Source organism: Musca vetustissima, unplaced genomic scaffold, assembly GCF_032173495.1.
Source record: "Musca vetustissima isolate MV318-11 ecotype Yass unplaced genomic scaffold, APGP_CSIRO_Mvet_v1 utg14208, whole genome shotgun sequence".
NCBI classification, from domain to species: domain Eukaryota; kingdom Metazoa; phylum Arthropoda; class Insecta; order Diptera; family Muscidae; genus Musca; species Musca vetustissima.
Genome location: NW_026882685.1, coordinates 29,251 through 173,429, shown reverse-complemented (window position 1 = coordinate 173,429; position 144,179 = coordinate 29,251). Strand labels below are relative to the sequence as shown.

Genomic DNA, 144,179 nt, shown 5'->3' with positions numbered 1-144,179 from the left:
TTGAGAGATAAGGGTACTCCGCAACTTTTGGTATTTTAAGGTTCTAGAGCGCGTTTTCAGCCGAATTCGTAGAAATTTGAAATAAATATAGGTCCATTTTTTTCGGATTGTCCACATATAACGGTGCCCCCAATTTTCGGTATTTTGAAAGTTTTGAGTGTGCTTTCAACCGAATTCGCTGTAATTTGGTATTTTGTAGTTCTATTTGGTAACAAATCTCCCTCCCAAAAATTATTTATATTTGCCCCCTTTTGGGGCTAGTCCGCCTTTTTAAGTTATCTCTGTATAGCCGCATTCCACCATGTTATGGGCGATATTCTGCACTCGAAATTGTCAGTTTATACTCAACAAAGTGTGGAATTTTAAGTGTGGAATTCTAAGATTTAGCCGATTTGGCCATCTGTTGTAATCAATTTACCTTCGGAAGATATCGAGATACAAATCTAGAAAGTCAGGCTATTCTCCAGCCTGACTGTCGGACCGCATTTAGGCCTAGACCTTATATAAAGATACCTTCCGATTTAATAATTAGGATGAAGGAATTGGGATACAAAACGAAAATTTTAGGTTCGAAATTGAGCTATATAGGACCTCAATTAGGCATAGCCCCTTATATAATGAATGAAATCCAAATGTTAGGTAATTCCCACACGGTGTAATCAATATTGATCATCCTTAGGTATAACCCCACATATAGCTTTGCCCTATAAATTGCAGTATTTTGTCGATCGTGCGTTGTCAATTTGGGGTTTTTAGATTTAAGGAAAATCTTCATTAAAAATTGCTGATATTTGTATTTCATTCGTACAATGTTTAGGCGTCGGGTTAGTTGCTCACACTCGGAAAACACCACCTACTATGAAAAAGCTACGAAAAAAACCAAACCCTCCTCAATGTTTACGCAAACGTATAAAGGACTACGATCTGGGAATCTACTCATGGAATGTGTGCACGTTGTACAGACAAGTGGTAGTTTTCGTTTCGGCGGATGTACTCAAGAAGTACAAAGCCGATATTGTTGCCTTAAAGGAAATGCGATGGAAAGAGACAGGCGTAAGTAAATCAGATGATATACACAAGGCCACATGGATTTCTCCTGATCAAGCAACGAGAAATCAAAGTGACCATGTTGTGATATTCAGAAGGCATTCGTCCAGTGTTTCGGACCATTACCTTGTGGCAGCAAAGGTGCGATCTAACACAGACACATACTCTTGTAGAGGTTATGGAGGAAACCTAGTGACAGATACAGACAGCGTGTTGAGGATCTGGAAGGAGCATTTTGAAAAGCTACTGGTATCAAATAGTGGCTGTGAAGAAGATGCCCCAGAACCAATAAGAGATGACAGTATAGAGTGTATACCACCTAACGTAGCAATAAATCGGCTTAAGAACAATAAAGCAGCAGATGCCGATGGATTACCAGCCAAACTATTCAATACCGTTGGTCAGATGCTGGGAGCATGCACCAGCTCATTTTTACAATATGGTCCAATTATGCCATTGACCATTAGCTTCAATGCGGCTTCAGACCTGGCAAATTGACCAGATTTTCAAAACCACATCTACACATTCCACCAATTCGTCGATTATAAAGCCGAATTCGCAGGCCTATTCGTTCCGAGGTCTTTAAAGCCATGTCTGCGTTCGGTACTCCTGCAAAATAAATACGACAATGCAGGATAACTTTAACTGGCAGCTGTTCAGTCGGTCAGCTGTTGAAGTCGGATAGGACCTCTCGGAGCCTTTCAATACCGAAGGAGGATTCAGCCTAGTAAGGGAATATACTCCTGTGAAAAAATTTTACCTCGTCGAAAAAAATTGTTTTAACCCCAGTTTCTTTTGACCAAAAGTTTGTTTAGGCAGTTAACAATTTAATCCAAATTTTGCACATCATAATATTTTTTTTAGTTCAAACTCAAAATTTTGAAAAATTTAAACCTCACATAAGCCAATGGACCTCCAAACTCCGCACATCGTAATATTTTTACCCAGATTAAGTCCAAATATGGTCTAATCGGTGAAAATTTTAAAATTTTACAAATGTCATATAAAGAGAATGGAGTATCCGATTCGTTCCAATCGTAATATTTTTAACCTACCCGACATAAAAGCCAAAACTGGGGTCTATAGACTGAGGGTATATATCTGTCGGAAACACCAAACGATATTTTTTACATATTTTTTTCAATAATGCTTTATTTAAAAAATCAAAAAAACTGTAACCATTTTTTTCTAATTTCCCACAAAAAAAACGTGTGTTGAATTTCAAAATTTTCGGAAAGGGTAGAATTTTTTCATCCAAAAAAAAAAAGAAAATCAAATTTTAATTGAAAATCTTGTTTTACAGTTTTTTTCTCCAAAGTTACCATTTGTACACAGCGTGTCATTTTTTGGGATAAAAATCTGAACATTTTTTTCTATTTTAACATCCTTTTTTGGAAGCTGACACACACACCCAAGTAAAGGGTAAAAATAGCTATTTACAGGATTAGATACGAACACACACACAGGATGCACAAAAAATGAAAAAAACAGCGACAACAACAAAACAGAATCCATTGTGATCACTTCGTATGTATGCAAATCAGTTGCAAGGATCTTTGTCAAGGACACCCCAGAGATAGTAGAAAAAAAAACGGAATTTTTGTTTATTCCCATGATGGGATGAATGCACACAACATCTGAGAAAAAATGACATAATTTAACCCTTTTTTCCATCAAAACAAAAAAAGAAAAAACTAGCCAGATGGAACTATCCCAAATAAGGAATGATGCGCAGCATTCCACCACTATGCAAATCAGCTTTCTTCCCTTGTTTCCCCCCTCTCTCTCACCCAAGTGACCGTTTTAATTATACTCCTCATTATGAATTGTTATTTTCAATTCACCCCGACTATTGACTATTGTTTTCAAAGGATTGTATTTTTTGTTGTTCTGCTCCTTGGTCCTTAAAGAAGCTTAGATTTTCTTGCATTTAAAAATGAAGCGAAAAACCCGGATTTTTCATTTGAATTTGTCAGGGTCGTTTTTTAATGGTTTTGGGTGTCAGCTTTCCTTGATTGTGTCTAATGTGTTGAAAATTTATGTCTCCTCCGTACTGGAGTCAAAGGACATGGACATGTGTTTTTTTTTTCTTGTTAATGGCTTTGCTTCACCCCAAAGCTTTAAACGTGAGAAAAAAAATGTGAGTGCCACATTTTTTTACTTTTAAAGATCTTCTGTAGTCTCAATATGCAAATGAGTTTTTTTGGAAACTAGGATGTTCGAACTACAAAAAAAAGGATGTCACAAAATTAAAACATAACGTTTTTTTGGTAATTTTCATGAAAACCCATGTGTGCGCCGGCGCAGACAGCTCCCTGTGAGTGTTGCCTGGGTACGCATTTTTTATCATCAAAAATTTCGTTACGCCACATTTTTTATGTAGATTTTTCTTCTCACCATCATCATCGTCAGTTGACATCTGAAATACCTTTTGTTGAAAAACTAGTTTTTTGTTTCCTTTTTTTTTTAACAATTACATTTATTTCAATTATTTTTGGGAACAATCCGGTTTTTGGGATTTTTTTATAAAAAAAACTGAGATTTTTTTGTGAATATTTTAATGGAGTTTGAAATAAAAAAAGTTATAAAAAATTGTAACGTTTGTTGCCGTTTTTTTGGTTACCCCTCAATTGAGTTACTTACAATTATTATTTTTTTAACACGTGTCCTGTGGGGTCATTCATTATATGTATATAATTTTTTTTATAAAAAATAGTTTTTTTTAATGTTTTTTGGTAACACATGTCCCAGTTGATGTCTAAATAAGGGTGTTGCTCGGTATGCTACCGCTGGCGCAGCTAATAGCTCCCCTGTAGAACATACAATTATTAATCTCAGGTTCGTGCCCCACGTTGGGCGCCATGTCCACGCTAATGCCTAAATAAGGGATGTCAGCGTTTCCGGATTTGTTAACTTATAGTTAGGCTTACTATGAGTTAATCTCAGGTACGTATTACAAGTTGGGTGCCATTTGTGTCCCACCAGTGTCTACATATGGGATAATCATTATATTTTCAACTGGTTTCGCGCTACCGATATGATGAAGTTAGGCCGGCCACCTATGTCGGTGGAGCATGAGACTATTAATCTCAAAGTCAGGAGTTCGTTTATAACATTGGGCGCCATTCTTGTTCGTTGGGCGCCATGTCCACGCTAATGTCCAAATAAGAGGTGTCAGCGTTGTCCGATATGTTAGCATTAGTTAGGCTAACTATAATTTAATCTCAGGTACATACTCTATGTTGGGTGCCATTTGTGTTGCAACAGTGACTAAATCTAATCATGCCATTTTTCATTGGTTTCGCGCTATGGCGACGTGAGGCCAGCTAGTTAAGTCCGTAGAGAATGAGCCCATTAATCTCAAAGTTGTGAGTTCATTCTCAACATTGGGCGCTATTCTTGTCCACGCCGATATCTACATAAGGGATAACGACGTCAACTTTTGCGATAATGTTGGCTTTAGTCAGGCTAGCATATCTCAAAATCAGGTTCGTGCCTTAATTCATTCATGCATAGGTTAAGTGTTGCCGGTTTGTCGTTTTTCTCATTGGTTCAATGTCACCGGAATTATATCATTAAGCCCGGCTAATTTAATGAGTATAGTATTAGACTCATAATCTCAATGTTCTAGGTTCGTGCCCAACATTAGGTGATAGGAAGATTTTCTATACAATGAGAACCACGGTACAGCCAATACGGTTGAAAAGGAACCCAAGATAACCAACATGAAGTGGGCGAGTACCGCCCATTTTTTCACAAATCCATTTTTCTAACGTTAGAATTAGTTTGTCGGGAAATATTTTATACCGCTAAAATCGCGATTTCAGCCATAGTGCAGTGTCTACATAAGGGATAATCATGCAATTTTCATAACAATCGTATTCTTTCGCGCTACCGTTATGACTACGTCGGGCCGGCTAGTTAAGTCCGTAGAGAATGAGCCCATTAATCTCAAAGTTGTGAGTACATTCTCAACATTGGGCGCCATTCTTGTCCACGCCGATGTTTACATAAGGAATAGCGACGTCAGCGTTTTCGGCAACTTTGGTTTCTGTCAGGCAAACTATGTCTCAATATCAGGTTCGTGCCCCACGTTGATAGCCATTCATATCCCCACCGGTGTCTTAATTCATTCATAGGTTCAGTGTTGATGGCTTGTCGTTTTGCTCATTGGTTCAGCGTCACCTGTATTCTATCAAAAGTCCTGCTAACGTAGTCGGTAGAGCATTAGACTCTTAATTTTCAAAGTTCTAGGCTCGTTGTCGCGTATGTTGCGGTTAGTTCGGTAACCTATGTCTTAATCTCAGGTTCGTGTACCACATTGGGCGCCATTTTCCCAACGGAGTCTAAAGAAGTGAACCCGTTTAATTCTTTGTTTCCGTTATACCGAATAAAAATGTCTGTAAAGACTTTTTATCTCAATGTTGTGGATTCGGCTTAACATTAGGCGCCATTCTTTCCTACGCCGACATCTACATAAGGGATTACCGTATAGGCGTTGTCACGGTTAGTTCGCTTACCTTTGTCTTAATCTCAGATTCTTGACCCACATTGGGCACCACTTTTGTCCATAACAGCGAAGATACAACTTTATCGTTTTCTTTATAGGTTCTTTATTACCGGTATTATTGTGTTAGCCCGGCAAGTTCAGTAGATCGAGCACGATATTCTTAATCTCAGGTTCGAGCTTTCGTGTACAAAATTGGGCGCCATTTTTCCACCCAACGGAGTCTAAAGAAGTTATTACCATGCCGTTTAATTTATTGTAACCGTTATGCCCTCTACGGTCTTCGCTGTACAGACTCTTTGTCTCAAAGTCGTGGGTTCTCGTCCAACATTGGGCGCCGCTTTTGTCTACGTCGGTGAATAAGTTAGGTACAACCTTACCGTTTTATTTATTGGTTCTGTATTACCGGCATTATGGTGTTAGCCGGGCATGTTCAATAGATAGAGCATGACATTCCTAATCTCAAGTTAGAGCTTTCGTGTTCCTCATTGGGCACCAGTATTACCCCCATAGATGTCTAAAATAAGATAACTATTGTGATTTGTTTTTCATTTCTTTAGTGCCGGTATGCTGTCGTTAGTTAGGCTAGTTAAGTCGGTAGAGCATAGAATTCTTAATTTCAGAGTCGTGGATTCGAACCCAACGTTGGGCGCCATTATTGTCCGGACAGATATCTTAATAATGGATAACCATAACGGATAAGCGGATATTTTGGCGATTGTTAGGCTAGCTTTCTCGGTACACTATAAGGATATTAATTTAAGGGTAGGGGTTCTATGCCCTTCATTGGGTGCCATTCTTGCCCATGGCGATGGCAAAGTAAGGTAGAACTTTGTGGTTTTGTTCATTGATTCAGTGTTACCATTATTATAGAATTAGTTTGCCAAGTTCAGCCGATAGACCATTAGACCGTGGCTATCAGGATTTTAGGCCCACTTTTGGAGCAATTATTATATCTTCTGGTGTCTTAATAGGAGAGTGTCGGCTAGTCCGAACTTACCGACGTTTTTATTGTAGTTACTAAATTTTTTCAACAGCTCTTCGGTGGTTATGATTTTTTGAGGAGATAAAACCGACCTTATCTCCTCAAAAAATAATAACCAGATATGAGATTCGGGAGCAGACCTTGTTGTGTTGAGGACTAAGTCTAAATTAACATACATATAACCTTTAATTAGCTTAAAAAATCATCAAAATTCGTTCTTTGATATTAAAATGGAGATGAACTATTATTTCAAAAACAAACACTCAAACAATTTGGCGCCCAAACAAATTTTTGTGTTAACGTTGGGTGTCATTCTTGCCCGGGCAAATATCTTAATAAGGGATAACCATAACGGATAGGCGGTTATTTTGGCGTTTGTCAAGCTAACTTACTCGGTAGACTATAAGGATATTAATTTCAAGGTAGGGGTTTTATGCCCTTCATTGGGCGCCATTCTTATCCATGTAACTAACTAAGTAAGGTACAAACATGTGGTTTTGTTCATTGATCCAGTGTATTATCGAATTAGTCCGCCAAGTTTAGTCGATAGAACATTAGACTGTGATTCTCAGGATTTTGGGTCCACTTTGGGCGCCATTTTTAAACCCGCTGATATTTTAGTAGATTATCATCACCGAACTTAACGACGTTTTTATTGCTGTTAAAAAAATGTCAACTGCCCTTGGGTTCAGTTCTTATCTCCTCACAAATCATAACCCCCGATAAGACTCTTGAGCAGACCCTGATCAGTCGAGGACTGAGTCTAAATCAACATTGATCTTCACATAACATTTAATTACAATGCCAATATTGTGAATAGCACCTTACATAGCTTAAAATGCATTATATTCAGTTCTTCGATATTAAAATGAAGATGAGCTAACATTTCAAAACAAACATTCAAACAATTTGGCGCCCAAACAAATTTTGGTGCTAATATCATAATGATGTTTAAATAACCAAAAAATCGATAAACGAACAAAAATACTAGCTGCCAAGAAATACAACAACTCATATTTTAAACAACAACATTTGATTATAATAAATTAATTTTTGTTAATTACATGTTATCTCAAGTTTTTTGAATATTTCTTTTGTTTTGTGTATTTTTTTCATTTCATATAATTTTGTGCCAATTGACAAAAAACCAATATTTTTGACTGACTGAGCTCTCGCGTTTAGCAATTTTTTGTGTTTGCCTTAAGGGGACCCCCCCCCATTCTCGGGGTCAAAATTTTTGTTGATATAATTCGAATCTACACTGATTAAAGAATGTCTCTACAAAATTTCAAGTGAAAATCTCAAGAACTGTTGAAGATATATCCGATTTATTGTGTCAGCATCAAGTGACGGCTGAAGGGCTTCTCAAACTTTAAACGCGTTTTTCTCTAAACATTTTTTTGCGAATGGCGGGCACGATAACTCAAAAACTAATAATCCAATCGGTTCCAAATTTTGCAACGTTTCTCTGGGAGTGTATAGCTCTCGTATGAACTAGGATAAAGCCAATCGGTGAAGATCTTCCTTATTTTTTAACTTGGTTTTTGGTAAAAAATCCGCGATTTTTCAAAAATATTTTTTCAAAGGGCCACCATTTTCTTAATTTTAGAGCGAAGTCAATAATCCTAGTTCATACGAGAGTCAGGCATGTACTCTTTCTAACACCGTTAGAATTTTCGGATTCCGATGTTCCAGTGAGGAGTTATCATGCCCGCCATCAAAAATAAGGACTTTTCTTTAATTACAAAAAACAACAACAAAACAATAACAAAATTTTTTTGTAAATTATTTTTCTTCTCTTTTAAATCTTCAATTGTATATGTGCAAAGTTACAAACCTTAACAAGCATTGGTATTGATTTACCAGCCCATTGAAAATCTTGAAAAAATAAAATCGAGAATGGGGGGGGGGGTTCCCTTAAGCAATTTTTGGGGTTTTATCTCTCTATCCACTTTTCCCTGCACGACATCGGCAATTTGTTACGATGAGTCGTATGTCTGTCTATCCAGTTGACTGACTGACTTGACGAATGATCATCATCGATGTTTTTTTATTTATTTATTTTTTGTATGTGGGTTTAGCAAAGTTTTTTTATTTATTTTTTTTTTTTTTTTGGCAAAAATTAACTTTCAAACAAATAAAAAATGAGAGACAGACATAGCGCCAACCTTTTTTATATTTCATTTTTTTTAATTTTGAGGGCTAAGATACTTTTGGCACCAATGAAAAAAAAATCTGCTTACTACGTCAAATAATGTTGCTGGTTGGGATTTTGTTTAATAGGATAGAAATCTATCACACTAGTTTGGGAATACTGAGGGATTATCGGGACTATGGGTGAGGGACATTCTATGAATTATTTCTTTATAGTCCATCATATCTACCGTTTTGCCGACTAGCGAAGTATGTAGAGATTATTTATATCAAAGTTGTGAGTTCTCGCCCAACATCGGGCGCCATTCTTGTCTACTTCGATGAGTAAGTAAGGTACAACCTTATTGTATTCATTATTGGTTTTGTATTACCGGCATAATGTTGTTACCCCGGCAAAATCACGATATTCTTAATATCATGTTCGAGCTTTCGTGTTCCTCATTGGGCGCCAGTAGTAGATGTCTAAATAAAATATAACCATGGTGATTTGTTTTCAGTTCTTTAGTGCCGGTATGCTATCATTAGGTTAACTAGCTAAATCGTTGGTGCATGAGATTCTTAATTTCAGAGTCATCCCCAACGTTATAGATATTTTAATAAGGTATATCCATAGGATAGAAATCTAGCACACTAGTGTGGAAGTACCGAGGGATTATCGGGACTATCAATTATTTTTTTATAGTCCATCATATCCAAATGTGTACATTTTTAAAGTTTCAGTTTTTTTAACTTTTCATACTTTTTCTACAAGAGGGCAGATTCTTTAAAGAATATTTTTTTTAAGATTCCCTAAAGCGTAGATGTTTTAAAGCGTATTTTTCAAAAGTCCATCACAAAGTTCTTTGAAAGGTTAAGCGGCATTTTCCAACCGATATTTGTCTGAGTTTTTATACAGCCCTTATATAGACTTACTGCCCAATTTTCGGTATTTTTAAGGTTTTTAGGTACCTTTTCCGCAGAATGGACTTCTATGTTCGTGGAGGCTGCAGAGGAGAGCAGAGGAGAGGAGAGACTCCCTTCAGCTCGTCTATGAAAGAGACTCCCTTCAGCTCGTTCATGAAAGAGACTCCCTTCAGCTCGTCTATAAAAGAGAATCCCTTCAGCTCGTCTATAAAAGAGCCTCCCTTCAGCTCGTCTATAAAAGAGCCTCCCTCCAGCTCGTCTATGAAAGAGACTCCCTTCACCTCGTCTATGAAAGATTCCCTTCAGCTCGTTTATGAAAGACTCCCTTCTGCTCATCTATGAAAGATTCCCTTCAGCTCGTCTAGGAAAGACTACATTTAGCTCGTCTATGAAAGACTACATTTAGCTCGTCTATGAAAGACTCCCTTCAGCTCATCTATGAAAGATTCCCTTCAGCTCATCTATTAAAGATTCCCTTCAGCTCGTCGATGAAAGACTCCCTTCACCTCGTCTATGAAAGACTCCCTTCACCTCGTCTATGAAAGACTCCCTTCAGCTCGTCTATGAAAGACTCCCTTCACCTCGTCTATGAAAGACTCCCTTCACCTCGTCTATGAAAGACTCCCTTCACCTCGTCTATGAAAGACTCCCTTCACCTCGTCTATGAAAGACTCCCTTCACCTCGTCTATGAAAGACTCCCTTCAGCTCGTCTATGAAAGACTCCCTTCACCTCGTCTGCTTCTGCTCATCTATGAAAGATTCCCTTCTGCTCATCTATGAAAGATTCCCTTCAGCTCGTCTAGGAAAGACTCCCTTCAGCTCGTCTAGGAAAGACTACCTTCAGCTCGTCTATGAAAGACTCCCTTCAGCTCGTCTATGAAAGACTGCCTTTAGCTCGTCTATGAAAAACTCCCTTCAGCTTGTCAATAAAGGTCGCCAGTAAAGACTTCCTTCAGCTCGTCTATAAAAAAAGTCCATACTTTGCCCCTCTTAACTTTTTCGTTGTTGTTTTTGTAATTTAAACATTTTTATAAGCTCCAAAACTTACAGACGCTTATAAATAAACAACGAAGAAGGGGGAAAATAACAACAATTCAATAAAATGATTAATTGCCAAAACTGCGGGCTCCAAAAATCCACTGACACTCACACACACACACATTGCCCCTTAGCCAGTCACCATCGTGATCCAAGCTGTAGGGAGAAGTCCATTAAAATAAATGATCGTAGTGGCTACGATGAATTGACTAAGAAAAAACATTGTTCAACACTTTAGCCAAAATTCTAGTAAAACCGGTCTTAAAGTTTTTTTCCTCTCTTTTGGCCAAAAAAGCCATAACATGATAAGTATTACCCCAAAAAATTCTTCAACGATTGTTTATTTTGTTTTTTTTTTTTTTGGAAATTATGAGTGGGCAGCTTATTTGGAATGTAAACGAACTGAAGAAGAGATGTTTTTTAATATAGGCCAGATGAAGTAATTTTACAGACAAAAAGGGAGAGAAGAGGTATAATAGAGGAGCTAAAGTTCAGGAAGTCTTCATATACCAGTTGAATCAGGGAATGTTTATAGACCTACTGAGTGAAGTCTTTATAGACGAGCTGAAATGAGTCTGCGTGGACGTGTCGAGAGAAGTCTCTGTAGACAAGCTGAAGCATAGATTATTTATAGGAGATCTAAAGTGAATTTTTGATAAAAGTCCAGAAATGAATCTTTGCAGACGTCGAAGACATCAGAGAGTCCTCATAAAACTGTTCATAAAATAAAATTCCCAATAACAAATTCAATCATTCCGATCATGTCAATAACATTATTCCGTCTGTCTCTCTCTGTCTGTCTGACAGCCAAATAAATACACACTCACATAATAACAGATGTTGTATTAAAATTCCACATCAATGGCTCAGCCGAACAACTATGTTCATTCGACAAGATGTTTAACAATTTTGAAGCCAACAAACAAAGTCTCCTTTCCTGTAGAAGATTTTGCGACTATCGTCATCATCAAACTAATTCCTCTACAAGTGCTGAAATTAATCACATTTGATGAATGTGAAGAAGAAGACAAAAAACGTCAAAAAACATGACAGAAATGTCCTGTGGCAAAAGTCGACACAAATTCTCATTTAAAATGGATTAAGAAAGGAAGGTGACATAGGATAAGTTATGGAAGTCAATCGGAAGGATAACTTTTTTTCGGGACATTTATTTGTCAAAAGATTAACCTATAGAGATTTTGTTTGTCAAAAATGTGGTTTACCCTCCCAGAACCCGGAATGCCATATTATAACCACTTTAATGGCAACATGCGCTTAAAATCTTAAAAATACCGACAAAGGGGCGATTCCCTAATATTGGAATAAGTTATACATATAGGAGACAATTTAAATGTCCTGTACCCATAGAAGACATCCAAATGGGTTTTATATAATTTAAGGAAAGACGTTAAAATGTCAATGACGATGATCGCCCTAGCATGTCAGCATATATTCCCAGGAAAATGATATTAGTTATTGAACGCCCCGTGGAATCTATTTTATTTTATCTCAAGAAGACTGCAGATAAGCAGAAGACCTGAGTATGTACTTTTATCATCAGAAGATCTATGTTTAGATATTCTTTTACAGAGGTCCTATTGGTCTTAAACCAATAGGAATCCTGTAGAAGAAGATCATCTATATGTAGAAGAATCTGTAGAATATTTTCTATATTTATTTTTAAAGGACTCTAAAGGTCACCTCTCACCAGACAAAACTCACACTCTACAATACGCTAATGCCATGTACAGACGAGCGTTGTTCGCTCTCTCATTCGTTGTTCGACCCTTAATTATGAAGTAATTACTTAGTTCCCCATACAAAATTGTCTGAGCGAACACCGACTTTTGTACGTTGTTCAATTCAAATCACCAAGAATTTTGTCCCATCTCTAACAATTGAGAGAATTTATCGAAAATAAATTAATTTTGACAGCATTAAAAAATTTTTAAAATTTTCAAACTTTTTCAGTAAAATTGAAAATGATGAATGAAAAGTAACCAAAATTCTAGTTTTTATATATGCAGAAGAATGTAAATTTTGTTGTCTACATAATGCAATATGCATTTCTTTCCCCTTGGTTCTAATTAGCGTACAAAACGAGAAACAAAAGTGGGGAAACCCAAACAAAAATTCTTCAATTTTTTAAATGTGACATTTGAGTTGAGAAAATATAAAAATGTATTGAAAACAACAATATTTTCAGAAAAAATGGAAAACATGAATTAAAAGATAGGGGTGATATTATAGTCAGGATAAAGAGAATTATTTTTTCTATTTAGATCCATATGTGATACACCCAAATATGTTACAATTTTGGTGTAAAACAAGAAACAAAAAGTTTGAAATAAAAAAACTTCAATGACATGAATTAAGAATAGTGTTGTATGAACGGGTTAATTCTTGTACGTAATTCTGAGAGCGAACTACGTTGTTCGAATGCCCGTCAGAACATGGTATAATACTACTAGTAAAAAAGGAGAATTCTCCGAAATATCAAAGCTCGATATGCATCGACGGTGAATATTGCCATCCAATGAACCACGAGTTATACCATCTATACAAGGACATCGACAGAGTCAGAGGTATCGAGCTGCAGCGACTACGTAGGTTGGGTCATCCTGATGGATGAATATGCCCAGCACAAAAGGCATATAAAAACGAGTCAACTGATGGTTCACACCACGAATTCGATGGAATATAAAATATCGAAACATGGTCTTTCAAATTGGAAACATCTGCGCAAAAGACCGACGCACCTGTAAATCTTTTTAAGTTCGACTAAAATTTCTGTCTCCAGCCAACTAAGTAAGTAATAAGCACATCTATCAATAGGTAGACTTTCTTACATGCTCTTTGGACTGTTATATGAAAATTTATAGCTATATACAGAGGACTGTTGAAAGAGTTTCAATCTGTAGAAGACCTCCGAAAGGTGATCGATCTAAAGAAGACCGTTTATAGTCCGTCGATTTATAGAAAAACTTTGAAAGGCCTTCTTCCTATAAACGATTTTTGGAAATTATTTTATCAGCAGAAATCCTATATCTTTAGAAGAAGGCATCTGTTCATCTCGAAGATAATCTTTTTATAGAATATATTTTGAGGTTTTATACCCTATACACTAAGGTGGAATTTATACGAAATGTGATATTCCATTTGCAAAAATGTTCCATATAGGTCCATGTTTATCATAGCCCACATTTAAAGGCCACGTACTATTTTTGGTATCTAAAGTTTTTGACTGCATTCTCCAACTGAAGGAAAAATGGTTTGAAACCTCTTTGCAGAAAAATGCATATATAGGTCCATATTTTGGCATAGCCCCTTACAAAAGTCGTTCATGCTTATTTACATATATAGAGGACCTCTTCCACCTATAGAAGGGTTTCCCACCTAAAGGGTCACTCTTTAGAATGCCATTGGACATCTTGAAGGTATTTGATCAATAAAATGCCTTCTATATAAAACATCTGGAAGATATTTTGGCTGCATTCTCTCATTGAAGTGCCAGTCATATGAAATTCCGGGATCTTGGAGGATGTGAAACATCTGTGCAGAACATTTTCCATATAGGTCCACAATTTGGTATGGATCCCTTATAAACAATCCGACCTATTTTTGACATTTTAAAGTTTTTGGCTGAATTCTCCCATTGAAGTGGCTGTAATTTGGAATTCAGGGTTTTGGAGGGTGAAAAATGTCTTTGCAGAAATGTTTAATATACGTTCATGCTTTTTACGTAGCCCCAAAGTCCCGCCCACTTTTTTTAAATAAGTACTTCGATTTGAGACATTTGGCCACGAAATATTGGTCCTAGACCCTCTATCCATTATAATTCATAAACAAAGTACAGGTCACAGTTATGGACCAATCGGCACGAAATTTTGCATGTGGTCAAATAAGACCAAAAACTTTATTTTTGTCTGTTTTTCTGGTCGCTCTAGAGGTCACAATTATGACCCGAAAATTTTACACAAAGAAATAGGTCAGACCAAGGAATAAGCATGGCTTTTTGATGAAGATCGGCCAATAGCGTGTCAAATGAACTCAGAGGTTTGTGTGAAAAAATACTAAATTTGTTTTCAATGGCGTATATATTTACTCTTACAGGACATAGATACGAGATGTTGATAGTATATCCAAGAGGAGTGGTTGAACTTAATTGATACAACGTATTCTGATATTGTTTAGTATTACCATTGCCACACAAGAGGAAGGAAATTTAGTGCTGATGGCTAGGAAATTTAGCATGAGGTTCCGCTTATGGTCGAAAACGTCACCTACACATTTCGGTAATGATCACAATAGAATAGAATGTACCGACAATTTTTTTGTTTGATTATCTAGTTGCTTTAGACGCCACAATTACAAGGCGAACATCACAAATTTTCCATGGAGAAGGCGATCTGACAAACTAATTTGAATGGCTGTCATTAACGGATCTCTAGAAGATCTTGATGATATAGAAGACCCGTGGATGCTCTATTGGAGTAATGTGAAGCCTCTTTTAAATACTGACAATTTTTTTCCTGCAACATTTCACATCCTCCTCGTACTCCTCCAGCATAGCTATGACAGAGTCAAACAAAAAACAACCTATAGAATTTCTTGTCGAACAAAATAAAAAACACCGCTGTCAAATAAGGAACGTTAGCTGGTTACCACAAGAAAAAAAATAGCTGCCAACCAACCAGCCAGCCAACGTTCATCTGCTAGAATATCAAACTGCAACAATGTTGCAAGATCGGATAAGAACTCAATTGTAAATGGCGGTTAGAGTGACTGCTGCCGGTGGTTGGTGGCGATGGTGAAGACGATGATGACGACGATGATTGTGGTTGCCGCCGATACTGGTAACTCAACTAACTACCTATCCGAGTACCAACATATGTACACACGCTCGTGTTGGAGGCTTTTATGAAAAAAAAAAACAAACGACAACACATTAAAGGAATCCAACAACAAAATGCTGTAAAGCATCCATCCAACCATGCAACACCAAAACCAACAACAAATATTCCATACATGAAGTGGTTAGGAAGAAGAAGCAGGAGGAAAAAAACGAACTAACCAACCAACCTGATCCCTGGTTGATGAGGAGGAATCCTCGGTAAGTTTTTTCAGCACTATTGTTGTTGTTGATGATGGTGGTGTTGTTGTTGGTCATGAAGTAGAGGTGTTTAAATTATTGTCGTCGAGTTGTTGCTGCTGCCTTGGCCACCTTCTCCTTTCGCCAATATCTGATGTGGAAGCGATCCGATGTCTTGGGTTGTTGTTGTTGCTGTCATATCCGTATATGTTGTTGTTGGTTTTATTATTATTATTAATATTAATCATATTTGTTGTTGTTGTGTGTTCAAATTTCTCTTTTTTTTTTTTTTTGTTGGCTAAAAATTGCCTGAACTCATCAGAGGTATTTGTTGTCCGCATTGAAGGAGGGAACTGAAGTTGTAGGGGAGTTGATGGTATGGTAGTACGGTAGAGGTGGAGTATGCCATACTTTGTGGTAAAAGTGAATTGAATCTCCCCAAAAGAAAACCTGTTTCAGATATCAGGCTTTTTATTCGTGTGCTTTTTTTCAGAAACTCTACATAGAGGTTGATTATTGCTGGCTACAAGATTTTTTGCCGGCCAAAATCCGTCCGTCTGGTGTGTCCGTCCAACCGCTCGTCTGTCCACAAACCTCCAACACTTATTTTTTGCTGCCCTGCCGTCATTGTACGTGGGAATATATTTTTTTGTTGGCCGCCACAATATTGCGTATTGATTGAGGTTTGAGTTTTTTTATTTGTATTTTGAATCGCATTTTTTACTTCGAATGATAAAGGCCTAAGCCAAAACCAGCAAAAATGATTTGCAGACACGTGATACATTAAGCCATGGGGGAATTATTTTCAAGTCAGTTATTATATTCGTGCCAGTAATGAAATTATTATTGGTTTTGAAAAATGTCTATAATTTTGAAATGGTTTTAAGGTTAGGACAGTTATTAAATCACATTGAAAGGCGATGACCAGATATTGAACTGGAAACAATAAAATAATTAGATCATTTTGTTGAAAGAGGATCACGAGAGTATATATCCCTCTTTAAGGTCACTGACATATAAAATATCTTTTGAAGGTATTTTATATATAAGAGGCCTTTATTCTGTAGAAAAACTCTGGAGGGTCTTATAAATATAAACTGGAACCCATTCGAGTATATTTATGTATAGAAGACCTCTGAAAGATCTGTTGGAGTTATTAATATCTATACAAAACCTATAGAAATGTTTCCCATCTGTGTAAGACCATTGAAATATTTTCAAACTACAAAAGAGAATACCATCTAAAAGACCTTTAAATGTCTTCTGAAATGTTTTATAAATATTTATAGGGACTTCCTTTCAAGTCTATTTTCTCTATAGAAGACCTCTGAAAGATTTGTCTGTTTGTAGAAAACCTATAGAAATATACATATCTGTGTAAGACCCTTTGAAATATTTTCAATCAATAGAAGACCTCTCGAAGGTGGAATACCATATGAAAGGTCTATAAAAGATCTCTGGAAAGTCTTCAATCAATTTTAAGGTTTTTTATATCCTCACAAAGGTTTTTTATACCCTTATAGCTAATGAGGGTATATACAGTTTACTACGGCAAACATATGCCTCATTGAAATTTGGTCCTTGTTTCTTGGGACCAAATCTGTAGCAAACAATTTGGACTAGATTTATAAATATCCGTCTGTGTGGACGGCTGGTGCGCACGAAAACCTTCGAAGGGTGTAACAAATTGCAAAATTTGCAGATATTACGCTCTGCAAATTTTGAAATTGGAAATTTATTCCAAACTTAGAACAATTTCGAAAATGGAGGATATCTGTCCACTCGTTCTGATACCTCCCTTACAAAATGGTCAAAACTTAGTTGCAAAATTATTATACACTCAGCCTTATGGCTAATGAGGGTAAATAAGCCTTGATACCGCAAACATGTGCCTCATAGAAAAATTGTGTTTAAATCCTATTTTTCTTTGGACCAAATCCGTTTTAGACATTTTGGCGTAGATTTGCAAATGTACAAAAAATTAATTCTACAACCTATTACCTATACCAAGCCTAGAGTTAGAAGATGAGACCCATTGGTCCACATCTTCTTGTACCTCCCACACAAAGGGTCATATTTTTCAATGGAATGCCCAATTTGAACCATTATCTTTACCAAGTCCAGATCAAGTCGGCTCTCTCCTTCTTGGTCAATAGAGGTCAATAGTTTATAAAGTTGTAAATTTAATTTGAAGCAAACCGAATAACCGATTTGATAAACATTAAATCCGAAAGCTCTGAAACAGATTGCAGAAAATTCAATATCCGATTTCATCGAAACTGTGCACAACTTAATATTTTTACAGTACTGGTACCTCACACCCAGTATCAACATTTCTCTAAATTTGTTTATCCAATATCAACCAAATAAAATGTCCAATTGGATCCAAACATTGTAAATTGTAATATTTTACCTAACCTAGAACAAGTCTGAAAATGGTAACCATCGTTGCACTCTCTTTGGTATCTCCCAATAAAAATAATAGAGCCTGTGGATAATTCCGTAAATCTCCGCAGACCTTATTTGCAGAATATATTTCACATAGGTCCATATAGAAGGCTTGCCCCACTTTCGGTACTTTAAAGCATTCCAGATTGGAGAGTGAAACACATTTTTTCGGAACTTTATTGGTATAGGTCCATGTTTTGACATATCCACCATATAATGAACATGGCATACCAATGTGGCTGGAAGATCCCGCTTAATTGTTGGTATGTTGATGTTCCCATGCCCGATTTCATTCCTCAGTGTCCTATTTTTGTATTTAATAATCGATAAAATAGGTTCAAGGTAACCCCTCCTTATTCCATGAAAATGTCATCCAAGCGAGCAATATTTTCAGATTAAAGGACAGATAATAATTGGTGGAGACCAGATCTGTAGAATGCATAAGTAATTCAAATCTGCTAGTTGTGGAAGAGCAAATATTATTTTTCCCTATTGGAGTATATAATGACCATCCAGCACAAATAAATACATTATTTATGCCAGTAATGCCTTATCAGGGACCTAGTCCTCCTAACTTTCACTTGTTCTGGTTTCGATTTGATATGGGGATTACATCTGTAGATGGGATACTCGGAACGAACACAACATTGCCCTTCACGGTCATGGCAAGGATTTGGTAGGGTCAGGGAAAGTTCGTATGCCGATTTTCTAGGTGTCACTAGGATCGCTAAATAATACGCATATCTATGTTTTCGATCGCTAAATTCTTTTTATACAAGACAATAATTTATTTTCTCATCCTCTAGGAACTCGGAATGCTAAATTACAGCCACTTCAGTTTAAATATGAGGTTATAACTTAAAAAATATCGAAAATGGGAATTATGTCAAAACATAGATGTAATATATTCTTCAACTATATTTCTCGCCCTCTAAGAATCCGGAATCTTATATTACAAGTACATCGGTTGAGAATGTTTTCTAAACTATTAAAAATTTCGAAAATAAAGCGGGGCTAAGTCAAGACATTTAAATGTATAAAAAATTTCTACAACTATGTAAATAACCCTTGACGAAACCAGAATGTTAAATTACAGCCACTTTTTGGTGAAATGCGACTAAAACCTTCGAAATACCAAAAATACATTTCAAATTAAAACGGCATAAACCACACTGTGGTACAGGGTATTATGTCTTTGTGCATATGTTTGTAACAGGCAAAAATAATCGAGATAGACCCATGGTTCCTTTTGAGAATATGCATAGAATCACTTTCTGAGTCGATTTATGCATGTCCGTCCGTCCGTCTGTCCGTCTGTAGATGTTAATTTGTAAACAAAGTACAGGTCGCATTTATGATCCGAATTGGATGAAATTTGGCACAGCTCATTTGTTTGGCCCAAGGACGAACCCTATTGAAATTGGGAAAAATCGGTTCAGATTTAGATATAGCTCCCATATATATTTTCGCCCGATTTAATGAAAACGGTCCCTAAATATCTTTCGATTTGCACGAAAATTGGCACAGCGTAATGAATTAGGTCTAGAATGATGTGTGTAAAATTTCATAAAAATCGGTTCAGATTTAGATATAGCTCCCATATATATATCTTCGTCCGATTTATGGTAAATTGTGTAATAAAATCCCTATATATCTTTCGATTTGCGCGAAATTTGGCACAGCGTAATGAATAAGGTCTAGAATGATGTATGCCAAGTTTCGTGAAAATCGGTTCAGATTTGGATATAGCTCCCATATATATCTTCGTCCGATCTAAGGTAAATTGTGTACCAAAGCCCCTATATATCTTTCGATTTGCACGAAATTTGGCACAGCGTAATGAATAAGGTCTAGAATGATGTATGCCAAGTTTCGTGAAAATCGTTTCAGATTTAGATATAGCTCCTATATATATCTTCGTCCGATTTAAGGTAAATTGTGTACCAAAGCCCCTATATATCTTATATAATTTCGTCCGATTTTATGTAATTGGTGCACCAAAGTCCCTATATATCTTTCGATTTGCACGAATTTTGGTATAGGGTACGTTGGTCAGCTAAGTACTTCGCTTTGTTACAAGAGACATTTGGGGTTGAAAGGTTTTTTGTATAGAAGCAATAGCTTCTGGGGAGAATATCCCAACAGAAAGCTAAGGGAACTGATGAGGATCAGTGGCGTGATCCGAAACTATAGTCTTCCCTGCCTTTCCCCTCGGCAATCAATGCCATACATTCCCCACTAATAAATAGTTGTTTTTTATAAAAACAAAATACAAATGGTATCCCAAATAAACCGCCAACACTACTGAAGTACTGAATTAAGTCTAAAATGATGTTGCTAAGCTGCGTGAAAAGGTCCATAGCAAGGCCGAATGACACAACGTACTGAAGTAATATAAATTAGTGTCTGGCAATTTTCCCTGAAATCGGTTCAGATATAGATTTATAACAAAAACGTGTCGCCTGTTGGGATACATATGTAGAATATACCCAAAGTGGTGAAGGGTATCATATAGTCGGCCCAGCCCGACTTTACTACTTTCCTTACTGGTTAAACATGTCGATTATGGGGTTGTGCAATTAATTGGAAGTTTTTTCTAATTTCTTTAATCGTCGGTATTTAGCATATCGAAGATGAAGCGGATCGGTTGGCCGGGGACCTTTATATATGGGGACCGTATCTAAGAACACCCAATAATGTATGAAGTATGGACAGTTACGTCGTTTGTATGATATTATTCATGTGGTCTGATGTTCACCATCATCAGACTAGATCTAATTTGAAAATATATTAGGCACAGTTTCCAGTCGATATCCTGTATTTCGTTTCCTCAGAAATCAACAATTATCAATGTTTTAACATAGCCCCATATAAAAGTCAACTTAAGGAGACCCGCCCAGTGATGGCGGGTTATTTGGGTAGCATTTGAATTTTGTTATTAAAAAATATTCAGGCTTAGTGGGGAAAGTATGACATTATCCACCAAAGGGTATGGCAGGGAAGACTATAGTTTCGGATCTAGCCATTGATCCTCATCAGTTCCCTTAGTTTTTTAGTTAGTTTTTTTAGTTAGGGATATAGCTTCTGTCTTCTTGTTTACAAAAAAAAAACTTCATACCCAAATGTCTCTTGTAGAAAATCGAAGTACATACTTTCCCAGCGATACCACCTCAATAAGAAGTTCGTTGGTTTGTTGGAGGTTAACAAGGCATTTGCGGACAACTGCAATATTTTTCTCACTGATATGTGTCGTCCCTTTGCGACGAATGCCCCTGATCATGTATATTAAGAGAATGCGTGGGGTCCCCATAATCTTATTGAGGTCCGCCCTCGTATTGGATTGTATTAAAAGTTCAACCGTGGCGAACTTATCAAAGTAGTATGAACCACAACTACCACTAAAATTTAACTATACACGGAGGTAAATCCCAAGTCTGACTGATTTTCATTTGGAATATGTAGACCCTTTTGTAATATGTAGACCCTTTTGGAATATGTAGACATTTCTCACATCCGCCGTCTTACCCAATAGAATTGATACACGATTTAATGTCAATAATTCTACAATCATCAATGCGGGATGAAGTCTTCTCGATGTGAACAAATACCCCATAATATCCAAATTTTGTCAAAGCCTAGGTCCATTTGATAATTTGGATCATAACTGCGGCCTGTTCATTGATTACAAATTATTAGGGACAGAGGCACCAAAACACATAGACGGATCGATTCCCATAGTCTAAATGATCGGTATACTAAAGTTGGCCTAGGTCCAATATTTCGTGGCATTCATTACTCACTCTTCCACATAAACATTGTTTAGGGTATAAGTATTCCGGCTAGTCCGAATACTTCCTACTGCGGATATAGTAGATATTATATACTAGGTTCAGAAGTTTGTAATATTGTCCTACAACAGAACACATTTCCATGATACTAGTGAGTACCCTGTCATGTATTATCATAAATGACCATTGTTGCCGCTTTGGGTATTTCTGACCAAATTTGATCCGAAAAACAAACAAATTTACTAATGGTTGTTCATGTGGGTACATTTTAATACTACTAATTTAATAGAATTTAGTTAAAATATGCAAATTTGGACCGAAAAACGGATTGTCCTCGTTTTCCATTCTGTGGACATTTTGTACCGATTTTTTTTGTTATCTAACGGCAAAGCTGTATATGGAACCTTAAACAGATTTAATTATGTCATGATCTTCATCTATAGTAAGAGATCAATATAGTAATATCATAAAGAATTTACCTTCATACAGTGGTATTACCGTGCCGCTCAAGGATCTATTGTCATTCATATTCACCTTTTATCCCATTCGACACTTGTCCTTCGTCTACAAAAGAAATTGCATAAATTCAATTTTATTGTCATTAAAACAAAGGAAAACCCCCTAGTAATATTTTGCAAATATTAGAGACACCTTCTTATTGCCCCTTTTCAAAAAAGAAATAAATAACACTTTCAATTTCATTTCATACCCTCCATAACAGTTGGATGCCAATATCCTTACAAGAAGATCACGAGATACAAAAAGGAAGAAAAATCAAACCACCAAAACCCAAAGACAATATACTCTCCTCACTCTCCCTTTCTTTCGCAATGACATTCGACGACAAAACCTCACAAAACAATTGGCAACGAATTCCGCAACATTCGCACAAGACTCTCGGTGATCTAACAAATCATTTCTATTATCCTTCAACAAAAGAATAACTACCCAAAGATTGCAAATAATTTGGCATTGTCTGCCATTGTTCGCTTTGTGTGCCACAAACAACAATAATCGATCATCGTCTATTTAAAATCGATCCGAAGGGGAAATTTTGCACAAATACAGACCCAAGGAATTGAACAAAAGAAATTTGCAATAATCCTAACTTCCTTCCCTATTTTTGCAATTGTTGTAGAGGGTTGTATGTTTGCCAATAATATAATTGATATATGATGACGATTGTTGTTTTTCTTTGGTATTATGGATCATTTGAAAGAGGGAAGGTAGTAGAAGATTACTATTTTGAACAAAAGAAAATAAAGAAGATTGTGTCAACATAAATCTTAATAAAAAGGAAGAAAAGGTGTTTATCCATGTTATGCCAGAAATTTGAATATTGTAATGGAATTCGAAATTGTAATGATTATGCAAAAAATCCATTGTAATTTAGGAATTTGGAGTTATCATGTCACATGGTCCTTTAACCATAAGAGAATGGTAGACCTTACAACATTTGAGTTGGCTGTGTCATTATATTATTCATATTCCAAAATTTGGAATTTAAAACACGATTCTTATGGAACAACTAGAGATCGAAATTTGAATATTTACGCCAGATAAGGTCTCCATATCTTCTGGTAGGTATTGAAGTGGGGCAATTTCAATGGAGTCTGAGTCGGAAAAAATAATTCTATTCGGACGCCTATTTTTTCCTGATTTTTTTTTTTTTCAAAAATATCGTAGGATTATTTCTGAATAAAAAGTGGGTCGATATGAAGACCCAAGACGATAGAAAAAGGTGTGAAATCCTACCCAATAGAAATGGTCAATTTGCAAATTTCTTAAACATTATATAGAGGATATTCAGGACAAAAATCAATAAAATATAAGAAAACTTAGTAAGCAATGCAATATAGTCGGATAGGACGAAATTTAAAATATATACAGCCATCGACATGCTTATGCAATTGCGCATATAAAATTGCGTTTAGGACCCATAAAATATCTAAAATTAGTGGAGTCTGTTTATGTGTGGAACATTTTATACCCTATCTATATATATAAAAGAGCTTAGTGTTAAGTGACTGAGTGAGTGAGTGAGTGACTGACAGATCATCGCCCAGACGAAACGGCTAAAGCTAGAAGCTTGAAATTTTGAGTGTGGGTTGGTGTTGGTGTGTAGGCGTGAGATAAGGCTGGGTTTTTGGAAATTCGAACTAGAAGGGTACGAAAAGTACTAAAATGTACCAAATATGGTACCCTTTGTATTAGGCAAACGGGAAGAGCTAGAATTCTGAAATTTGGAATGTGGGTCACTGATGTATAGTTAGGAAGATGTACAAAAGGGTTTTTGGAAATTCGTACTAGAACGGTACGATAAGTACTAAAAAGTACTAAATGTGATACCATTTGTATTTGACGAACCGGTAGAGCTAGAACTCTGAAATTTGGATTGGTGGTCGCTGAGTGTAGGATATATGTATCAACGGGTTTTTGGAAATTCGAACTATAAATATCCGAAAAGTACTAAAATGTACTTAATTTTGTACAATTTCGTACCATGTGAATTGATAGAGCTAAAAACTTGAAATTTGGAATGCGAATTAGGGATGAGATGTAGAGTCCATTTAAGGAGATGGTTTTGGAAGCGTGTACTCATGTGTACGAAAAGTACTATATGATACTATATTTGGTACAAATTTAATTTGGAGATAAAAATCGAGCTGGAATCCTGAAATTTGAAATTAACATTACCGTCGGAGTGTAGGATTGGGAATGTACGTAGTTTTGGAATTTTTTTACCCAGTTTCAGTAATTTTTATTCATGGGTACTAAATGGTACTAAATTTAGTACAATTTGAATTTTATGCAAACCAATAGAGCTAGAATCACGAAATTTGGAGTCAGGATCACTGTTGGGGTGTAAGATCGAGATATGTAGGAAGTTTTAAAAATTTTTAGTAATGTGTACTAAATTTGGTACAATTTGAATTGTGGGTGAACCGATAGAGTTGGAATCCTAAATCTTGGATTTAGGATCACTCTGGGGGTGAAAGTTTGGGTTCAGTGGGACGTTTTGGAAATTCGTACTACTGTGTACTAAATTTGGTACAATTTGAGTTGTGAGTGAAACGAAAGAGTTGTAATCCTGAAACTTGGATTTAGCATCTATGTTTGGGGTAAGTAAGAAGTTTTCGAAATTCGTACTACTGTGTACTTAATATTGTACAATTTTAACTGTAGGTGAACCGATAGAGTTGGAATCCGGAAACGTGGATTTAGGATCACTGTGGGGGTGTAGGATTGGGATATTTAGGAAGTTTTGGAAATTGGTACAACTATGTAATAAATTTGGTACAATTTGAATTGAGGGTGAACCGATAGAGCTGGGATCCTGATTTTTTGAGTTAGGATCACTGTGGTGGTGTAGGTTTGGGGTATGTAGGAAGTTTTGGAAATTCGTACTACAGTGTTCTAAATTTGGTACAAATTGAATTGTGGATGAACCGACTAGGATTGGGGCTATGTAGGAAGTTTTGGAAATTGGTACTACTATGTACTAAATTTTTTACAATTAGAATTGATGGTGAACCGATAGAGTTGGAATCCTGAAACTTGGATTTAGGATCACTGTGAGGGTGTAGGATTGGGGTCTGTAGGAAGTATTGGAAATTCGTACTACAGTGTACTAAATTTGGTACAAATTGAATTGTGAGTGAACCGATAGAGTTGTAATCCTGAAACCTGGATTTAGGGTCACTGTGGGGTTGTAGGGTTAGGGTAAGTTGGAGGTTTTGGAAATTCATTCTACTGTGTATTAAATTTGGTACAATTTGGATTGTGAGTGAACCGATAGCGTTGGAATTCTGAAACTTGGGATTTAGAATCACTGTGGGGTGTGGGTTTAGTAAGAAGTATTGGAAATTGGTACTACTGTGTACTAAATTTGGTTCATTTAAACTTGAATTTGGAATCATTATGGGGGTGTAGGATCGGGGCATGCAGGAAGTTTTGTTGGAAGTAGAAGGGTACAAAAAGTACTAAAATGTACCAAATATGGTACCCTTTTTATTAGCGAACGGGAAGAGCTAGAATTTTGTAATTTGAAATGTTGGTCACTGATGGAAAGTTAGAAAGATGTGCAAAAGGGTTTTTGGAAATTCGACCAATAAGTGCACTAAAGGTACTAAACTTTACTGAATTTAGTTCCTATTGTATATATATTGAACATATATAGGTGGAATCTTGACATTTTAAATGGAATACATGTTGGGAAGTGGTGTTGATGTACGAAAATGGTTTAAAACATTCGTACCTATGTGTATAAAAAGTGTAAAATGGTACTAAATTCCGTACTATTTACCTTCAGTTGAGTGTGTACAGATGGAATCTTGATAATCGGAATTAGCTTTAAAAAATCTTACTTATTTGTATGAAAAGTACTTAATTGGTACTAAATTTGGTGGAAGTTGGATTTAGGTGAACAGTTAGAGCTGAAGTCTTCAAATTGGGAATTAAAATGAAATTCGTACTTTTTGGTACGAAAGGTATATATGGTACTATATTTAGTACAATTTGTATGTTGCTTGAAAGGATAGAACTGAAAACCTGAAATTTGGAATTAAGATTTCTGTTGAAGATTGAGCTATAGAGACATCTTTGGAAACTCGTATTTATGTGTACGAAAAGTACTAAACGGCACTAGATGGATTTGGGTGAACGGAGAGAGCTGGAAACCAATAATTTGGACTAATGGTTGATGTTTGAATATAGAATTGAGATATGGAAGCATATCACCTACCTACTACTAAATAGTACTATATTTGGTACAACTTGATTACGTGTGAACGGATAGAGCTGGACTCCCGAATTTTTTTTAATTAAAATTACTGTTGGAGTGTAGGTTTGACATAGTTTAAGAAATGTTTAATTACAAATGTGTGAACGGATGGGGCTGTATTCTGAAATTTTGAATTAATATTACAGTTTGAGTGCAGAATTGAGATATGTGGGTAATTTTTTAAAATTCGTAATTATGTGTACTAAATGGTAAAAAAATTTGGTACAATTTTGATTCGAGTTAACGGATAGAGATAGTAAATGTAAATTTGGAATTAAAATTACAAGATTAAGGAAGTATTGGAATTTCGTACTTATGGATACGAGAAGACCTAATTGGTACTAAATATGGTACAATTCGTTTTGTGTGGGCGGGAATCCTAATATATGGACTTAAAAATAAGGTTGGAGTGTAGGATGAGGTAGTTTTAAAAATACGTAATTATCTGTACTAAATGAAAGGATAGTGATGGAAGGATTTGAAAATAAAATTACTCTTATAGCAAAGGATTGAGACAGTGTTGGAAATTCGAACTCATGAGTACGAAAAGTACTAAATATGGTACAATTTGGATCTATGTGAAGAGATAGTGCTGTTATCCTGAAATTAATGAATAAAATTACTGTTTCAGTGGGATATTGAGGCAGTTTTAGAAACTCATACTTACGTCTACGAAAAGTAATAAATGGTACAATTTGGATGTTGGTGAACGAATAGAGCTGGAATCTTTAAATGTGGACCTAAGGTTGTTATTGGAGTGCTTGACTGAGGTATTTTTGGAAATTTGTACTTTGGGTACGACAACCAAAAAATTTGGTACAATTTGGACTTTGGTGAACGGGTAGAACTCGAATCCTGAATGTTGCAACTTAGGTTACTCTGGGAGTGTAGGAAAATTACAAGTAAGAACAGATAGAGCTGAAATTCTTAAATTTGGACTTACGCAGGTAATTTGAATTTCTGTAACGGAGAGAGCTGGAAACCTAAAATTTAGAATGTTGGTCATTGACAGAGATTAGAAAGAAGGACCAAAGGGTTTTCGGTACTAAATTTAGTGGAGGTGACGGTATAGAGATAGTCTTGAAAATTTATAATTATGTGTTTGAAAAGTTCTAAATGGAGTTACATGTGGAACCTGTACGTTTTTGCTAAAGTGTGGATTTCGGAAAATAGTGCTTATGTGTATGAAGAGTACTTAATGGTAATAAACTTGAGGTGGAATTCAGAACTATAGTACAACTAATTATACGGTATTCACGATTTCCATATGAAATATTTTTTATTCCCTTTCCGCATACGAAGTAGCGGGTACTTTGCTAGTACCAGATAAAAACTGGGAGCCATGTCAGAAAATTGACCTACATTGAAAATATTAACCAAAATTCGAAATTACAGGCACTTTGATTGGAAAGAACTATTGAAGCCTTTTAAATAACAAAAAATAAAGACACTTCCTTTGAAAAATTCTCTAAGGACCTCAGAAATACCTAAACTTGACCACTATAAGTATATGGAGGGGAAGGTATATCAAACATGGGCCTATATAAAAATTTTGCTGTAGATCTGTTTTTCTCCATGAATCCCGAATGCTAGACTACAGCCAATTTCTGGTATTTTAATATATCTCCAGAGACCTTTGAAAACTTTTGGAAGACTCCTGAATGCTCGATTTTATGTCCAACTACAGAGATTCTAAAAGAATTTCTATTTATAGAAAAACTTTTAAATATCTTTTATCTGTAAAAGACCACTCACTTAAAGATCAATTTCCCTTAATATACAATCTATAGAAACTATAAAAATTCTGCAAGTTCTTCCTTTAAAGTTCTTTGAAAAGTCTAATATGGTTAGAATGCCCGTCAATGGCATACATCTAAAGAGCTTTTAAATATATTCTATATATAAAAGGCAATCGAATTTTATAATATGTCTTCTGAACCGAAAGCTGGTCATTAAAGTCACCCTGACCTACAGCACGCTTTCCAATAGCTTGTCATTTCCAGCTCGTCCGTAAATACTCCCTTCAGCTCTTTTGCAAAGACTAGTACTCCCTGTCTCCCCTCTCCCATAACGACTAACTGACTTTTAGCGCGTCTTCAAAGACTCCCTTACCTTCAGCTTGTCAATTGAGACTTCGTGACCTTCAGTCCGCCAATAAACTAACTAACTTCTACAGAATATGTAAAGTTTTTCTATAAAGATTCTCTGTAAAACTTCCTACCCTTCAGATCTGTGAAAACTTCCTACGTATGTAAAAACTTCCTACCTTTCAGCTCATCTATAAAAACTCCCCTCAGCTTTACCGTTATAGAAAATAGCTTCCCTAACTTCTGTCATTTTGTGAAAACAACAACAAAAAACATTTTGAATTTGGATCGCAGTTATAAAAGGACTCTCTCCAATCCTTTTATAACTGCAGATTGTCCCAGACCTTCAGATCGTCTATAAATAACTTCTAAAGAATATCTAAAGTTTTTCTATAAAGATTATCTTTAAAACTTCCTACCCTCCAGCTCTGTAAAAACTTCCTACCCTTCAGGACATCTATAAAAACTCCCATCAACTTCACCGTTGCCGAAAATAGCTTCCTTAACTTCTGTCACTCTTTGAAAACAAAAAAAAAAACATTTTAAATTTGGATCGCCCCCTTTTTCCCAATAAATCTTTGCCATCATTCATTAATCATTCGAAATATTTTCCTCATATAGATCAAGGCATACAATTACAACAACTGTCACTGCAAACAATGTGACTCATCACAGCGTTAGATCTCGATGGATTATTAGCATATCGCAGGACTAAAGTTGATGATGTTTACCTGGAAGAAATACTCCTCCTTTTTTAAAAAAAAAATTTCCTTCCAAGAAAACAAAGAAAAGTGCAGAAATTATCACGCTGTTTCAATAACCAAAAGAAAATGATTAAGAAGACCGTGTGTGTGTGACTATCTAAATGTAAATCTTCAAGGAGCATCTTCTTCCATCTCTAATATCCTTGCATTGTTATGCAAACTATGAGAAAAAAATATGTGGCTCATTTCTAATGCCATCCTTAGCAATTTTCTAATAGATTTTTATGGGTAAACAATTGAGAGAAAAAATCTGGGTAGTCGTTTTTTGTCTTATCTTAGCATTGTGAACACACAAACCTCACCCTAAGGATCTATGCAGACACACACAAACAACGTTTGCATATATTGAGATTCATTAATGATAGGATCCTGTTCACTCACCGTAACATCATCCCTGGTAGTTTTTTTCTTCTCTTCTTTTTTGTTTGTCTTATCTATCCTCACCTTGAAGATCGCATTCGTTTGCCGATGACTTGGTGTTGTTGTTTTTTATCTATTTGTCTATAGTTTTCTATTGTGCCCTTGGTAAAAAGGACACAACACAGTCAGGGAACAATGGTAAATTAAGCAAAATCCTTTTTTGTCATGCCCTTAAGCTGTGTGGATGAAAGGGTTGATTTGAGATGTTAGTGATTGGAATAAAAATGAATCGGCATAGTCAAATTTTAATTGAAGAAAAAAAACTAGTCATGGCAGATGATGATTTTAACAAAACTTAGGATAAATAGATGAATTGGAAAAAGGGAGCCTTGAAAGACCTACATATCAGACTCTGAAAATTTTAAGATCACTATAAGAGATGGGTAAGATTTCTGAAATGCCGAAAGGTTTTTATCCTTAGAAGTCCTAACAAAAGATCTTCTATTTCATGAAGACCTCTTGAAATACATTTCATCTCTAGAATCTATATATTCTAAAGCCATTCCATCTACAAAATGCACCTTAAAGGACCTCTGTCTAATTCACATAGAAACAAAACTAATAGGTTTTCAATACATCTATAGATCTCAAGAAAAATTAGAAATCTCGACTATGAACGAGTCTTTGGTTTCCAGCTCGTATATAAACAGTACCAGACATTCCTTTCGTCTTCAAAAACATCTGGACAAAAATCGCGTTCCTTTCATCTAAAGAACTTGATGGCATATAAAGCCCACATAGTCTTTAGGTAGACTAAATACTCTATGGCCTTCATATCATCCAAAAACATTATCTTCCCTCCTGTTCATCTACAATGATTTCCTTACCTTTACCTATAAAAGATTCTCCCAGGGAATTATCGTTTACCAAAGATTCCATGGTCTTCTGCTCGTCAAGACATCATAGCATTCTGCTCCCTGACCTCCAGGTCCACTAGAATGAATGCTTGCCCTTCAACACCTCCATATAGTCTACCTGGGTTTTAGATAATCAATATAGACTCCCTGGGGTTCTGGTTGTCCATACAGACTCCCTGGGGTTCCTTAGGAATCAGCTCATCTATACAGTATCCCTATGCTTCAGTTCGGCCATAAAACTCCTTGGACTTCAGTTCGTCTAAAAATACTGTCTTCAGCTTGTCTACAAAAACTACCTTCAGCTCCATAGGAACTCTGTGGCCTTCATCTCGTCTATGGAGACTCACTGACTTCCTCCAGCTCATATATAAGGAATCCATGACTTTAAGCTAGACCATAAAAAATCAGCTTGATAAAAACATATTTTCTGACGTTCAGGTCATGTATATAATTACCCCCTGACCATCAGCTCATGTATGAAAACTCCCTGACCTTTAGCTCGTTTGTAAAGAATGCCTGGGCGCCAGTTCGTCTGCAAAGACTTCCTACGTTCACTTTGTTTATAAAGACTTGTATTTATGGACTTCCTGATACAGTTTGTCTATAGGCACTCCCTTCAACTCAATAAAGACTCCGTTCTGCCCGTTAGCTATAAAGACTAACAGATCTATTGCTACTCTATAAAAATCCCCGAGGCTTCAGCTCCTGCATAAAAACTCCATAGCCTTCAGATCGTCAATAATAAAGACTTGCTGGCCTCACCTCGCCTCTACAGACTCGTTTATAACGACTTCCTATCTTCTATGAAGATTCTTTTCAGCTATAAAGACTCCCTTCAGCCCATGGCCTTCAGCTCGTCTATAAACACTTCCTTTAGCTCGTCTTTAAAAATCCCTCGTCTATAAAGACTCCCTGCAGATCGTCTATAAAGACTCCCTGCAGCTCGTCTATAAAGTCTACCTTCATCTCGTCTATAAAGTCTCCCTTCAGCTCGTCTATAAAGACTCCCTTCAGCTCGTCTATAAAGCCTCCCTTCAGATCGTCTATGAAAGACTCCCTTCAGCTCGTCTATGAAAGACTCCCTTCAGCTCGTCTAGGAAAGACTCCCTTCAGCTCGTCTATGAAAGACTCCCTTCAGCTCGTCTATGAAAGACTCCCTTCAGCTCGTCTATGAAAGACTCCCTTCAGCTCGTCTATGAAAGACTCCCTTCAGCTCGTCTATGAAAGACTCCCTTCAGCTCGTCTATAAAGACTCCCTACTTCAGCTCGTCTATAAAGACTCCCTTCACCTAGTCTATAAAGACTCCCTTCAGCTCGTCTATAAAGACTCCATACATCAGCTCGTCTATAAAGACTCCCTACTTCAGCTCGTCTATAAAGACTCCCTACTCCCTAAAGGCTCCCTTCAGCTCGTCTATAAAGAGGATCTGTTTCAGCTAGTCTTTGATTATTCAATTTGTTTCTAGGCCATGTTATTAAATACAATTTATGTGACATTTTTACAAACTTTCACATCCATAATCTTTCCCAATTCTTTAGGCTATAACCAATATAATTTAGCCATATTTACATTATTTTACGATCGATCATCTGTCAAATATGAAAGCAAAAACGCATTTTAAATGTATAATTAATCACAATGGTTCAAAATTAAAAAAAAAAATTAATAGAAATTGGCTAATTATACTTGAAGCATGTTTCGTCTAATTTCAATTTTTTTATTATAATGAAATACCCCTAAAAAGAAGCAATCAAAAAAGATGTTTATTAAGTATCAATTACAAAAAAACAGCTAAAAAATTGGAGATAATTTAATCATCTGCAAACAGAAACACGAAAAAACTGCCAGAAAAAAATCATCACCCATAAAAACCACAAAAATAGTCCCTGTAGAAAAAAAACGAATAACAACAACACTACCTCTAGAGGTGATAGTAATGAATCTTCATTTTTTTGTAGATATGACAGCCAACAACAACATCATCAAAAAAACAAACCTCCAATAAAAGGAACGTGCAAAATTAATAATACAACAACCACAACAACAATCGAATAGGGAAGCTATTAAATTACGCCAAAAGAGGAATATCTTCCAGCTATTCAATAAAATTGGCACTATTAATGCCAATGTAGGTCATTTCTCCATTGTTCACTGAAAGAAAGTAGAAAACAATTTATTCAGGATGCAAAAAAATATTTATAAAGGATCTTCTTTCTTTTGGGTGAACACCTCCTTTCTGATCTCCAAAAAAAGGATAGTAGTTAATCAAACCCTTGTTGAATTATGCCAAATAGATGATAATAAGGAACAAAACCAACAACAATAACAAATCTGCCATAATCATAATAATCATATTGCCAATTATCCTTTGTATCCTTTCACTAAACATTTGGTGTGTGTGAATGTGCGAATCTTAGCGAACAAAAAAAGCAGATCAATTTGCACCACAATGCCTAATTGCAAAAAAATAAACACCCATCCTTGAGAAGGATGTTGGTTTTTTCATTTGCAAAATTTATGAAGTACCTTTCCTTTCTATGTGTGATCCTCGAAAAAGGGATTATTACTTAAACGGTAAATTGAACCCTTTTTTCATTGTGGTTTAGAATAGATTAGAGAAGGGATCAGTTAACGAAATTCTTAAAAAGTGTGCAAAATTAGATCTGCCTACATAGACAAAGTAAAGGGAATCTGCATACACTATCTGGAGGCAGAATTCTTAAACAGGCCGAAGAGATTATTAATAGAATAGTTGAAGGGATCCTTTATAAACGAGTCGGAGGTAGTCTTTATAGAAGAGCTTGAGGGAATCTTTGTATACCAGCTGGAGTCTTTATAGACGACATGGAGGGAGTCTTTAGGCGACTTGAAGGGATTCTATCTAGATGAGCTGAAGTGAGATTTTATAGACGAGATCAATAAAGATTTTTAGACGACCTGAATGGAGTCTTTATTGGAGAACTGAATGGAGTCTTTACAGAGGAGTTGAAAGTAAGTCTTTATTAGCGAACCGAGGGGAAGGAAGTCTTTATAGGCGAGCTGATGTTTAGGTAATTCGCATACACTAGCGAAGGGTCATAGAGTTTTTATCGACGAGCGGAATGATTATTGACGAGGTGATGTCTCTGGCCATCAGGGCTGTAGGAGTCTTCATAGCTGTAGCTTTATAGTCGAGCTGTATGTAGTCTTTATAATAAATCTGGAGCGAGTCTTCACAGACAAGCTGAAAGGAGTGTTCAATGAAGTGCTGAAGTATTTCTTTATAGATTTTATGGGCGAACTGAAGAGAGACTTTATAGAGCTGGAGGGAGTCTTTACAGACGAGCCGAAGGGAGTCTATAGAGATGAACCGGAGGGGGTCTTTATAGACGAGCTGAAGGAATTCTTTATAGACGAGCTGAAGGCAGTCTTTCATAGACGAGCTGAAGGAAGTCTTTCATAGACGAGCTGAAGTAGGGAGTCTTTCATAGACGAGCTGATGGCAGTCTTTCATAGACGAGCTGAAGGCAGTCTTTCATAGACGAGCTGAAGGAAGTCTTTCATAGACGAGCTGAAGGAAGTCTTTCATAGACGAGCTGATGGCAGTCTTTCATAGACGAGCTGATGGCAGTCTTTCATAGACGAGCTGATGGCAGTCTTTCATAGACGAGCTGAAGGGAGTCTTTCATAGACGAGCTGAAGGGAGTCTTTCATAGACGAGCTGAAGGGAGTCTTTCATAGACGAGCTGAAGGGAGACTTTCATAGACGAGCTGAAGGGAGTCTTTCATAGACGAGCTGAAGGGAGTCTTTCATAGACGAGCTGAAGGGAGTCTTTCATAGACGAGCTGAAGGGAGTCTTTCATAGACGAGCTGAAGGGAGTCTTTCATAGACGAGCTGAAGGGAGTCTTTCATAGACGAGCTGAAGGGAGTCTTTCATAGACGAGCTGAATGGAGTCTTTCATAGACGAGCTGAAGTAGGGAGTCTTTCAAAGACGATCTGAAGGGAGTCTTTCATAGACGAGCTGAAGGGAGTCTTTCATAGACGAGCTCAAGGCAGTCTTTCATAGACGAGCTGATGGCAGTCTTTCATAGGCGAGCTGATGGCAGTCTTTCATAGACGAGCTGATGGCAGTCTTTCATAGACGAGCTGAAGTAGGGAGTCTTTCATAGACGAGCTGAAGTAGGGAGTCTTTCATAGACGAGCTGAAGTAGGGAGTCTTTCATAGACGAGCTGAAGGAAGTCTTTCATAGACGAGCTGATGGCAGTCTTTCATAGACGAGCTGATGGCAGTCTTTCATAGACGAGCTGAAGGCAGTCTTTCATAGACGAGCTGAAGGCAGTCTTTCATAGACGAGCTGAAGGCAGTCTTTCATAGACGAGCTGAAGGCAGTCTTTCATAGACGAGCTGAAGGGAGTCTTTCATAGACGAGCTGAAGGGAGTCTTTCATAGACGAGCTGAAGGGAGTCTTTCATAGACGAGCTGAAGGGAGTCTTTCATAGACGAGCTGAAGGGAGTCTTTCATAGACGAGCTGAAGGGAGTCTTTCATAGACGAGCTGATGGAAGTCTTTCATAGACGAGCTGAAGGGAGTCTTTCATAGACGAGCTGAAGGGAGTCTTTCATAGACGAGCTGAAGGCAGTCTTTCATAGACGAGCTGAAGGCAGTCTTTCATAGACGAGCTGAAGGCAGTCTTTCATAGACGAGCTGAAGGCAGTCTTTCATAGACGAGCTGAAGGCAGTCTTTCATAGACGAGCTGAAGGAAGTCTTTCATAGACGAGCTGAAGGGAGTCTTTCATAGACGAGCTGAAGGGAGTCTTTCATAGACGAGCTGAAGGGAGTCTTTCATAGACGAGCTGAAGGGAGTCTTTCATAGACGAGCTGAAGGGAGTCTTTCATAGACGAGCTGAAGGGAGTCTTTCATAGACGAGCTGAAGGGAGTCTTTCATAGACGAGCTGAAGGGAGTCTTTCATAGACGAGCTGAAGGGAGTCTTTCATAGACGAGCTGAAGGGAGTCTTTCATAGACGAGCTGAAGGGAGTCTTTCATAGACGAGCTGAAGGGAGTCTTTCATAGACGAGCTGAAGGGAGTCTTTCATAGACGAGCTGAAGGGAGTCTTTCATAGACGAGCTGAAGGGAGTTTTTCATAGACGAGCTGAAGGGAGTCTTTCATAAACGAGCTGAAGGCAGTCTTTCATAGACGAGCTGAAGGCAGTCTTTCATAGACGAGCTGAAGGCAGTCTTTCATAGACGAGCTGAAGGAAGTCTTTCATAGACGAGCTGAAGGGAGTCTTAGACGAGCTGAAGGGAGTCTTTCATAGACGAGCTGAAGGGAGACTTTCATAGACGAGCTGAAGGGAGTCTTTCATAGACGAGCTGAAGGGAGTCTTTCATAGACGAGCTGAAGGGAGTCTTTCATAGACGAGCTGAAGGGAGTCTTTCATAGACGAGCTGAAGGGAGTCTTTCATAGACGAGTCTTTCATAGACGAGCTGATGGCAGTCTTTCATAGACGAGCTGATGGCAGTCTTTCATAGACGAGCTGAAGGGAGTCTTTCATAGACGAGCTGAAGGAAGTCTTTAATAGACGAGCTGATGGCAGTCTTTCATAGACGAGTTGATGGCAGTCTTTCATAGACGAGCTGAAGGCAGTCTTTCATAGACGATCTGAAGGCAGTCTTTCATAGACGAGCTGAAGGAAGTCTTTCATAGACGAGCTGAAGGGAGTCTTTCATAGACGAGCTGAAGGGAGTCTTTCATAGATGAGCTGAAGGGAGTCTTTCATAGACGAGCTGAAGTAGGGAGTCTTTCATAGACGAGCTGAAGGGAGTCTTTCAAGATTGGTTGGGCGAACTGAAGAGAGACTAGCTGTCGCGAGTCTATATAGACGTCTTTATAAACGAACTATATAGAAACTCTGAGGAGACTTTAGAGTCGAGCTGAAAGGGAGTCTTTGTAGACGAGCTGAAGGGAGTCTTTATTTACTAATTGAATTTTATAGACGAGCTGGAAAAGAGGGAGTCCTTTTAGACAATCTTATGGTCAGGGAGTCATTATACACGATCTGAAGGCTATGGTGTCTTTAAAAACAAGATAAAAGACAGTCAGAAGCTGAAGGCCTGTAAGACTTATAATCTTATGATCAAATAGTGTTCATATAAAGGCTGATGGTTAGGAAATCGTTATAGACGGTTTGAAGGGCAGTGAGTTTTTTATAGTTATGCTGTAGGAAATCCTGACATATGAGTTGAAATTAGTCTTTACAGATGATCTGATGGCCATAAAGTCTTTGTCTCGATTTTATATTTCCCAAATCTCCCATACATGCATTTAGCATTCGCTTCGGTTATCCAATTAATGAAATAATCTCTATTAAAAAAATATTATTAGAAATTAGAAACATAACAACTACCAAACAAATTAAATTAATAACTACGAACAATTTATTTCACTCACACATATGAGAGATTCCAACAATTTATTTAACTAATTTTAAATCCACCAAAAAAATAAACAAATTTAATAAAACAGACAATGGCAAAATTAATTTAAAATTTCTGTGATCGATTGGCGGCATGAGTATTTGTTCTATTCCACTGACTTCTCTCCCCTTTGTTTTTGTTTTTTTTTTTCATTTAATTATCGATTAGTTATTCATGTTTTATTTATAATTAATTATGTTTTTCAGATGACATCGCACAAAAAACCCCCAAAACAACGACAACAGCAACAACAACAAATGGAATTAATAATTTATGAACATCACCAATTTTTTCGATGATTCTAGCAAAATTGCATAGATTTATCGATTTAAAATTTAAAATCCATTTTTATTTTTATAAATATGTTGTGGGTGTATGGGTTTGTATGGGTTTTAAATTAATATTCAGGTTTAATTTTTTTTTTACAAAATACTAAATTCCATTTGGTTGGATATGCTTAAATACTAATAATGACAAAAAATAAAATATTATAAATTATTGTTTCTATGAAGGTCTGGAATGGATTGGCGGTAAAGTAGTAATTTTGTTGCATTGGTTAAGAGGAGATAATTGTTTACAATTCCAGAGTATTGGAAAGAGAACTTCATGGAAGTCTTTACAGACGAGCTGAAAGGAATCTTTATAGAAGAGCTGAAGGGAGTCTTTATAGACGAGCTAGAGGTAGTCTTTGTAGACGAGCATGGGGGAGAGTATAAAGAGAGCCTTTATAGACGAGCTGAAGGGAGTTTTTATAGACGAATTAAAGAGAGCTAAAGAGAGTCTTTATTGACGAGCTAAAAGAAGCCTTTATAGACGAGCTGAAGGGGCGCTTTATAGACGAGATGATGGGAGTCTTTCTTAACGAGCTGAAGCGAGTCGTTATTGACGAGCTGAAAGAAATCTTAATAATCTCAAGGAAGTCTTTATAGATGAGCTGCAGGTAGTCTTTAGACGAGCTGGAGAGAGTCTTTATAGACGACCTTGAGGGTGTTTTTATAGACGAGCCGAAGGGAATGTTTATAGAGGAACCGAAGGAACTCTTTATGGGCGTGATGAAAGGAGTCTTTATAGACAAGGTAAAGGGAGGCTTTACAGATGAACAGGGAGTTTTTACCCTACTAAAAACTATCAATATTGGACCAAGTTTCAGGGTAGCCCCCCAATTATTTTTATAAATTGAGTTCTTAAATGTGTCTTTGCAACCTGGGAAATGGGTTTCTGCTAAGAGGTTCAGTCTGGGAACCTGAATCCGTCCACGCGCCATCGTGTCTCTTGAAACTCCTGATGGCTTAAGAAACTTTGGATAGTAATCTGCGAAACCTATCAACAACGTTGGCTCTTTGTATAAACTCACAGACGTTTATCCATGATTTTTTCTTGTCTCGCTTAATTCCACTTTTGTAATTATTGAAACTTGCTTTATAGGAGTTCCAGCCAATATCGAGTTTTGATTCATCCGAACTATTGTACAGTCGTCTGGTTAATTTTTTGAGCTCGCCGAGTTTCCTGTTACACCACACTGGCTGAGATTTCTTCCGACGGTATGTTAAAGGACAGGATTTCTTATAGCAGCGGAGAAGGACGTCTGTGAGATTATTTACGGCTCCGTTAAGCTCCTCGCTGTTTCTAAATTTATAGTAAGAATCAGCTGAAAACTTGATTTCACAGTTTTTTTTCTCGGGTTTCTATAAGGATTTTGGATACCTCCGTAAAAGAAGATCTTCAAATGATCCGAAAAGGAACATTCATCAGATACCCTCCAGTCACTGATGACGGAGTCATCCCCATTTGAGAGGGTTAAGTCAATGACGTCCTCTCTATCCTTAATTTGAAGGTCGGATCGATACTCCTACTACATATTCGTAAATTATATGATTGATTAAAATCGAATATTCTATTGTGGTGAACGTTCTCGTCATTTCATCGAGTATCTCTCGGTCACCTAGGTTTGAAGGCTCCGGGTCTTTGAAAGGCATGTATACCGAGGAAAGAAGAGTAGCCATCCCCGTAGCATGCTCCAGCCTAACCATGCACGCACATGTCACCGTTGCTGTAATCAGATATAAATTTTCGATTTAAACTCTTTTTACCTACTATACAAATCCTCATCTTGTCCCCCTCGGTGGCGGCGAAGATATCGAAATTGGCATTTCTTAATCCAGAAATCATTTATATATATATATAGCTCCTGAACCAATACAATGTCCACTTTAGAGTTTGTGAGGGACATGAGTAGTTCTGCGGCTCAGCGCAACCGCACCCATCCTGAACCGAAGTTCAATTTTCCATCGCGCTCTTTGAAATAAACCTCCCTTAGGGGGTCAACTCCCCCCACCCTCATTACAAGGCGTTAGACTGATAACAGGCCAACTCGAAGTAGTGAGGTTGAGATTCTGCATTTTTTACTAAGTACATTGCTACCAATCGCTTCACCTTTGCTAATTGGCGTAAAAACGGCTTTTGAGACAGAGTACGTCACACATCGATCACCATCATGGGTCTCAGTTGTTTTCGGTATGTACTCAACCATATGTCCATAACCTTTTGACTCGGGGTAGGCTTCGGATCAGAAGTCAACGCCACACCTTTCGCCGACTCTACAGTCAATGATCAGTTATATATTTTGTTTTTGCAAAATAGTCAATAATCCCAGTTTGTTGTTTTTATAAAAAAAACAACTATTTATTAGTGGGGAATGTATGGCATTGTCCGCCGAGGGGTAAGGCAGGGAAGACTATAGTTTCGGATCTCGCCACTGATCCTCATCATCGCCACTGAACAAAATACAAATGGTATCCCAAATAACCCGCCAAACACTACTGATCAGTTATATATTTAAAATACAACGGTACCCCCCTTATTATTGTAATTTTGAGTCGGCTCTAATTTAATATTTTGAGTTCTCCTTAAGCTGAAAATATTCCCACTAAAAATTTAAAACATCGGTTGATCTTTGGCTATAGACTTCTTATAATGGTTCAAGCCCTTTAAAGCATTACGAAGCAGCCCATCATACAAAAGTCACGCGACACTTTCGGATTGTTCAAAGTTCTAGTCAAATTTTCCAACATGACTGTATGTAGTTTAGTTTTTCCTTTTCTCCTGTCACCAATTTACTATGGTATAGTCCCTATATAAAAGTCTCGGTCGGTTTTAAATATTTTTAATGTTCACCTCATGATAGGTTCAACCGAACTTAACGTATTTTTATTGGCTTTGGTAAATATTCCAATTTTTATTATTAGGCTAAAAATATATGTGGTAGTCCTCGTATTCTTAAGAAAGAAAGTCTTTATAATCTATAAAGGAGTCATTCTTAATTTATTGACTAGATCTTCGAACACTTTAATTTATGATTCAATAGAAATGAAGGTCTCTCCACCTATTAAAGACTAATCTCTTTTTTTTGTCCTAAGAAATATACCTTATTATTCTTAGTTATCAAACAAATAAATAAAACACCTTTCCGAACAAAATTCGCATATGTATATTTTTTATGAAATACTTTTTAAAGATTTTCTTTTATTTATTTAGCAATAAAATTATATATATGTAGCTTACATATGATTGTTGTTGTTTTTTATATTAATTATTATTAATTATAATAAGTATTATTATTTATATGCTAAAATACATACAGATTTATTTTTGTTGTTGTAGGTTTTTTTTCATTATTATTACTTTATATTTAGATAAATACAAGAGAAATTAATTAATAACTAAAAATAAAAGTTTTAAGGTAACTTTATATCAATTTATGTATTATATATATATATACGGTATCAAATATATATGTATGTGTGGGAGGGGTGTATTTATAATTTATATATATATGTAATATATAAAGTATTTATATATTTATATAAAAAAGGAGTGAGTTTTAAAAACAAATGTTAAATAAAAAATCATGTATATAATTTATTATAATTTTTATTATTAGCATACATACAATTAGTTATACATAGTTATGGATGTACAACAATGCTATTATTTTAAAATTATTTGAAATCATTAATTGTGGGGATTTGTTGTTTATGTTTCTCTAATAATATGTATTTGTTTAATTATTATTAATCATATTATTTAATAATAGTTAATTAATATTTTATGAATAATATTTTTTTTGTTTTTTTTTAGATTTTTGTGTGTTTTTTCTTTATTATAATAATTTGTTGTATTTTTTCTAAATCTATTTTTTATTTATATATATTTTGAATACATACAAGACCAGGTATGTTAAAAATCATATAATTATTAATAATAAAATTAATGGTTATTTTTCTTTTTACAAAAATAATAGGGAAATAAATTACTTGTTTTGTTTTTTTAAATTATTATATTTTTTTAAATTAAAAACATTTGAAATGTTAACAGTACTTGGTACCATTTTCAACTCCAAAATCAAGTATACAATATGTTTTTTTTTTTGTTTTTATTTTTTATATATAAATATATAATTATTTAAATATACATTTTAAAAGAATATTTTTATAATTTCATATTTATAAATTTTTAATTTTTATTAAAGAAATGAGTACACGTGAGGTTGAAACATATATTTGGGAAGATAGAGGAGTGGGGATTCTTAAATTAAAAAATAATATAAATAATAAAAAATAAAATATCTAAGTATGTTTGGAAGAGTTAGTTTTTGTTTAAAAATGTTTACAAATTAAGAGTTAATTTAAAGGAAATGGTTTTTTAATATATATTTTTTTTAATTTAAATATAATTATTAATATATTATTTTATATATTTTTAATATTTCCTTTAAATTAATTCTTAATAAATGTTTTATTCCCACCAGGAGAATATTGATGAATCTTGTATAGATATATTTTTTAAACAGTGTTGTAAGTCCCATTATATAAAATATCAATTTACATAAAAATATTTGGGAAACTTTTTAGTGCGGAAACTCAAATCAGATCGCAGTCCCGTGATCATATATAATTTGTATTAAAACTTAAAGGGACGATTTTTTTAAAAAAGAACTTTATCAAATCAAATATTAAAAACGGAACATTTAAAGATTTTTATAAGTTGTAATCCTGCAACTTATAAAAATGAAAAATTCTTTTCCGCTGAAAAATTAACCTGAGTTTTGTTATCAAAATGTTCAGCCTATTCATGTAAGATTCAAAAACCGAATGAATTGGATTGTGTTTGCTACCAAACGTGTCGATTCGAATTTTACACAAGCAGGCTGATAAACTTTAGAAGAAAGGGGGTTTACCTCCGGAATGAATGGAAATTGAAGAAAGGGTGAAGTTTACCTCTGATATATTTAAATAAGGTGAACATTTGTTTTTCAATGTCGAACAAAACCTAACGATATTTCATGTCCACTGCAATCGAAACTATTCTTCTATACGACATAGTCTTCACTTGCTATTCTTAACTCGGCTAGTTTTTCGATTTAAGTTTGAACTAATAACATTGGTTTTGTTCGAAATGGAAAAACAGAACAAAAATGTGGAATAATCTAAAACAAATTGAGGTTAGGTTAACACCTCAAAATTATAGAGGTTAGTTAACATAACCTCAATATTTTCATAATTTAAAGTTAGAAAAAAGATTCATGAATTACCATTTTTTTGATTTACAACTGTAATAATTTTTCTATAAAATTATAAATTTCCGATTTTTTTAACATAGAAAAGTGAGGTTAACTATTCCAAAATATAGACTTAAATTACTTCTAATATCAAGAAAATAAATATTTTATTTTGTTTTATAATCTCTAGAGCAATATTTTAGGAAAATTTTATTTCCGGAAGGGGTCTACAGGTGGACCGATATTGGTATTAAATACCCAATGAGAACCCTAAATATTAAATTACAGACCATTGGGATGGAAAGCGCGTCAAAATGCCCCAAAATACTGAAATTTGGGAGGTATTTTTATATGATAGCTACCCCTAAAGAGGAACAACATAGGTTATATCAGCAAGTTGGCATCATGGAAGCGTGTGGTCAAATTTCGACAAAGGTCCCATCTAAGGCCATATACATCTTTACAAGTTATGAATAACGAATAACCTAATTAAAAAATGTCTCAATAGCGCTTGGTTTGTAATGCCCTAAATATTCATTCGAATCATATCCCTAATTATAAAAATGAGAGAATCTCCGCCTTTTCGGCATGTTTTTGTAAGATATGTTTCTTGGTTATAGGATTTACCCCACAAATTACAGATGTGGGTCTTCATATGTTTCGAATCCTTGTGTTTGGGTATGTGTTCGAGCAGGGTCATTACATCGGTGAAACACTTGTAGCAGGAATTACATTTAAAGGGTTTGTCGGTTTGATGACAACTCGGATGCGATTGCAAATTAGAGTTGTGGAAAGACCTTAGGACAAACACGCACTTTCTGTAGCTTTAAGCAATCTGGTGCCCTTAAAAAATAAACCTCCATTGGCTATACTTAAACGTCCTAAATGTCCAATTGAAAATATTTTGAAAGAAATATCAATGGTCCAACATAGTTTATAATGAGCTAAACCTTTAATGTTATCCTCCCTTAATTCTGAAATAAAATCTATTGTCCAGAAAACCCCCTACTTTCTCCAATTTCCATTTTCGCATAAGGAAAATATTTCAAAATTTTACAACTCTATTACAAATTATATTCGTAAATTAAAATACAGAAAATAATATTAAAATATATAGAAAGTATACAAAACAATTTCAAATTGTTTTTTTAGATTTTTACTCTTACTTTTCTAAAGGATTTTGATATACTACAGGATACAGGATTTATATGTGATTTGCTTTGTTTTGCATATTTCTGTTACATTTTCAATGACGCCTTTTTCTACTTCATCTGTTTGTGTTTCTACATTTTTAGCCTACTAAAAATCTAAGTAGAGGGAGGTGTTTTTGTTTGGAAGTTGGTGGAAGGTTGTGGCAAACTGATATCTGCTGGTATGGTGGGGCTCCGACTACAGCTCCTGTTGTTTTTTGTTTATACACCTAACCTTGTTCAGCTTTCCTCGTTCGCAGCCGAAGAGTTTTTAACTTGACGTTGTGATTGTTGTTGTTGTTGTTGCGTTTCATAGTTTGACGAAGTAGCAGCAGAACTACCACCACCTGAAACCGCCCCACCCCCAGCAGCATTATTATGATACAATTTTTGCCTCTTAACCACAGTTGATGATGCGGTCGATGAACTTGTACTCGAAGCCGATGGCGACGACGAGGGAGAGTTATACTATTGTGTTTTATCCTTTCCCGCGCCTCCACCACCGCCAGCTGTAACACTCAAACCCAACAAATGATCACCGGCCAGCAGTCCGGCTGCTGTTGCTCCCGGTTGATGGGCATAGTTGCGTATCTGATGCAACGATATTAACTGTGTCGGGAATCCTGCTGCCGCAGCGGCATTCTGTTGATAGATATAGGCTGCAGCGGGTGGGGCGGCAGCCCTTTGTTGGGCCAATGCTGCCGCCTGTAAATGGCTGGGTGCCGTGGGAATGGGTGTAAAAGCTGATGTGGTCTTGACATCATACGGTGAGGAATTCACCACTACCATATTGTTGGGTGAATGCGATGATTGTTGCTGCTGTTGTTGTTGTTGCTGATGATGTTGTTGCTGCTGCTGTTGTTGTTGTGACGATTGACGTATCACCAAATCCTCACCCTGTTCGATGGGACTCTGCGAATGATTGGGTGTGTTGCCACTGTTTGCACTGTCGCCACCACCACCACCACTACCGTTGGCATTGCCATTAACCAAACGTTGATGATGCTGCAGCAATTCCTGTTGTTGTTGCTGCTGTTGATGTTGTAGCGTTGTAAAGTTATAACCATTTTGTGCCTGTTGCTGTTGGGCCTGGGCCTGTTGTTGCTGTTGAATGGCCTCGGCCAAGGTGGCAGCATTTACCGCCCCATCAGCACTTACCTTGGCCCAATAGGCCGCATTAGCATCTCCCGCAGCGGCAGCATTCATTACCACCTGCCGTTGTAAACTCAAACCAATCCCGCCAGCCGGTACATGATGTTGCACGTTCAAATTTGAATGACGCTGCTGTTGCTTCTCCGCCTTCTCGGCGTGTTTTTGCAAATGCTTTTCCAGATATGTTTCTTGGGTGTAGGATTTACCGCACAAATTACAAATGTGGGTCTTCAGATGTTTCGAATCCTTGTGTTTGGGTATGTGTTCGAGCAGGGTCATTTCATCGGTGAAACACTTGTAGCAGGAATTACATTTATAGGGTTTGTCGGTCTGATGACACCGCGAATGCGACTGCAAATTAGAGAGTTGTGAGAAGGCCTTGGGGCAACCGGCATGACGACATTTATAGGGTTTATCACCGGTATGGGTGCGTATGTGTTGTTGGAGATGTGACAGCTGGGTGAATTTCCGCTGGCAAATTTCACAGCGATAGGGTTTAATGCCCAAATGGATGCGTGTATGCTGGGAGAGGTACGATGAGTTGGCAAACGATTTGGTACATTGGGTACATTTGTAGGGTTTGGTCTCGCGGCCATCCGGTGAGGTATGATGATGTGATCGATGTGATTTCTGTTGCGTTGTCTGTTGTTGTTGCTGTTGCATTGCAGCGTTGGGATCGTACTGGAAAGAGGAGGAGAGAGAAGAAAATTAGTAGAGAGTTGGCAGAGAGAACAAAAAAGGATATTTGAGGAATTTTGAAATAGGGAAACTTTTAAATAAATTATATCCTACACCACAAGATAGATCCGATGTTGGATTTTTGCATATTCTTTGATACACTTTCTATCCGTAAATTCCGTCCGCTAGTTTATTCGCCTATCTGTCCACACATTTCTCTATTAAAGAGTATAGATCCCATTAATTGTCCGATTGCGATAAAATTTGGTAAGGCCACCACAAAGCCTACTGAACTTTGTGCAAATCGGTCCAAATTTGAATATAGCGCCCATGTATAGTCTCGTCGGATTTGAAGGAAAATTACACTTCAAAGAGGTTATATCTGTCCGGAATTTGGTATGGGTGACCGAATAGGGTTTAGAAGGAAGAGTGACAAGCTTGTTTTAAATCCGTACATATTTCGATATAACGGCCTCATATTCGTAGGATTTCAGATAAATAACGCCCCAGTGATGTTATGTCTGATTGACACGAAATTTGGCTCAGCCATCTGAATTAAAACTAGAATAACGTTAAATTCTATTTGCAGCAGTCCAGATTTCGATATAGGTCCTTTATATATTTTCATCGGATTTAAGGTAAATAATGCCCCAGAGATGCTACGTCTGTCCGATTGACACGAAATTTGGCGCAGCCATCTAGAATATAGTGTCCTAAATTCTGATTGTATCGGTCCAGATTTGCATATAGCTCTAAAAGGTGCTATGTCTGTCCGATTGACACGAAATTTGGCACAAGCGGGCGAATTTAGCTTATAATAACATGTGCCAAGTTTGGTTTAAATCGATGTAAATTTGAATATAGCTCCCATATATATTTTTGTCGTATTTTAGTGAAATGTAGCTCTAAAGACGCTTCGTTTGTCCGATCGTCAGGAAATTTGACACAGGCTATTGAATTTAGCCTAGAAAGATGTGTGTCAAGTTTGGTTTCAATGGGTCCAGGTTTGGTTATAGGTCCCTCGTATATTTATGTCGGATTTCATGTAAATAACGTCCCAAAGAGGCTATGTCTGTCAGATTGACACGAAATTTGGCACAGTCAATAAAATCAAACCTAGAATAACATGTGCCAAATATGGTTTCAATCGGTTCAAATTTTGGTATAGCTCCCATACAAATTTTCTTCGGGTTCTAATTAAATAACGCCCAAAAGAAGCTATGTCTGCCCGATTGACACGAAATTTGGCACAGGCGAGCGAATTTAGCTTAGAATGACCTGTTTCAAGTTTGATAAAAATCGATCCAAATTTGGATATACCTCCCATATATAAATTCTGCCGGTTTCAAAAAAATCGTTTTCCGAAGGTGCTGCGTATATCCCATTCAAGCGAAATTTGGACAGCTGATCAATTTGAGTACAGAAGTGCATATGTCATGTTTGATTTAAATCGGTTCAGATTTCTATATAGCTCCTATATATATTTTCTCCTAAGTGCAAGAAAATTGTGCACTAAAGGCGGTAATGCTGTCCGATCGACACAAAATTTAGCACAGGCAACCGAACTGAGCCTAGAATTATGTGTACTAAGTTTGCTTTAAATAGGCCGAAATTTGGATATGGCGCCCAACTATATTTTTGCCCGATTTAAAAATGTTATTAGTTATAGTCATAAAGGTCACCCTGTCCAATGTGGTGCAGGGCTATATAATAAAAACGATCGTGTCCAATTTTGAATCGGACATAACTTACCTTCTGTTCCGGCTGTTCGGTCATATTCGGTGTTGGCGGTGAATTTGGCGGACTGTACGATTGTTTTAACTGTTGTTGTTGTAGATGCTGTTGCTGCTGCTGTTGTTGTTGTTCGTGAGCCTGTTGCTGCTGTTGTTGTTGTTGATGTTCTGCAACCAATTGCTGTTGCTGCTGTTGTTGTTGCTGCTGCTGCAAATTAACGCCTACCAAACCATTTTTCAACGAATAATCTAAACGTTCAACATTTTGACGAAACTCATTAATATTGAAGGGTTTATTGTATTCGTGGACCAATTGGGCTGTACGCAAATCGGCTGTAGTCAAGTGACTCAGCGACGACAAGACACTGCGATCATTCATTGAACGTAATTGATCGATTGTTGGACGACGATGATGTAGATTGTGTAAATTATTGGCTGCCGTTCCGTTTAGGCCAGCAGTACCGCCGATTCCGCCGCCGCCACTAGATGCCGCTTGATGATGATGATGATGATGATAGACGTTTGATGAGGCAGCTGCTAAAGCCGTAAGGGCTGATATATCAGCCATAAAAGGTAGTGTAGTTTCAATTTTTTGTAAAACAGACACACACTCAGACTGAGCGCGGTGTTGGGAGGTTTATTGAACCCACAATTGAAAAAATCAACTACGGTTCATTTGTTGGGAGCGCTTTTGGGCTGGAGCGTATTAACGCGTTCGCTTTCAATGATTTCCGGATAAAAACTAAATGTTTCGCCACCAATTGTCACCAAAGTTACCAACTCTGCAAAGAACCAAAGAAAAAAAGAAAGAAATTGTTATTTAGTATTTTTTTGTTAAGTGAACATTTTAGGCTACAAAAAAGTTTTCATTCATAAAATTATTGCGTATTTTTTGTTGACCAAGCATCATGGCCCCACCACCAAAAGAAAAAACCTCCAATAATATTATGGCCACCAAAATGCAATTTATGCGTAATACTTTCAATGTACATACGATTGCGAGTTTGCGTTATGTACGTACGTAAAATGGACTATATAATGAGCCGAATAAAAATTTATATAATAAAAATTTACAGTGGTGGGCAAAAGTGTGAGACCTAAACCAATAAATAAAATTAGAAACAGAAAAAATGCAAATGTACATAGAGCTTTGAAATAATGCACATACATTAATACTCTTCCTAAGATATTTAGTATTGAAAATGGGATAGATCAGTCCAAGTTTCGGAATAGCCCTCACATAACCCTATCTCCATTATTCAATGTTTTGGAAACGGTTTCTAGCAAATTTGGCTGTAATTTACTATTTTGTGTTCTCATGGGATAGCATATTATCCTACCAAAAAGTATCATTATTGATGCGCTTTAAAGGGTAGCCCCCATATAACGGTACCTCCCAGATTTCGGTATTTTGGTTAGTTTGGGCACATTTTTCAACCGAATTGGCTGCAATTTGGTACTTTGGGTTCTCTTTGGGTAACAGATCTTCCTACCAAAAATTGTAAATATTGGTCTACTTTTTAAGCTAGTCCCCATATAACGGTACCTCCCAAATTTCGGTATTTTGGTTATATTGGGCACGTTCTTCAACAAAATCGGCTGTAATTTGATATATTTGGGGTTCTCATTGGGTAGTAGATTTTCCTACCAAAAATTATAAATTTTGGTCTATTATTTAGGCTAGTCCCCACATAACGGTACCTCCCTAATTTCCGTATTTTGGTTAGTTTGGACACATTTTTTCAACCGATTTGACTGCAATTTTGTATTTTGGTTTACCATAAGGTACCAAACTTTCCAACCAAAAATTATCAATATTGATCCAATTTTTAGGGTTGCCCCCATATAACGTTAGCTCCCGCAATTTCGTAATTTGGGCTAGTTCTTCAACCGAATTGACTTCAATTTTGTATTTTGGGTTCTCATGAGGTAGCAAAACTTCCAACCAAAAATTTTCAAAGTTCTTTTAATTTTTAGGGTTACCCACATATAACGGTACCTTCCCGAATTTCTGTATTTTTGTTAGTTTGGTTATATTTTTCAACCCATTTGACTGTAATTTGGTATTTTGGGTTCTCATGAGGTAGCAAATGTTCCAACAAAAATTTTTTGGCTAATACCCCATATAACCGTACTTTTCCGAATTTCTGTAATTTTTGTTAGTTTGGGTGTATTTTTCAACCGAAATGGCTGCAATTTGGTACTTTAGGTTCTCATTGGATAGCAAATCCTTCAACCAAAAATTAGCAATATTCATCCACATTTTAGGGTGTTCCGCATATAACCATACCTCCCGATTTCCGTATTTTGGTTATTTTGGGCACAATTTTCAACCGATTTGACTGTAATGTAGTATTTTGGACTATCATTGGATATAAAATCTTTCCACCAAAAATTATCAATATTCACCCACTTTTTAGGCAATTCCCCATATAGCCGTACCTCCCGAATTTCCGTATTTTGTTTAGTTTGGGCACGTTTTTAAATCAAATTGTTTGTAATTTGATATTATGGGCTCTCATTGAGTAGAAAATCAAAATACCAAAAATCATAAATTTTGGTCTACATTTAAAGGTAGCCCCCATATAACGGTGCACCTAAGTTTTCGATATAGTGGTTATTTTGGGCACGTTCTTCTACCGAATTGGCTGTAATTTGGTATTTTGGGTTATCATTGTATAGCAAATCTTTCCAACAAAATGTATCATTATTGGTCCACTTTTTCGGATAGCCCCCATATAACAATATCTCCCAAATTTCGGAATTTTCGACTAAATTGGGTAAAATTTAGTATATTGGATTTACTTTTGTATAGAAATCTCTATGCAAAAAATGATCAATATTGACTTAAGTTTCATGGTAGGCCCCATATAACGGTCATCCCCATAATTCGCTATTCTGGGAATTTTAAGAAAATTTTCAATGGAATTAGCTGTTATTTGATATTTTGATGTACCATTGCATATCAACTTAAAAATCGCATAGCTGCCAACTTTTCGCCTCCACTGTACTACTTACAGCTCACTAACCTAGCTAGTGGTCTTAAACAAAAAGTAGTTCGTTTGAACGTTGAATTTTTTGTATATAGGAAATGTTTTCCAAACAACAAAAAAAAATTGGCTTGAAAGCATGTAAAGAATTAACAAAAGAAATAAAATTAAACAAAAAACAGTTTACCGGTATTTAAACACAAATTCAGCAAGAAGTGCATTTAAAGGGAGCTATTAAAAAAGCGATTTTGGTATTTTGTCTTCTTCATTAGTAAGCGAAAAAACAATTACTTGAATATACTTTTTAATATAAATTATTTTTCAATCTAAATTGGATGGCGCTTTTGGCCAAAAAGAACGAATTTTTTGCAGTTTCCGATAAAACATAATTTTCAGCAATTTTTTGTGGGTACAAAAAAAACTGCCAAAAAATTAGCGCCAATGTGAGCAGGAAAAAAACGGTAAGCAAAAAATTGAGATTTCAATAACAAGTGGAAAAATTTGAATATAATAAACCCATTATATAAACCCGGTTGATATTAAAAATCCCAAATTTTAGGGGATTATTAATTATTGTCAAATTATTGCCAATTTGTTTCAAAACTTGCCAAAAGCCACAAAATTCCGAATAATGGGTAGTTTAAGGTTCAATTTTAGCCACAATATAGTTAATCTTTTTTTGAATTGGATATATGCGTTTTTTTTTGTGAACTGTCGTCCAATGACACCACAGATGTTACAATATTTCAAATCAAAGCTTTGTGATTTGGAAATCTTTATAATCATTTTTCTAAATTACACAGAATTTTAACTTTTTGTCGACCAAAATTTCCTCAATAATACAAAGTTTTGCAGGTCCATACCATAATCGATTCTTATCCAAGGATTTTTGTTAATTTGCTGTCCGAGTCAGGAAATGTCCGTTTCTTGCCACAATATAGTTAATTTTCAATTGAATTGGATGACTTATAGCGTTTTATAATTTTGTGAACCGTGGAATGACTTCTATCCACGATTTTACCAATATTTCGGACAGATTTACCGCCTTCGAAATGCTTTATAATCAGTTTTCTAACTTCCACAGAATTTTAGCCACTTTGTCGACCGACTTTGGAAATAAATATCGCCAAATTTCATCCGCTCATTTTTTAAAATTGAAGTAGGTCGTTCACCTCGTTCAGTTGCCTTATATCGTTCAAATGGTCACTCAGTTCAAATTGGTATTGCATTCAAGCTACCAGCTCCATCAACCGCAATGAATGATACCTTTCGACACAACGTCCAAAGAAGTTAATATAAATTAATCTCTTCAAGTTTCCTTGAAATCCGTTCACATTTAGATATACCATAGCTTCCATATATAATTTCGACTTATGCATGTTAATTGTACACCAAATAACGAGTCTTTGGGAGTCAATTGAAGCAAATGGTTGCTATCATTTTAAATGTCGCTGCAAATTACCGATTTTAGCGAAGTTCAAGTTTGTTTGACGCATCGATTTACAAAATTTAGCATAGGTTGCAGAATGACATGTGTAGGGATTGATGTTAATCGTTTTAGATATATGTAGATAAAGATCACATATTTAAGTTCGTTCAGTTTCATGTCAAAGTTCTTTCAAAAAGGCGACGTCTTTTAGGATACATTATTCTACATATGTATGTATTCCAAAATAGTGAAGGGTATTACATAGTCGGCACAGTTCGACTTTACTACTTTCCTTACTGTGTTTTTTTTTTTGCTGTTCTTAAATTGTTAAATATTTTCAACATCCTTGTCCTTCATTTTTTTATTTATTAACCCCAACATAAATTTCATCCCATTCTGTTGACAGTCCTCCCGATTTAACTCACAAATTAAATTCCACTCTCAACACGTTATTATTAAATCAAAAAACAAACAAACCATCAGCTGTTTCTTTTCACCTGACACTCCCGGGTCATGCATAATTTCCTTCCGACAATTTTCATTCAAATTACATATACTCATTTTACAAACAAGAGCAAGCACTATAACAAAAAAAACGCCAAACAATAACACAAGAGTAATAAAAACAATAAATAACAACAACAAAACTAATATACAGTAGTAAATTCTATTTAAAAAAAAGTCAAATAAATATATAAACACGGTCACTAACCACCATTAGCCAATGCAAGAAAGCAACAACACAATACACTCTGCACAAAGAGAGTGAGAAGAAACAACAAAAACTACAGGTCGTTGCAAAAAAAAAGAAAAACATTACGCGCCGTTTGACCACACTCGGACGAACACACACACTTTGTTACTAAATAACCAATGGACCAACAACAAACAGATGTACTCTCGTTGTCAAATGATAAACAAATCCATAGTGTGGCAGGATATGGCACACAAAAGGAATCAGGGAATATTGTTGAATGGGAAAGATAAAAAGAAAACAAGAAAAAACACGAAATATAAAAAACACACGATTAACCACTCGCATGTCAAAAAACAGGCGACTTCGTTGTTATTGCTTTACTGGGTAGTTGGTTGGTTTATTACAGCAACAACAAATACATCATCGTCAACACTGAGCCAGAGAGTGAGGGTGTATATGAATGTTTGCATTTTTTTGTAAATGAGTATTGCATAGAGAGCACGCATAGCAGTGCACTGTGTCAATGCCGCCAACAATGATTGCAGGACATTAGTTAACCAAAAAACACCCTGTAATTGCAAAAAAGGGAAATACAAGGATGTTAAAAAATACCCCCAACCAATGATTACTGTGTTGTTGTTTTTTATGCATACAGCAGTGTGGAACATAACTAAATTGAGAGTAACTGTGTGAGAGCGTAATTGAGAAATCATCGTCAAAAATGACTGACGAAAAGAGAAAACTTGTTTAGCCATCACCGCTATCGTACTATTTTGTGCATTAGTGGCATACAGTTATTTGCAAATTGTAAATTAATAGCATAAAAAAGCATGCAGAAAAAAACCTCTGAGAGAGTGAGCACAAAACAAAGGGAGAACCACGCCAAATCTCATTGTTTATGGGATTTATATATTCAATAACGGTAGCTGGATGCAGCGTGACCGTTGTGCCACTAAAGTGGCAATTTTGCCACTTTTTTTCGCCTTTGCTACTTTTGTGATACTTTTTCATTTTGATACAAAATGTGCCACTTTTTGAATTTTTGTGAAACTTTTTGTTACTTTGTGCCACTTTTTTAAAAAAGTACATAAATTAAAGCGATTTTGCATAAAACATAATGATTTGTTTTTGTAATATTGTATCAGACGGAGCGATTTTTAACTAGGGGTCGTTTGTAACAGACGGAGCGATTTTTATTTTGATTATTATTATTAGGTCGCATTCGCATTTGTGTGTTGGTCTGTTCCCGTACTGCAAGAATCTACTAGATTTTACTATTTTCTTCGATAACATAAAGGAAAATTCGTTATCGTAGTAAAAAGTAGTAGATTGTTGCAGTACGGGAACAGACCATGTGTGTTTCGATTTGTAGAATTTTCGATTGCTAAGTCCCAATTTAGATTAGGCGAGTTTACTTGCGGTAAGTTTTTGTTTGCAGGAGAGAGGGGCAAGGGGAATATAAATGGAAAAAATTTGCTCGTACCGACAATTTTCTGGCAATTCGTTTTGTTTATTTTGTTTGTAGTGTCAGTAATTTGAAATACCAATCCAAAACATTTTCGAACATAACAAAACATGCACAAAATATCAAAAAAAAAAAAAAAAAAAAATGGTTTGAAACCGAATTGCCTTGTATAGACGCATGAAGCAATTTCAAAAGAGAACGATAAAAATTGCCGCAATTAAACTCGGCAATCAGGACTAATTGTGAATAAGTAATTAAAAAATAAATGTTATTCAATAACAATATATGGTCTGTTTCCGTACTGCAAGAATCTACTACTTTTTACTACGATAACGAATTTTCCTTTATGTTATCGAAGAAAATAGTAAAATCTAGTAGATTCTTGCAGTACGAGAACAGTAAAAAAATGTGCCACTTTTTGTGACACTTTTTCAGAAGTTATGTGCTACTTTTTTTAAAAAATGATACTTTTTGTGATACTTTTTGAAAATTTTCAGCGGTCACGCTGGCTGGATGGCCAGTGGAAATAATTGATTCTGTTGTAGTTTTTTTGTTACTATACTGTACTTGTTGTTGTGATAATATTCAAAATATTAGCATTTCATTTGTAAAATTGCAAAAAAAAAACACAGAAACAATAACAACACTTTCATTCAACAAAATGCGAGAGGCGGACAGACACAGTAGCTATGAAAAAAAATATAATTTTATTGTAATGTGTGGCTGTGCCTCGTCTGGCTGCCAGTCGTGTGGCAAAACACAAAACAACAACAAAAAAGAAAGGCAAAAAACAGACAAGAAGAGATAGGTAATATATTTTTTTCTTTTGTTTATTTATGACTGGTAATAAAATTTGATTTTTACAGCTGTTTGAAGATTTTTTTTTCGTTTTTGTCTACAATTAATTTTTATTCTATTGCAAAGCAAAAAAAAAAATGCAGAGAAAGGACGGTGAATAAATAGGGTATTCCTTGTGGGAGTGATGGGAAATAAGAACATGATTATAAAATATCTACAAATTATGAGTTAAAACATTTCTCGAGTAAATTATAAATTAATTAATAGCTTTAATGAAATTAAGAATTTCTATAAAATTTTTCCGTTTACCGAAATAATTTTATTTTTGTAAATTGAAAAATTAAGTCAATTTAACATAGAAAATGCAATCCCACAGAAAAAAAACATTTCAGCTAGACTAAATTAATCTTTACTCAATGAAATTCAAATTCAGCTGTACTAAATTCAATTTTTTGGCCGAAAAGGCAATTCAAACTACACTGAATGAATATTTTTGTATGCCATTTTTAATTCAGCTACATTGTATTAAAATGTTAAATATTTTTTTTATTGAAATAAAATTTGGTGCTTTAATATTCTATTCAGCTACACTGAATTACAAAAAAAAAACAATTCAGCTGCACTGAATTAAAATTTTCTAGAAATAAAAGAAACTCAATTGCCTTGCATTGATATTCTACTGTATAAAATACAATGCAGTTAAATTGAGTTAAAATATATTGGTAGGTAATGCAATTCAGCTGCAATGAATTTAAATTTTCTGATTGAAAACACAATTCAGCTTCTCTGAATCAAAATGCTTCCAGATTAAATGTAATTCAACTGCACAAATGTAAAAGTTTCTGAAATAGAATGCAATTCAGCATAATTGTATTAATAGAAAATGAAATTCAGCCTCACATGATGAAGATTTTTCGATTATAATTTCTCATAGTTACTCGGAAAAGAAAATTTTAATTCAGCTATATAAAATACAAATTTTTGCCACAGAAAACGAAATTCAGGATTATCAGTTTTATTAATTGGTTTAAATTTATATTAATTTGTTGATAATTTAATTATTTTTATGCTTTTATTAAAAATGAAAATTATTCATTTCAAAAATATTAACTTTGAATATAATTTTTTCAATTAAATTTGCAACGATTTTTTTATTAAAATAAAAAGTAACTATCTTTACAATCCGGATTTTTGAGTCAAATAGAAATCAATATTATTTTTAAATGCAATTACAAAAATGTTCATTATCAAGTTTATACTGTATATAAAATACAAATGTTTGCCACAAAAAACGAAATTAAGATTTTGTAATCGAATTTCTAATTCAGCTACTCTAAAAATAATTTGTTCTTGGAGAAAAAGCTATTCAACTGGCATGAATTAATTTTTACAACAAAAATGTTCATTTATGTTCAAAAATGTTCACAGAAGGTGCAATTCGCTAATCTGAGTTTAAAATGTTCTTGTTAAAATAGTATTCAGCTACACTGAACTGAAATTCTCCAACAGAAAATTAAATTTTGGTACTCGAAAATTGCAGAAAATTCTCTTACAGAAAATGCAATTCTGCTACAAATCATTCAAATTTTCTGGCCGAAAAGGTAAAGGTAAAAGCTATACTAAATTTTACTGTTCCCACGAAAAACGATATTCAGCTGAGATAAAAAAAATAATTACACAGAAAATGCAATTCAGCTATGCAGCGTTCAGTGTTTCTGACACCACAAAGAATTTAAAATTTCATATCAAAAGGTTCCACCAGAAAATATAATTTAGCTAAACAGAATTATTTATTCCCCCGAAAATACAATTCAGCTACATAAAATTAAAATTGTCCAAAAGAAAATTATATTCAGCTAGAATGAATTAAAATGTTTCCCCAGAAAATACAATTCAGCTACACAGAATTAAATTTTTTTGTCCAGAAAATATTATTCAGCTACGCGGAAATTTCCTCCAGAAAATGCAATTCAGCTGGACGAAATTAATTTTCCGCTGCCGAAAATGTAATTCAGCTACATTATTAGAAATAGTAACAAAAAATATTTTTTTCTTAATTTAAATTCAGGTTCGCTGAATTGGGGTCACCCTTTCATATTCCAAAATGGAAATCCCTATCAAAAAAATCCCGTGATTTAATGCAATTGAGTGTCATAAAAATTTAAATCAATGATTAAGAAGAAAAAAAATAAATGACTTTCTTTTTTTCGCACACACACACCAACATGCGAAAAAAGTACACACAAATTTTGAATGCAAAAAAAAACATACCCCAAAAATTCTTGTTTTATTTTGTTTTTTGTGCTAATTATAAACACTCATAACAAGTTGATACCAAAATATAAATCGGTCAATTTTATTTTTGGCAAGCAACAAAAAAATACATACGCAAGGCATGGGTAGGTATAAATTTTGTTTCAGGAATTTTTATTTCATGATTATCGCATTAATTTCATTGCCCCTCCAAAACAAATTAAATATTCTCCTTTGCGTATTTTTTTTTTATTTTCATGTTTTGTTGTTTTTTATATGCGCTTATTTCGCACCATGTGTGTTAAGTTATTAAATTTTTTGTTTGCGAAAAAAAACTTTAAAATTCATTTTTTCTGCTTGCAATTCAATTTTTTTCTTCTTGTATTTTATATTTTTACTACTATGCCACAGAGCGGCAGAGAACAGCAGCAGCATGAACAACAACAATTAAAACCCCACCAAAAAAATTGAGTATAACTACTCCTCCTCATATTGTATAAAAAATGGTATACACACAAAAAACTTGTCAGAATCTGTATGAAGCAAAAAACAGCATGTATGCAAAAAACAAAAACTATACAACACAACAAGCAATGCTGTGGAATGGGGGAGAGAGTGAGAGAGAGTATTGTTCGTTCATTCGTTTTTTGCGAACTCATAAAACACACAAAAACAAACACACACAGCGGCACTCTGTGAGGGAGGGAGTTGCCCACGAATTCGTTTTTTTGTGTGGTTGTATTGCTGTTGTGGTCGGTCGGACGGTCGGATGTTCGTCGTCTTCATCATCACCAGCATGCTCATCATCAACGTTGTTTTGTTTCGTAAAAAATAATTTGCGCGCGATTTATAGGCGCTGTCAACAAAAAACACGAAAATGGCAATAGTAAATGTAACGGCGTCAAAATGCAGGCAACGGCGTCGTCGTCATAACTATGCCCGTTGCCGTTTAGGCATATGTAAACAAAGTAGGAAAAAATGGTTTGCAAAAAATATGATACCACAGAAAAAAGCAAAATAAACCACGCATGCAAACATGTGGCCACTGTTTATTATTGTTGTTGTGTAGTAGTGTGTGTGTATATGCATAAAAAATATGTATGATTAAAAAAAAAAAACACAAATGACAGTAGTAGCAGTGACAATTCAATATTAAAACAAATTATCATTGACAGAGTTGCCAATGTGTTTTTTTGTTCACTGCAATAGCAGTACAGAGGGAGTAAAGGAAAAATCACCCGACAATGGGTCAGTTGAATAAAAAAATGGAAATAATGTGGGTCCAAAAGGACCGCAAACTGAAATTATGTATTAGGTTGTTGTTGTTATGCTTGAGTTAACGAAGAGAAATGATAAACAATTTGAGTTGAAAGTGGTAGAATGAGATACCAGGGCAATGAAAAATGAATATTTAACAAAACAAGGTGACAATTGGGCATACAAATATGATGAAAACAATTATAACAGTAGCAGTATAAAAAAGTAATAAAAAATCTTCATTGACAGGGTTGCCAACATTTAACTTTTTTAATTACTAGTATGGAGGGAGTTAAAAGGATAAAATCACACATCATTTATATATAGAAAAAAATAATTTTCTAGAATGGGTCCAAAAGAGGTTATATACTTATTTAGCTCTTGCATTAGGGAAGTTGAAATAGTTTAAGGACATTTTGTCGTATTTGTTGTTGTTGCAATGTTTGTGTGTTAACCAAGAGAAATGATGGTCAAAATGTTGATAAGGGGAATGTTGACATGGTGGGGGCGGGCAATGGAAAGGGAAAGATTATCAAATAAGGTGGTAAATGGAAGTGATGAGTTAACACTGGAGGGGGAAGGGGGTGGCATGGGGTTAAATATTTTGTGGTTTCTGCGTTCAAATGTAAAATAGAAATAAATGAATGCTTTAAAAATAGAAAACTTAAATTGAAGGGATATTAGAATTTAATGATTTAAAAGAAAATAAATGAGAAAAATGTGTAAAAAATTTTGTTATAAAACCAAATTTCTATGGCAAAAAGACACATTTCAGAAACCCTAATTTCGAACAGAATTGCATAGGGGATTTTTGTATCCCAAGAGAATGTAGACCTCAGAAAAAATAATAGAAACAGATGCTAAAAATTTAAAAAATGCAAGATTTTTCCTGTATTTGTATTTTAAAGTGCCCAAAAATCACTAAAATACCAGATTACAAAATTAACGTGCCCAAAAATTTCCAAAATACCGAATAATGCGGGATATCCTTATATTGGGTCTAACCCGAAAATTGAGACAATATTGATAAAATTTGGTATGGAAATTTTCTACACAAGGAGAACCTACTTTAGCCCATTTTTTTGGAAAATTTTAACTTAAATGCTGAAAATAGCCATATTTGATAGGAGGTATTGTCTAAAAAATTTACCACTATTGATAATTTTTGGTAGGAAGATTTGCTACCCAATGAGAACCCAAAATATTGAATTCAAAGAAAAAAATGCAATCCAAAGGTGAAAATGAACCAAAACCACCAAAACATTCAATATTGTAGTGTACTGTTATGTCCAGAAACTGGGATCAATATTGGTCATTTTGGGGTTGGGTGATTTTCTACCCAGTAAGAATCCAAATTACAAAATTACAGCCAATTAGGTTGAGAAACGTTTTTAAATTTCCCAAAATACCGAAATTTTGGAGTCTATTTTAGAATCGTATGCTGTTATAATGACATACGGGTTGTAAAATACGCCTAGGACTATTTAAATAAGCTTTTTATCCTATGAACAAAACTTTATAGCCTTTTCATAGGCATATCTCTTAGAAAATGAAGCAAATACCTCAAAGATGCGGGAAGATAGCGGGATATGTCGAAACCTAGATCCATATCCTAGATCCATACCGGTTGTAAAATACGCCTAGGACAATTTAATATGCTTTTTATCCTTCGAAGAAAACTAGATAGCCTTATCATAGGCATACCTCTCAGAAAATGAAGCAAATACCTCAAAGAAGCGGGAAGATAGCGGGATATGTCGAAAACTGGATCCATATTGATCATCTTGTTTTGCCATTAATTTACGACTTCGTTCGCAAATAGATTAAAATCGTAAACATTTCAAAAATTCCATATGACAGGACACCAAAACAGGGAACTGTAATGAAAATTCCTTTTGAAAACCCTTAAAATATCGAAAAATTGGCGGAGCATTTATGCAGATGCTATATAGAAATATAGACCAATATAGAATGCCAAATTAAAGAAACGGTTCGGTGGGGATATGCGCCTATGACCTGAATGTAATATTTTTTGAAAAGATGTTCGTTTGCCTCAAAGTATCCGGAATGTTCATTTAGAAAAAAATGACAAAAATATTCCAAATACCGTATAAATGCAACAAAATGGAACTCATGATTTGGCGTGGAAAAATCGAGATTTTGGACCTCCAAATATTTTGCAAAACAATCGATGATAAACTTTGAGATAGGGTTCCCAAAGTCGAATTTTGTGGCAGTAGCATTAAGAAGACAAATTATAAATAATTTTATAACTTGAAGTCCTAATAAGTCGAAGTTTTTGTTTTGATGATAATAGGAGTTCGATTTATGGAAATTCGACTGAATAATTTCTTTTAAATATTTTTCTTATCTCTTCCTATGTTTTCTTTTTATTTCAAACACACATATGCACATTTAGTGGAAATAATAGTTCAGCTACACATTTATATATACTTCTTTCTTCTTATTTCTCATACTATTTTCTTAAGATTATTGATTCCTTACGAAAATTTTCGTGTGTATTCACATTTCCGTATGATGATCCCATTCCATCGCCTTCCATTACTTTTTCTTGCAAACCCCGAACCAAATCAAAAATAGTTTTCAAGTCAAATGTCTTGATGCCTGTCGACATGCATCAATGCCTAAACGTTTTATTAGCCTACACAAAGAAGAAGAAAGGCAGGTGTCATTGCATTTTTCCAAACCCCTCTGCAAATAAATTGCAATCCTGCGCAAGCTCCTACGCAATTTTCGGAAAAACATAGAAGGAGTTCAGTTTAATTAGTGTTTGAAAAAGAAGAAGTTTGTAGAATTTTTCTTCATTCCATATGGAATCACCCTTACCGGTCGGCCAGTGGAATGGTTGGATCATATCATACCATGTCATTGTTAAATCGGTCAACCCGAAACGATTTTCAAATGTAAAAATTGAAACAATGCTGTTGAAGATTTTTTGTTGCTAACTGTAATTTTTCTCAAACCAAGATTTTATTAAAAATGACAAATTGATAGTTGATGGGATTTTGATTTTAATCCTCCTCCATGATGATGAAGATGCCTCTCAAAAGGAGATTATATAGATATGCTTTTATGTCTATAATAGTTTTTAAATAAAATTAATATTAAGTATGGGATTTGGTGGGGGTTAAATATATAATAAATGCGATTAGAGAAGGGTTTTTGTGTGTATACACACATATACATAAATATATTTATTAAATTAAATAACATGTGATGATATTTAATAGATAAAATTATTTTATATAAATTATTTGACGTGACTTACAAGAAGAACTTACTGTCTTTACAAAAAAATATTTTTTTTTCAAAGATCGACAGGCATGGATATTTGAAAACATGTTTGGATTTTTTAAAAAAATATTGTTTTTCAAAGATCCACAGCCGTGATTTTTTTAAAAAATATTTTCTTACATGATCCACCAGCGTGAATTAAAAAAATCAAATATCCACAAAAATCAAATATTTAAAAAAATATTTTTTTAAGATCCACAGGCGTGGATTTTTTAGAAAATTTTTTTTTCCATGATCCACTTACGTGGATTAAAAAAATTAAAGATTCACAAGCGTGGATTTTTTAAAACATATTTTTTTCAAAGATCCACAAGCGTGGATTTAATTTTTTTTTTTCAAAGATCCACAAGCGTGGATTTATTTTTTTTTCAAAGATCCACAAGCGTGGATTTAATTTTTTTTTTTTCAAAGATGCGTGGATTTTTTAAAAAATATTTTTTTCAAAGATCCATAAGCGTGGATTTTAATAAATATTTTTTTCAAAGATCCACAAGCGTGGATTTAAATTTTTTTCAAAGATCCACAAGCGTGGATTTAAATTTTTTTTTCAAAGATCCACAAGCGTGGATTTAAATTTTTTTAAAGATCCACAAGCGTGGATTTAAATTTTTTTTCAAAGATCCACAAGCGTGGATTTAAATTTTTTTTCAAAGATCCACAAGCGTGGATTTAAATTTTTTTTTCAAAGATGCGTGGGTTTTTTAAAAAATATTTTTTTTAAAGATCCACATTCGTGAATTTTTCAAAAAAAATACTTTTTCAAAGATCCACATGCGTTGATTTTTTAAAAAAATATTTTTTCAAAGATCCACATGCGTGGATTTTTTAAACAATATTTTTTAAAGATCCATACTAGCGGACCCACAAGCCTGGATTTAAAAAAAAAAAAATTTCAAAGATCCACAAGCCTGGATTAACAAAAATATATATTTTTCAAAGATCCACAAGCCTGGATTTAAGAAAACTAAATATTTTTTTTAAATCTACAAGAGCGAATTTAAAAAAAATAAGATTCACAAGTGCGGATTTAGAGTTTTTATATTTTTTATGATCCGAGCAAAATTAAGATCCCCAAGCGCGGATTTAGATTTTTCATAAAAAAATTTTTTTATGATCCCAGCATTTTGAAGAATACCTAAAAGCCTATAGGAACTCAACGAAAGCCTTCTGGCCATAGAATAGCTTTCCATGGTTTCCTAGTTACCGAATAAGCCTTTTAGTCATAGTAAGCCTTTTAGTCATAGAATAACTTTCAAAGTTCTCTAAGAGGGCTTTTAGAGTCAATTAATTTACAATACTTGAAAAAAAACGTAGCCTTCCTCTTAACCATTCTCATTTACTACGACACGGCAACTCTAAATGATAAATGAGCGCGATTTCTTAACACACAACAAAAAAAATAGCCAAACACAACAACAATATTGTGTTGGTAATAACAAAAACAACAACAAATACAAATAAAGTAGCACCACACGAATATTATTTATGCGAAAAAACCCCCGAAAAAAATATCTTAAATAGACGAGAAGAACAAACAAATAGAAAAACCACATACCCCGTAAAAAATTGAATACAACAAAAACGAGAACAAAAAACAACAACAATTTAAAGTCAAACAGACGTACGTCATACATTGAACCGAAATTAGAATTTCACAAAAAATAAGAACCACAAGAAAAAACGAAATAAAAACCCACAGCCGAAGAGTGGACAACACGAGATGTACTACTGCACAAACACACACACACTCGCGGCCCACAAACAAAACACCGAGGCGCTAATGTTGCCAACAAAAACAATAGCAGTCATATTATCAAAAACAAACCACATAATTGGGAAGAGCATTAATGAGAGAAAGAGAGAGAGGGAACGATATTGTGAGGTAAATAGAAGTAGACGAAGAAAAAAATATTTAGAGATACAAAAAAAAAATCCGATAGATAGTTAGGCCAAATGATGATAAAACAACACAACAACAACTGAAAATACACAAAAATCAACCCATAGAAAACTGAATTGCCGAAGAAATGAATTAAACAGGCAGTACGACAAAGCAAACAGCTAAAAAATAAAAAAACGACCATTAAACAAAACAAGCAATAATAGAAGATCACAAAACAAATATACGAAAATGAGTTGGTGGCGTTGGCGTCGTGGTAACAGTGTTGACAACTGTGTAGGGGAAAAACGCAATAATTTTTAAAGTGGGCAAAAACTGACTCTTAATGAAAATTAATTGTTTATTATGTTAATTGTTGATTAAATCGAAAATATGCTAAAAGGATCACCACTTAAAGAAGCTTAAGAAATGGTAGCAATATTTTCGGTAAGAGAGTTGTGTGATCCAAAAACGTCCTTCTGATTTAAAAGGATAATAAACGATATGATTTTTTTTAAAGGAATAGGATGTTACTAAATATTATTAACATAAAATCTATAAAATAATGCATATCGGCTGAAAATGGCAAAGGATTCAATAACAATTACATATAGAAAGAGCATTTCAAATGTGAAATTATGTAGTGAAAAGACTTTCGAAAGCTATTCTCACCAACAATTTTTCTGGTCGCTAATAAATATGACCCGAAAGGTGTCTGACCGTAGAATAAGCATGAGTGTTTTGATGAAGATCGGTTAATATTTAGCGGGTCTTATGGATCTAGACTTTTGTGCGAAAATGACAAAATTTGCATTCTATGGCTTATATATTTATTCCGGAAGGACATAGACCTCAGAAGTTGATAGTTTATTCAAGAGGAGTACTTGACCTTCAACCTATTCTGATAGTATTACAATTACCACACTAGATAGACGTAATGTTGCGCAGATGGCTAGGAAATGATGATCCGGTTAGGGTCAACTACGACACTTTTAATTTTCGATAAAGATCGGATGATATTGAGAGGATGAAATGTACCGAAAACTTAATTTTTGTGTCAGTTTTTCAAATCGCTCTATAGACCACAATTATGAGCCGAACATCACAACACAACACGCGGGCAAGGGAATCTAGCCAACTAATTAGAAGGCCTGTTTTGTTAATGATCGGTCAATATTCAGTAGGTCAAATCAACCAAGACCGTCCTATGTAAAATGCATATTATGGCGTCAATGTTCACCCCCCGAAAATCAAGGTTCAGAAAAGATGCCAGGGTAAGAAAGAGGAGCTATTGATAAAATATAGCTAAATAATGTCCAGGCTTGGAATATTGAGCGACTGGTATTAAAAATATTCTTTAAAGTCGTGTTTTTTAAATATTTTTTCACGACCACAAGGGAGTCGATTTTAATTTCTTAAGTCGATCAAAAAGACATATTTTTCAAGGCGACCACAAAATCGTGCATTTTTTTTAAAAAATGTTGTTTTCATGTCGACTAACACCCCGCGTAGATTTTCCAGACATTTTTTAAGCAAAAAAAAAAAAAAAAAAAAACATTGCTTTTTTAAGCCAGGGATTAAAAGTAAGTTAAGCAATATTCGGAAATAATGGAGCGAGGACTTTAAAAAAGAAAAATTTTAATGTTTTAATTTAATTTGTGAAACTTTACAAATTTAAATTTCAAAAATATATTTTGTAATTTTAAAAAATAATTTCTCGAAAGACTTGAGTAACCTAGGACGGTCAACATTTGTCTGCTTGAATACTTCAGAGAAATTCGAAGAGAATACGAATCATTGTGGAGCATGATAATACACGCATCAGCTCTTAACAGGGTCTTTATGTCGTTGACACTTTCAATAAAAAAAAATATTTTGGATGTGTATAAATCGGAGTAGAAACAAAAAGTGGTTCCACTATTGGTATCATGTTTGATTTCTGGTTGATATGAAAAATGATCGCCTATCTGTTCGGAAACACTGGTCACCTAGCGACGGCCATCCTTGAGTTGGTTTGACCTCTTGAAAAAGTGTACAATGAATTATACTGGACATTATTTTGAAAAAAAAAAATAATCTCCAGTTTACAGTAACTCTGGTTTGCCTTTATAGAACTTGAATTAATTCAATAATTTTTACAGAAAGCTAAATCTCAAATATTTTTCCAATTTTAACAACAAATGCAATTGATTTTCAGTTGTTGGCAATTTTTTGCATTAATGATTGAAAAAAACGCCAAATTGGCATTACCGATAGCCACTGCACAACAGTAATTCCATCTCATTATTAAAAATCACTCTCTTCTCTGACAGAAGAGAAATTACAGAAAAAAACGGGGCATTTTTAACAAAACATGCATGAAGAAGAACCACACACAACAACAAAACAATATCATAAATGCGAAGAGGCACGAACCCGTTAATAGGCATACTTGGACACACACACATACTTAAAATTGTAAATGAGGCGCGCTCAACAAAAATTTCAATTGAAATGTGAATTAAAATTGTTTTTGTGAGGAATATAATGCAGCAGCAACAACAACAAGAGAAACAACGATAAAAAATAAACGATTGGTGGTGGACAGTAAACTAAACTACGATGATGACTAAAAAAAAACACGAAGCATAATAAAGGCGAAATGCGATGAAATAACAACAACAACAAAATGAAAAGAAAACAATAAATATAAAAAAAAAATATTTATTGAATTGAAATGAGAGGTGAAAAAAAAAACAACAACAAATGCACACACACACATAGAGCCAATTCACTCATCAAGTTGAAAAGGTAAATAACACACAACGCCACCAGAAAAAACAACACACACAATGACTGCACGCAACAACAACTACACTCAGAGTGATAACAAAAAAAGTCAAATAAAAAACTTTGGCGGGGGATCCATCAAATAAAAAATAATAGAGAAAAACAAAAACAAAAAAACTGATATGAATAATTTTTTTTGTCTGCTTTTAAAAGCGGGAGTTTTGTTTTGTCTATAAATAAAGTAATAAAAAAACAACAACAAGAATAAAACGTTTGCTCTGTTTACCATAGAAAGAAAAGCCAGTCAGTAAGGCAGTTAGTCGGCTAGCCAACTAGTCAGTTGTGTTAGTCACAACAAACCAAACCAAATCGAAAAAAAAAATTAAAGAAAGAAAAAAATGATACAAATTGGAAAATGAAAACAAAGAGCACAAAACACGGCGGCAACAGCGGCAGAAATGGCAAAAAATGTGGGAATGTTTGTAAACAAATCATTCGATACTTTTTTCGTTTGATTCCGATGGTTGGTTGAATGGCTGGCTGGCTGCACTGCTTGTTGTTTTTATTGTTTTCTTCGGTTCGCAGAATAAAACATGTTGGCAAAATGTGTTTTTGTTGATAGGAAGGTATAGTTAGGTCGGTAGCTTGGTTGGTAGTAATTATTGTTGGTAGAGGAAGGAGAAGCATTGGAATTTCACACTTCTTGAAATTGTGAAATCGAGTGACAAGTCAATTTTTGGTGGGGTGGGCCGACTGTTAGTGTGTTGAGTTTAGGATAATGAACTTTTTGATGTTTTTTTTTTTTTTTTTTTGATATTGTTTTGACAATTTTAATTGGTAAAGGTCATTTAGCGACAAGTAGGATTCTAGATTCAGCATATATATTTCTTTCCCATGTCATTTATTTAGTGATTGTAAAATGTTTTCAAGTCTTCATTTGGAATATAAGATTTTCGAAATTTAGAATTAAGACGGACTTAAAAAAGGAATGTTGGATATAACGATTTATATAACATATGGGGTTTTGTACATAAAAATATTAAGTTCACAAATTCTCCGTATACTAGACTCATTGCGGAAAAAAAGTGGTGAGAGATGTCGATTCGAGTTATGCCAACTGACGCCTAACTTGCCGCCGCATGGTAGTTAGCTCGCGGGTCCACCATTTGACCTTACTCGGTTTAGCCTGACGGCGTCTACCAAGGAGTACGTCATTGACGCTGCTCATTCAACAAGCTGACCTGGTCATCTATGGTCCGTGCCCTAAAGTCCACTAGTGACAAAACCAACTCACTGACACAGTACGCAAAATGGTCCCAGTTCCCATCTCGTTCCTTCCAACCCCTGAAACGCTCAGTTCCCTGCGTACGTGGCCAAAATCTCAATTAGGTTATGGTCACTCACACCCCAAAGAGATGTATAAAATGGTACCAAAGAGATGTATTTTGGGCAGCTAAATCAAAACTGCAGCTATGTACAAGGCAGTTAAATTAAAACTACAGTGTTGACAAATTTCTTAACAGCAACATATTATTCGGAATGGAAAATTTCGTAGCTAAATTCTTCAAATACCGAAAATAGCAGGTACCTATGTTTAATATTTTCTTCAAAAGTGTTTTTAATCCTCCAAAAACCCAAAAATGCAACTAACAGCATGCATTTCTAATGGAGAATTTGGTGAATATCTTCAAAATAACTAAATTGTGGAGTGAATAACTTTTGGAGGGAGATACTCCGTAAGAAGTCTAATCACGAAAGCTATGTCTTTATTAGATTTCTGAGTTTTATGTCTTTTTAGGGCGAAGGATCATTCATGTTTTTATTAATTTCTCTTTCGAAATGAGCTACATGATCTGAGTTACAATGAAAAGGAAAGCCAGAGAAATACTACATTCCCACCATTCTGCGATGCGTTTCGCCGTTGGTTAAGCGGCTCATCAGGCATATTGTGCAATGTGGCTTACAAATTTCGTTAAATTCACTGTATCAAGGTTAGGTTTCATTGAACGCTGATCGAAAGGCTTATGTCACTATAATATTATTTGTTAGTATTGTCAGCCCAGTCCTAGACTATGGATGCATTCTTTGGTGCCAATTTCATTATTGTCGCACTGATAAAATTGAGTCAGTTCATATTCAGTTTTTAATATTTGCCTTGCTTGACCTAAATTGAAACCCATCTGAATTACTTCCACCTTTTAAAAGTTACTTTTTGTTCATTAATCTTCCAACATTAGAAAGAAAACGCTTTATGGTAAGAGAATTTTTTCGTACGGGAGAAATCATTTTCATGTTCCTTTTCGAAGAACACGTAATTTTGAACCGTTGAAATTGTCGATCATGACATGAACTAAACAACCCAATGAGGTACTTACAGTGGCTCCATCGAATAATCGGACAAGTGTTTGTCAGATATAATAATGCTATACATTTCAAAAAAATGTCTAAATGTGTAGTTTTTTTTCGCTTTTAGTTACACATTACTTACTTATATTTCTGAAGAATACAAAAAGCAACAACTTTCCTAGTGATAAAAGTAAATTTCGTCAGAAAACCAAAATTAACTCAATTTATTGTGTTCAACGCAAAATCGGACAAAACAAAGTATCAATGTTAAAAGTCCCGTTATTATGCAAATATGAACTTCAAATCTGTATTTTGTTTGTCGTATTCATTTGTAAATTGCATTTAGATCAAGAAAGTGGTAAAACTAAATAAAAATAAATTTAAATGGCTCTAAAAGGGAAAAAATTCAGTGTGGAAATCAGACAATTAATAGATAAATTGAATTATGAAGGTAAAACAGTAAGAGAAATTGCCGTATTGGTTGGAATGAATAAATCTACTGTCCACGACATTATAAAGAGGTTCCGTGATGAGTAGACCTCGGATTTTGCATATTTGCATATTTTTTAATAATGAAGATATCGAAATTCTGATTGGACACAAATTCGTTTCAAAGGATTTAGAATTATTTGAAGGGTTCATATTTTTTAATTTTTTGCATATTTGCATATTTTGCATATGCACGAGATATGCAAAAAATATGCAAAATATGCAAAAAATATGCAAAATATGCAAAATATATGCAAAATATGCAAAAAATATGCAAAATATGCAAAAAATATGCAAAATATGCTAGGTCGATATGCAATAAATATGCAAAATATATGCATAAAATATCCAAAATATATGCTAAAATATGCAAAAATATGCAAAATATGCAAAAAATATGCACGGTATGCTAGGTCGATATGCGATAAATATGCAAAATATATGCAAAAAATATGCACGGTATGCTAGGTCGATATGCGATAAATATGCAAAATATATGCAAAAAATATGCACGGTATGCTAGGTCGATATGCTATAAATATGCAAAAATATGCAAAATTTGCAAAAATATGCAGAATATGCAAAACTATGCAAAATATGGAAAAATATGCAAATATATGCAAAATATGGAAAAATATGCAAAATATGCAAAATATATGCAAAAAATGCAAAATATGCAAAATATGCAAAAAATATGCAAAAATATGCAAAATATGCAAAAATATGCAAAATATGCAAACATATGCAAAAATATGCAAAATATATGCAAAATATGCAAACATATGCAAAATATGCAAACATATGCAAAATATGCAAACATATGCAAAATATGCAAACATATGCAAACATATGCAAAATATGCAAAAATATGCAAAATATATGCAAAATATGCAAAATATACAAAAAAATATGCAAAAAATATGAAAAATATAGGCAAAAATATGCAAAATATGTGCAAATATGAGCAACATATTTCAAATATGCAATCATTTTAATAAAAAAAAAAAAAAAAAAAAAAAAAAAATTCAGGGTAGTTTTCGAATTTGTGTGCTTTCTTTATTTTTAACCTATAGAAATCTAATTGTGTATGTATGCGTTTCATGGTTCAACTGTTAGATTTTTGGGGCATTATGAAAAATTTGCTAAATATATGTATAAAACATGCAAACATATATAACCGTTATATGGCGATATACTAAAACGTGGACCGATATATCCCATTTCCAATACCAAACATCCTAGGAGTAATAATAATATATGTGCAAAATTTCAAAGTTCTATCTTTAATATTGCGACCTAGCATACCGTGCATATATTTTGCATATTTTGCATATGTTTGCATATTATGCATATATTTTGCATATTTCTGCATATTTTGCATATATTTTGCATATGATTGCATATTTTGCATATGTTTGCATATATTTTTGCATATGTTTGCATATTTTGCATATATTTTGCATATTTTTGCATATTTTGCATATGTTTGCATATTTTGCATATATTTTGCATATTTTTGCATATTTTGCATATTTTTGCATATTTTGCATATGTTTGCATATTTTGCATATATTTTGCATATTTTGCATATATTTTGCATATATTTTGCATATTTTTGCATATTTTGCATATTTTGCATATTTTTGCATATGTTTGCATATTTTGCATATTTTGCATATTTTTGCATATTTTGCATACTTTTGCATATTTTGCATATTTTTTGCATATTTTGCATATTTTTTGCATATTTTGCATATCGACAATGCATATTTTGTATATTTTTTGCATATATTTATCGCATATCGACCTAGCATACCGTGCATATTTTTGCATATTTTTTGCATATTTTGCATATTTTTGCATATGTTTGCATATTTTGCATATATTTTGCATATTTTGCATATTTTTACATATTTTGCATATTTTTGCATATCGACAATGCATATTTTGTATATTTTTTGCATATATTTATCGCATATCGACCTAGCATACCGTGCATATTTTTTGCATATTTTGCATATTTTTGCATATTTTGCATATTTTTTGCATATTTTGCATATTTTTTGCATATTTTGCATATTTTTTGCATATTTTGCATATTTTTTGCATATTTTGCATATTTTTTGCATATTTTTTGCATATATTTTGCATATTTTTTGCATATATTTTGCATATTTTTGACATGACCCCAAATATCGATCAATTAAAGCATGAAACGCCTAAATACAAAATTTGATTCCAATCGGATAAAGCATAAAAAAATATGCAAAAATCCGAGGTCTAGTGATGAGTTCAGATTGACCAATAAAAGCAGAGAAGGTCAATGGAAGATATTGAATGAGCGAGAAGAGCGTTCGATATTAAAAGAAATAAAACAATATCCATTTAAAAGCGCAAAAGAACTTAAAATAAATTTAAAAACTCGCACTTGAAAAGTTGTGTGCCTAAATACTATTCGCAATACATTACACAAATATGATTATTATGGAAAAGTTGCAAGAAAAAAAGCATTTATAAGCCTTAACAATAAAAACAGTAGAATAAAATATGCCAAGGAGTATTTACTAAAATTAGAAGATTTTTGGAAGCAGGTAATTTGATGATAGATCATCTTAAAATACATTTCTATTGATAGTTTTCATTATATTAAGGATCTGTTTACTGACGAAAGCAAATTTAATTCGAACGGATCAGATGGAAAGATGTATGTGTGGCGTAAGCCAAATGCTGAATTTAATCATAAGAATACAAAAGCCACTGTTAAGCACGGATGAGGTTCTGTTATGTTTTGGGTCTGCATGTCGAGTGCGGGAATATACAATTTGCATTTTATTGATGGTAAAATGGACAAATTTGTCTACCTCAACATTTTAAAACAAAATGTAAATCAAAGTGCAGACAAATTGGGTATCGCGAACAACTTTGCCTTTTATCAAGACAACGATCCCAAGCACACATCAGGTGTTGCAAAGCTTTGGTTGATCCATAACTGTCCCAAACTTATACAAACACCTGCACAGAGCCCAGACCTTAACGTAATTGAGCATCTTTGCGAAGAATTAGCTAGAAGAGTGTATGAAAAAAATGTAACTCCTTGGTACAGCTTAAGGAGGCTTTACTGAAATCGTGGAACTCCATAGAGCCGGAGGTATGCCAGAATTTGGTCAAATCAATACCGAAGCGTTTACAGGCCGTTCTGGACAACAAAGAATATGCAACTAAATATTAATTTCTCGAATTTTTGCATTTTTTGACATTGATACTTTGCATTGTCCGATTTTGCGTTGAGCACAATAAATTGAGTTAGTTTTGTTTTTCTGGCGAAATTTACTGTTATCACTAGGAAAGTTGTTGTTTTTTGTATTGTTCAGAAATATAAGTAAGTAATGTGTAAATAAAAGCGAAAAAAACTACACATTTAAACAATTTTTTTGAAATGTATAGCATTATTATATCTGACAACCACTTGTCCGATTATTCGATGGAGCCACTGTATGTGTAATATATAATAGCATGAGTAATATTTTATGTCTAAGTAGCCCATTACATGTTATAAAGAATTCTATACTGGGCATGGGGAAATAATAGACCCGACATTTGAGCGGCAGTTGTCAAATTATATATTATAGCTTATGTTTACTCTTGTTTGTTTAATTAAGTTTGTTTATGGTATTGTATTGTAACGATCTAATTTTAATTTATATTTGTTGTATAATTACTAATGACAGGCTTAGCATGTTTTTCGACCCACTACTAACCCGCCTCCTCCTCTTTAGCCTCCTCGGTCGGCAGGAGCGGGTGAAAAGACCCCAAGATACCGAAATTTGGGAGGTACAGCTATACTAGTCCGAGAAATATAAAATTAGGAACAACACGGTTGAAAACTAGATAAATTCCCCAAAAATAGGGTACGGTTATAAGGGATGCTACCACGTAATATGGATTATTTTTGGTAGGACGATTTGACACCCAATGAGAATTGAAAATATCAAATTGGACCCAATTCGGTTTACTATATAATCTATTTCATGCATTCGCTTTGACGCCATTTAAATCCTGCTTAGAGATCAACAAAAGCTGTTTAATGCATACAGGTTCAGGATAAGTCTCCAAATTAAGAAATGCGAATACTTTCATTAGTTGAAGTAACAGATCTACCAGAGCAAGATGAGTAGACTTGGAGCACAATTGAATAAATGCAGTGACACTTTGAACGTTCTCATCAATCAGTGCTCAATATCGACGCCTCCGAACCATAGTATGCTAAGTCTGAAAAGTAAGTTTTTCAGTAGAAGCTCTCAAAGTATGGAAGTTTCATATATCTTACGGGCCATGCTAAGTAGATTTTTCTTATAACTTTGGTTTGAATTGGCCGATGATTACCAAAATTTCAGAGAATATAAATTAAGGACCGTAGTATCTAAAAACGTAAAGAACTTTAAAACATGCTAAGTCGACTTAGCATACTATGGTTCGGAGGCGTCGATATGTAGTAATCATTCTGAACGTAATTGAGCCAAAACTACTCTGGTTTGTCCAGCTCTTTCCTATTTATACCCTCAGCCTTTTGGCTAATGAAAATTTGCCTCATCAAAATATTGTTTTTAGATCCCAAGTTTCTATGGATCAAATCTGTTTCAGACAATTTGGAGTCTATTTGCACGCACGATAACTCTCGAAGGAAGTATCTGATTTTATCCACAACTTGCACATCGTAATACTTCTAAAAAAATTATATCCAGTTTGAAGATGGGCCACTCTTTCTAGTACTTCTCCCACAAAATGGTCAACAGTTTGCTGAACTTCTGTTTATAATATCATGTTAATGGGACATTCCGGGACAGGGGATATTTTATCCAAAATTTGTACAAGCTACTATATTTATTAAGCCTAGATCAAGTACGAAGATATGAGCCATTGGTCCACTCCTTCTGGTACGTCCCCTAAAATTGGTCAACATTTTCAATATTTAAAAAATCCAATGTCATGCGAATGGTATTTTCGACTTGAACCAAATTTTGTACAACCTATTATCTTTACCAAAACTAGATCTAGTCCGAATATGGGACAGATTGGTCCACTACTTATTGTGCCTCCTCCACAAAGGGTCAATATTTTATAAACTTGTAAATTTAATTTAAATTAACTACGAAACTTGTTTGATAAAAACATATATCTTGTGTAAAACGAATAATAAACCCCTTGTATCATTCCGAAGACCTCCGTAAACTATAGGCCGAGGGTATATATCTGCCGGCAACATCGACTGATACTTTTTTTAAGAATATTGCTTCAAATACCAATATCTCAATAGTTGTCAATTTTGTTAAAGAATCCATTCTGGTGAATTTTTAAAGATTACATTTCCATTACATCACAAACGTGGATTTTTTTATTTAAAGAATATTTTTTAGGGACCATTTGTGAATTGGATTTTTTTTAAATATTTTTTTTTAAATAAATAATATTTTTTTTGCTTGAATTTTTTTTTCATTTTTTTGAAAGATCAGACCAGGCATATATATTTTTAAGACCAAACCATTTTAAAATTCCTTATTAAAAAATGTATGTGTGTTGACGGCTTTCGTCGGCTGATTTTAGGCATTCTACTGTGAAGATATGACGAAACTGGATACGCGAAATAATATCCCTTTTAAAAAGACTTGGTCATAGTCCACATAGTCTATAATAAATGTCTTTGATCTATAATATTTTTACCCATATTATTTTGGGATAGTACTTAGCGAACTTTGCAGACCCATATCTCATTAGAATTATGAACTTATTCCTTAAATTAATTACATTTTTGTAATCCGGACTTAAATAGCTTTAAATTGACACCCATATTGCCTGGAGAGAATTTAAAAAGTCATGAGCAAATACAAGGGTCCCAGCGGAACTTTGGAGGACCATATGGATTTCTGAGAGAGAAAATATGTACATACATAATATGTATTATGTCGGTATCATAAGGTCTACGACTACTATTTTTTTAATTGTAATAATTTTGTTTTTTTTTTAATTTTTTTGTCCATTATTTTTTTTATTTTTTGTTTATTATTTTTTTCAATTTTTTTGTCAATTCATATTTTAATTTTTCTGAATAAAATAAATAAAAGAATTAAAAATTATGTTGTGTTCTATACAAACCTTTTTCTTATTTTTTGTTGTTCTCTGCTATGTGGGAGTGGATGGGAGGGAGTTCAAAATTGATTTCTTCCCCCGTTCTGCAGCACGTGTTATAAATGCGATGATTGTCGATTAGTAAAAGTCGGCTCAAAATAAATTACGTTGTTGTTGTTCTCCCCATAAAAGAGATTCAAATTTAACTGCACAAAATATGGGGCTGGCTGCTCCACTCAAGTAGTGGTGAGGGAGAGCGGAGAGAAGTATGAATTTTTTTTTTTGAGATTATTACGAACAACAACGACGACGACAAAGATGATGTTGTTGTTGTTTCTAATGACGACGACAACAACTACAATGAAGAAGATGTTGATGATGATGATTATGTTGTTATTGTAGTTGCTGTTGTTGTTGTTGTGGGGGCAAGCAGCAGGTACTTGAACTTTTCGTGTTTAATTTCGAACAAAAAAGGGGTTTATTGATTTTTTGCTTTTCTGTGTGTTTTTACTTTTATGAATTATTTTGGGGTTTTTTATTTTTTTTTTTTTTCAAGTTATTTCACGCACCGTTTATCTTAAAATTTCTTTTTGAATTTTACGCACAATTTTTTGCGTTCTGCTAAATTTTGCTGTTTTCTTTATTTATGAAAAAGTTAAATTGCGCTCTTTTTCTGGTCGTTTTTTTATTGCCTTTCTTTTTTTCTTTTTGTGCACTATTTTTTATGATCCCGCAAACAAAATAATCATCGTCACTTGCAAAAAACGTTTTTTTTTTTCGTTGTAGTTGCCAGTGTTGTTGTTGTGTTTGTTGTTATTATTATTCTTCCACAGTGTTTTTTGTGCCTCCTTCTTTGGGTACAAAAAAGTACGTATTTTTTCTTCTTCTTATTGTCGTCCAATACGACTCGCACACACACGAATTCAGCACAACAACACGAAATATCGGCAGCCGTAGCAGAAGAACGCGACAATGCCAGGCAAACTAAAAAACTCGCACTTAGAAAATAACGAAAAAAACCAAGGCGAAGAAGAGATGCAGGGACGTGGCGGAGGAGTATGAGGTGGAGTAGGCGACGACGGATGAACGAACGATTGTTGAGGAGGCAGCGAACAGAATCGACAAAAAATGGCCGCGCACCAAAAATATACACTTGATTTGATTTTTTGTAAGTATGAGAAAAAACACGCACACACACTCTCACACCAGTGAATATTTTTTTTATTTTTTAATAAAAAATATTTTTTGAATATTTTTATTTTATGTTTTTTTTCAAATATTTTTTAAACTATTTTTTGTTATATTTGTTTCCTATTTAAATTTGGTAAATTTTATCTTTTTTGTTTTCAGTAATTCATAAAATATTTTTCGTATTATTTCTTTCCTTTTGTTTTCTTTTTCTCTTAATTTTTTTTTTCAATTCATTTCAAAAATAATTGTAATTCATTTCATTTCTATCCGAAAAAAATATTTGTTTTGTTTCGTCCGCGTATTTTCTTTTTTGACTTTCTTGTTGTTACACAGAAAAAAAGAAACACATCAGCCAGTAGTAGTCGATAGGGTTATTTCATTCTTTTTTTTTTTTGTTTCCACTTTGTTTTTTCTTTTTTCCTTAATTCAGATTGTGTCTGTGTGTCCGTCCGCTTACGAATTAATTCAATAATGTTCACCACGGCATAGCAAAAACTTAACTGTCAGTGAAGTAGCAACAAAAAAATCTTTTTGAAGAGTAATTGAATTTTTTGTCGTTTTTCACTCTCTGCCACACTCTCTCGCTGTTTGTGTATGTGTGACTGAATGCCTTGCTCTCCCTAACATACATTGAGTATCTGTGAGATATACCGTGGTGTTGTTATTGTTTTTGTAATCTCTCGTAACACTGCGCAACAAATGAAACACACAAAAGACGACGATCCACCACCAACAAAAAAACACACAACAACAACACACATTCAATTTAAGGAGGAAGAAGAACAGTAGTCCAAGTTACTACTACCACTACTACGTCAACACTGTGTGTGACAGACTCTCACATAAAATGTGTTCTCTCTGGCCATATATGCTGTGTTGTTATCACCCAGCAAACCATTAAGTGGAGAGGAGAGTGTATGTGTGTATGACTCTGCCCATTTACTTTGGCGTAGGGTTGTCGATATTGAGTGAAAAAAAAATTTGTTACAGAAATTAATGAATTTCTGACCATTTTCAGGAGGAAGTCGATCTCAAGGAGAAATTTCGAAGAAAAAAAAATGTGTCACCCTAAGAAAAAGGGTTACACTTTTTATGGGCTTAGGTATTTATGCAAATGAAAGTACTCATTTATCTTAATAATTAATTAGAAAAAATGGGAAGGGTGATAGGTAAACGAATTTTGCTACATATGAAAAGCAGAGATGATGCTGCTGAAACGGATTTTGATAAGCCATTATATGTAAGGCAAATATCGATTGAATGATGTACACCAATGTTCCGCAGAACATCATAAAAAAAAACAAAAAAAAAATAAAAAAAAGAGAATGCGGATTTAGCCGTCAGTGTATAGGTGTTGTACACCCATGCCCTTTCTCTCAAAAATGGATCCCTAATTAACTAAATTAACTACGAAGGTCAAAAGAAAATATTATCCTGTAGACATTATAGAAATTCAGACTATCACATTTCTTATATCGTGTAAAACTTTTCGAAAAAGTATTTTTAAATTATTTTGTGCGCTGAACTGTGGCAGTTTTTAATGAAAGAAGGATATTTCTATACAGTGAAATCACGATAATCCAAACTTCGAGGATTATTCGGTCAACCGGACTGCAATTCACAACTTACTAAGCATTCTATAATCCAGTTTGTGAAGATACATTATATTTTTGAGTTTTTTTTATTTAAATCGTACCATGGTACGATACTATGCCAGATTTCGTGTAAATCGAAAGATATATAGGGACTTTGGTGCACTATTTACATTAAATCGGAGGAAATATATATGGGAGCTATATCTAAATCTGGACCGATTTTCACGAAACTTAACACACATCATTCCAGGCTCAATTCAGTACACTATGCCAAATTTTGTGCAAATTGAATGATATTTAGGGACTTTGGTCCACCATTTACATTAAATCGGATGAAAATGTTTATGGCAGCTGTATTTAAATCTGAACCGATTTTCACGAGACTTAACACACATCATTCTAGAATTAATTTAGTTGGACTTTGTTGAACCTTTTATATTTAATTTCATCCAAATCGGATCATAAATGCGACCTGTACTTTGTTTACAATTTAACATAGACAGACATGCATAACTCGACTCAGAAAGGATTATTCGGTAATCCGGACTGCAGTTCACAACTTATTAGGATTTTATAATCCAGTTTGTGAAGATACATTATATTTTAATGAGTTTTTTTCTTATTTAAATCGTACCATGGTACGAAACTACAATTATGACCCGAACATCAAGAAATTTTACACAGAGGGGGCTGACCATGGAATCGGTCAATATGGAGCGCGACAAATGGACACAACATTTTGTGTGAAAAATTACAAAAATCGTATTCTATGGCTAATATATTTATTCCTGAATGATATAGATCCTGGAAGTTAATAAAATATACTATAGGAGTGATTGACCTTTAAATTGTACTCGGATGTGAGTGTCATAGGTCTATATTTACAGAGATCTACCTATTCTGACTACCATTAGAGGGTATTTATTTCACGCTGATCGATATGATATTTTACACGAAGTTCCGGATGATATTTAGATGATTTATGTACTGAGACCTTAAATTTTGTGAGTGTTTTTCAAATCGTTCAATGGACCACTATTAAAATTCGAACATTACAAAACATCGGGAAGTGAATATGGCGAAATAATTGAGAGGGCTGTTTTGCTAATGATTATAAAATATTCAGTGGGTCAAATAAACCAAGACATTTCTGTTGTCATAAAAATAAAGTAGATTTTCGGGAGGTAATGGTTTAAGGGGACCCCCCTTTCTCAGTGCCAAAAAGTTTTATTTAGTTTTTCGAATCTACACTAATTCAAGAATGTCCCTACAAAATTTGAACTGAAAATCTCAAGAACTGTTGACTATATAGGCGATTTATTGTATCAGCATCAAGTGACGGAAAGAGAGATTCTAAAACTTTAAACACATTTTTCTCAAAGCAGTGTTTTTACGCATGGCGGGCACGATTACTCAAAAACTTTTAATTGACATGTTTCTCTAGGAGTGTATATCTATCGTATGAATTATTAAAAAACCAATCGGTAAATAACTTCCTTATTTTGTAAACTTAGTGTGTGATCGAAAATAGGCGAATTTCAAAAAATAAGGAATTGTCTTTAATCACCAAAAACAACCAAATTTTGCAAATTATTTTTCTTCTCTTTTAAATCTTCAATTATATATGTGTAAAGTTACAAATTTTAACATAGAAATTTTTCAAAAATCAAATTTCATAGGTCCACCATTTTTCATCATTTCTGTGCGATGTTAATAATTGCAGTAAATCTGCAAATCTGCAAAATACCGAAAACTTAGCACACATTTTTATATGCAACATTTCGTTCAAATTGAAAAATAGGGACTTTGGAGCGGCATTTACATTAAATCGAATGAAAATATATATGAAACTTATATCTAAATCTGAACCGATTTTAACGAAACTTAACACACATCATTCAAGACTCAATTCAGTACTCTATGCCAAATTTCGTGCAAATCGAAATATGTGTATATAAGGACTTTGGTGCGCCATTTACATTAAATCATACGAACATATATATGGGAGGTATGTCTAAATCTGAACCGATTTTCACCAAACTTAACACACATCATTCTAGGCTCAATTCATTAAGCTATGCCAAATTTCGTGCAAATCGAAAGATATGTTGGAGCTTTGGTGCACCATTTATTTCAAATCGGACGAAAAAATTATATGGGATCTATATTTAAATCTGGACCGATTTTCTGCAAACTTAACATACATCATTCTAGGCTCAATTCAGTACATTAACTCGAATGAAAATGTATATGACAGCTATATTTAAATCTGAACCGATTTTCACGAGACTTAACATACATCATTCTAGAATTAATTTATTAGGACTTTGTTGAACCTTTTATATTTAATTTCATCCAAATCGGATCATAAATGCGACCTGTACTTTGTTTACAATTTAACATAAACAGACGGACATGCATATCTCGACTCAGAAAGTGATTCCATGCATATTCTCAAAAGGAACCAAGGGTCTATCTCGATTCCTTTTGCCTGTTACAAACATATGCTCAAAGACATAATACCCTGTACCACAGTGTGGTGAACGGTATAAAAATTGTCATTAGCTTTTTGGTATTGTTAAAGAACCGAACGATAGTAGGGTATTTTGAATATCCACCCCATGGTAGACCCGACCGAACTTAACATCTTTTTCAATTGTTTGAATATAGGGGAGACTGGGGCACCTTCGGCACTTATTATTTAGAGCTCTATATCTCAGTACTTATTCAACATATATAAAAACTTTATGGCTGATTACTGTCCTCTGACTCTTAATTATAAAAACTAGTACCAAAAGGATATAATAAATAGTATTAGTTACAAATTTTTACAGTTTTGAAAAAAAGTCCAATTCGCCGAATGTGTCCCAACCAGGGGTAGTTTCGGCATTTGATGGGGCACATTCGGCACCATAGCCTGGTAATAATCATCGCTATCAGTCTGGTTGAAATTCAGATCCTCTATATATCTATATGCCGCTATATTTTCTAGCGGCAGACGTTGAAATCCACAGACCATCAGAAATAGGTTTTTTCTATCGCATTTTCGTCAATACAAGCACGTTTAGTCTAATATATGTAATTTCGAACCATATTAAAGGATAATTTTTAAAGACAAACTCAAAAACATTTTAATGAAATAATATTGCACTATCTGTATATGGCCAAATGTGCCCCCTTTTAAAATGCCGAATCTACCCCGAATGTCATGTTTATATTTTTTTTTATTTTTTCTATCAGTCTTGTAAAAACATTGTAAAAGATTCTACCAATTTTACAAGTTTTGCAACTTTTTACTCGAAAACCATTCCTGAACCCACAAAACTGGTAAAACATTGAATCAAATTTTAGAGAGCACAAAACAAAATTGAGTTCTCTTTGTAAACTTTTTACTCGAGAAATTTGGCCGAGTAAAAGTGGTAAACAGGAATGCTTAATTCTGATTGCCTGATATGTTGATTTTGAAGTATTATTGTCACCTAATTTTGGCATATTTACTAGATTTCCGTTCCCGAACTTTTCAAATTATTTTGTACTCCGAGAGCGATTTTGAAATGTTTCTCTTTTACTAGCTTTACTATTAAAAAAGTACTGGAACAGACCAATCGTAATTAACCACTTGTTAAAAGTATTGTCTTAAAATTTGAAAAGTTTTATATACGAAATACTTACGAAATGCAAATATTACAAAAACATCTGTAAAAATACAAAAACCCGTGCATCTAAATAAGTTTATTAGCTAGAAATTTCAAACTTTGTGACAATTATTTCGATATTCGATAACTATATATTGAAATTAGTGATGTACGGTGAGAGGTTCGTGTCGAAAAAGCGATTGCCGAAGGTGCCCCAGTCTCCCCTACTTTCACTCAAATGACCTACAATTTTCCAATATTATGCCATGTACAAACGAGCGTTGTTCGCTCTCTCGTTCGTTGTTCGACCCTTAATTATGAAGTAATTACTTAGTTCCCCATACAAAATTTTCTGAGCGAACACCTACTTTTGTACGTTGTTCAATTTGAAAATAAATTAATTTTGACAGCTTGAAAATATTTATAAAATTTTCAAACTTTTTCAGTCAAATTGAAAATGATGAATGAAAAGTAAAAAATTGTCTATGCAAATTCTATGCAGAAGGATCTAAATTTAGTTGTCTACATAATGCAATATGCATTTTTTCCCTTTTGTTCTAATTAGCGTACAAAACAAGAAACAATTTTTACAACAATTTTTTATATGTGACATTTGAAAAAATGGAAAACATGAATTAAAAGTTAATAGATATGGGTTCATACTATAGTCAGGAGAAAGAGAATTATTTTTTCTATTTAGATCAATATGTGCTTCATGCAAATATGGTAGGATTTTGGTGTAAAACAAGAAACAAAAAGTTTGAAAAATAAACTCTGATGACATGAATTAAGAATCGTGTTGTATAATCGCGTTAATTAATGTACGTAATTCTGAGAGCGAACTACGTTGTTCGAATGCCCGTTGGAACATGGCATTACTTTACACGATTTAAAAATAAATTCTGAATGGACAACCCTAACAGTGTTTATATTTTTTATACAACGGAAAAAAATATTCAATTTTTGGTTGGCATACTCTCTCTCTCTCACGATGCTCTCCCGGTGAGATTTTTGGTTGTTTCATTATCGTGTGGCATGGGCAACCCTTTCGCGTTGTCGGTTTGCATGAATTGTCATTATTCGTCTTGTGGTGGTTGTTGTTGTTGTATCACGAAACAACAACAGCAACTACAACAACAATGCCAAACAGCACAACATCAAACAGCAAAGACAGACAGACGGACAGCCAGCAAGCCAGCACAACATGTAAAGTAGTTTTTTGTGTATAACTTTTTTTGGGGGGTACATTTTTTGGTGTGAGGCACACCACACAACTATCTGAGTTCGTGCGAAGATTGTGTGTCAGTGTGTGTATGAGTGTAGTTGTGTTCACCGTATTACTGGCTGCCCGAGCCGCCAGCACAACAGCCTCCAATTCGGAGTAGCTCTCACTCCACGCCAACGTTCACCGGTATTTGTTGTTGTTTTCAATGGGTCTTTCTCCCAACGTTTGTTGGTCGGAGGTTCGGTCGGTGGGTTGTCGGTTTGCCTTACTCTGTATGTTGTATGTATGTTTGTCCGAATGTTGGAGTTACACTCCCCATATTATTTTTTGCTGTTTTTGGAACGTTTTACAACATTGTATGTTGGACTGGCGTAGTTGTTGTTGTTGGTCTTCGATATGAAGGTATGTTTGCCCGGTTTTTCAGTCAGATTTTTTTGTTAACTGCATTTTATTCGTGTTGGTAATATATCGTTGTTGTTGGTATTTTCATTTATTTGGTTTGATTCCGGTTTTTATGAGTTGTAGATTTTTTGTAGTTGTTGTTATTGCTTTTATTTTATTTTGACACGATTTGTTTGTCATGCTGTCTGTCTGTCTATGGAGGACCTGGAGTTGATTTCTTCTCATTCCAAAAACATTTTCAACTTTATCACGTTGTTGATGTTGTTGTTATTATTTTTTGTTGTTGTTGGTATTGTTGTATGTGATCTATTTGTTGTTGGAACCAATGAATGTCCCAAATTTAGCTGAAAAAACTACAACAAAAAGTACTCAATATGCAAATTCTGTGGCAAAGAAAGGGTTAATTTATTTTCGTCGTTTTTTCTGTTAACCACCAATCCGATGCCGAAAAATAATTTGGGGTTGATTTTTCCTAAAATCCGATTCTTTGTCCCACAAACATGAATCATTCACAACTGTTAGAGAAGATGGGATCTTCAAGCAGATTTTCATAAACAAATCAATTTATTGTATTTTTTCATACTACACTAAAGAGCAAAAGTTTACATACAATATTTGAATACGTGGGATGGTGTATTTGCCGTAAAAAATTATCCTCCAAAGACCAGGTCTATGGGATACTTGAAAGAAGTAAAAAATGCTTATAAGTTCGATCGGGTTGAAGTCACCATTAAGTGGACATTATGAACCTGTAGTGGACCTAAAATCGATTTTTTAAAGGGGCCTATGCCATGGTAAATTGCTGGGAGGAAAAAACGAAATGCCAAACAGTCAGATACTCAGATTGGAAAGTTTATGTTAAGACTTTGAATATTCCGAAAATACCGTAGGACCTTTGTATGTGGGCTATGTAGGTGCATGGACGTATATGGGAAAATATTCTACGAATAACTTGTTTAGGAAACGCTATCGAGACGAGCTCTGCTATGCACAGATCGACGGGAATAGCGCGTCCGGTAAGCTAAAGAAGGAGACCCATTAGGAAGTGTTAAATGCTGTCAACAGTATGATAATGGAGTACCTACGACAAGGACAGGACTCTATTGACTTGGATAGCTGCACTTTCAAAGAGGACTATCTAATGCTGGAATTTGAAAAGAATAGAATCCCTGAAAGGTAGTGGCAAGCATTGGGCCCATAGATGGAAGAATGAAACTCAAGCTGATGACGAACAAAGACATTCCTCAACTACAAAAGGCAGCAGTCTTTGTCAGAGGTTGGGGCAGCAATTTCGACACGGTGCGCATGCTCGAGGTCTTCAGCCTACAGAAAAAGACACAGCATATGAAGAAATGGGAAGTCTTCCACAGGGAGGAGAACGAGGAAAGGACTCTCCTTGTGTTAGGCTTGGAAAGGTCTTCAATGGCAAGGCTGGCTAAGACCAAGACAAGGCACACTATGTGTCCAACGCCATGTACTTCAAAATCGGGAAGGCAAGGATTGGAAACGATGAAGCCAAAGGACTACAGCGAGGTGAAAATACCCAGCAACAAAGAGGAGGGAGTCGAGGAGAAGATCACGGACCCCCAAGAAAACCGGTTACTGGAGGTTACAGGTTAACCTCTATCGGAGCGAGACGGCAACCCTGGTTCTGATGGAAGAAATAATAAAAGGTAAAATACACTTCGGACTGATCCAGGAACCTTGGACAATTAAAAACAGGATCTCTGGATTAAGCCATATAAATTACCAACTCTTTAACGGGTTCTCGCCCGAGAACCTGTATAATATGTCACAAAAATTTATGCTTTCTCTTCTCCCCAGAGTTGTCAACATCGGACGCCACTGTACTGAAGCAGGGGAGTGGTAAAATTTACCAGGTTTCAGTATATCTCCCGTTCGACTCGCCGATACCACCACCAACGGCGGAGCTGCAGCGACTGGTGAAGCACAGGTAACAAAGTACTAATTGGTAGTGATGCTAACTCACATCATATTACGTGGGGTAGTACAAATACTAACAAAAGGGGCCCGGCCCATCTTGATTATTTGAATACTAACGATCTAATAACCCTTAACATAGGCAATAAACCTACATTTATTAACAGAATTAGAGAGGAGGTCTTAGATATAACAATACGTTCAGCAAACTTAATAGATGCGGTCTAGGAATGGAAAGTCTCAGAAGATTACTCCTTTTCTGACTACAAATATATTATGTTCAAAATCCTACGTCCACCGCCGAAACCCATATACTTTCGAAACAAGTCCAAAACTAACAGGACAAAGTTTGGGAGACTAGTCAAGTTGAGTTTAGGGCAACCAAATTATGAGTGCCTAGACACGAATGATATAGACAGGAACGGCAATAAATTAACAGAAGTAATTGTAAAGTCTTTCGAAGAAAATTGTCCTCTTCGAGAAAGGAGATCAGACTTTGAAAAACCCTGTATGACAGGGGAGATTCAGAACAATGGAAAAGAGGTCCAAAAACTTTACAACAGAGCACGCCGAAAAAAATCTTCACATTCGTTTGAAAAACACGTCCAACAATCCCCACAAACCCGAATAATGGAGTGTATCGTTATTTGAAGGCTACCACGAAACTGTGGTCAATACTGATAAAAAATCCACGCTTTGTAAATTCATTAAAATATATTTTAAAAAAAATCTATGAATTAAGCAAAACAAAATTTTTTAATGATCCACGCTTTGTAAATTCTTCAAAAAATCCACGCAATGCGAAATTATAGACACTTCAGTGGAGAAGTGGGACAAAAACTTTTAAAATATCGAAATTATTGGGCCTATGTCAAAACATGGACCTATATTGCAATTTTTTTGTTTTTTACCATCCCCCAAAATCTCGGAATCCAAAATTTGAGCCATTTTGACGGAAAGCGGCTGGCCTTTATATTTACTCATATCGAAAACACTTAGCAAAGATATTTTTCTTCCACCAAGAACCCGATGGAGCAAATTACAGCAACTTCGGTGGGAAAAGGTTTTTTTGATCATAAAAATATCTACATTTGGGCAGCACCTTTATATAGTGGCTATGTCTAAATATATTCCTATAATGAAAATGTATAGCGAATAAGTGGCGGGAAATTTATATGGACCCATATCGTTACAATTTTTTAAAAATTTTATTCAACCTATAAAGAACCCGGAATGAAAAATTACAGTACCTTCGCTCGGAAAATATGGCCAAATATCGAATATGCGGCGAGACATTTATATAGACACAAGGACCTAGATGAACATTTTCGATTTATATGGACCCAATCGATAAATATTAGGTTGTCGAAAATGTCGATACAATCGGAGAAATTATCGGAGTTCGCTGGCATTTTAGCAGTCGTAACATCGCACAGGAGCTAAAAATCGCCCATAATACTGTTTTAAACCATTTACACAAAGCTGGATTCAAAAAGAAGCTCGAAGTTTTGGTGCCACACCAATTAACAGAACAAAATAGGATGTATCGAATTTCCATCTGCGAAGCCTTGGCCAAACGGAATATAGACCCGGAGATAAACCCAATTCTTAAGCGGATGCGGACTGGAGATGAGAAATGGATATCATACGATAACCCTGTGCGAAAACGTGGTCAAAGAGCGGTGAAGCACTTCAAACGGTTATAAGGTTCTGCTATGCATTTGGTGGGATTGGAAGGGAATTATTTATTATGACTACCTTCCATATGGTCAAACGCTAAATTCTGATCACTACTGTCAACAACTGGCCGTTTGAAGATAGCAATTGACCAGAATTGGCCAACAGGATAGGTGTCGTTTACCACCAGAACAACGCTAGGCTACACACATCCACAGTGTCGCGTCAGAAACTTCGGGAACTTGGTTGGGAAGTTTTAATGCACCCGCCATACAGTCCGGACTTGCTACCAAGCGATTATCATCCTTTTCGCGCATTGCAAAAATTTTATGTTTTTTATCCTTAAAAAATCTGGAATGGCAAATTACAGCCATTTCGGTTGAAAAATGCGGCGGAAGCTTTATATGTATCCACCTCGTATTATTATTGCAAAGATAATTTTCATCCTCCAAAACTTCTGAATGGTAAATTACAGCCACTTTGGTTATAAAAAGTAGTATTAAGTAGCGAAAATAGGATGGGACCTATATATGGGGGCTATGTCAAAACATGGATCTGTATATTGAAAATATTATGCAAAAACCTTGAGTACTTTCCAAATACCCGGAATGCGAAGTTAAAGTCTCTTTTGTTGGAAATAACGATAAAAAAAACTTTCAAAATATTGGAAATGGGGTAGTGGAAAACGTGGACATATAAGGAAAATTTTAGACGAAGACGAAATCCAAAATTAAATTTTACTATTAAAAATTTTAAATTGGGCTGGACCTTTTCAGAATAATCCGAACATTTTCAGTTTTTTACCCACTACAACTTTGAAAAGCCACATTATAGCCGATTCGGTAGAAAAATACACCAAATAGCTTTGTGTGTCTTTAAAAATCCACGCCTATAGATCTGTGGGTCTTTGACAAAATATTCCTAAAAAATCCACGCCTATAAATCTGTGGGTCTTTGACAAAATATTATTTACAAATCGCCTATAGCTCTGTAGGTCTTTGAAAAAAGATCCCTTAAAATCCATACTATCCTTTAAAAATATCGCTAAAAATCGTTAAAATTCAAAGATACAATTATCTTTGCCAGGTCCTTGAAAAAAAATTCCTTTAAAATATCTCTTGTATCAGCAGTACTATTTTTCAACGCCGTCACTTGGACAACCCAAACGCCACCGTATTTTATTTGCTTTGTACTGTACACTACATACTTTCATCAATATGTTTCTACACAATGTCACCCTGTTGGTTGTGTTAATAGCTACACACCTTGTTATAACCGGTTTGTGTCAATACTAAATAAAGTGTCAATCATCAATGTGGCCACATAGCATTGTGTGTGTAGTGTCTATGAATTATTTCCGCATTTTATAACGATTCATCTCAAAATGAAATATTTCAAACTTTTTTCAAATTCTAGTAAAAATCGTGTATTATTTTTATTGTGAGTAATATTCAAATCCTTTACATTGTGGATCTTCCATCTGAAGATGATCTATTGCCTTAACGTGAACTGACATTCCCTGTAGACATAAAATCTTTAAACCTGAAAGTTCCGACAAAACATTCAGTGTTCTAAAATTGAAATCGAATAGGAAACGACCATCTTTGGCTACTAGTATTTTTTCGGCGGTGAAGCCAAAGGCAAATTTACAGGTAACGGGGAAACGATCAAAGGGAAAGTCCCCGTGGATTTCCTCGATGCCAAAACTGGAAAAGAAAAAGGATATATATTAACAAATATATTTATGTAAAAAATCACGCTTTGATAATTCTTTAAAACAAGTTATTATCTAAGCGTATATTTGGAATAAATCTGGAAAAATATTTTTTATATAAATTCGCGTTTGGATATTCATTAGAAAATATTTTAAAAAAGTAGTTTGAACAAATATTTTTTAACAACATTCGATATTGTTTAATTTTCTTTTGTTATTGTAAAAACAATAAAATAAACAATGTCGAATGTTGTTGAAAAAACGGCTGGATAAATTTCGAAGAAATATATTTTAATAAATCTATTTTTTTATTTGATAATAAATCTATACTTTTTTTTATAAAATATTTATTTTTTAAAAAATCTACACCTTGATAAATTTTGAAAAAAAAATTAATAAATCAATGCCTGGATAAATTTGGAAAAAAAATATTTTATAATAAATCTACGCCTGGATAAATGTTAATATCAAATTTTAATAGATCTACGCTTGGATAAATTTTGAAACAATATTTTTTTAATAAATCTACACCTGAATAAATTTATAGGTTCACGTTTAGGCATAGCTCCCATATAACGGTACACCCCAATTTTCGGTATTTTGCGGGTTTTGAGCGCGTTTTACAGCCGAATTCACTGAAATTTGGTACATTGTATTTCTATTGGGTACTAAATGTCCACAAAAAATTATGAATATAGGTCCACTTTTTCTGGTAGCCCTTATATAACGATACCTCCCAATTTTCAGTATTTTGGGGGTTTTGAATTGGCTGTAATTTAGTATTTTGAGTTCTTAATAGGTACCAAATCTCCCCACAAAAAATTATAAATCTAGGTCCATTTTTTCGGATAGACCCATATAAGGGTAACCCAATTTTCGCTATTTTAGGGTGCAATTTGGTGTTTTGTAGTCGCATATGGTAACAAATCTCCCCACTGTGGTACAGGGCATTATGTCTTTGTGCATATGTTTGTAACAGGCAAAATGAAAGGAGATAGACACATGGTTCCTTTTGAGAATATGCATGGAATCACTTTTTAAGTCGATTTATGCATGTCCGTCCGTCCGTCTGTCTGTCCTTGTTAAATTGTAAACAAAGTACAGGTCGCATTTTTGATTCGAATTGGTTGAAATTTGGCACAACTCATTTATTTGGCCAAAGGACGAACCCTATTGAAATTGGGAAAAAATCGGTTCAGATTTAGATATAGCTACCATATATATTTTCGTCCGATTTTATGTAAATGGTGCACCAAAGTCCCCATATATCCTTCGATTTGCACGAAATTTGGCATAACGTACTGAATTAAGACTAGAACTATGTGTGCTAAATTTTGTGAAAATCGGTTCAGATTTAGATATAGCTCCCATATAATTTCGTCCGATTTTAGATAAATAGTGCACCAAAGTGCCTATATATCCTTCGATTTGCACGAAACTTAGCATAACGTACTGAATTAAGACTAGAACGAGGTGTGCTAAATTTTGTGAAAATCGGTTCAGATTTAGATATAGCTCCCATATATATTTTGGTCCGATTTTAGGTAAATAGTGCACCAAAGTCCCTATATATAGCCTTCGATTTGCACGAAACTTAGCATAACGTACTGAATTAAGACTAGAACGAGGTGTGCTAAATTTTGTGAAAATCGGTTCAGATTTAGATATAGCTCCCATTTACATTTTCGACCGATTTTAGGAAAATGGTGCACCAAAGTGCCTATATATCCTTCGATTTGCACGAAATTTGGCATAACGTACTGAAGTAAGTGTAGAACAATGTGTGTTAAATTTCGTGAATATCGGTTTAAATTTAGATATAGCTCCCATATATATTTTCATCCGATTTTAGGTAAATAGTGCACCAAAGTTCGATTTGCACGAAATTTGGCATAACGTACTGAATTAAGTCTAGAACGACGAGTGTTAAGATTCGTGAAAATCGGTTCCGTTTTAGAAATAGCTCCCAACGATGAAGCCAGAGGGGGCCCATATATATTTTCGTCCGATTTTAGGTAAATAGTGCACAAAGGTCCTTCGATTTGCATGAAATTTGGCATAGCGTACTGAATGAAGTCTAGAACGATGTATGTTAAGTTTCGTGAATATCGGATCAATTTTAGATATAGCTCCTAACGACGTAGCCAGAGGGGGTCCTTTAATGACGTTATTGCGTTGTGTTGGATTGGTGCAGATGTAAATTTTAAACAGTGCGACCTACCGAATATCGTTTATCAATTTTGCTACACATCGTTTTCCATAAATTTGTCTCATGGTACGCAGACGACTCTAAATATGTCCGAATGAAATCAAATTTAGCATAGGTTGCAGAAAGACATGAGTATGTTCCTGCGAGGGAACATTGACATGCAACTGTAAGGATACATACGTACAATATACCCAAAGTGGTGAAGGGTATCATATAGTCGGCCCAGTCCGAATTTACTACTTTCCTTATTGGTTTATATTAAAATAGTTATCTAATTTGTTCCGCGTTTTGGGTTTGCTTCTAATACAATGATGTAATCATTTCACCTGCGGAGGATATCGAGATAAAAAACTAGAACGTAATGTTCGATAATGAACTACATATGAACTATAACCCGCATTTAGGCCTAGCCCCTGTGTGGGAGGTACTACAAGGAGTGGACCGATAATCCGCATCTTCGAACTTCAACTATGTTTGGAAGAAATAATAAGATGGGAAAAGTTTGGATGAAATCAAAATTTTCTGAAACAAATTTGGTCCAAAGAAACATGGCGTCTAGAACCTATATTTCGATTAGGGCACATTTTCACCGTGTCAAAGTGTATATACCCTCATTAGCCATAAGGCTGAGGGTATAATTATCCATTAAACATATCTGAAATTTGTATTATCATTTACATAATCTAGAAATGTCGGTATAGGTCCACTTTTTGGTATTTTCCCTATATTTTCATTTCAAGTACCTGTCAGTATATATATGGTGGAGGGTATACAAAGTTTGGCCCGGCCGAACTTAACACTTTTTCACCTGTTTATTTTATTTTTTATATTTGGAATACTCACATTAATTTCTCGAAATTCTCTTCAGATGTATCCATATAATCCTGTACCGGCAGCTTAGAAGTTCGCACAATTTTCCGACTATCAAAACGTACACTGATGTGTACCTCCTGACGTTTCCAATTGTAGATATTACAAAAGTGCATATGGAAACGACCATTGGGTTTGCCAAATATACTCATGGTTACGACCATAACCTGACCCGGTTGATAGCTATTCGGTAAATCATTACTAAATTCCAAATGATTTTCTGTCAGATTTATAGGTGGCCATAAGCTGGGAAAATACGAACGATGATCAATTTTCTTTAAAGATTTCACATCTCCCGTTATTGATATGGTATTTAGATCTTTGGGCAGCGGTACAAATCGAAGAAATGTTAATTTTCGATCATTTATTGAAATATAAATTTTCTTTTCGTCCAGGGCCATATTTATTTGAAATTGTTTGAGAAATATACGACCGAGGAATTCTTCGCTGCCCAATGTCTTCCATTCACCATGTAGACGTTGTTTGAATACAATCAAATCCTCCTGCAGATATACGGACATACGCAAACCGATGTGAACCGCATCATCGCATTCGTTGAATTTATCTGATGCTAAAGATATGGAGAACCTGGGGAGCAAAGAAATTTTAATTTTTTTTATTGAATATCAATCGATTTTACTTACCAATAACCGTTCTCTTCTGCCTCACCCACAATTTCCAAAATATGTCCAAATTTTAGATTCTCCGATAGTCTGCCTTGAAATACCGTCGTCATTATCAGTGGTAGTGCAACTGAGTTATTCTGTAGTCTGTCCGTAGTCGTCTGAAAGAGAAAAATAAACAAATTTCATCTCATATTGACTCATATCGGATTCGCTTTGTTTTCACGCTCAAACTATAATTACTAATGCTATTGTTGAGATACTCCCGCTAATAGCTCTTGTACGCTGGCAAACCACAAATAAATATTTATTTATTTATTGAAAGAAATAATGATGACGTATGTTTGTTTGAAAACGCCAACACTGTCATGGATCAATTCGGAAAAAATATTTTTTAATAAATCCACGCTTGGATCAATTCGGAAAAAAATATTTTTTAATAAATCCACGCTTGGATCAATTCGGAAAAAAATATTTTTTAATAAATCCACGCTTGGATCAATTCGGAAAAAAATATTTTTTAATAAATCCACGCTTGGATCAATTCGGAAAAAAATATTTTTTAATAAATCCACGCTTGGATCAATTCGGAAAAAAATATTTTTTAATAAATCCACGCTTGGATCAATTCGGAAAAAAATATTTTTTAATAAATCCACGCTTGGATCAATTCGGAAAAAAATATTTTTTAATAAATCCACGCTTGGATCAATTCGGAAAAAAAATATTTTTTAATAAATCCACGCTTGGATCAATTCGGAAAAAAATATTTTTTAATAAATCCACGCTTGGATCAATTCGGAAAAAAATATTTTTTAATAAATCCACGCTTGGATCAATTCGGAAAAAAATATTTTTTAATAAATCCACGCTTGGATCAATTCGGAAAAAAATATTTTTTAATAAATCCACGCTTGGATCAACTCGGAAAAAAATATTTTTTAATAAATCCACGCTTGGATCAATTCGGAAAAAATATTTTTAAATAAATCCACGTTTGGATCAAAATTGAAAAAAAAACATTTTTTAATAAATCCAAGCTTGGATCAATCCGGAAGGAAAATTTTTAATAAATCTCAGGATGGATCTATTAGGAATTTTTTTTTTTAATAAATCCAAGCTTAAATCAAACTATAAAAAAATATTTATTTTAAAAATACATTATGGGATCAATCCTGAAAAAATATTTTTTTTATAAATCCACATTTTGATCAAACATGAAAAAAATCTGGAAAAATATTTTTCTATAAATCAATGCTTCGCCAAACACAATCAATCAATATAGAAAAAATCAATACAGAAAAAATATTTTTTAATAAGTCAAAGCTGAGATCAAATTGAAAAAATATTTTTAATGAATCCACTGTTGGATCAAACTTGAAAAAAAAATATATATTTTTTTATAAATCCACAGAGAGTCCGAATTGAAAACAATATTTTATAATAAATCCACGCTTGGATCTTACTTAGCTGGCTTGTGACAGAACTTTCGTTTCATAAGCCGAGCTTAGAAAAGATTTCCAGGCGCGTCGGTCTTTTGCGCAGTTTTTCCAATTGGAAAGATCATTTTCGGCAATGTTGTCTTCGACTTGATCTCTCCATCGTATTCGTGGCCTTCCCCTTCTACGTGGTTGCTTTTATATGCCTTCTGGGCTGTGGCATCTTCAACCATTCTCACAACATGACCTAGGCAACGTAGTAGCTGCAGCTCAATAGTCTAACAATGTCGATGTTCGAGAATAGCTGGTACAATTCATGGTTCATTCAACGGCGATATTCACCGTCGGCCCATAGATCTATCGGAGAATTGTTCTCTCAAGCACTCCAAGAGCTGTCTCATCTTCTTGCGTAAGTACCAATGCTTCAGATCCATATAACAGCACGGGTAGTGACAGCGTCTTGTAGAGTGTGAGTTTGGTCTGGCGGGAGGTGGCCTTGCTTTTAAGTTGTTTGCTCAGACCATAGTAGCATCGGTTGGCCATCACTTTCCTTCTCCGAATTTCAAAACTGATGTCATTCGTTTTGTTTATGGCGGTACTAAGGTATATAAAATCATTGACTACCTCGAAGCTGTATTTCTCAAGTTTCACAGTTGATCCGAGTCTACTAGGGATACGTAGTCGATCGCAAAAGTCGATTTTTAGAGTTTTCGATTTTTGCCATTGACTAAAAAGTCGACTTTTCGATCTTTCGATGTTGTCAAACCTGTTCAAAATCGATTTCCGACTTTTACCATCTTAAACAAAATTGACTAAAAATTTAGATTTTTTTTATAAAAATGGTTGTCAATAGATGAAATAAAGTTCTGGAATGTGTAATTTTTGGGTAATTTCGGCTTTGTGATAATAAACCAAGTATTTCTGAAGAAAATCGAAAGTCGATCTTGAAAAGTCGACATTGCGATTTTCTCAAAGATCAAAAGTCGACTTCGATTCAATACAAAAAGTCGATTAATCGATTTACTTATCCCTAGAGTCTACTGGACGTCTTGCGCGTTTGTACCATCAACTTGGTCTTCTCGCCGTTTACTGACATACCCACGTTAGCAGACTCCTTCTTAATTTGTTCAAAGGTGCGGTAACAGCCACCTTATGTCGATGCCATCGGCGTAGGCGAGTAGTTAGTTAGTTTGAAAAGAGGGGTGGTTTAAAAACCACCACATGTCCATTATGGGACATACGCTTAAGCCATAGTAGGCCTGTTGTGCGCTCTAGGAAGGAAAAGTATTTAGATTGGAATTATTTTTTTTTAAGTCTTTTGTTTGGTCTCCCTATTCTTCTAGGAATTCTGTGTTTTTACAGAAGTCCTTTAATATTTTCCATTCACACCCCCTTAGGTCATTAAGTTCAGGAATAGTGTCGGTTTTCAAGAATTGGGTTCGGATGAATGCAAAAGCTGGGCAGTGGCATAGAAAATGTTCCAACGTTTCGTTGTCTTCCCCACAGTCCTCTCGTTATTCCAGAGTGTTTTGTGCGCCTCTTTCGCCCATGACCTCATTTCTAGACGTGAAGCGCTGAAAGGTTTTGCACTGTTCACATCTATGTTGATTAGGTCCGTAGCACGTCTGGCGAGTTGGTTGGCTATCTCGTTTCCTATGACTCCTCAGTGACCCGGTACCCATATTAAACGTACAAGACCGTGTCGTGAGAAGTTGTTTATTGTTTTTATGCATTCCAGTACGGTTTTTGATGTAACTGTCTTGGATGTTATTGCATTAATAGCATGTTTACTATCTGTCATGATGTTTATGTTATTATGCCCAGAGTTAGATCTTAGCCACCTTAGACACTCCGTTATAGCTTGAACCTCCGCCTGTAGGATCGTGTTGTGATCTGGCAGGTGAAGTGAGATTTCAGTCCCCGGTTCTTCAATAAAGAGTCCCAGTCCCGTCTTTCCCGCTAGCCGGGAGCCATCCGTGTAACAACAGTTCCCCGGAGGCATGTGAGCTAGTGTTCCGCTGCTCCATGAGTCTCTGTCCGGTATCAGGATTTCACACAACGTGATTGCTCTTGTTTCAGGTATTCGATCTGACTCAAAGTGGTTAAATGAGTTTCCGATCGTAGCCTGCAGTATGTTTTCGTGTGGTGTGTAGTGTCCGTTTTCGATCCACTCGTTCATGGCTTTAAGTCTTAAAGCTGCGATGGCCGCTTCGTATTTTATTTGGATGTCAACTGGGTGTATATACAGTATAGTTTCCAGTGCCCTAGTTGGTGTTGTCCGCATATGCCTAGACAACAAGTTCTTTGGACTTTCTGTAATATTATTATATTGCATTTTTTGTCAATTGCTGTCCACCAGACTACAGACGCGTAAGTTAGAATTGGCCTAATAACGCTCTTGTAGATCCAGTGTACCATCTTTGGGTTGAATCCCCATTTAGAGCCCACGGCTCTTCTACAGAAAGACCAACATCTATGTGCCTTTTCGACCCGTTGATGTATGTGGTCTTTCCATCTAAGTTTTCTATCTAGGATGACACCTAGATATTTGACTTTATTTGATATTGCTATCACTTTGTTTTGAAAGATTGGTTCTTCATACTGTCCTATTTTTGTCTTTCTAGTGAAGAGACATATTTCCGTTTTGTCCGGATTTACGTTTAGATCCCTCGGCTTCGCCCAATTAAAGGCGATGTTTAACGCCGTTTCAGCCTTCCTGCATAGTAAGTTAGGGTTCCTTCCCCTTAGAAGTATTATAACGTCGTCTGCATAACAGACTGGTTCAAAACCATCTTCGGTTAAGTTCCTTAAGAGACTACTGATGGTAGTGACCCACAGGAGTGGTGACAGTATCCCTCCTTGCGGTGTCCCTTGTCCTACTTTGTCCCTGATAGTTATGTCTTGTAGGCTACAGTTTATCCATCTATTCCTTAGCATATGGTTGACCCAGTCTATGATTGCCTGGTCAACACTAAAGGCTTCTAAGGATTGGATAAGTGTTTCGGTGCTGACATTATTAAAGGCTCCTTCGATGTCAATGCAGACTGCTAAAGTGTACATTTTCTTATCGAAAGTTCCTTCGATGTGGTGTACTACCTCATGTAAAGCAGTTTCCACTGATCTCCCTTTTACGTACGCATGTTTGTATTTCAGCGTGTCATTGGGGATGCTGCTCTTTATCATGGTGTCGATTGTTCGTTCCATGGTTTTGAGTAGAAATGAAGTAAGGCTAATTGGCCTATACGCTTTTGGTGTTGCGTAGTTTGCCTTGCCGGGCTTGGGTATGAAGACTACCCTGGCTTCCTGCCAAGCTTTTGGTGTGTACGCAAACCTTATACATGCATTAAAGAGTGCCGCTAAATATGGTGATATATGGTCGACCTCTTTTTGTAAAAGAGCAGGGAAGACGTTGTCTGGCCCTGCCGCTTTATATGGTGAGAAGCTCTTTATAGCATCTCGTACCATTGATTCATCAATCTTAGGTTCCACAGCTCTTGTTTCCCTTGCTACCGTAGCATCATCACTTATGGATGGGTTCGGTGGGAAGTGAGCGTTCATCAGAAGCCTTATTGTTTCTTCAGTTGTTTCTATCCTGTTGCCCTCACTGTCTACCATCGTTTCGGCTTGAGTGTGGGTTTTTGACAGAAACTATTTTATTTTTGAGACGTCGTTTACGGTATCGACCTGTTCACAGAAGGTTTTCCAGGAATTGCGTTTGGCGGTTCTTGTCATTTTGTTGTATTCTTTCTGCTTATCGTGGAAGTTGTCCCAGTATACTGTAGATTTCTTGCGGCGTGCTCTATTGTAAAGTTTTCGGACCTCTTTCCCTTTATTTCGAATCTCCCCGGTCATCCAGGGTTTTTCGAAGGCAGATTTCCTTTCTCGAAGAGGACAACTTTCTTCGAAGGACTTTACTATTGCTTCCGCTAAGTTATTGACATTTTTGTCTATATCGTCAGTGCTTAGGCTGTCATAGTTATGTTGCCCTAGCCTTTCTTTGAGTAATTTTCCGAATTTTATCCAATTTGTTTTGGACTTATTTCGAAAGTATATGGGTTTCGGCGGTGGCCGTAGGATTTTAAACCTAATATATTTATGGTCCGAGAAGGAGTATTCATGTGAGACTCTCCATTCTTGTACCTCGTCTATTAGGTTCGCTGAACATATTGTTATGTCTAATACTTCTTCTCTAATTCTATTAACGAAGTTAGGTTCGGTGCCTATGTTAAGAGTAATTAGGTCGTTAGTATTAAGATAGTCTAAGAGGGTTTCACCCCTTTTGTTAGTATTAGTACTACCCCACGCAATGTGGTGTGAGTTAGCATCGCTACCTATCAGTACTTCGTTACCTGTTTCTTTTGCTCTTCTCACCAGTCGTTGCAGCTCCGCCGTTGGTGGTGGTATCGGCGAGTCAAATGGGAGGTAAACTGATGCCAGGTAAATGTTCCCATTCCCGTGCTTCAGTATGGTTGCGTCCGGTGTTGACAACTCTGTAGAGAATAAAAAGCATAAGTTTTTGTGACATATTCTGCAGGTTCTTGGTCGGGAACCTATATTTGCATAGAATAATTGGTAATTTATGTGGTTTAATCCAGAGACCTTGTTCTTAACAGTCCATGGTTCCTGGATTAGACCGATGTGTATATTACCTTTAACTAGTTTTTCCATCAGAGCCATTGTTGCCGTCTCACTCCGATGGAGGTTTATTTGGATGACTTCGATCATTCTTCATCCAAAAGGCGATCTTCTTGGGAGTCAGTTGTCTTCTCCTCGACTCCCTCGCCGTTTTTGTTGGGTTTTTCTCCCTCGCTGGTCTTTTTGGCTTCTTCTTCTCCGATCCTCGCCTTCCCGATCTTGAAGTAGACAGCGTTTGACACGTAGTGGGCTTTGCCTTTAGTCTTGGCCAGACTTGCCATTGAAGACCTGTCCAAGCCTAACACAAGGAGGGTCCCGTCTTTGTTCTCCTCCCTGTGGAAGACTTCCCATTTCTTCACCAGCAGTGTCTTGTTTTGCAGACCAAAGACTTCAAGCATGTCCTCTGTCGTGAAGTTGCTGCCCCAACCTCTAACGAAGACCGTAGCTTTTTGTAGGTGTGGGATGTCTCTTTTCCTCACAAGCTTTAATTTGATTGCCTCGTCCGTGGGGGCAATACTTGCCACTAAATTCTTGAGGACCTCTATGCTCTTCAAAGACTCGAACTCCAGCATTAAGAAATCCCCTTTGAATTCGCAGCTATTTAGACCTATGGGCTCCCCTCCTTGCCGCAGGTGCTCCATGATCTTTTTGTTGACCGCATTCATCACCTCATCATGCGTCTCCTTTTTTAGTTTACCGGATGCGCTACGTTCATCGATTACTGCGTAGCAGAGCTCGTCCCTGTAACGCTTCCTGGCAACCTTTGCATAAGATGGCGGCTCCTTACCGATTGTTGCTACTGCCTTCCTCTTACGCGAAGACCGGGCGTTCCTTTTGGGATTCCCAGTCTTATCGGAAGATTTCGGTGTAGCGCCCGTCTTCTCGATATTAGAGCAACGTTCACCAAACAGGCGCCCACGGGCGCTTTGGGAGAGTACTAATACAATCACAGTTCTGTGTTCGAACTCAACATTATTCTCGACATCGAACATGTCGTATGCTTTGCAATGCTTTAACATATACTATATGTACCGAGAGCGAAAATTACTCTCCCAACGGATCTATGCGTGTGTCCAACACAATCATAGCAGTTTGCATATGTATTGTTGGCTAACCCTGTATTAGAGCCAGCTTCGCCAACCTCAGTCGATGGATTCTGTGGACAGCCTCCTTGACTAGGGGTCGTGCTTAGCCTTCTCTTGCTATCGGTCGACGTGAAGCTCTTTTTCTTCTTTGCAGGTTTGGCATTGGTCTGCTCCTCCGGAGACCTAATCCTCTTCGCCGATTCCGAGGAAGTGGAGGGAAGGTCAGGCTTATCCTTCAGGGCATCCCGTTCCTGCTTGATTTTGTTTCTCCGGTTCATCCTGGCCAGTTTTCGCCTTTGTGCCCCAGATAACTGCTTTCTTTTTGTTGTGAGCTTTGCTATGTCCTTGCTCACTTCTTCCACCATTCTATCGGCCTCTTCTCTCTTCCGGCATTCTAGGACGGTTATGTCGGTCTTACCTTCTTGGTCAGACCCAGAGTTAGAATTCGAGTCCCCACCTGCCTCTGAAGGTTGGGTCAGGCTTTCGCCTCCCCGGTGGTGACTGAAGTCTACCTTATTTGTGCCTGCTGGCTGAGTGCTTGTAGCAATACCCTCGACTACAGATGCCAAGGCACCCACACCTGTAGGAGATTTTTGCTCCTACAGGTGTGGGTGCGAGTAACATGTGTTGTTTGGTGTACCGAGTGCCAGTGAGACCGAGAGGTCATTTTCGACTTTAACTGCTGATCTTGTGCCTGTTGAAGTTATCCTGCATAGTCGAATTAATTTTGCAGGAATGCCAAACGCAGATATGGCTTTATACACCTCTGAATGGATAGGGCTGGCGAATGTGGCGTTATAGTCGACGAATAGGTGGAATGTGTTGATGTGTTTTTCGTGGGTTTTTTTCCAGGATTTGGCACAGTGTGAAAATCTGGTCAATGGTGGATTTGCCAGGTCTGAAGCCACATTGGTATGGTCCAACAATGTCATTGACCATTGGCTTCAATCGTTCATACAGTACGCTGGATAGCACTTTATATGCGATGGGATGGAGACTTATTCCTCTATAGTTGGCACATATCGTCTTGTCTCCTTTTTTTTGTGCACGGGACAGAGGATGCTGAGATTCCAATCATTGGGCATGCATTCTTCTAGCCAAATTGTACTAATCAGCTGGTGCATGCTCCTTACCATCATCTGACCACCAGTCTTGAATAATTCGGCTTGTAACTCATTGGCACCTGCTGCTTTATTATTCTTCAGCCGATTGACTGCTATTCTGACTTCATTTTGGATAGGTGGTATACACTCTATACCGTCATCTATTATGGGTTCTGGGGTATCCACTTCACTGCTACTATTTGACGCCAGAAGTTTTTCAAAATGCTCCTTCCAGATCCTCAGCACGCTTTCTGTATCTGTCACCAGGTTTCCTTCATTATATCTACAGGAGGATGTGCCTGCACCAATGCCTTCGGTTTGGTATTTTACCCGTTGGTAGAATTTTCGGACTTCATTCTGACTCCTGTACATCTCGATTTGCTCACGCTCACGTTTTTCTTGGTCTTTCTTCTTTTTCTGAAAATACGTTTCTCCTCTCTCCTTTTCTCCCGATAGTTCTCCAACGCATTACGTGTTGCTACTGTCCGCAGTATTGCCCTATGCGCTGCGTTTTTCATATCAGTAGCATTACGACACTTCTGATCGTACCACCACGGATTTCTTGATGGTGGTCTTTGGTACCCAAGTGTTGTTTTTGTTGCAGTTTGTAGGAGTGGACAATTCTTTGCCATTGTGCTTCTATATTACTATCGAGACAAGAGGTGCTTTCGTCAAGCAGTTGTGTAAGTTGAGCGGAGTAGGCTTCTGTTATCTGTTGTGTTTGCAGCTTTTCAATGTCAAATTTCCGTGTTACATTAGATCGCACGCACGGCGGGTGCGTACCTTGGCTGCCACAAGGTAATGGTCCGAATCGATATTTGCTCCCCGGATCGATCGGACGTCTAAAACACTGGATGAATACCTTCCGTCTATCTCAACATGATCGATTTGATTTCTCGTTGTTCGAACGGGGGAAATTCAAGTGACCTTGTGTATAAGATGCTTGAATCTGGTGCTGCTAACTACCATATTTTTTGCTGCCGCGAAGTCAATCAACCTCATGCCGTTGTCAGATGTTTCTTCATGAAGGCTGTATTTTCCGACGGTGGGGCCAAAGATATTTTCCGTTCCGATATTTGCATTAAAATCTCCTAGAAGAATTTTAATGTCATGGCCAGGGCAACGGTCATATGCTCTTTCTAGGCGCTCGTAAACTATGTCTTTGGTCTGTTCATCTTTATCTTCGGTCGGAGCATGGACGCAAATGAGACTAATGTAGAAGAATTTCGCTTTTATACGGATTATAGCAATTCGCTCATCTACTGGAGTGAATCTGGAGACGAGGTCTTTTATTCTCCTGTTAACCATAAATCCGCTTGAATCTGGTGCTGCCAACTACCTTATTTTTTGCTGCCGCGATGATAATCAACCTCATGCTGTCGTCTGATGTTTCTTCATGGAGGCTGAACTTTCCGACGATGGAGCCAAAGATATTTTCCCTTCCGCTTTTATACGGATTATAGCGATTCGCTCATCTACTGAAGTGAATCTGGAGACGAGGTCTTTTATTCCTGTTAACCATAAATCCGCAGCCAAATTCATGGCAGCTATAATACAGGGCGCAATCATCTGATTTACTTACGTCAGTCGTTTTCCATCTCATTTCCTGTAAGGCAATAATATCGGCTTTGTACTTCTTGAGTACATCCGCCAAAGCGAACACTGCCCCTGTTCTGTACAACGTGAGCACATTCCAAGTGCATATTCGCAGATCGTGGTCCTTTATACGTTTGCGGGGGTTGTCAACATTATGGGCGTTTGGTTTTATTTTTCTTTGCTTTTTCATAGTAGGTTGGGTTTTCCGAGAGTGGGCAACTATCCCAACGCCTCAACCCATTTTTTATAGTTCTTATGGGTGAAATCGGGGCACATATTAGCTCACTATTTCATCGGGTGATGAAAATAGCTCCCCAGTTTTTTATATTAAAATAGTTATCTGATTTGTTCCGCGTTTTGATTTTGGTTCTAAGACTCTGTTGTAATCATTTCACCTGCGGAGGATAGCGAGATAAAAAATTATAACGTAAGGTTCGATAATGAACTATAGCCGCATTAAGACCTAGTCCCTGTGTGGAGGTTTCAGAAGAAGTGGACCGATATTCCCCATCTTCGAATTTGACGCTTTTTCACTTGCTAAATCTTCGCTCGTATAAATCTTCATAAAATATTTTTTATTTTTTTAATACTTTATTGGTTAATCACATTAATTATCTAATATTTAGTTATGAGATCTATATTTAATTTTCTTTCCTTAAAAATATTAATTCTTTTGGGAGAGACATTCAAAATCCGTACATAAAACATCGAGTTTGGTGTACTCAATTTCTTTGACCTTGACCTGAACATCATCAATGCCAAAGATTTTCAAGCCTCCTACATACGGTAGAATGTTAGGTGTTCTAAAAGCAAACTGACAAAGGAATACCCCATCTTTGGCAATTTTCAATTCGTTATCCATAAAACCAATGGCCAACTTAAAAGGTTTGGAAAATTCCTCAAAGGGAAATTCAATATCTCCAACATCTTCTGGATCGAAACTAAAAAAAGACAAACAATTTCAATTCAATAAATAAATTACAAAACTCTTGAAAATCCCTCCATATCCACCTACCTATAATGTTCATCTTCCAATATGGTCTTCGAAGTTCTCACCACACTTCGTGTATCAAATCGAACACTGAAATGCAATTCCTGCCTCTCCATATCCCATATATTTCTCAAGTGTAGAATAAAACGTCCATTGGCATTACCCTCCAACTGAGCCGAGATGACCATTATATGACCCGGTTCAAAGGGCATTGGAACATCACCACTAAATTGTATACGATCCTCGACGACTTGTATTGGTGGCCAAATATATGGGAAATATTTACGATGATCCATTTGTCGGATGTATTCCAAATCTCCAAGAATATCCATTCGCGTTAGCAGTGATAACCGAATGCTATACGAATATGTAGCCAAGGCCTGGCCATTAATGCTCAAGTGGAATTTACCATCGGCCAGGGCAATATAGATTTTGAATTCTTCTTGCAATTGTCGTGTTTCATATTCGTATTGTTCCTCTTCACACCAATTGTTGTCAAGAAATTTATTGAGGAAAATTTTATTGCTTTCAAAATCCACCACCAGATGGAGGCCAATTTTGAGATTTTCTCCCGTTTCGGATATATCAGTGCGGAGGGAAATGTGAAATCTAGAAATTTGGAAAAAATTACCAAAAAATTTTTTGATGATATAACCCAAGCGTGGATTTTATAAAAAATATATATATATTTTTTGCATGAATTTATTATAAAATTGAGGCCAATTTATTATAACCACATGGAGGCCAATTTTGAGATTTTCTCCCGTTTCGGATATATCAGTGCGGAGGGAAATGTGAAATCTAGAAATTTGGAAAAAATTACCAAAAAAATTTTTGATGATATAACCCAAGCGTGGATTTTATAAAAAATATATATATTTTTTGCATGAATTTATTATAAAATTGAAGCGGATCAACTCTGTTTTTATTCAAATATTATTGTAGTACCTAAAATCGCGACCCTCCGAGTCTGGACTCCCCGACTCTAATTCGTTTAGCGAACACTGAAGGCTTAATATCATTACCCACGCTTGCCCAAGTTGATGGACTCAGATCATAAGCTGGAAGTAGTTAAGTTGTTTCGGCTGATGCCATACAAGCTCCGCGCACGAGGTGCTTTATTGACGCCCAACGTGGGGCCTGCTTCATTGACACCCAAGGTCGAGCTTCTTCACTGACGCCCAACGAAGTGGCCACGAACAACGACATAAAGATTACATTCACGGAAACTACCAAAGCAGATAGCGACGAGTACGTGTCAGGCGAAGAAGAAGAGATGACGCAGTTCACTGAAAGCCAATTCAAATAACTGATCCAGGCAATGCAGAACAACAACCGGACGGGTTCGTTTCCGCATTGTACTTTGCGTTTTTGGGGGCAGAAAGATGCCGCCTCAGTTGAAGAATTTGTGACATCCATAACAGTATATAAAGACAACTCCGACGGCGACGCAGTAAACGGGTTGCATCTGCTATTGGATGATTATGCAGTTCCGAGAAATCTGCTCTAGGGGGAGAACCCGAAGACGTTCCAACTCCCAGAAATACGTGATGACTGCGAGAACGCCATCTTAACTACTGAATCAACACTCCAGCTCTACCTAGCATCTATCAGATTCCACAACCCTTTATTGCTGATGCATAGAGATGGTATTTACCGGATATTTACCCGGTAAATACCCAAGGGGTGGGTAAATACCCATTTGCGGGTATTTATTTGGGTATTTACTACATTGAATCGGTAATACAACATCTTACACCCTATTTCCGGCTCTCTGCTATCAAATCGATTTAGAATGGATAGTTTTACGATACTTTAAAGACGTGGGTAAATACTTAAATTAAAAAAAATTGGGTATAAACTCATTAACTGCCGAACCACTTGACATAGGCGGCCAAAATTTTGCACACATGTTTTTAATGCCAAATATAGAAATCCAGAGTGTTCTGTTTGGGTACCAAATGTCTATGCAAAAATTTATGTATGTAGGTCCACGTTTACTGGTAGCCCCCATACAAAGGTACCCCTATTTTGAGTATGAAGATTTGAGGTGTAAGATGTTGTATTACCCATTCAATATAGTAAATACCCAAATAAATACCCACAAATGGGTATTTACCCAATTTACCGGGTATTTACCCACTGCCCATCTCTACTGATGCATCATCGGGTCGATTTCAAAATATTTTATGAAGATTTTTAAAAGTGTGGATTTATTCAAGCGCGGATTTATTAAATTTTTTCCCAGATTTATTCAAGCGCGTATTTATATATTTTTAATATTTTGTTTAGTTCTATTCAATCGTAGATTTTTTTTTAAATATTTTTTTTTATTATTTTTTGATTTTTTTTTTTTGTAATAATGTAATATAGAACTTAAAAGCTCCGTTTGTAATACGTGATATCATTGTCGGGAAATCCCTGCAAGGGGGCATCCCACAAGCGACATGTAAATCACCGATTACATTTTTCTCAACATTAATATCAACTTCTTTGTTTATGATTTTTTTTCGATATTTATAAACATAACAAAAATATTAATTGTATTTTCGATTCACACCCCACACGAGCGATATAATAAAAAACCACACTTTGTCTACGATTTAGGAAAATATATAAAAACGCACACACACACACACTCAATACCTATTAGCACCTTCTTTGGCCTTGCCGCAAATTTCAAAACAATGTCCAAAACGTAAATGTTCCGCAAAATTGCAGCGAAATACTGGCGACAGTTTACCCATTGTGTTACACTTGCCAGAATGCTTTCTTCGAATGAACTGAATTGGGAATTTGTTGATTTGCGGCTATGGTATGTGAGGTATTGAGCGCAGATATTATTCATGATTCGGCGGTATGTGTGCCGTCTCCTGCTATTTTTGAACAAGCTATACTCTTGAGTAGAGTTGTATAAAAATATGTTTGGTTGTGCGTTTGTTTATCACGATTAATAAATACATTCGCCTAAAAGTAGGCAATGTTTTTCTTTAAAAATATTTATTCATTCGCTTATAGGGCTAAAATGATTGACTGACTTTTTGGTTGAAGGTCACTCTTGGTCCAAAGGTGACAGATAAGGCTGGGTTTTTGGAAATTTATACTAGAACGGTAGTACTAAATATGATACCATTTATATTTGACGTAACGGTAGAGCTAGAGCTCTTAAATTTTAAATGAGGGTCACTGATAGAGTGTAGAATAAATATAGCAAAGGGTTTTTTAGACATTCGAACTATAAGTAAGTGAAAAGTACTAAAATGTACTAAATTTGGTACAATTTCGTTGCATGTGAATGGATAGAGCTTGAAATTTGAATGCGAATAAGGGTTGGGAAGAAATTTGTTACTTATGTGTGCGAAAAGTACTAAATCGTACTGTAATCGGTACAGTTTGGATTTGGGTGAAACGATAGAGCGAGAAAAATGAAATTTGGAGTGAAGATCACTGTATGGGTTTGGGATTGGGGTCAGGATTCAGTTTAAGAAATTAATACTTATAGGTACTAAATGGTACTAAAATTTGGTACAATTTGAATTTTAGGTGAACCAATAGAGCTAGAATCATGAAATTTGTAAAAGTAAAGAAATGTACAAGTTTTAGGAATTTGTACTATTGTGTACAAAATTTGGTACAATTTGAATTGTGAGTGAACCGATAGAGTTGGAATCCAGAAACTTGGATTTGGGATCACAGTGGCGGTGTATGGTTGGGGTATGAAGGAAGTTTTGGAAATTGGTACTACTGTGTACTATATTTGGTACAATTTGAATTGTGGGTAAACCGATGGTGTTGGATTCCTGAAAAATTTATTTAGGATCAGTGTGGGGGTGTAGGATTGTTGTATGTAGGAAGTTTTGAAAATTCGTACTACTGTGTGCTATATTTGGTACAATTTGAATTGTGGGTGAACCGATAGAGTTGGAATCCTGAAAATTTTATTTAGGATCGGTGTGGTGGTGTAGGATTGGGGTATGTAGGAAGTTTTGAAAATTCATGTACTATATTTGGTACAATTTGAATTGTGGGTAAACCGATAGAGTTGAAATCCTAAAATTTGAATTTGGAATCATTGTGGGGGTGAAGGCTTGTGTTAAATAGGAAGTTGTGGAAATTGATACTACTGTGTACTAAATTTGGTACAATTTGAACTGTAGGTGAATCGATAGACTTGGAATCCTGAAACTTGGATATAGGATCACTGTGGGAGTGTAGGTTTATAAAATAAAACAAGTGAAAAAAAATTAAGTTTCGCCGGGCCGAACTTTGGATACCCTCCACCATAGATGGAGAATGGTGGAGGGTATATATGACAGGTACTTGAAATGAAAATATAGGGAACGAAAAGTGACCTTTCTACAAACTGATTATGTAAACCATTTTTTTAATGGATATTTATAACCTCAGCCTTATCTCTAATAAGGGTGTATACATTTTCATACAGTGACATGGTTCCAGACCCATATTTCTTTGGACCAAATCCGTTTCAAAAAATTTTGATTTCATCCAAACTTTGCCTATCTTATTATTTCTTCCAAACTTAGTTCAAGTTCGAAGATGGGGAATATCGGTCCACTCCTTTTGGTACGTCCAACACAGGGGCTAGACCTAGACCTAAATCCGGGCTATAGGTCATATATAGTTCATTATCGAACCTTAAGTTTTTATCTCGATATCCTCCGCAGGTGAAATGATTTCAACATATTCTTAGAACCAAACTCAAAACGCGGAACAAATCAGATAACTTTTTTAATATAAATAAATATGGGGTTTATGGTGACTACGCCAAAAAAGATTTGGTACCATATACGACTACAAAATACCAAATTGCAGCGAATTCGGTAGAAAAGCGCGCCCAAGAACCCCAAAATAGCGAAAATTGGGGGTACCCTTATATGGGGCCTATCCGAAAAAATGGACCATCTCTCCATAATTTTTTGTGGAGAGATTTGGAACCTATTAAGAACTCAAAATATTAAATTACCGCCAATTCGGTGGAAAAATACGAGCAAGACCCCCAAAATACTGAAAATTAAGAGGTACCGTTATATGGGGCTACCAGAAAAAGTGGACCTATATTTATATTTTTTGTGGAGACATTTAGTACCCAATAACAACCCAATGTTCTAAATTTCAGCGAATTCGGTTGAAAAACGCGCTCAAGAACCCCAAAAAAAACGAAAATTGGGGGGTACCATTATATGGGAGCTATGCATAAACGTGGACCGATATATCCCATCTTCGAACTTGACTTGCCTGAAGACAAAAGACAACCCTTTCAGCACCCTATCTCAATTCCTTCAGAAGATAGCGTGATTACAACAGACGGACGGACATGGCTTTATAGGGTCGGAAATGAATATTTCGATGGGTTACAAACGGAATGACAAAATTTATATATCCTCCATACTATGGTGGAGGGTATAAAAATCATTATGTAGGATCGGGGTATGCAGGAAGTTTTGTTGGATGGTTGAGGAAGGTACTTATGGAAATAATGTTTGCTAAATTAAGCTAAATTTGGTAAAAATTTGGGCGAACCTCGCTCCTCGCCAAAACTAGAAAAATTGATAAAAAGGATTTTTAGAAGGGGATATATACGTGGAATTTTCAGTATCTACGTTATGCCATTATAATCTACTCTACCAGCAATGTTCTCCATCTGATATCGTCTTACGTAAATGGGCAATAACAGAACCCTTCTCATTCCCAATTTGCTCAGCTCCAATCACCATTACGTGGCCCGCTTTATCGTCACTTGTATGTACCCAATGTGGTGAAGATTATCATATGGTCGGCCACGTCCGACTTTTGTACTTTCCTTACTGGTCTCATAAATCTACACTGTGAAAAAATATGCCTAATAAAATTAACTCTGTCTGGTCCTTCAAAATATATTTTTTAAAAATCGACGCTATATAATCTTTAAAAAATATTCTTTAAAAGATCACGCTGTGATGACTTTACTTAAATCCCCCAATCGCTTTTGCCTTTCTGGAAAAAATATTCTTTATAAAATCCACGCCTACAATTCAGCAGAGAAAATATTCTTTAAGTTCTTTATATTATAATGCCAATTCATTTGTTTAACAAATGCTGGCTGCGGGATATGACAAGTGATTCCCCTATATTCTATGGAAAAATAACGGTGATGATAATCATTATAACCATGGCCAAGACCACATGTTTTCATTGTGGCTACATTGTCTGTTAGTTTAACTAAACTAAGTGGCTGTGGCTCTACACTGTTTTCTCTACTCCCCCCGCAAAAATTCCTTGCCATCCGTTGGCATTTCTATTTTCGAATATTGAGAAATTACAAGTCATTTGTTTTGCGGTATTATCGCCTCTTAGCTTTTGTTGGATTTTATTCTTAGCGTTTCTTAGGGAGCTGAAAATTCATCGGTTTTATGCTTTGGCACTTGTGTGTTCGGGCATTAATCTATCGTCTTTATTCGTATTTGTCTATGAATGGTGGCCGGATGGGCGGTCGGTCGTTTGGATAGTTCGTTGGCCCCGGTAGAGATTGATTGTCCTAAGCAGATGGACACTGAAAGCAGAGGTTGTTGTATTTTTTCGGTTAGGATCTGCAGGTTCAGTTTGGGGACAGACTATGAGTAATGAATTGGCATTGTGGGTGGAGGTGCAGGGCCCATAATGATAACTGTCTAATTAGTTAAAGTCATTGTGATAACCGGACGACTAATTTACGTTCTCCGTGAGTTAGGTCATGACGAAAATAAACCTGGGTTCTGTGATTCAGTTATTGGTTTTAAATAACTAAATTTAAAAATAAATATAGATTTCTTTACCACAACTTTTTTATACGCTCATCAGACCTTATCCGGCATATTCATCAGTCATTGTTTGTTAGTTTCGCAGCTAGCAGCTCGTAAAAGGGAAAATAAATGTCGGGTGTATTTTTTCTTTGCAATTTTACCGAATCTTTAAGGTTTGGACATGTCTTGGAAATATCTGGAAAAGCCAAAAAGGATGCGAAAAGGTAATTATAATTTATTTGAAAAATATTTTTTAAGGAACATCGAAGTGTGGAATTTTGAAAAAATATTTTTTTAATCAGCACTAAGAGCGGAGTTTTTAAACAGGTCCTACAGTGTGTGGATTTTAACTACAAGTAACTACACAGTGTGGATTTTTAAAAATACATTCTCAAGGACCGTAATTTCCGGATTTTTTTTTAAGAATATTTTTTCAAGGACCATCACAGGTTGGGGCTTTAAAGATTATTTCAATGGTCGTCAGAGTGTAGATTTTTTAAGGAATATTTTTGAAGACTAACACAGCATAAATTTGAAGAAATGATTTTTAAAGACCATAACAGAGTGGATTTTATATAGAATACATTTTTCAAGAACTACCACAGCAGGGATTTTTAAAAAAATATTTTTTCAAGGGCCAAAGAGTGTGGTTTTTTTAAAAGAATAGTTTTTTTCTATGATCTGTGTGATGTGGATTTTTTAAATCTTTTTTGAGAAACATTTCAGGGTGCGACTTTTTAAATAATATTTTTTCGAGAACTATCAGGATGAAATTTAAAATAATATTTTTTCAAGGACCATAAAGTCTAAACTTTTTTTTGAAATAATATTTTTTCAAAGATATTTTTCCGAAAGACCATCACAAGAAAAAATATTTTTTTTCAAGGCCAATTCAGTGCCGATATTTTTAAATTATTTTGCTTGGAACCGACACAGCAAAGACTAAAAAAATAATAGCGTCAATTTTTTTAAATACTTTTTTTCCAAAACATCACTTTTTAAAGAGTATTTTTTTCATTGATCAACACTGAGTGGACTTGTTTAAGAATATTTTTTTAAAGATCATCACAATCCGGATTTTTAAAAGAATATTTTTCCGAAACACTTTTACAGGAAAAATATTTTGTTTTCAACTACCTTTACAGTGAGGATTTTTTAAATAATATTTTTTGTAACAGACTCAGGTTAATTTAAAAAACAAAATTTTTGGACCATGCTCGATGTTTGGCACAGCGAATTGAATTGTGTCTAGAATGATGTCTGCTGAGATTCGTGAAAATCGGTTCAGGTTTACATATAGCTCTCATATATAATTTCATTCGATTTAAAATAAATGCTGCACCAAATTCGCTGTATATCTTTCGATTTGCACGAAATTTGGCACAGCGTACTGAATTAAGTCTAGAATGGTGTGCGTTAAATTTCCTGAAAATCGGTTCAGATTTCGATATAGCTCTCATATATATTTTCGTCCGATTTAATGTAAATGGTGTACCAATGTTCCAATATAACTTTCGAATTGCACGAAATTTGGTATACAGCACCGAATTGCGTCTAAAATTATGAGTTCTAACTTTTGGGAAAATAGGGTCAGATTTAGATATAGCTCCCATATATATTTTCGTCCGTTTTAAGGTAAATGAGGTCCCAAAGTCCCTATATATCATTCGATTTGTAGGAAATTTGACACAGCGGACTGAATTTGGGCCTAGTATAACGTGTGATAAGTTTCGTGAAAATCGGTTCCGATTTAGATATAGCTCCCACACATATTTTCGGCCGATTTTATTTCAATGTTGCACCAGAACCCCTATATATCTTTCGATTTGCACAAAATTTGGCATAGCGTACTGTACTGAGTCTAGAATGATATAATGGCGTGTGTTAAATTTCGTGAAAATCGGTTCAGGTATATACTTTATATATTTTCTTCTGACGTCTGTTAGGATACAAATGCAGAATATATCGAAGTGGTGAAGGGTATCATATAGTCGCAGCATCGATTTTTTGAAGAATATTATTTCAAGAACTATCACAGTGTGGACTTTTTACGGAATACTATTTTAAATAGCAATACGTTGGCCAACAGATGCTACTATGGTCTAAGTAAGCAGTTTGGAAACAAGGTCACCTCCCGCCAGACCAAACTCACACTTTACAAGACGCTGTTATATAGATCTGAAGCATGGGTACTTGCGCAAGTAGATGAGGCAGCTCTTGGGGTGTTTGAAAGAAAAATTCTCCGAAAGATCTACGGGCCGATCTGCGTCGACGGTGAATATCGGCGTCGAATGAACCACGAGCTTTGTAATTTATACGCGGACATCGACATAGTCAGTCGTATTGAGCTGCAGCGACTACGATGCCTAGGCCATGTTGTGCGAATGAATGAGAATGCCCCAGCTCAAAAGGCATATAAAAGCGAGCCTACTGATCAGAGATGGTCCGTCAGAAACAGTGACGTAAATGACATACATTTTCGACGTATATTACATACGTCAGAAACGTCGGAAACCCACCCAAAACCATTAGGTTTTTGACAAAATACCTATTTTTACTAATGAGTTTGAGAATAACGGTATATGGTAATAATATTTGAATAAATGACGTTTTCAACATTTACTACATTTTATACAGGTATATGACGTTTTCGACGTTTACACATTTTTGACAGTCGAAAACCTAAAAATTCGTCATACGGACCATCCCTGCTACTGATGGTTCCCGTAGAAGGGGAAGGCCACGAATTAGATGGAAAGACTAAGTAGAAAACCAGTAAGGAAAGTAGTAAAGTCAGACGGGGCCGACTATATGATACCCTTCACCACTTTGGGTATATTCAACAGATGGAAGCCTTGATTATATATATAAACATATAGGGACTTTGGTGCACCATTTACTTTAAATCGGACAAAAATATATATGGGATCTATATCTAAATCTGAACCGATTTTTACGAAATTGAAATCACATATTTCTAGATTTATTTCAGTACGCTATGCCAAATTTCGTGCAAATCGAAGGATATATAGGGACTTTGGTGCACCATTTACCTAAAATCGGACGAAAATATATATGGGAGCTATATCCAAATTTGAACCGATTTTCATGAAATTTTACACACATCATTCTAGACCTTATTCATTACGCTGTGCCAAATTTTGTGCAAATCGAGATATATAGGGACCGTTTACATTAAATTGGAGGAAATATATATGGGAGCTATATCTAAATCTGAACCGATTTTTCCCAATTTCAATAGGGTTCGTCCTTGGGCCAAACAAATGACCTATGCCAAATTTCATCCAATTCGGATCATAAATGCGACCTGTACTTTGTTTACAATTTAACATGGACAGACAGACGTACGGACATACATAAATCGACTCAGAAAGTGATTCTATGCATATTCTCAAAAGGAACCATGTGTCTATCTTGTTTCCTTTTGCCTGTTACAAACATATGCACAAAGGCATAATACCCTGTACCACAGTGTGGTGAAGGAGTACCAAGGAGTACCACATTGTCGATTTTTTTAAAAAATATTTTTTTCAAGTCCCAATGTGGATTTTTGAAGCAATATTTTTTTTGCAAAGCCATTACTTGGTTGATCTTTTAAGAATACTTTTTTCAGGACAATTACAGGGTTAATTTTTTAAACAATTTTATGAAACATGCAGCTTGAATTTAATCCACTGTGTGGATGTTTTGTAGAATTTCGTTGTCAGGAACCGCCATAATGTGGTTTTTTTAAAGAATAATTTTTCACTTTGTGGATTTTTTTGGAATGGATTTCCTAAGAGCTGCCTTAATGCATTTTCCAAAGAATATTTTTCCAAGGACTATCACAGGCTGTAACTGTATAAGAATATGTTTTTCAAGGATTTTGAATTGTTTAAAAATATTTTTCTTAACATTGATTTTTTTCGAAAAATCATACAATATTTTTTTTTTCGATTTAATTAAATGTCCTTGACATTCTTTTTTCAGTTTCCACATCAACCTCAAGACCGGTCATGAAACTGTCGAAGATAATTCCAATATTGGTCTTCAAATCTCTGTGAATTTCCTCAAGGATATAATTCTGTTCAGAAAGTACATAAACGGAGCATGGTGTGATGATGATGCTAAGGCCTTCAATACCTCAGTATTTACCAAAGATTTCCGAATCTATATCGTGATGGCTGATGAAAAATTTCGCATTTGTATCAATAATAGCCTTGAGGTCTCCTATAAATATCGGATACGTTTAAATTTGTTAACTCATCTGGAGATAGATGGTGGTCTGAAGGTGGTACGTCAAGTAGATCATCGAAAATATTTTCCATTTGTATGGCCACCGATGCAGGCAATGGAAGAACGTCTTCATTTTAGTGGTGATGTACCGTTGCCATTTAAAGCGGGTCATGTCATGATGATTGGAGCTGAGTTAAGTGGAAATGAGAAAGGTTCTTTTATTGTCCATTTACGTAATGTCAATGATGTCGAACTACAGGAGCTGCACGTGAGAGCTACATTTAAGACTAAAACTTTTATTTGGAATTCGAAAACGATACCGGATGGCGAACATTATAGGTAGAGTAGATCATCCAACAAATGCAAAGCAAGGGAAGTAGGGATAGGTGTATCTTTCGGATATTGATTTTTGTCCTGATAATTAATCCGCTTATCTAGCTTTCCCTTAGATATGTTCTGCCTTTTACTTCATTTCTATATTTTTCTCATTTTTTACAGTTTTGGCGAGGAGAAAAAATTACAACAGTTTCCATTTGATAATTTTTCCCAACCATTCAAATTGGCAGTGGCCTTCGGACAAAATGAATTGCTGTTGGCAAAGGATGGTGCCGTTTTATTCGCATTTCCCTATAGAACTCCCGATGTCTTAGCAGTCATTGGCGGTTTGAAAATATTTGGTCTAGATGATCTGAAGATACGATTTGTCGAATTGAATCATATTCAAATGACGGATGTTTCATGTACCGGTTTTGAAAATTATTCGCAATTAGAGATTGTTAAAAATTTGAATTAAATAAACCAAAGAAAAAACTGAAATTTTGAAAATGTTTCTATTAATTAATAAGATAGATATATTAAAAAATAATGACGTTATTACATTGTTAAGGCAGACATTTATAATATCAGTAATCTTTCGGAAAGCAAGGCCACCTCTCACCAGAACAAACTCACACTTTACAAGACGCTGATTTTACATGAGCTGTTATATGGATCTCAAGCATGGGTACTTGCGCAAGCAGATGAGGCAGTTCTGGGATTGTTTGAGAAAAAATTCTCGGGAAGATCTATGGCCCGATCTGCGTCGACGGTGAATATCGTCGTCGAATGAGCCATGAGCTATACCATATATTCGCGGACATCGACATGCTCAGACGTATCGAGCTGCAGCGCCTACGTTGGCTAGGTAATGTTGTGAGAATGTATGAGGATTCCCCCACTCAAATGCATATAAAAGCGAGCCAAATGATGGTTCACACAGAAGGGGAAGGTCACGAATCCGATGGAAAGATCAAGTAGAGGACAACATCTCGGACGTGCTCAGAAATCTTTTTATACCCTTCACCACACTGTGGTACAGGGTATTATGTCTTTGTGCATATGGTTGTAACAGGCAAAAGGAAACGAGATAGACACATGGTTCCTTTTTAAAATATGCATAGAATCACTTTCTGTGTCGATTTATGCATGTCCGTCCGTCCGTCTGTCCGTCTGTAGATGTTAAATTGTAAACAAAGTACAGGTCGCATTTATAATCCGATTTGGATGAAATTTGGCACAAGTCACTTATTTGACCCAAGGACGAACCCTATTGAAATTGGGAAAAATCGGTTCAGATTTAGATATAGCTCCCATATATAGTTTCGTCCGATTTAAGGTAAATGGGGCACCTAAACCCCTCGATATCTTTCGATTTGCATGCAATTTGGCACAGAGTACTGAATTAAGTCCAGAATAATGTGTGCCATGTTTCGAGAAAATCGGTTCAGATTTAGATATAGCTCTCATATATATTTTCGTCCGATTTAAGGTAAATGGAGCACCAAAGTCCCTATATATCATTCGATTTGCATGAAATTTGGGATAGAGTACTGAATTAGGTGCAGAATGATGTGTGTCAAGTTTCGAGAAAATCGGTTAAGATTTAGATATAGCTCCCATATATAGTTTCGTCCGATTTAAGGTAAATGGTGCACCAAAGTCCCTATATATCATTCGATTTGCACGAAATTTGACATAAAGTACTGAATTAGGTCCAGAATGATGTGTGCTAAGTTTCGTGGAAATCGGTTCAGATTTAGATATAGCTTCCATATATAGTTTCGTCCGATTTAAGGTAAATGGTGCACCAAAGTTCCTATATACCTTTCGATTTGCATGATATTTGGCACAGCGTACTGAATTAAGTCTAGAATGATGTGTGCTAAGTTTCGGAAAAATCGGTTCTGGTTTCGATTTAGCTCCCACATATACATATATATTCGTTCGATTTTACATAAATGGTGCACCAACCTTCTAATGTTTGTCCGATTAACACGATGTTTTGCACAACGTATCAAGTTGAGACTTGAATAACGTTATTGCGTTTTTTTGAAATTGATGTAGATGCTGTCATAGCTTCCATATGTATTTCGAAGGGATGTCTGAATGAAATTAAAATTTTAACAGTGCGGCGACCGAACAGCATGTATTAATTTTGCTATAAGTCGTTTTTCATAAATTTGTCCCATGGTACGAAGTCGACTTTAAATCTGCCCGAATGAAATTAAATTTATCATAGGTTGCAGAAAGACTTGCGTATGTTCCTTGGAGGGGATACATATGTACAATATACCCAAAGTGGTGAAGGGTATCATATAGTCGGTCCAGTCCGACTTTTCTGCTTTCCTTACTGGGTTTAGGCTCGGCTTATGTAACAACCGTTCTATCATAAGCCAGCGAAGTAAGTATGTAATTGTTCGGATCATTTATATAGGCATATATCTCTGAAAAATATAATTGTTTAAAAAGTCTTGAAATTGTTTTCTCATACGGGACCCCAGGTCCCCAGATGGTAAATATGTAGTTTGCTGACAGACGTCAGAGAAGTTGTCCTGGCTTTAGCAATATTGACCACCATTATGGTTTAATTCGCCGCGTACCATAAAAATATAGGATAAAAAATATCGATTTTATTGCCTAATGGACGACCCATATTTCTGGAGCTGAAAAAATAAGTTATAAACGTGGATTTTTTCAGTGACTCTAGGCATGGGTATTTATCGTGATCATGTACTCCAATCAACCACAACAACAACTATATATGGTTTTATACCCTCCACCATAGTATGGAGGGTATATTAGTTTTGTTTATGCGTACGTCCCTGGGTCCACGTTTAGGCATAGCTCCCATATAAGGGTATCCCCAAATTTTCGGTATTTTAAGGTTCTTGATCCCGTTTTTCAACCGAATTCGCTGAAATTTGGTACTTTGAGTTCTTATTGGGTAGCAAATCTCCCCACCAAAAATTAAAAATATAGGCTAATTTTTTCAGATAGCCCCCATAAAAGGGTACCCCCCCAAATTTCTGTATTTTGGGGATCTTGAGCGCGTTTTTTCAACCGAATTCGCTGAAATTGGGTTCTTATTTAGTGCCAAATATCTATACAAAAAATTATAAACACTGGTCCACTTTTTCTCATAGCCCCCATATAAGGGTACCCCCCAATTTTCGGTATTTTGAAGTTCTTGAATCCATTTTTCAACCAAATTCGCTGAAATTTGGTACCTTGAGTTCTAATTGGGTAGCAAATCTTCCCACCAAAAATTATAAGTATCGGTCCACATTTTCGGGTAGCCCCCATATAAGGGTACCCCCCAATTTTCGGTATTTTGAGGTTCTTGCGCCCGTTTTTCAACCGAATTCGCTGAACTTTGGTACTTTGAGTTCTTATTGCGTAGCAAATCTCTCCACTAAAAATTATAAATATAGGTCAATTTTTTCGGGTAGCCCCCATATAAGGGTACCCTCCACTTTTCGGTATTTTGGGGTTCTTGAGCACGGTTTTCAACCGAATTCGCTGTAATTTGGTATTTTGTAGTCGTATATGGTAACAAATCTTCCTACCAAAAATTATTAATATTCACCCCTTTTAGGGCTAGTCCCCTTATAACCCCCTTTTTTATATTAAAATAGTTAGCTAATTTGTTCCGTGTGTTGGGGTTATTCCCATATAGCTGTATTTCACCATAGAATGCGGGATATTTTGTAGACGAAATTTTCAGTTCATACCCTGCATAGTATGGAATTCTAAAACGATTTAGTCGATTTAGCCATATGTTGTAATCATTTTTCTATCGGAGGATATCGACATAAAAACTGGAACGTGAGGTTTGAGAATAAACTATATCGACCAGCATAGCGTGATGCACGGTATTGGGATTCAAAACTAAATTATTAGCTTGGAACTTGAGCCATATCGGTCTTTAATTAGGCATAACCTCTTATATAATGAAAACACCAAGTATTCGCTAATTCCTACACAATGTTGTCAATATTGGTCCCGCTTTAGTATGCCTCATATAAATTTGACCTCCAAATTGGAGTATTTTCAGGATTTTACATTCATGTTTCACACTACTATGTCAACATATTGGGGTTTTGAGATTTTAGGGAAAGCCCCAATTGAAATTGCTGAAATTTCTATTTGGTTTACAACAATCGATCGGTAGAATTGTAGTTATATGTTTATTCTCTATATTTTCATTTCAAAAATTTTTCAGTATTTCTATGGTGGAGGGTATGCAAAGTTAATTTTAACGCTTTTTTACTTGTTTATTTTATTTTTATTTCAATAATCTGAATATTGTTCAAATCCCTTACATTTTGGATTATCCGATAATAAATGATCGATGCCGAGTACACGAACATTCATACCATATTGACCTTTAATTTTCAAACCCGTTAGCCAGGGCAGAACATGTGAAGTGCGATAGCGGTACTTAAAAAGATACACACCATCTTTGGCCATTTTTACAGATTTCGGTGTGAAAGCCAATGCCAAGCGAAATGGTTTTGTCACATCGTCAAAGGGAAAGAGGCCATTGGTTTCTTCATGACCCCATCTGAAAAGGAATGAATCGAATATCTATAATATGTATATCCAATTGATAAAATGTTCTCTTACTCTAACATATCGGGATTCTTGTTATGTTTTTTAACAGGCAATTTTGAATTTCGTATAATTTTCCTCAAATTAAATCGTACACTTATGTGAACCTCGATGCGTTTGATATTTTCCGCATGCCGAAAATCCATTCTAAACCAACCATCCATACGACCCATATTATTTCATGGTCACCACCATAATATTACCGGCCTGTAGGCGGCATGGTATATCATGACCAGTGTTGCCAATTTAGCACTTTTAGTGCTAGATTTAGCACTTTTTAAACTCGTTTAGCACCAAAAAAATTGATCTAGCACCTAGCATCTTTTTTAGCATTTTTTATTTTTTTCTGGATATTTTCAAAAATTTCTGTCTATCTGGTTTTATACCAAAAAATTTTCGATTCCACATAGACCTATTGAATTTTTTTATGTTTTACGCTATGAGCTTCTTTTTTAATGTTAAAGAAGTGTGAATATATATATGAACAAGTAAAAAACCCGACCCGGGCGAACTTGTTATAGACAACATGTTAAACAACAACCCTACACCACGCGGCGTTTATTAAAATTTTATTAAAACATTGTTCTGTACCCCATATGGTGACTGTTATATTTTCTGGTATTAGGTTGTTTATTTGGGAAAATGAAATAAAACCTAAATTATAAACTTTCTGGAATGTCAAATTATAGCCACTTCATAGTAGCAAAAATGGGTCACATCCCACTTTATATGGGAGTAATGTCAAAAAATGGACCTACATCAAAAAATTCGCCAAATATATTTTTTTAAATTACAGCCACGGAAGTGGGGAAAAGGGTTTTAAAGTATGCGAATAGGACGGAAATTTTATATGGAGTATATGATCAAATATAGAAATTGTCCGCATAAATATTTTCTACACTAACAGAGCCCAGAGAATACGGCATAACCCCTCAAAATACCGAAAATAGGTTGGTACTTTAAGCAAGCCTCCGAAGCATACGCGCAATGTGATATTACAATCAATTCTATTAAAAAACGTCCACGATCGCTCTCTGGAGGCTACCCCAAAACACGGACCAATATTGATAATTCTTGGTATGGAGATTTCCTGCCTAATGAGAATCCAAAATATCAAATTGAAACCACTTCGGTTCAATAACGTGCCTAAAATCACCAAAACACCGAATAATAGAGGTACCGCTCTATACCAAAACGTGGACCCATATGATGTTTGGTAGGCAGATTTTTGATACGGTGAAAATGTGACTCATCAAAATATTTGTTTTAGAACCCATGTTTCTTTGGAACAAATCCGTTTCAGAAAATTTGGAGTCGATGTACGAATGTCCGTCCGTTGTCCGTCTGTCTGGCTAGTGCGCACGATAACTCTCCAAGGGAATAATCGATTTCATCCAAACTTTGCACTTAATATGGTCAAAATTATGCTAAAAATTAATTTCATAACAACATGCAACCGGACCATCCGATCTGATTCAAACTTTGCCCAACCTATTACCTCTACTAAGCCTAGATCAAGTTTAAAGATGGTACCCATTGGTCCACTCCTTCTGGTACCTCCCCCACAAAATGGTCAAAATTGTGCTAAATATTAATTTTATAATAACCCGCAAACGGACTATACTATTTTAACGAAACTTTGTACAACCTATTATCTTCACCAAGCCTAGGTCAAATAGGAAGATGGGACCCATTGATCCACTCCTTCTGGTACCTCCCCCACAAGGGGTCCACCTTTTCAATATTTATAAATACAATATCAGGTGAACGGAATGTACAATATGAACCAAACTTTGCACAACCTATTATTTTTACGAAGTCTATATTATTTCCAAAGATGGGTCCCATTGGTCCACTCCTTCTGGTACATCCCTCACGAATTTTCAATATTTATAAATGCAATATCATGCGAGTTATTATTGGATTGGTATATTATCTATACCAACCCTATATCAATTCCGAAGATTGGACCCAGTAGTTTATAAAATTTTATCAACATTAAATTCGAAACCTTTTTGATAAAAACATATTTCTTTTATAAAGCTACTAATAAAATCTGTGTGTAATTCTGAAGACCTCCGCAAACCATATGCTGGGGGTATATATCTGTCGGCAACACCGACTGACACTTTTTTACTTGTTTCCAATGAAAATCCTAAATATCAAATTATAAATCGGTTGGGCTACTCTAAAAAGGACACACATATCCCATTTTCAATACCAACCTAGGATTATTAGCAATGTGCAGAATTTCAAAGATCTGTCTGTCCGACATAGAATTTTATTCTGGTTATGAATAAATAGGATATTAGGTGAATATTTCTAGGTTATTAGCTATAAGCGAAATTCCTTCTGTAAACTTTTTAGCACTTTTATTTGGCACTTTTTTAAATTTTTTAGCACTTTCTAGCATTTTTCTAAACAAAATCTAGCATTTTTTAATGACAAAGTTTTGGCAGCACTGATCATGACTGAATTGTAGATTATCCTTTTCACATATCTGAGCCGGTGGCCATTATCCTTTTCACATATCTGAGCCGGTTGCCATGTCGTCGTAAAATATTTACGATGATCCACTTGGGTTAATTTAATTAAATTACCCTCGCTTGTCAGATGACTTAATTTCATCGTTGACACATTCTTACAACGAATAAAGTTCAAATTTTTACCATTAATTCCAGCATAGAATTTCCGCTCATCCACAGCGATGGTTACATGAAAATGTTGGCGAAATATCTGCGTGTCATATTCCTCCTCGGAGTGTGCTTCCAACCATTGACCATCCAAACGTTGTTTGAATTCAATTGTTTTCTTCGCAACATCGACAAGGATTTGAAATGGAACATCAACGACTTCCGTTTCTGTGGATTTTCCCATAGCCAATGAAATGCTGAACCTGAAAGGAGAAGGAAATATTTTGGTTTCCTAAAGGATTTCTAATTTTTTGGGTACTTACCATGATTCATCATTTTCCGCCTTGCCCCCTATCTGCAGCAAATGACCAAGGCTAAGATTTTCAATAAGTTTACTCTGAAATAACACCGACATGTTGTTGAACTGCTAGTGGTTGCGTTAATGGTGAATTTATATTCTTCTAGTTAGAATATAAATCGATTTCCTCCACCTAGTTATTTTTTCTTTTCTTTCGAGATTTTTTAAATATAGTTTTAAAGCCACAAAACGCTTATATTTATACCCTCAACATTATGATTTACAAATGTCCGTCCGTCTGTCTGGCCGGCTGGCTGGCTGGTGCGCACGATAACTTTCGAAGGGAAGAGAGTAACCAATTTCATCCAAACATTGCACACATCCAATTGACACACATGAGTTAAAGAACCACGGAGGAAGAATAATTTCGAACCTACCTTTTTTGACTGACTAGACTTAAACTCCGAGTCGCATAGCGAGAGCAAAAACCGATTTCCCATGTTTAACATTTGTTAAAAATAAAAATAGTTTTCCTGATAGGTTGAACAACCCCCATCAACCTGCTATCAAAGACGACTATCACGAAAATTTATCGACAGTGAATGTCAAGGCTTGCTCTAATATCATGAAGACGAACGTAACATAGGAATCATCATAAGGACAGTACAGGGTTGCCCATATTAGACGGACCCATGTTTTTTTTTAATCAAAGAAAAAAATAAAAATTTAGCTGCTGGCAATGTTAATCATTTAATTTGTTCCAAGCAGATTTGTTTACATCAATTTTTGAATATGATATCTCTCAAATGGCCGCCTCTGGCGTTGATGACGTATTGTGCCCTTTTTGCTGCATTTTCCATCGTTTTTGCCAACATTTCGGCCGGAATAGCGGGTATTTCTTCACGAATGTGTCCTTGAGGTCTTCTACGGTCCTTGGCTTGTTAACGTAAACCTTTGCCTTCAAATATCCCCACAAGAAGAATTCAGGCGGCGTCAAATCGGGCGAACGCGGTGGCCAGTCCAAATCACCACTTTTCGACATCAAACGGCCCGGAAACAAATTCTTCAGAAAATCGATTGTTATGCGACTTGTGTGTGGTGGAGCGACGTCTTGTTGAAACCAGAACAGCCTCATACGCTTTCGACGAATAATTGGCATCACAAAATTGGTCATCATGTCGCGATAACGCTCCTGATTGATGGTAACAGCATGACCATTTTCATTTTGGAAGAAAACCGGCCCAATGACCGCTTTCGCACTAACGCCGCACCAAACTGTGACTTTTTCGTCATGAAGAGGCACTTCTTGAATCTCCTGAGGATTTTCAGTGGAGTAAAAACGGCAATTTGGCTTATTTAGGTCCCATTCAATATGTAATGGGCTTCATCGGACATGGTAATTTTGTTCCAAAATTGCTCGTCATCTTCGGCCATTTCGATGACTCTTTGGGCCCATTCCAATCGACGAGGCTTGTCCGCAGGCAACATTCTTTGCGTCAATTGAATTTTGTAGGGGAACAAATGCAAATCAATGTGAATAATCTGTTGTAAAGTGGACCGAGCCATGCCCAACTGCTGAGAACGGCGTTTTTGGGATGTTCTTGGGGACCTCTCAACACTGGCTCGTACGGCAGGGATATTCTTCTCACATTTTTTAATGTTTAAAAACACGTCGAGTTTTCACAATTGACTTTTTCTGTTGAATGTAAATTTTAACTATTTCAGAGCGCTCGCGTGGCGTGTATTGGTTCATGGTAAAAATCTGCCTGGACTGACTCGGTATGTCATTAAGCGATGTGACATCTCTGTCAAAAGTTATGGCGTTGCCAGATGGGTCCGTCGAATATGGGTAACCCTGTACGAAAGAGGAATATGACAGCAAACACTGATAACGGCCGCCATTATAAGTAAAGATAGCCTAGAAGCTACATAGGGAGGAGATCAGGGACGCGATCAAAGTAAATGAAGTCCACTTGTATGTGACCAAGCTCTTGACTAAAGCAGGAAGCTATCTAAGGCCCAAAGTCTAAACTTCTTCTTAGCTGGACAGAATATTTGATCCAAAAGCCGAGCTTAATAAAGATTTCCAGACGCGTCGGTCTTGTGCGCAGCTCATCCAATTTAAAATACCATGTTCCAAGATGTTGTCTTCCATTTAATCTTTAAATCGAATTCGTGGCCTTCAGTTGGCTCACTTTTATATGCCAACGTAGTCGCAGCAGCTCGATACGTCTGACTATGTCGATGTCCTAGAATAAATGGTATAGCTCATTGTTTATTCGACGGCGATATTCGCAGATCGATCTATACATCTTGTGAAGAATTTTTCTCTCTAACACTCCAAGAGCTGCCTTATCTGCTTGTACAAGTATCAGCGTTTTGTAGAGATTCTGGCGAGAGGTGACCTTGCTTTTGAGTTGCTTATTTAGACCATAGTAGCGTCATGTTGGCCAACACTATTCTTCTCCGGATTTTGTTTATGGCGGTACCGAGGTATATAAAATGGCTCATTACCTCGAAGCTGTAGTTTTAAAGTTCCACACTTGATCCGAGTCTACTGGACGTCATGCGCGTTAATACCATCAGCTTGGTCTTCTCGCCATTTACTGCCAGTTCCACTTTGGCAGACTCCTTTTCAATTTGTTCAAATTAAATCGATGTCATCGGCGTATGCGAGTAACACATTTGTTTGGTGTACAGAGTGCTTTTTTTGTTCACATTTGCATCTCGTATGACCTTTTCCAGCAGGATGTTAAAAACGTCACACGACACATTGTCACCTTGTCTGAACCCTCGTTCGGTATTGAAGGGCTCCGAGAGGTCCTTTCCGACTTGAAATGGAGACCTTGTTCCAGTTAAAGTTATCCTGATAGCCGTATTCATTTTTCAGGAATGCCGAACGCAGATGATAGATACCAAGCAATGGCTCTGATTGGCTTTAACATGGCGAAGTCCAGGCTTATCTTGGTCCCTCTTTCATCTCAATTGTGGACACTGACCTCCCCGCGGTGCTATCTGGGGAGCTATTCTCATCACCCGATGAAATAGTGAGCTAATATGTGCCGCGAGTTCACTCATAAGAACTATAAACCAGTAAGGAAAGTAGTAAAGTCGGACGGGGCCGACTATATGATACCCTTCACCACTATGGGTATATTAAACAGGACTATTAACATGAAATTGGATGAAATATAATATGTTATATTTATCTAAATGTGAATCTACCTAGATCTGTCCATAAAGTATGTAAATCGACTTCAAACAAATATAAATAGGTCATCCGTTTGGCTATGCCTGTACTTTTAGAAAATGCAACTACGTAGTTCTATGCTCAGTTTTGTACGTTGTGCAAAATTTGATGTCAATCTGACTAACATGAGGAGTTTGATGCCCAATTTACTTGAAATCGGGCGAAAATATATATGGAAGCTTTATCCAAATATTAAGCGATTTCAAACACACTTCTCACACTTATACTACTTACACACTTATACTAATTTTAGAACGTTTTGTTCCTATTGGTTCCTTGGTGCGTAAATTACTTTAAATCAATCTATAAGGCAGACATCACTCTAGGCTCAATTCAGTACGTTATGCCAAATTTCGTGCAAATCGAAGGATATATAGGGACTTTGGGGCACCATTTACATGAAATCGGACGAAACTATATATGGGAGCTATATCTAAATCTGGACCGATTTTCTTGAAACTTGGCAGACATCACTCTAGGCTTAATTCAGTACGTTTTGCCAAATTTCGTGCAAATCGAAAGATATATAGGGACTTAGGTGCACCATTTACATGAAATCGGACGAAACTATATATGGGAGCTATATCTAAATCTGGACCGATTTTCACGAAACTTGGCAGGCATCATTCTAGGCTCAATTCAGTACGTTATGCCAAATTTCGTGCAAATCGAAAGATATATAGGGACTTTGGGGCACCATTTACATGAAATCGGACGAAACTATATATGGGAGCTATATCTAAATCTGGACCGATTTTCTTGAAACTTGGCAGACATCACTCTAGGCTTAATTCAGTACGTTATGCCATATTTTGTGCAAATCGAAGCATATATAGGGACTTTGGGGCACCATTTACATGAAATCGGACGAAACTATATATGGGAGCTATATCTAAATCTGGACCGATTTTCTTGAAACTTGGCAGACATCACTCTAGGCTTAATTCAGTACGTTATGCCATATTTTGTGCAAATCGAAGCATATATAGGGACTTTGGGGCACCATTTACATGAAATCGGACGAAACTATATATGGGAGCTATATCTAAATCTGAACCGATTTTCACGAAATTTGGCAGGCATCATTCTAGACCTAAATGATTAGGCTGTACTAAATTTCGTGCAAATCGAAAGATATATAGGGACCGTTTACATTAAATCGGACGAAAATATATATGGGAGCTATATCTAAATCTGAACCGATTTTTCCCAATTTCAATAGGGTTCGTCCTTGGGCCAAATAAGTGACCTATGCCAAGTTTCATCCAAATCGGATCATAAATGCGACCTGTACTTTGTTCACAAAAATACATGGACGGACAGACGGACAGACGGACAGACGGACGGACGGACGGACGGACAGACGGACATGCGTAAATCGACTCAGAAAGTGATTCTATGCATATTCTCAAAAGGAACCATGTGTCTATCTCGTTTCCTTTTGCCTGTTACAAACATATGCACAAAGACATAATACCCTGTACCACAGTGTGGTGAAGGGTATAAAAATGGGTTGAGGCGTTGGGTTAGTTGCCCACTCTCGGAAAACCCAATCTACTATGAAAAAGCTAAGAAAAAGAAAACCAAACCCCCCTAATGTTGACGACCCCCGTAAACGAATAAAGGACCACGATCTGCGAATCTGCACTTGGAATGTGAGCACGTTGTACAGAACAGGCGCAGTGTTCGCTTTGGCGGATATACTCAAGAAGTACAAAGCCGATATTATTGCCTTACAAGAAATGCGATGGAAAGGGACAGGCGTAAGTAAATCAGACGATTACGCCCTGTATTATAGCTGCCATGAAACGAGACATGAATTTGGCTGCGGATTTATGGTTAAAAGGAGAATAAACGACCTTGTCTCCAGATTCACTCCAGTAGATGAGCAAATTTCTATAATTCGTATAAAAGCGAAGTTCTTTTACATCAGTCTAATTTGCGCCCATGCTCGGACCGAAGATAAAGATGAACAGACCAAAGACATATTTTACGAGCACCTAGAAACAGCATATGACCGTTGCCCTGGCCATGACATTAAAATTCTGCTAGGAGATTTTAATCCAAAAATCGGAAGGGAGAATATCTTTGGCCCTACCGTCGGAAAATTCAGCCTACATGAAGAAACATCCGACAACGGCATGAGGCTGATTGACTTCGCGGCAGCAAAAAACATGGTAGTTAGCAGCACCAGATTCAAGCATCTCGATATACACAAGGCCATCTGGATCTCTCCTGATCAAGTAACGAGAAATCAAATTGATCATGTTGTGATAGACGGAATTCATTCATTAAGTGTTTTAGACGTCCGATCGATCCGAGGAGCGAATATCGATTCGGACCATTACCTTGTGGCAGCCAAGGTACGCACCCGTCTTAATGGTGCGATCTAATACAACACGGAAACTCGACGTCGAAAAGCTTCAAACATAACAGGTAGCCGAGGCTTACTCTGCTCAACTTACCCATCTGCTTGAAGAAAGCACTTCTTGTCCCGATAATAGTATAGAAGCACAATGGCAAAGAATTGCCACTCCCTACAAACTGCAGCAAAAAGAACAATTGGGTACCAAAAACCACCACCAAGAAACAAATGGTACGATCAGGAGTGTCGTAATGCTACTGATGTGAAAAACGCAGCGTATAGGGCAACCCTGCAGACAGTAGCAACACGTAATGTGATGGAGAATTTTCGGGAGAAAAATAGAGAGGAGAAACGTGTTTTCAGAAAAAAGAAGAAAGAACAAGAAAAACGTGAACGTGAGCAAATCGAGATGTACAGGAGTCATGAAGTCCGGAAATTTTACCAACGAGTAAAACACCAAACCGAAGGTTTTGGTGGAGGCACATCCTCCTGTAGAGATGAAGAAGGAAACCTGGTGACAGATACAGAGAGCGTGTTGAGGATCTGGAAGGAGCATTTCGAAAAGCTTCTAGTATCAAATAGTGGCGATGAAGAAGATACCCCAGAACCAATAAGAGATGATGGTATAGAGTGTATACCACCTAGCCAAGATGAAGTCATAAAAGCAATTAATCGGCTCAAGAACAACAAAGCAGCAGCAGCCGAACTATTCAAGAATGTTGGCCAGATGCTGGTCAGGAGCATCCACCAGCTGATTAGCACAATTTGGCTAGATGAATGCATGCCCAATGATTGGAACCTCAGCATCCTGTGTCCCGTGCACAAAAAGGAGGCAAGACGATATGTGCCAACTATAGAGGAATAAGTCTCCTTCGCATATAAAGTGCTATCCAGTGTGCTGTGTGAACGATTGAAGCCAATGGTCAATGACATCATCGGACCATACCAATGTGGCTTCAGACCTGGCAAATCCACCATTGACCAGATTTTCACTCTGCGCCAAATCCTGAAAAAGACTCACGAAAAACACATCGACACATACCAAGACGTCCAGTAGACTCGGACCAACTGTGGAACTTGAGAACTACAGCTTCGAGGTAGTTAAAGACTTTATATACCTTGGTACCGCCATAAATAAAACGAATGACATCAGTTTTGAAATTCGGAGAAGGATTGTGATGGCCAACAGATGCTACTATGGTCTAAGTAAGCAGTTTAGAAAAAAGGCCACCTTCCGCCAGACCAAACTCACACTTTACAAGATGCTTATACTACCCGTGCTATTATATGGATCAGAGGCATGGCAGATGAGGCAGCTCTTGGGGTGTTTGAGAGAAAAATTCTCCGCAAGATCTAAGAGCCGATCTGCGTCGACGGTGAATATCGGCGTCGAATGAACCACGAGCTTTACAATTTATACAAGGACATCGACATAGTCAGTCGTATTGAGCTGCAGCGACTACGGTGGCTAGGCCATGTTGTGCGGATGAATGAAAATGCTCCAGCTCAAAAGACATATAAATATGAGCCTACTGATGGTTCCCGTAGAAGGGGAAGGCCACGAATTAGATGGAAAGACCAAGTAGTAAACAACATCTTGGAACGTGGTCTTCCAAATTGGTGGACTTCCGCACAAGACCGACGCGCTTGGAAATCTTTTTTAAGCTCGGCTTATGGAACAACCGTTCTTTAACAAGCCAGCTAAGTATGTAAGTAAGAACGCAGACATGGCTTTAAACAACTCTGAGCGGATGTGGCTGTCGAAATCGGCTTTGCAGTGTGAAAACCCGGTCTATACTGGATTTGCCAGGACTGAAGCCGCATTTATACGATCCACTAATATCATTAACCATTGGCTTCCGTCATTAACACAGCACGCTGGATAGCATTTTTTATGCGATGGGAAGGAGACTTATTCCTTTATAGTTGGCACATATCGGCTTGTCTCCTTTTTTGTGATCGGGACACAGGATGATGAGGTTACAATCATTGGGTATGCATTCTTCTAGCTACATTGTACTAATTAGTTGGTGCATGATTCTGATCAGCGCCTGACCACCGGTCTTGAAACGTTCAGCTGGTAACCCAACGGCACCAGCTGCTTTATTATTCTTCAGCCGAATAATTGCTACTCTCATATTGGCTACCCTATACATATATAGCCAATACAATCTATATCGTCATCTCTTATTGGTTCTGGGGTATCTTCTTCACGGCCATTATTATCAGAAGCTTTGCAAAATGCTCCTTCCAGATCTTCAACACGCTGTCTGTAGCTGTCGCCAGGTTTCCTGCTTCATCTCTACAGGGGGATGTGCCTGCCTTCGGTTTGGTATTTTACTCCTTAGTAAAATGTCCGAACTTTGTTCTGACTCCTGTACATCTCGATTTTCTCTTGTTCTTTTTTCTTCTCTCTCCTTTCCTCCCGATAATTCTCTCTGGCATTGCGTGTTTTCATGGCTATCATATACGCTGCGTCTAAACTTAGTCAAGAAAAATATTAAAATCGGGGTTTAAAACGAGGGATCCTCCCAAGGATAACCCTGGCGTTCCTTTTATTTCCTCGGAAGATAATTAGGTCTGCGGAAGAGCAAAGAAAAGCTAAACTTGCGAAAAACTAAAGGGAGCTTTCTATCACCTGATACGAAGAGCAAGCCGCGTCAGTTCTAGGTCTAAAGAGGCTGGGCCAAAAATTCAACGAGGAATTTCAACAAGACGAGTGCTGCCTCGGAATCTTTTGTAAAATATGGGAATCCCAAAATAGAGAGGTCAATTACGCGATCAACAAGAACGGAAACGGTACTCTAAGCAAAGGTAACCAGGACGTATTAAAGAGACGACCTCTGCAAAGCAGTTGTCGAAATAGTTGTGGATTTTTTAAAGAGTATTTTTTTCAGAGACCCATTAGGTGTTTTCCGAAAGCTATAGCATTAGGCTTGAGTATGTTTTCAAGACCTAAGTCAATGACTTGATTTGTTTAATGAATATTTTTTCAGCAACCCATAGCTATAGGCGGCCTATAGGAAAAACAATATTTTTTATGACCGGCGGTCGGGGATTTTTATACGGATATATTTAACAGACGGGGATTTACCGCATTTGTATTGAGACACGCGGTTATGACACTCAAGACCACAACTAATCAACCACAACAATGAAAAAAAATACATCTCTATTTGGTTTTTTATTTTATTTTTGTTTCAATAATCAGAATATTGTTCAAATCCCTTACATTTTGGATTATCCGATAATAAATGATCGATGCCCAGTACACGGACATTCATACCATGTTGACCTTTAATTTTTAAACCCGTTAGCCAGGGCAGAACTTGTGGGGTGCGATAGCCATACTTAAAAAGATAGACACCATCTTTGGCCATTTTTACAGATTTCGGGGTGAACGCCAATGCCAAGCGGAATGGTTTTGTCACATCGTCAAAGGGGAAACTACTATCAATTTCTTCATCACCCCATCTGAAAAAGAAAAGAATCACCGATCAATAACCTGAATAATCAGTCGATAAAATGTTCCCTTACTCCACCATATCGGGATTCTTTTTATGATTGTTCGCTGGCAATTTTGAATTTCGTATAATTTTCTTCAAATTAAATCGTACACTTATGTGAACCTCGATGCGTTTAATATTTTCTGCATGGCGGAAATCCATTTTAAACCAACCATCCATTCGGCCCAATAATTTCATGGTTACCACCATAATATTACCGGGCTGTATACGGCATGGTATATCATGACTGAATTGTAACTTATTCTTTTCACATATCTGAACCGGTGGCCATGTCGCCGTAAAATATTTACGATGATCTACTTGGTTTAATGTGATTAAATTACCCTCGATTGTCAGATTGCTTAATTTCATCGTTGACATATTCATGCAACGAATAAAGTTCAGTGATTGACCATTGATTCCGACATAGAATTTCCGTTCATCCACAGCGATGGTCACATGAAAATGTTGGCGAAATATCTGCGTATCATATTCCTCCTCGCAGTCCACATCTAGCCATTGGCCATCCAAACGTTGATTGAATTCAATTGTTTTCTTCGCAACATCAACAAGGATGTGAAAAGGAATATCGACGATTTCCGTTTCTGTGGATTTTCCCATAGCCAAGGAAATGCTGAACCTGAAAGGAGGGGAAATACTTTGGTTCAATAAAGGATTTTTAATTATTTTTGGTTTTTGGGTATTTACCATGATTCATCATTTTCCGCCTTGCCACCTATCTGCAGCAGATGGCCAAAGCTAAGATTTTCAATAAGTTTACTCTGAAATAGGACCGACATGTTGTTGAGCTGCTAGTGGTTGTGTTAATAGTAAATCAATATTCTTATTGTAATTTATTTGTTCCACCTAGTTATTTTTTATTTCTATCTATATTTTTTTAAATCAAACCACAAACCGCTTATATTTTTTATTTACATTCACAATTTCTACTATAAATGAAAATTAGAAATACATTTCAAAATGCGATGCAATGTAAAAACCAGTACGAATTTCAATCTACCATTGAGAAGAAATCGATCTATAGCCCTATATAAAAAATAGTATTTAAATAAGTAATATTATTTAATAAAATCTGAGCCTATAAACCTCTATAAAAAAATTCATGCCTATATCCCTCCATAAAAATATTATTTAAAATATCCACTCATATAGCCTCCTATAAAAAATATTATTTAAAAATTCACGCCTAAAGCCATCTATAAAAACCAGTAAGGAAAGTAGTAAAGTCGGACGGGGCCGACTATATGATACCCTTCACCACTATGGGTATATTAAAAAGGTCATTAACGTGAAATTGGATGAACTAAAATATATGACCTTTATCTAAATGTGAACCGACTTAGATAAATCCATAAACATGTGATTCGTTTGTTACAATGGGACCAAATTCTTTAAACCGATTTAAAGCAAATATCAATCGCACACCCGTTGAATATTTAGAGCCCAAGTAATACGCAATTACGTCATTCTATTCCGAAAAACATGAAGAGTTTGGTGCACCATACACTTAAAATAGGATGAAAATAGATATGGAAGCTATAGACTAAGACTAATTTATGCACGTTTTGTTTCTAATGGACATATATTGGGTCCTTGTGTCCCACTTAATATCGGACGAAACTATATGGGAGCTATATCTATTTGACTATAAAACTATACTTTCTTAAGTACTTTGTGCAAAATTGTGTGGCAATCGTCCTAACTTTGGGTCTTAAAATCGGACAATTTTCAGAAAAAAATACACACATCATTCTAGACTCATTTCAGTAATTTCACGAAAATTTACTAGACTCAAATCAGTACGCTATGCCAAATTTCATGAAAATCTGAAAATATGTAGGGACTTTGGTACACAATTTACACGAAATCGGACGTGTATAAATCGGAACCGATTTTAAAGAAATTTCACACACATCATTCTAGATTCAATTCAGTACCCTATGCCAAATTTCGTGCAGATCGGAAGATATATAGAGACTTTGGTGAACAATTTACATGAAATCGGACGAAAATATATATGGGAGCTATATCAAAATCGGAACCGATTTTCAAGAAACTTTACACACATCATACTAAACTCAAGTGAGTACGATATGCCAAATTTCGTGGAAATCGAAAGATATATAGCGACTTTGGTGAATCATTTACATTAAATCGGTCGAACATATATATGGGAGCTTTATCTAAATCTGAACCAATTTTCAAGAAATTTTGCACACATCATTCTAGATTAAATTCAGTACGCTATGCCAAATTTCGTACAGATCGGAAGATATATAGGGACTTTGGTACACCATTTACATGAAGTCGGACGAACATATATATGGGAGCTATATTTAGATCGGAACCGATTTTCAAGAAATTTTACACACATAATTTTAGACTCAATTCAGTACGCTATGCCAAATTTCGTGCAAATCGAACGATATATAGGGTTTTTGGTACACCATTTACATGAAATCGGTCGAAAGTATATATGGGAGCTATATCTAAATCTGAACCGATTTTTTCCCAATAGGGTTCGTCCTTGGGCCAAATAAGTGGCCTGTGCCAAATTTCATCCAATTCGGATCATAAATGCGACCTGTACTTTGTTTACAATTTAACATGGACAGACAGACAGACAGACGGACGGATCGACTTAAAAAGTGATTCTATGCATATTCTCAAAAGGAACCATGTGTCTATCTCGTTTACTTTTGCCTGTACCACAGGCCTAGAGCCGTCTATAAAAAATAGTATTTAAAAAATCCACGCCTAGAGCCGTCTATAAAAAATATTATTTAAAAAATCCACGCCTAGAGCCGTCTATAAAAAATATTATTTAAAAAATCCACGCCTAGAGCCGTATATAAAAAATATTATTTAAAAAAATCCACGCCTACAGCCGTCTATAAAAAATATTATTTCAAAATCCACGCCTATAGCCCTCTATTCATTCAAAATTCCACGGTTAGACTATTGACTTTAGCATACTTTTAGGCGTAGTTTAAAATTTCAAGCCCATGTTTAATATGCACATTATAAAAAAGTATTAAATTTATATTTAAGCTCAAGAGTTATATGACTAATTAATTTGTTCTCTTTGCCTCTTAATAAAGAGTTCATTATCATTATTTTACAAATATGGTTGGTTATAACAAAAAATAGAATTGTAAAAATAAATCATACATCCATCGAACGACGCGAGTAGAATTTTATCAGTATTTAGTTTATCGGCATAACGAAAGAAAGCATTTAGACACGAACTCAACGTTAGTCATTTATTTCATATATATTTTTTAAATTAAATTCAAAAATATTATTATAAATATTGTAATGTAAAAGTGTAAGTGATTTTTTTATTGTATTTAGAAAATTTAATATGAATAATATTTTAAAGCGACAACAAAGCCATAATAGCGAATTGGAAAAAAATACTTCAATATATTCTCGAAGGCACAACACAGCAAAAGGCGTGGATTTTTTTAAATTTTTGTTTAACGTAGTTATAAGCCTCGTTTTAAAAAACTAATATTTTCTCGACAGCGTAGATTTGGAAAGGATTTTTGAAGGCCCAACAATGTCTGGAATTGGAATTTTAGAAGTCACTGCATTAAAAAAAAAATAATAAATAATTGGATTTTTTATGAATTTTTGAAAGCCAATCAAATCCTTTGCAAAGGATTTTTGAAAGTCCATTAAAGTCTGTTAAAAAATACCGTATTATAAAGAGATAGTTTTTTTTTAACGAATATCGGTTAAAAATATTTTGTGAAGCCTAGTCAAACATTTTTAAAGAATTTTAGAACCCCTTGGTTTTTTTTAGCACCATGTTAAAACTGAGATTTTTGTAAAGAGTTTTTGACGGCAAATCAAAGCCTAAATATATTTTTTCAAAGGATTTTTGAAGGACCCTTAAAGTCTGGATTACAGAAATGCCATTGAAGTCGCTTATAACGACATATTGATTATAACGACGGAATACAAAAGTTTTACCATTATTTCATATCTCTTATAACGACTGTCGCGTCAAGTGACCAATTTCGGCAGGCAGCTGTATATTTTTTGAATGTTGCAACAACCCTGGCCTAGGGCGTTTCAAAAATATTTTTGAATATCCGAGAAATCTGATTTTGTTCAAAGAATTTGTGAAGGACATTCAAAGCCTGGATTTTTATTCAAATGATTTTGAAAGAAACGACATTTTGAAGCCTACTCTAACATTTGATTTTGAGTAGGATGGACTATCGCATCTTGTGACCTATTTTACAGGGCCTTCACCATCGTTATTTGCGATTTCGACTGTATATTTTTAGAAGGCTTCTATTGGGTTTAAAAAAAATTTGAATGACGAACATTGCTTGGATTGTTGTAAAGAAGGTTTCTCAAAGTCTGGTTAAAAAAACTCAGTAAGGAAAGTAGTAACGTCGGACTGGGCCGACTATATGATACCCTTCACCACTTTGGGTATATTCTACATATTTATCCGAAAAGATGTCGCCTTTTTGAAGGAATTTTGATATGAAATTGAACGAACTTACATATGTTACTTTTACTACGACTTTCTGAAACCTATGCTAAATTTCATTTCATTTGGGCAAGTTTAGAGTCGTTTGCGGCACAGTGGGGCAGATTTGTGTAAATCGATTTTAAGCAAACTTGACACAGGCTATTCGGTATGCTGCACTGTTTAAAATTTGTTCTCAATCAGACACCCATTGATTATTTGGTGCACAATTAACATAAATAAGTTGAAATTATATATGGAAGCTACGATATATCTATATCTGAACCGATTTCAAGCTAACTTGCCAGAGATTAATTTATATTAACTTCAGTACGTTGTGTCAATCGGCCTAGCTATGGATCTTTAGTGCACCATTAACTTAAAATCGGACGAAAATATATGTAGGAGGTGTACTCATCATATCAGACCTAGTTCAGTACGCTATACAAAATATCGTGCAAATCGAATGATATATAGGGACTTTGGTGCATCAATTACTTTATATCGGACGAAAATATATCTAAATCTGAACAAATTTGCACACATTATTCTAGGCTTAATTTAGTACGCTATTACAAAATTCGTGCAAGTCATATGATTTTCAGGGACTTTGGTGCACCATTTACCTAAAATCGGGCGAAACTATATATGGGAGCTATATCTACATCTGAACCGATTTTCACGAAACTTAGCAAACATCTTTTTAGACCTAATTCTGTAGGCTATACCAAATTTCGTGCAAATCGAAACATATATAGGGACTTTGTTACACCATTTACCTTAAATGGGACGAAAATATATATGGGAGCTATATCTAAATCTGAACCGTTTTCTCCCAATTTGCAAAGGATTTTTGAAAGGAATAGGGTTCGTCTCTGTGCCAAATAAATGAGCTATGCCATATTTCATCCAAATCGGATTATAAATGCGACCTGTACTTTGTTTACAATTTAACATCAACAGACGGACGGACATGCATAAATCGACTCAGAAAGTAATTCTATGCATATTCTCAAAAGGGTCTATGGGTCTATGGGTCTATCTCGATTATTTTTGCCTGTTATAAACATATGTACAAAGACATAATACCCTGTACCACAGTGTGGTGAAGGGTGTGAAAATACTTTAAAAATCGCCCATAACGACATCGTTTTTAAAGGCATGTCGGTTATAACGACGTAACCTAAAAGTTCCGCAAAAAATTCTGTCCATTATCGTTATCGTGTTATGGGATTATTTTAAAGAATTTGTGAAGGCAATTTAAAGCCTGGATTTTTGTGCAATGAACTTTTGAAAGCCCATCGAAGCCAGTATTTAACCAGTGAGCGGAGCAGTATAGTCGGACGGGGCCGACCATATGATACCCTACACAACTTCCATGAAAAAACTAACTTTCTGTGGGTCTATATTCTGAGCTTGGGCAATATTTCGCGATATTTGAACCATCTGGACCAACTAGAGGCCGACAATTATTACTAATGTTCAGTACAGCCCTTCTAATTTCTGTCCAGATTCCCTTCCCTTGTGTTGTGATCTTCGTATTCCCATTGGAGCCTATAGATCGACTCGAAAAAAACACAAAAAATTAAGTTTTCGGTCGACTTCATCACAATATAATTATCTGATCGCCACCGAAAATTATAGGCGTTATCTTTGACCATAACTGGAACTTCATGGAACATTTTAAAGAGATCAGCGCTATATTTCCGCCCTCTAGTGTGATAAAGAGTTACTAAATAACGTCTGAATACATAAGAACCTGTAAATATTTGAGTGTAACTGCCACATCTGAGTACATACAGCCATATAATTGGTATCAATTTAAAGGTCAACCACTGCCCTTGGATATATCAACAACTTTTCGGGTCCATGTCCTTCAGGGGTAAATCTATACGCTATTGAATACAATTTTTTTAATTTTTCACACAAAAGTCAGGGTCCATTTGTCCCGCTAAATATTAACCGATCCTTATCAAAAGAGGCATGCTTATTCTTTGGCCCGATCCCCTTTCTATGTAAAAATTCGCGATGTTTGGGTCATAATTGCGGCCTCTAGAGCGACCAGAAAAACCGACAAATATGTAGTATTTCGTCCATTAAGCGATCTTTACCAAAAACAATAGGGGTCTTCATTGGGCAGAACACATCCTACATGCAAAATTTCGTGAAGATTGGTCCATAACTGTGGCCTGTATCGTGTTTACAAATTATAATGGACAGACGGACGGACGAACACACATGTCTAGAGCGAATTAGCTAGTCGAGATATGAGGATCGGTATACTAGGACCAATATTTCGTGGCGTTACAAACTCTTGGGGCTGCACAAAGCTATAATACCCTGACAACATAGTTGTATAGGCTATAAAAATATATTTTTAACAATTATAGACGCGGATTTGTTAAGAATATTTTTGAAGCTTCAAGATTCAATAGCATATCTTTTTTAAATCCAATAAAACCCAGGATTTTATATATTAGGTTGGGGAAAAAGAAATTTGCTGGTAGGAAGATTTTCTACTCAATGAAAGAACTCAAAATATCAAATTAAAGCTGATTAGGTTGAACAACGTGCCCCACAGCTATAAAATATCGTATATTGGGTTCAACAAAGTCATAATTTTTAGTCAATCAGTAAGCTGGGTATCATATAGTCGGCTTCGTCCGACTTTGGTCATTTCCTTCCAGATTTAGACCAGGCAAATTTAAAGCACCCGTGCCATACACAAGTTCCTTTATTAGCTAAAGGGAATTCGCAATAAGAGGCGACAAAAATAAACAAAAGTCCATTGTTGGGGATTTTCTCGCTTTTTATCTTCAATGAACAGTGGCGTATTTGGACCTGTTTATCATTCAGAGCTCAAAATTCTTCTGTTAAAATATTTATACATCACGAATGAGAATAGCAAGAGGGAAATACAACTAGTCTCTGGAGAAACCCATGTACGCCAATGACAGTTGTTCGGTTTTGCGTGCCAGAAACCACAAGTTGCGAAAATAATTTTTGTATGCTCTTTAACTCAAAGAGATTGAGTGCATTTTATTAATACACACATTTTAAACTAATTTCAGTTCAACAAGACCAGTAAAAGATTGGAGGCTTTGCTTTGCACAAACACACAAAATAAAAAGTAAATAATGTCGGCGGTATTCCAAGGTAAACTGGCAGAACATTTAAATTTTGGCCATATTTTAGAGATTGGAGCCCAGGTTGAAGCGGAGGGGTCATGGTGAGTTTTCAACACAATATTAAAATAAATAAATTAAAAATCTATATTTTAGGTTCTGGATATCATTGACCACCGGGCGCTTTCAAGAACGTGATCACATCGACATTGGCCTACACATGATAGTAAATACGCAACATGAAAAAATTATTGTGAAGCAACAGGTCCAAAAAGAATGGGTGGAAGTGGCCACCAAAGAATATAATACCGAAGAGTTTTTCCAACGCTTTCAAATCAATCTAATTATGGATGGAGAAAAAATCCATATTAGCATTAATCGAAACCCCTTCATGTTTGTACTCTATCGCGTCCCAATTGAGTCATTGAATACGTTGAAAATTTCCGGACATTTATCACAAATCTATCAACTCGATCATCGTAAATATTTTCCACGTCCCTGGCCACCAATACAATTGTCCGAAGATCGTGTACATTTTAGTCATGATATACCGTTGGCTTTTCGTCCTGGTCATGTTATGGTTATAATGGTAAAGTTGAGGGGTGATATCAAGGGTCGATTCATTATGCATTTTCGTAATGCCGAGAATATTAAACGGCAAGAGGTTCATATTAGCATGCGTTTTGATAAGAAGAAGGTAATACGCAATTCGAAATTACAGACACAGAGTAAAAAGGATCCGCCGGAGAAAATGGTGTAAGTAAAAATAGGTTAAAACGTATTTTTGTTCCGTCGGCACTCGGTTCTGAAAATTGGGCTAGCCCTTGAACATAAAAAAATGACACTGATCTTTGTATGGGGACTATGTACTGGTAGAAGTATAGACTTTTATTGAAAAGTTCCGTTAAGAAGTTATCGATTCGATTAGTAGTTATTGATGCTCTGAGAAAATTATAGAACGCTTGGGTTGAAAACTGGGCTAGGAACTTGAACATACCAAAAAAAGCGGGACCATTGAATAAGGTCTATTAAAAAATTGGGACCTGTATTGAAAATATTCTGGGCGGATGTTTTTTATTCATAAGGAGTCTGGACTGCCAGATTATAGGCCCTTCGGTGATAGCAAATTAAAACTAAAACCAGTAAGGAAAGTAGTAAAGTCGGACGGGGCCGACTATATGATACCCTTCACCACTATGGGTATATTAAACAGGACTATTAACATGAAATTGGATGAAATATAATATGTTATATTTATCTAAATGTGAATCTACCTAGATCTGTCCATAAAGTATGTAAATCGACTTCAAACAAATATAAATAGGTCATCCGTTTGGCTATGCCTGTACTTTTAGAAAATGCAACTACGTAGTTCTATGCTCAGTTTTGTACGTTGTGCAAAATTTGATGTCAATCTGACTAACATGAGGAGTTTGATGCCCAATTTACTTGAAATCGGGCGAAAATATATATGGAAGCTTTATCCAAATATTAAGCGATTTCAAACACACTTCTCACACTTATACTACTTACACACTTATACTAATTTTAGAACGTTTTGTTCCTATTGGTTCCTTGGTGCGTAAATTACTTTAAATCAATCTATAAGGCAGACATCACTCTAGGCTCAATTCAGTACGTTATGCCAAATTTCGTGCAAATCGAAGGATATATAGGGACTTTGGGGCACCATTTACATGAAATCGGACGAAACTATATATGGGAGCTATATCTAAATCTGGACCGATTTTCTTGAAACTTGGCAGACATCACTCTAGGCTTAATTCAGTACGTTTTGCCAAATTTCGTGCAAATCGAAAGATATATAGGGACTTAGGTGCACCATTTACATGAAATCGGACGAAACTATATATGGGAGCTATATCTAAATCTGGACCGATTTTCACGAAACTTGGCAGGCATCATTCTAGGCTCAATTCAGTACGTTATGCCAAATTTCGTGCAAATCGAAAGATATATAGGGACTTTGGGGCACCATTTACATGAAATCGGACGAAACTATATATGGGAGCTATATCTAAATCTGGACCGATTTTCTTGAAACTTGGCAGACATCACTCTAGGCTTAATTCAGTACGTTATGCCATATTTTGTGCAAATCGAAGCATATATAGGGACTTTGGGGCACCATTTACATGAAATCGGACGAAACTATATATGGGAGCTATATCTAAATCTGGACCGATTTTCTTGAAACTTGGCAGACATCACTCTAGACTTAATTCAGTACGTTATGCCATATTTTGTGCAAATCGAAGCATATATAGGGACTTTGGGGCACCATTTACATGAAATCGGACGAAACTATATATGGGAGCTATATCTAAATCTGAACCGATTTTCACGAAATTTGGCAGGCATCATTCTAGACCTAAATGATTAGGCTGTACTAAATTTCGTGCAAATCGAAAGATATATAGGGACCGTTTACATTAAATCGGACGAAAATATATATGGGAGCTATATCTAAATCTGAACCGATTTTTCCCAATTTCAATAGGGTTCGTCCTTGGGCCAAATAAGTGACCTATGCCAAGTTTCATCCAAATCGGATCATAAATGCGACCTGTACTTTGTTCACAAAAATACATGGACGGACAGACGGACAGACGGACAGACGGACGGACGGACGGACGGACAGACGGACATGCGTAAATCGACTCAGAAAGTGATTCTATGCATATTCTCAAAAGGAACCATGTGTCTATCTCGTTTCCTTTTGCCTGTTACAAACATATGCACAAAGACATAATACCCTGTACCACAGTGTGGTGAAGGGTATAACTATAATATCGAAAACATGGCGGGTCCATCTTTATATTGGGGCTATGTGAAAACATAAACTTACAATAAAAATCGTTTACAAAGATATTTTTCTCTCTACAAGAATTAGGAATTGCAATTTAAGTCACTTCAATGGCTATATTCGACTAAAATTTAAAAAATACCGAAAACCTATATAGAAAATATGTTTGTATTTTTCGGGGGCTATGTCCAAATATGGACCTATAGAGAATATTTTATTTAAATCCCCTAATGCAAATTACAGCCACTTTGATGGGAAAATGCTGCTATGACCTTAATAATACCTAAAATGGGACGGGATCTCTATGTAGGGCCTATGTCAAAACTTGGACCTTTATAGAACATTTTCTACAAAGATGATTTTAATCCTCCAAGAACTGCAAATGTCAAATTACAGCCCCTTCGGAGGGAAATGCAGCTTAAGCCTAGGAATTCCAGAAAATGGGACGGTACCTCTATGCGAGGTCTATGTCAATGTTCTTGGACCCTTTACCCTTCATAAAGGCGGATTGTCAAATATGCACATTTCACTGAATCCTTAAAATACCGAAAATGGGTCGGGTTCTTATGTGGTTCTGGTCGAAGACTGGGCCATCCTTCAAGAACCCGAAATGCTAAATTACAGCCACTCCGGCGGTAAAATGTTTTTAAAATCTTCAGAATACCGAAAATATAGCGAAATATTAATATGGAGGGGGGGCATCGTTATATATGGGATACACGAAAAAGTGGATCTATAATTAAAATTTTTAATAAAACGATTTGCTATTCAATCAGAACCCCAACCGAATTCCATAAATTATAGGAAATTCGGTTGAAAAATATGCCCATTATATTACCATTATATGCCCAAAACGTGGGCCGATATATACCATTTACAACACCAGAATATCCTGGGATTATTAGCAATGCATGTGTAAAATTTCAAAGCTCTATCTTAAATATTTACGAGCACTATCATGATTTCAACAGACAGACATCGACATAAAATATATTGAATATTTCAAGTCGTTGGGTTTAAAATATATTTAAATATTTTATTTATTTTTTTTCTTTCAGTTTTGGCAGCGAAGAAAAGGACGGTCACTTTCCATTTGAGGATTTTTCAACGCCGTTTAAAATAGCGGTGGCCTTCACTGAGTCGCATTTTCGCATGGCCAAGGATGGTGTATTTCTTTTCGACTATGCCCTGCGTACACCAAATGTTTTGCCTCAGATATCTGGTGTCAAGATTTTTGGTATCGATGGTGTGACGGTACGTGTCAGTTCTATTGATCATTTCCATTTGGATGATCCGACGTGTGAAGGTTTTGAAAAATTATCGAATAAAAAAATTTAAATAATTTTATAAATGTTTCTTTAATATGTCTCTGGTGCAATTGAAAGTACACTAGTGACAGTCGGTGTTGCCGACAGATATATACCCTCATCTTATGATTTGCGGATTTATAAGGAATAAAACAAGGTTTGTTTTATATGTGTTATATGTTTTTATCAAAGAGTTTAACGTCTTTAAAGAGTTACCAGAAGAGGTTGCCCTATAGACCATATCTTAGGATTTAATGGAAAAATTGCAAAACAAAAAGGAAAATATTATTGTCAACAAATTTTGAAAATGTTGACACTTCGTGGGGAAGGTTCCGAAAGGTGTAAACAAACGGGTCCCATCTTCAAGCATGATATATGTATGGTGTATATGCAAAGTTTATATGAAACTGGATATTTCATTCGATCCATATGAGATCTACATGTTATCAAAATTTTGACGCTTTGAGGGGGAGGTAAGAGAAGGAGTGGACTAGTCACATTTTACACCCATATATAGTATTAACCAGTAAGGAAAGTCGGACTGTGCCGACTATATGATACCCTTAACCACTTTGGGGATATTCTACATATGTATCTTTACAGATGTCGTCTTTACGAAAGAACATTGACATAAAACTGAACGAACTTAAAAATGCGATCTTTAGCTATAAGTAAACCGACTAACATCAATCCTTACACATGCTATTCTGCAATCTATTCCCCAGATTTTAACTTCACGCACGCTATTTGGTAAGCTTCACTGTTTAAAATGTAATATCAATCAGCACCCATTCATTATTTGGTTTACATTACATTATTTGGAACCAATTTTAAGAAAACTTGACACACGAAACATTATAGTACCTTCAGTACATTGTACAAAATTGTGTGCGAGTCGGCCAATCTTTGGCTCTTTAGTGCACAATTTACATTAAATCGGAGGAAAATATATATTGAAGCTGTATCTAAATCTGAACCGATTTTCGCGAAACCTAGCACACATCAAATTTCGTGCAAATCGAAAG

General features: G+C 35.8%; 5 protein-coding genes across 5 annotated transcripts in view; 2 read left to right on the top strand and 3 right to left on the bottom strand.

The window, feature by feature from the left end:
* Nucleotides 1–44,467: 44,467 nt before the first annotated feature.
* Nucleotides 44,468–48,216, bottom strand: LOC133329287 (zinc finger protein squeeze). The gene is made up of 3 exons (XM_061537776.1): nt 47,824–48,216; nt 47,668–47,754; nt 44,468–45,918 (listed from the first exon to the last, which is right to left on the bottom strand). Exons 1-3 carry the CDS (start codon nt 48,214–48,216, stop codon nt 44,554–44,556), a joined length of 1,845 nt encoding a protein of 614 aa, XP_061393760.1. The 3' UTR covers nt 44,468–44,553.
* Nucleotides 48,217–48,320: 104 nt separating this feature from the next.
* On the bottom strand, nt 48,321–92,653 carry LOC133329286 (uncharacterized). The gene is made up of 6 exons (XM_061537775.1): nt 92,562–92,653; nt 91,891–92,505; nt 88,589–88,830; nt 48,723–48,745; nt 48,583–48,679; nt 48,321–48,430 (listed from the first exon to the last, which is right to left on the bottom strand). Exons 1-6 carry the CDS (start codon nt 92,651–92,653, stop codon nt 48,321–48,323), a joined length of 1,179 nt encoding a protein of 392 aa, XP_061393759.1.
* Nucleotides 92,654–106,154: 13,501 nt separating this feature from the next.
* On the top strand, nt 106,155–114,747 carry LOC133329285 (32 kDa beta-galactoside-binding lectin-like). Its single transcript, XM_061537774.1, has 2 exons — nt 106,155–106,204; nt 114,159–114,747. The coding sequence occupies exons 1-2, from the start codon at nt 106,155–106,157 to the stop codon at nt 114,745–114,747; spliced, it is 639 nt and encodes a 212-aa protein (XP_061393758.1).
* A 16,193-nt stretch (nt 114,748–130,940) lies between these two features.
* LOC133329284 (uncharacterized) lies at nt 130,941–132,185 on the bottom strand. Its single transcript, XM_061537773.1, has 4 exons — nt 132,094–132,185; nt 131,417–132,025; nt 131,112–131,353; nt 130,941–131,017 (listed from the first exon to the last, which is right to left on the bottom strand). The coding sequence occupies exons 1-4, from the start codon at nt 132,183–132,185 to the stop codon at nt 130,941–130,943; spliced, it is 1,020 nt and encodes a 339-aa protein (XP_061393757.1).
* A 7,181-nt stretch (nt 132,186–139,366) lies between these two features.
* LOC133329283 (uncharacterized) overlaps nt 139,367–144,179 on the top strand; it is a 15,731-nt gene continuing 10,918 nt past the window's right edge. Inside the window, exons 1-2 of the mRNA XM_061537772.1 lie at nt 139,367–139,776; nt 142,906–143,145. Coding sequence (XP_061393756.1) covers nt 139,367–139,776; nt 142,906–143,145 — 650 coding nt within the window. The remainder of the gene's footprint in view (nt 139,777–142,905; nt 143,146–144,179) is intronic.

Bases quoted from the DNA above. Each gene is read 5' to 3' on its own strand.
- LOC133329287 (XM_061537776.1), bottom strand. From the start codon at position 48,216: ATGGCTGATATATCAGCCCTTACGGCTTTAGCAGCTGCCTCATCAAAC. The intron at 47,755-47,823 runs GTTGCAGAACAT...CAGCAGCAACAG, and splicing joins AACAGCAGCAACAGCAATTG to CATCTACAACAACAACAGTT. The intron at 45,919-47,667 runs GTAAGTTATGTC...TCCTCTTTCCAG, and splicing joins CCGAACAGCCGGAACAGAAG to TACGATCCCAACGCTGCAAT.
- LOC133329286 (XM_061537775.1), bottom strand. From the start codon at position 92,653: ATGACGACGGTATTTCAAGGCAGACTATCGGAGAATCTAAAATTTGGA. The intron at 88,831-91,890 runs GTGAGTATTCCA...TTTCTTTTCCAG, and splicing joins GAGAATTTCGAGAAATTAAT to TTTTGGCATCGAGGAAATCC. The intron at 48,431-48,582 runs GTTTTTTCTTTT...GGTTCTTTGCAG, and splicing joins TGGCCATAATATTATTGGAG to AGTTGGTAACTTTGGTGACA.
- LOC133329285 (XM_061537774.1), top strand. From the start codon at position 106,155: ATGCTTTCTTCGAATGAACTGAATTGGGAATTTGTTGATTTGCGGCTA. The intron at 106,205-114,158 runs GTATGTGAGGTA...TTCTTTTTTCAG, and splicing joins TTTGTTGATTTGCGGCTATG to TTTCCACATCAACCTCAAGA.
- LOC133329284 (XM_061537773.1), bottom strand. From the start codon at position 132,185: ATGTCGGTCCTATTTCAGAGTAAACTTATTGAAAATCTTAGCTTTGGC. The intron at 131,354-131,416 runs GTAAGGGAACAT...TTTCTTTTTCAG, and splicing joins AAGAATCCCGATATGGTGGA to ATGGGGTGATGAAGAAATTG. The intron at 131,018-131,111 runs GTAAGGGATTTG...GTGGTTGATTAG, and splicing joins ATTATCGGATAATCCAAAAT to TTGTGGTCTTGAGTGTCATA.